Here is a 144,179-nt window from a genome sequence, read left to right as displayed (position 1 = left end):
TTATCCCCCAGACCCAAATATAAAACTGTGAACATTAGCCCCCAGACCTGAATAAAAAAACAGTGAACATTATCCCCCAGTGCCGAATATAAAACAGTGAACATTATCCCCTAGACCTGAATATAAAACAGTGAACATTATCCCCCAGACCCGAATATAAAACAGTGAACATTATCACCCAGACCTGAATATAAAACGGTGAACATTATCCCCCAGACCTGAATATAAAACGGTGAACATTATCCCCGAGACCCGAATATAAAACAGTGAAGATTATCACCCAGACCCGAATATAAAACAGTAAACATTATCCCCCAGACCCGAATGTGCAACAGTGAACATTATCACCAGTCCCGAATTTGGAACAGTAAACATTATCCGCTTGACCCGAATGTATAACAGTGAGCATTATCTTTCAGACCCGAATATAAAACAGTGATCATTATCCCCTAGACCCGAATATATATCAGTGAACATTATCCCCCAGACCCGAATATAAAACAATGAACATTATCCCCCAGACCCGAATATAAAACAGTGAACATTATCCCCCAGACGCGTTTATAAAACAGTGAACATTTTCCCCGAGTCCCGAATATAAAACAGTGAACATTATCCCCGAGACCCGAATATAAAACAGTGAACATTATCCCCTAGACCCGAATATAAAACAGTGAACATTATCCCCCAGAGGCGTTTATAAAACAGTGAACATTATCCCCCAGACCCCAATATAAAACAGTGAACATTATCCCCGAGACCCGAACATAAAACAGTGAACATTATCCCCCAGACCCGAATATAAAACAGTGAACATTATCCCCCAGACCCGAATATAAAACAGTGAACATTATCCCCCAGACCCGAATATAAAACAGTGAACATTATCCCCTAGTCCCGAATATAAAACAGTGAACATTATCCCCCAGACCTGAATATAAAACAGTGAACATTATCCCCTAGACCCGAATATAAAGCAGTGAACATTATCCCCTAGACCCGAATATAAAACAGTGAACATTATCCCCCAGACCCGAATATAAAACAGTGAACATTATCCCCCAGACCCGAATATAAAACAGTGAACATTATCCCCCAGACCCGAATATAAAACAGTGAACATTATCCCCTAGACCCGAATATAAAACAGTGAACATTATCCCCCAGACCTGAATATAAAACAGTGAACATTATCCCCTAGACCCGAATATAAAGCAGTGAACATTATCCCCTAGACCCGAATATAAAACAGTGAACATTATCCCCCAGACCCGAATATAAAACAGTGAACATTATCCCCCAGACCTGAATATAAAACAGTGAACATTATCCCCCAGACCTGAATATAAAACAGTGAACATTATCCCCTAGACCTGAATATAAAACATTGAACATTATCCCCCAGACCCGAATATAAAACAGTGAACATTATCCCCCAGACCCGAATATAAAACAGTGAACATTATCCCCTAGACCCGAATATAAAACAGTGAACATTATCCCCCAGACCTGAATATAAAACAGTGAACATTATCCCCTAGACCCGAATATAAAGCAGTGAACATTATCCCCTAGACCCGAATATAAAACAGTGAACATTATCCCCCAGACCCGAATATAAAACAGTGAACATTATCCCCCAGACCTGAATATAAAACAGTGAACATTATCCCCCAGACCTGAATATAAAACAGTGAACATTATCCCCTAGACCTGAATATAAAACAGTGAACATTATCCCCCAGACCTAAATATAAAACAGTGAACATTATCCCCCAGACCCGAATATAAAACGGTGAACATTATCCCCCAGACCTGAATATAAAACATTGAACATTATCCCCCAGACCCGAATATAAAACAGTGAACATTATCCCCCAGACCCGAATATAAAACAGTGAACATTATCCCCCAGACCTGAATATAAAACAGTGAACATTATCCCCCAGACCTGAATATAAAACGGTGAACATTATCCCCCAGACCTGAATATAAAACGGTGAACATTATCCCCCAGACCCGAATATAAAACAGGGAACATTATCCCCCAGACCCAAATATAAAACTGTGAACATTAGCCCCCAGAACTGAATAAAAAAACAGTGAACATTATCCCCCAGTGCCGAATATAAAACAGTGAACATTATACCCTAGACCTGAATATAAAACAATGAACATTATCCCCCAGACCCGAATATAAAACAGTGAACATTATCCCCCAGACGCGTTTATAAAACAGTGAACATTATCCCCGAGTCCCGAATATAAAACAGTGAACATTATCCCCGAGACCCAAAAATAAAACAGTGAACATTATCCCCTAGACCCGAATATAAAACAGTGAACATTATCCCCCAGAGGCGTTTATAAAACAGTGAACATTATCCCCCAGACCCCAATATAAAACAGTGAACATTATCCCCCATACCCGAATATAAAACAGTGAACATTATCCCCCAGACCCGAATATAAAACAGTGAACATTATCCCCCAGACCTGAATATAAAACAGTGAACATTATCCCCCAGACCTGAATATAAAACAGTGAACATTATCCCCTAGACCTGAATATAAAACAGTGAACATTATCCCCCAGACCTAAATATAAAACAGTGAACATTATCCCCCAGACCCGAATATAGAACAGTGAACATTATCCCCCAGACCTGAATATAAAACAGTGAACATTATCCCCGAGACCCGAATATAAAACAGTGAACGTTATCCCCCAGACCCGAATGTACAACAGTGAACATTATCACCAGTCCCGAATTTGGAACAGTAAACATTCTCCCCTTGACCCGAATGTATAACAGTGAACATTATCACCCAGACGCGTTTATAAAACAGTGAACATTATCCCCGAGACCCGAATATAAAACAGTGAACATTATCCCCCAGACGCGTTTATAAAACAGTGAACATTATCCCCCAGACCCGAATATAAAACAGTGAACATTATCCCCGAGACCCGAATATAAAACAGTGAACATTATCCCCCAGACCCGAATATAAAACAGTGAACATTATCCCCCAGACCTGAATATAAAACAGTGAACATTATCCCCCAGACCCGAATATAAAACAGTGAACATTATCCCCTAGACCCGAATATAAAACAGTGAACATTATCCCCTAGAACAGAATATAAAACAGTGAACATTATCCCCCAGACCTGAAGATAAAACAGTGAACATTATCCCCTAGACCCGAATATAAAACAGTGAACATTATCCCCCAGACCCGAATATAAAACAGTGAAATTTATCCCCTGGACACGAAAATAAAACAGTGAACATTATCCCCTAGACACGAATATAAAACAGTGAACATTATCCCCCAGACCCGAATATAAAACAGTGAACATTATCCCCTGAACCCGAATATAAAACAGTGAACATTATCCCCTAGACCCGAATATAAAACAGTGAACATTATCCCCCAGACCTGAATATAAAACAGTGAACATTATCCCCTAGACCTGAATATAAAACAGTGAACATTATCCCCCAGACCTGAATATAAAACGGTGAACATTATCCCCCAGACCTGAATATAAAACGGTGAACATTATCCCCCAGACCTGCATATAAAACGGTGAACATTATCCCCCAGACCTGAATATTAAACGGTGAACATTATCCCCCAGACCCGAATATAAAACAGTGAACATTATCCCCCAGACCCGAATATAAAACAGTGAACATTATCCCCCAGACCCGAATATAAAACAGTGAACATTATCCCCTAGACCCGAATATAAAACAGTGAACATTATCCCCTAGAACAGAATATAAAACAGTGAACATTATCCCCCAGACCTGAAGATAAAACAGTGAACATTATCCCCTAGACCCGAATATAAAACAGTGATCATTATCATTATCCCCCAGACCCGAAAATAAAACAGTGAACATTATCCCCTAGACACGAATATAAAACAGTGAACATTATCCCCCAGACCCGAATATAAAACAGTGAACATTATCCCCTAGACCCGAATATAAAACAGTGAACATTATCCCCCAGACCTGAATATAAAACAGTGAACATTATCCCCTAGACCTGAATATAAAACAGTGAACATTATCCCCCAGACCTGAATATAAAACGGTGAACATTATCACCCAGACCTGAATATAAAACGGTGAACATTATCCCCCAGACCTGAATATAAAACGGTGAACATTATCCCCGAGACCCGAATGTAAAACAGTGAAGATTATCACCCAGACCCGAATATAAAACAGTAAACATTATCCCCCAGACCCGAATGTGCAACAGTGAACATTATCACCAGTCCCGAATTTGGAACAGTAAACATTATCCGCTTGACCCGAATGTATAACATTGAGCATTATCTTTCAGACCCGAATATAAAACAGTGATCATTATCCCCTAGACCCGAATATATATCAGTGAACATTATCCCCCAGACCCGAATATAAAACAATGAACATTATCCCCCAGACCCGAATATAAAACAGTGAACATTATCCCCCAGACGCGTTTATAAAACAGTGAACATTTTCCCCGAGTCCCGAATATAAAACAGTGAACATTATCCCCGAGACCCGAATATAAAACAGTGAACATTATCCCCTAGACCCGAATATAAAACAGTGAACATTATCCCCCAGAGGCGTTTATAAAACAGTGAACATTATCCCCCAGACCCCAATATAAAAACAGTGAACATTATCCCTGAGACCCGAACATAAAACAGTGAACATTATCCCCCAGACCCGAATATAAAACAGTGAACATTATCCCCCAGACCCGAATATAAAACAGTGAACATTATCCCCCAGACCCGAATATAAAACAGTGAACATTATCCCCTAGACCCGAATATAAAACAGTGAACATTATCCCCCAGACCTGAATATAAAACAGTGAACATTATCCCCTAGACCCGAATATAAAGCAGTGAACATTATCCCCTAGACCCGAATATAAAACAGTGAACATTATCCCCCAGACCCGAATATAAAACAGTGAACATTATCCCCCAGACCTGAATATAAAACAGTGAACATTATCCCCCAGACCTGAATATAAAACAGTGAACATTATCCCCTAGACCTGAATATAAAACAGTGAACATTATCCCCCAGACCTAAATATAAAACAGTGAACATTATCCCCCAGACCCGAATATAAAACAGTGAACATTATCCCCCAGACCTGAATTTAAAACAGTGAACATTATCCCCCAGACCCGAATATAAAACAGTGAACATTATCCCCCAGACCTAAATATAAAACAGTGAACATTATCCCCCAGACCCGAATATAAAACAGTGAACATTATCCCCCAGACCCAAATATAAAACAGTGAACATTATCCCCCAGACCCGAATATAAAACAGTGAACATTATCCCCCAGACCCGAATATAAAATAGTGAACATTATCCCCCAGACCTGAATATAAAACAGTGAACATTATCCCCCAGACCTGAATATAAAACAGTGAACATTATCCCCCAGACCCGAATATAAAACAGTGAACATTATCCCCTAGACCCGAATATAAAACAGTGAACATTATCCCCCAGACCTGAATATAAAACAGTGAACATTATCCCCTAGACCCGAATATAAAGCAGTGAACATTATCCCCTAGACCCGAATATAAAACAGTGAACATTATCCCCCAGACCCGAATATAAAACAGTGAACATTATCCCCCAGACCTGAATATAAAACAGTGAACATTATCCCCCAGACCTGAATATAAAACAGTGAACATTATCCCCTAGACCTGAATATAAAACAGTGAACATTATCCCCCAGACCTAAATATAAAACAGTGAACATTATCCCCCAGACCCGAATATAAAACAGTGAACATTATCCCCCAGACCCGAATATAAAACAGTGAACATTATCCCCCAGACCCGAATATAAAACAGTGAACATTATCCCCTAGACCCGAATATAAAACAGTGAACATTATCCCCCAGACCTGAATATAAAACAGTGAACATTATCCCCTAGACCCGAATATAAAGCAGTGAACATAATCCCCTAGACCCGAATATAAAACAGTGAACATTATCCCCCAGACCCGAATATAAAACAGTGAACATTATCCCCCAGACCTGAATATAAAACAGTGAACATTATCGCCTAGACCTGAATATAAAACAGTGAATATTATCCCCCAGACCTGAATATAAAACAGTGAACATTATCCCCTAGACCCGAATATAAAACTGTGAACATTATCCCCCAGACCTGAATATAAAACAGTGAACATTATCCCCGAGACCCGAATATAAAACAGTGAACATTATCCCCCAGACCTGAATATAAAACGGTGAAGATTATCACCCAGACCCGAATATAAAACAGTAAACATTATCCCCCAGACCCAAATATAAAACTGTGAACATTAGCCCCCAGACCTGAATAAAAAAACAGTGAACATTATCCCCCAGTGCCGAATATAAAACAGTGAACATTATCCCCTAGACCTGAATATAAAACAGTGAACATTATCCCCCAGACCCGAATATAAAACAGTGAACATTATCACCCAGACCTGAATATAAAACGGTGAACATTATCCCCCAGACCTGAATATAAAACGGTGAACATTATCCCCGAGACCCGAATATAAAACAGTGAAGATTATCACCCAGACCCGAATATAAAACAGTAAACATTATCCCCCAGACCCGAATGTGCAACAGTGAACATTATCACCAGTCCCGAATTTGGAACAGTAAACATTATCCGCTTGACCCGAATGTATAACAGTGAGCATTATCTTTCAGACCCGAATATAAAACAGTGATCATTATCCCCTAGACCCGAATATATATCAGTGAACATTATCCCCCAGACCCGAATATAAAACAATGAACATTATCCCCCAGACCCGAATATAAAACAGTGAACATTATCCCCCAGACGCGTTTATAAAACAGTGAACATTTTCCCCGAGTCCCGAATATAAAACAGTGAACATTATCCCCGAGACCCGAATATAAAACAGTGAACATTATCCCCTAGACCCGAATATAAAACAGTGAACATTATCCCCCAGAGGCGTTTATAAAACAGTGAACATTATCCCCCAGACCCCAATATAAAACAGTGAACATTATCCCCGAGACCCGAACATAAAACAGTGAACATTATCCCCCAGACCCGAATATAAAACAGTGAACATTATCCCCTAGACCCGAATATAAAACAGTGAACATTATCCCCCAGACCCGAATATAAAACAGTGAACATTATCCCCCAGACCCGAATATAAAACAGTGAACATTATCCCCCAGACCCGAATATAAAACAGTGAACATTATCCCCTAGACCCGAATATAAAACAGTGAACATTATCCCCCAGACCTGAATATAAAACAGTGAACATTATCCCCTAGACCCGAATATAAAGCAGTGAACATTATCCCCTAGACCCGAATATAAAACAGTGAACATTATCCCCCAGACCCGAATATAAAACAGTGAACATTATCCCCCAGACCTGAATATAAAACAGTGAACATTATCCCCCAGACCTGAATATAAAACAGTGAACATTATCCCCTAGACCTGAATATAAAACAGTGAACATTATCCCCCAGACCCGAATATAAAACAGTGAACATTATCCCCCAGACCCGAATATAAAACAGTGAACATTATCCCCTAGACCAGAATATAAAACAGTGAACATTATCCCCCAGACCTGAATATAAAACAGTGAACATTATCCCCTAGACCCGAATATAAAGCAGTGAACATTATCCCCTAGACCCGAATATAAAACAGTGAACATTATCCCCCAGACCCGAATATAAAACAGTGAACATTATCCCCCAGACCTGAATATAAAACAGTGAACATTATCCCCCAGACCTGAATATAAAACAGTGAACATTATCCCCTAGACCTGAATATAAAACAGTGAACATTATCCCCCAGACCTAAATATAAAACAGTGAACATTATCCCCCAGACCCGAATATAAAACGGTGAACATTATCCCCCAGACCTGAATATAAAACATTGAACATTATCCCCCAGACCCGAATATAAAACAGTGAACATTATCCCCCAGACCCGAATATAAAACAGTGAACATTATCCCCCAGACCTGAATATAAAACAGTGAACATTATCCCCCAGACCTGAATATAAAACGGTGAACATTATCCCCCAGACCTGAATATAAAACGGTGAACATTATACCCCAGACCCGAATATAAAACAGGGAACATTATCCCCCAGACCAAAATATAAAACTGTGAACATTAGCCCCCAGAACTGAATAAAAAAACAGTGAACATTATCCCCCAGTGCCGAATATAAAACAGTGAACATTATCCCCTAGACCTGAATATAAAACAATGAACATTATCCCCCAGACCCGAATATAAAACAGTGAACATTATCCCCCAGACGCGTTTATAAAACAGTGAACATTATCCCCGAGTCCCGAATATAAAACAGTGAACATTATCCCCGAGACCCAAATATAAAACAGTGAACATTATCCCCTAGACCCGAATATAAAACAGTGAACATTATCCCCCAGAGGCGTTTATAAAACAGTGAACATTATCCCCCAGACCCCAATATAAAACAGTGAACATTATCCCCCATACCCGAATATAAAACAGTGAACATTATCCCCCAGACCCGAATATAAAACAGTGAACATTATCCCCCAGACCTGAATATAAAACAGTGAACATTATCCCCCAGACCTGAATATAAAACAGTGAACATTATCCCCTAGACCTGAATATAAAACAGTGAACATTATCCCCCAGACCTAAATATAAAACAGTGAACATTATCCCCCAGACCCGAATATAGAACAGTGAACATTATCCCCCAGACCTGAATATAAAACAGTGAACATTATCCCCGAGACCCGAATATAAAACAGTGAACGTTATCCCCCAGACCCGAATGTACAACAGTGAACATTATCACTAGTCCCGAATTTGGAACAGTAAACATTCTCCCCTTGACTCGAATGTATAACAGTGAACATTATCACCCAGACGCGTTTATAAAACAGTGAACATTATCCCCGAGACCCGAATATAAAACAGTGAACATTATCCCCCAGACGCGTTTATAAAACAGTGAACATTATCCCCCAGACCCGAATATAAAACAGTGAACATTATCCCCGAGACCCGAATATAAAACAGTGAACATTATCCCCCAGACCCGAATATAAAACAGTGAACATTATCCCCCAGACCTGAATATAAAACAGTGAACATTATCCCCCAGACCCGAATATAAAACAGTGAACATTATCCCCTAGACCCGAATATAAAACAGTGAACATTATCCCCTAGAACAGAATATAAAACAGTGAACATTATCCCCCAGACCTGAAGATAAAACAGTGAACATTATCCCCTAGACCCGAATATAAAACAGTGAACATTATCCCCCAGACCCGAATATAAAACAGTGAAATTTATCCCCTGGACACGAAAATAAAACAGTGAACATTATCCCCTAGACACGAATATAAAACAGTGAACATTATCCCCCAGACCCGAATATAAAACAGTGAACATTATCCCCTGAACCCGAATATAAAACAGTGAACATTATCCCCTAGACCCGAATATAAAACAGTGAACATTATCCCCCAGACCTGAATATAAAACAGTGAACATTATCCCCTAGACCTGAATATAAAACAGTGAACATTATCCCCCAGACCTGAATATAAAACGGTGAACATTATCCCCCAGACCTGAATATAAAACGGTGAACATTATCCCCCAGACCTGCATATAAAACGGTGAACATTATCCCCCAGACCTGAATATTAAACGGTGAACATTATCCCCCAGACCCGAATATAAAACAGTGAACATTATCCCCCAGACCCGAATATAAAACAGTGAACATTATCCCCCAGACCCGAATATAAAACAGTGAACATTATCCCCTAGACCCGAATATAAAACAGTGAACATTATCCCCTAGAACAGAATATAAAACAGTGAACATTATCCCCCAGACCTGAAGATAAAACAGTGAACATTATCCCCTAGACCCGAATATAAAACAGTGAACATTATCCCCCAGACCCGAAAATAAAACAGTGAACATTATCCCCTAGACACGAATATAAAACAGTGAACATTATCCCCCAGACCCGAATATAAAACAGTGAACATTATCCCCTGAACCCGAATATAAAACAGTGAACATTATCCCCTAGACCCGAATATAAAACAGTGAACATTATCCCCCAGACCTGAATATAAAACAGTGAACATTATCCCCTAGACCTGAATATAAAACAGTGAACATTATCCCCCAGACCTGAATATAAAACGGTGAACATTATCCCCCAGACCTGAATATAAAACGGTGAACATTATCCCCCAGACCTGAATATAAAACGGTGAACATTATCCCCCAGACCTGAATATAAAACGGTGAACATTATCCCCTAGACCCGAATATAAAACAGTGAACATTATCCCCCAGACCCGAATATAAAACAGTGAACATTATCCCCCAGACCTGAATATAAAACAGTGAACATTATCCCCCAGACCTGAATATAAAACGGTGAACATTATCCCCCAGACCTGAATATAAAACGGTGAACATTATCCCCCAGACCCGAATATAAAACAGGGAACATTATCCCCCAGACCCAAATATAAAACTGTGAACATTAGCCCCCAGACCTGAATAAAAAAACAGTGAACATTATCCCCCAGTGCCGAATATAAAACAGTGAACATTATCCCCTAGACCTGAATATAAAACAGTGAACATTATCCCCCAGACCCGAATATAAAACAGTGAACATTATCACCCAGACCTGAATATAAAACGGTGAACATTATCCCCCAGACCTGAATATAAAACGGTGAACATTATCCCCGAGACCCGAATATAAAACAGTGAAGATTATCACCCAGACCCGAATATAAAACAGTAAACATTATCCCCCAGACCCGAATGTACAACAGTGAACATTATCACCAGTCCCGAATTTGGAACAGTAAACATTATCCGCTTGACCCGAATGTATAACAGTGAGCATTATCTTTCAGACCCGAATATAAAACAGTGATCATTATCCCCTAGACCCGAATATATATCAGTGAACATTATCCCCCAGACCCGAATATAAAACAATGAACATTATCCCCCAGACCCGAATATAAAACAGTGAACATTATCCCCCAGACGCTTTTATAAAACAGTGAACATTATCCCCGAGTCCCGAATATAAAACAGTGAACATTATCCCCGAGACCCGAATATAAAACAGTGAACATTATCCCCTAGACCCGAATATAAAACAGTGAACATTATCCCCCAGAGGCGTTTATAAAACAGTGAACATTATCCCCCAGACCCCAATATAAAACAGTGAACATTATCCCCGAGACCCGAACATAAAACAGTGAACATTATCCCCCAGACCCGAATATAAAACAGTGAACATTATCCCCCAGACCCGAATATAAAACAGTGAACATTATCCCCCAGACCCGAATATAAAACAGTGAACATTATCCCCTAGACCCGAATATAAAACAGTGAACATTATCCCCCAGACCTGAATATAAAACAGTGAACATTATCCCCTAGACCCGAATATAAAGCAGTGAACATTATCCCCTAGACCCGAATATAAAACAGTGAACATTATCCCCCAGACCCGAATATAAAACAGTGAACATTAACCCCCAGACCTGAATATAAAACAGTGAACATTATCCCCCAGACCTGAATATAAAACAGTGAACATTATCCCCTAGACCTGAATATAAAACAGTGAACATTATCCCCGAGACCCGAATATAAAACAGTGAACGTTATCCCCCAGACCCAAATGTACAACAGTGAACATTATCACCAGTCCCGAATTTGGAACAGTAAACATTCTCCCCTTGACCCGAATGTATAACAGTGAACATTATCTTTCAGACCAGAATATAAAACAGTGAACATTATCCCCGAGACCCGAATTTAAAACAGTGAACATTATCACCCAGACGCGTTTATAAAACAGTGAACATTATCCCCGAGACCCGAATATAAAACAGTGAACATTATCCCCCAGACCCGTTTATAAAACAGTGAACATTATCCCCCAGACCCGAATATAAAACAGTGAACATTATCCCCGAGACCCGAATATAAAACAGTGAACATTATCCCCCAGACCCGAATATAAAACAGTGAACATTATCCCCCAGACCTGAATATAAAACAGTGAACATTATCCCCCAGACCCGAATATAAAACAGTGAACATTATCCCCTAGACCCGAATATAAAACAGTGAACATTATCCCCTAGAACAGAATATAAAACAGTGAACATTATCCCCCAGACCTGAAGATAAAACAGTGAACATTATCCCCCCAAGACCCGAATATAAAACAGTGAACATTATCCCCCAGACCCGAATATAAAACAGTGAAATTTATCCCCTGGACCCGAAAATAAAACAGTGAACATTATCCCCTAGACACGAATATAAAACAGTGAACATTATCCCCCAGACCCGAATATAAAACAGTGAACATTATCCCCTGAACCCGAATATAAAACAGTGAACATTATCCCCTAGACCCGAATATAAAACAGTGAACATTATCCCCCAGACCTGAATATAAAACAGTGCACATTATCCCCTAGACCTGAATATAAAACAGTGAATATTATCCCCCAGACCTGAATATAAAACAGTGAACATTATCCCCTAGACCCGAATATAAAACTGTGAACATTATCCCCCAGACCCGAATGTACAACAGTGAACATTATCACCAGTCCCGAATTTGGAACAGTAAACATTATCCGCTTGACCCGAATGTATAACAGTGAGCATTATCTTTCAGACCCGAATATAAAACAGTGATCATTATCCCCTAGACCCGAATATATATCAGTGAACATTATCCCCCAGACCCGAATATAAAACAATGAACATTATCCCCCAGACCCGAATATAAAACAGTGAACATTATCCCCCAGACGCGTTTATAAAACAGTGAACATTATCCCCGAGTCCCGAATATAAAACAGTGAACATTATCCCCGAGACCCGAATATAAAACAGTGAACATTATCCCCTAGACCCGAATATAAAACAGTGAACATTATCCCCCAGAGGCGTTTATAAAACAGTGAACATTATCCCCCAGACCCCAATATAAAACAGTGAACATTATCCCCGAGACCCGAACATAAAACAGTGAACATTATCCCCCAGACCCGAATATAAAACAGTGAACATTATCCCCCAGACCCGAATATAAAACAGTGAACATTATCCCCCAGACCCGAATATAAAACAGTGAACATTATCCCCTAGACCCGAATATAAAACAGTGAACATTATCCCCCAGACCTGAATATAAAACAGTGAACATTATCCCCTAGACCCGAATATAAAGCAGTGAACATTATCCCCGAGACCCGAATATAAAACAGTGAACATTATCCCCCAGACCCGAATATAAAACAGTGAACATTATCCCCCAGACCTGAATATAAAACAGTGAACATTATCCCCCAGACCTGAATATAAAAAAGTGAACATTATCCCCTAGACCTGAATATAAAACAGTGAACATTATCCCCCAGACCTAAATATAAAACAGTGAACATTATCCCCCAGACCCGAATATAAAACAGTGAACATTATCCCCCAGACCTGAATATAAAACAGTGAACATTATCCCCGAGACCCGAATATAAAACAGTGAACGTTATCCCCCAGACCCAAATGTACAACAGTGAACATTATCACCAGTCCCGAATTTGGAACAGTAAACATTCTCCCCTTGACCCGAATGTATAACAGTGAACATTATCTTTCAGACCAGAATATAAAACAGTGAACATTATCCCCGAGACCCGAATTTAAAACAGTGAACATTATCACCCAGACGCGTTTATAAAACAGTGAACATTATCCCCGAGACCCGAATATAAAACAGTGAACATTATCCCCCAGACCCGTTTATAAAACAGTGAACATTATCCCCCAGACCCGAATATAAAACAGTGAACATTATCCCCGAGACCCGAATATAAAACAGTGAACATTATCCCCCAGACCCGAATATAAAACAGTGAACATTATCCCCCAGACCTGAATATAAAACAGTGAACATTATCCCCCAGACCCGAATATAAAACAGTGAACATTATCCCCTAGACCCGAATATAAAACAGTGAACATTATCCCCTAGAACAGAATATAAAACAGTGAACATTATCCCCCAGACCTGAAGATAAAACAGTGAACATTATCCCCTAGACCCGAATATAAAACAGTGAACATTATCCCCCAGACCCGAAGATAAAACAGTGAAATTTATCCCCTGGACCCGAAAATAAAACAGTGAACATTATCCCCTAGACACGAATATAAAACAGTGAACATTATCCCCCAGACCCGAATATAAAACAGTGAACATTATCCCCTGAACCCGAATATAAAACAGTGAACATTATCCCCTAGACCCGAATATAAAACAGTGAACATTATCCCCCAGACCTGAATATAAAACAGTGCACATTATCCCCTAGACCTGAATATAAAACAGTGAACAATATCCCCCAGACCTGAATATAAAACAGTGAACATTATCCCCTAGACCCGAATATAAAACTGTGAACATTATCCCCCAGACCTGAATATAAAACAGTGAGCATTATCCCCGAGACCTGAATATAAAACAGTGAACATTATCCCCCAGACCTGAATATAAAACGGTGAACATTATCCCCCAGACCCGAATATAAAACAGGGAACATTATCCCCCAGACCCAAATATAAAACTGTGAACATTAGCCCCCAGACCTGAATAAAAAAACAGTGAACATTATCCCCCAGTGCCGAATATAAAACAGTGAACATTATCCCCTAGACCTGAATATAAAACAGTGAACATTATCCCCCAGACCCGAATATAAAACAGTGAACATTATCACCCAGACCTGAATATAAAACGGTGAACATTATCCCCCAGACCTGAATATAAAACGGTGAACATTATCCCCGAGACCCGAATATAAAACAGTGAAGATTATCACCCAGACCCGAATATAAAACAGTAAACATTATCCCCCAGACCCGAATGTCCAACAGTGAACATTATCACCAGTCCCGAATTTGGAACAGTAAACATTATCCGCTTGACCCGAATGTATAACAGTGAGCATTATCTTTCAGACCCGAATATAAAACAGTGATCATTATCCCCTAGACCCGAATATATATCAGTGAACATTATCCCCCAGACCCGAATATAAAACAATGAACATTATCCCCCAGACCCGAATATAAAACAGTGAACATTATCCCCCAGACGCGTTTATAAAACAGTGAACATTATCCCCGAGTCCCGAATATAAAACAGTGAACATTATCCCCGAGACCCGAATATAAAACAGTGAACATTATCCCCTAGACCCGAATATAAAACAGTGAACATTATCCCCCAGAGGCGTTTATAAAACAGTGAACATTATCCCCCAGACCCCAATATAAAACAGTGAACATTATCCCCGAGACCCCAATATAAAACAGTGAACATTATCCCCCAGACCCGAATATAAAACAGTGAACATTATCCCCCAGACCCGAATATAAAACAGTGAACATTATCCCCTAGACCCGAATATAAAACAGTGAACATTATCCCCCAGACCTGAATATAAAACAGTGAACATTATCCCCCAGACCCGAATATAAAGCAGTGAACATTATCCCCTAGAACCGAATATAAAACAGTGAACATTATCCCCCAGACCCGAATATAAAACAGTGAACATTATCCCCCAGACCTGAATATAAAACAGTGAACATTATCCCCTAGACCTGAATATAAAACAGTGAACATTATCCCCCAGACCTAAATATAAAATAGTGAACATTATCCCCATACCCGAATATAAAACAGTGAACATTATCCCCCAGACCTGAATATAAAACAGTGAACGTTATCCCCCAGACCCGAATGTACAACAGTGAACATTATCACCAGTCCCAAATTTGGAACAGTAAACATTCTCCCCTTGACCCGAATGTATAACAGTGAACATTATCTTTCAGACCCGAATATAAAACAGTGAACATTATCCCCGAGACCCGAATATAAAACAGTGAACATTATCAGCCAGACGCGTTTATAAAACAGTGAACATTATCCCCGAGACCCGAATATAAAACAGTGAACATTATCAGCCAGACGCGTTTATAAAACAGTGAACATTATCCCCCAGACCCGAATATAAAACAGTGAACATTATCCCCGAGACCCGAATATAAAACAGTGAACATTATCCCCCAGACCCGAATATAAAACAGTGAACATTATCCCCCAGACCTGAATATAAAAGAGTGAACATTATCCCCCAGACCCGAATATAAAACAGTGAACATTATCGCCTAGACCCGAATATAAAACAGTGAACATTATCCCCTAGACCCGAATATAAAACAGTGAACATTATCCCCTAGACCCGAATATAAAACAGTGAACATTATCCCCTAGAACAGAATATAAAACAGTGAACATTATCCCCCAGACCTGAAGATAAAACAGTGAACATTATCCCCTAGACCCGAATATAAAACAGTGAACATTATCCCCCAGACCCGAATATAAAACAGTGAAATTTATCCCCTGGACCCGAAAATAAAACAGTGAACATTATCCCCTAGACACGAATATAAAACAGTGAACATTATCCCCCAGACCCGAATATAAAACAGTGAACATTATCCCCTGAACCCGAATATAAAACAGTGAACATTATCACCTAGACCCGAATATAAAACAGTGAACATTATCCCCCAGACCTGAATATAAAACAGTGAACATTATCCCCTAGACCTGAATATAAAACAGTGAATATTATCCCCCAGACCTGAATATAAAACAGTGAACATTATCCCCTAGACCCGAATATAAAACTGTGAACATTATCCCCCAGACCCGAATGTACAACAGTGAACATTATCACCAGTCCCGAATTTGGAACAGTAAACATTATCCGCTTGACCCGAATGTATAACAGTGAGCATTATCTTTCAGACCCGAATATAAAACAGTGATCATTATCCCCTAGACCCGAATATATATCAGTGAACATTATCCCCCAGACCCGAATATAAAACAATGAACATTATCCCCCAGACCCGAATATAAAACAGTGAACATTATCCCCCAGACGCGTTTATAAAACAGTGAACATTATCCCCGAGTCCCGAATATAAAACAGTGAACATTATCCCCGAGACCCGAATATAAAACAGTGAACATTATCCCCTAGACCCGAATATAAAACAGTGAACATTATCCCCCAGAGGCGTTTATAAAACAGTGAACATTATCCCCCAGACCCCAATATAAAACAGTGAACATTATCCCCGAGACCCGAACATAAAACAGTGAACATTATCCCCCAGACACGAATATAAAACAGTGAACATTATCCCCCAGACCCGAATATAAAACAGTGAACATTATCCCCCAGACCCGAATATAAAACAGTGAACATTATCCCCTAGACCCGAATATAAAACAGTGAACATTATCCCCCAGACCTGAATATAAAACAGTGAACATTATCCCCTAGACCCGAATATAAAGCAGTGAACATTATCCCCGAGTCCCGAATATAAAACAGTGAACATTATCCCCCAGACCCGAATATAAAACAGTGAACAATATCCCCCAGACCTGAATATAAAACAGTGAACATTATCCCCCAGACCTGAATATAAAACAGTGAACATTATCCCCTAGACCTGAATATAAAACAGTGAACATTATCCCCCAGACCTAAATATAAAACAGTGAACATTATCCCCCAGACCCGAATATAAAACAGTGAACATTATCCCCCAGACCTGAATATAAAACAGTGAACATTATCCCCGAGACCCGAATATAAAACAGTGAACGTTATCCCCCAGACCCAAATGTACAACAGTGAACATTATCACCAGTCCCGAATTTGGAACAGTAAACATTCTCCCCTTGACCCGAATGTATAACAGTGAACATTATCTTTCAGACCAGAATATAAAACAGTGAACATTATCCCCGAGACCCGAATTTAAAACAGTGAACATTATCACCCAGACGCGTTTATAAAACAGTTAACATTATCCCCGAGACCCGAATATAAAACAGTGAACATTATCCCCCAGACCCGTTTATAAAACAGTGAACATTATCCCCCAGACCCGAATATAAAACAGTGAACATTATCCCCGAGACCCGAATATAAAACAGTGAACATTATCCCCCAGACCCGAATATAAAACAGTGAACATTATCCCCCAGACCTGAATATAAAACAGTGAACATTATCCCCCAGACCCGAATATAAAACAGTGAACATTATCCCCTAGACCCGAATATAAAACAGTGAACATTATCCCCTAGAACAGAATATAAAACAGTGAACATTATCCCCCAGACCTGAAGATAAAACAGTGAACATTATCCCCTAGACCCGAATATAAAACAGTGAACATTATCCCCCAGACCCGAATATAAAACAGTGAAATTTATCCCCTGGACCCGAAAATAAAACAGTGAACATTATCCCCTAGACACGAATATAAAACAGTGAACATTATCCCCCAGACCCGAATATAAAACAGTGAACATTATCCCCTGAACCCGAATATAAAACAGTGAACATTATCCCCTAGACCCGAATATAAAACAGTGAACATTATCCCCCAGACCTGAATATAAAACAGTGCACATTATCCCCTAGACCTGAATATAAAACAGTGAACAATATCCTCCAGACCTGAATATAAAACAGTGAACATTATCCCCTAGACCCGAATATAAAACTGTGAACATTATCCCCCAGACCTGAATATAAAACAGTGAGCATTATCCCCGAGACCTGAATATAAAACAGTGAACATTATCCCCCAGACCTGAATATAAAACGGTGAACATTATCCCCCAGACCCGAATATAAAACAGGGAACATTATCCCCCAGACCCAAATATAAAACTGTGAACATTAGCCCCCAGACCTGAATAAAAAAACAGTGAACATTATCCCCCAGTGCCGAATATAAAACAGTGAACATTATCCCCTAGACCTGAATATAAAACAGTGAACATTATCCCCCAGACCCGAATATAAAACAGTGAACATTATCACCCAGACCTGAATATAAAACGGTGAACATTATCCCCCAGACCTGAATATAAAACGGTGAACATTATCCCCGAGACCCGAATATAAAACAGTGAAGATTATCACCCAGACCCGAATATAAAACAGTAAACATTATCCCCCAGACCCGAATGTCCAACAGTGAACATTATCACCAGTCCCGAATTTGGAACAGTAAACATTATCCGCTTGACCCGAATGTATAACAGTGAGCATTATCTTTCAGACCCGAATATAAAACAGTGATCATTATCCCCTAGACCCGAATATATATCAGTGAACATTATCCCCCAGACCCGAATATAAAACAATGAACATTATCCCCCAGACCCGAATATAAAACAGTGAACATTATCCCCCAGACGCGTTTATAAAACAGTGAACATTATCCCCGAGTCCCGAATATAAAACAGTGAACATTATCCCCGAGACCCGAATATAAAACAGTGAACATTATCCCCTAGACCCGAATATAAAACAGTGAACATTATCCCCCAGAGGCGTTTATAAAACAGTGAACATTATCCCCCAGACCCCAATATAAAACAGTGAACATTATCCCCGAGACCCCAATATAAAACAGTGAACATTATCCCCCAGACCCGAATATAAAACAGTGAACATTATCCCCCAGACCCGAATATAAAACAGTGAACATTATCCCCTAGACCCGAATATAAAACAGTGAACATTATCCCCCAGACCTGAATATAAAACAGTGAACATTATCCCCGAGACCCGAATATAAAGCAGTGAACATTATCCCCTAGAACAGAATATAAAACAGTGAACATTATCCCCCAGACCCGAATATAAAACAGTGAACATTATCCCCCAGACCTGAATATAAAACAGTGAACATTATCCCCCAGACCTGAATATAAAACAGTGAACATTATCCCCTAGACCTGAATATAAAACAGTGAACATTATCCCCCAGACCTAAATATAAAACAGTGAACATTATCCCCCAGACCCGAATATAAAACAGTGAACATTATCCCCCAGACCTGAATATAAAACAGTGAACATTATCCCCGAGACCCGAATGTAAAACAGTGAACGTTATCCCCCAGACCCGAATGTACAACAGTGAACATTATCACCAGTCCCGAATTTGGAACAGTAAACATTCTCCCCTTGACCCGAATGTATAACAGTGAACATTATCTTTCAGACCCGAATATAAAACAGTGAACATTATCCCCGAGACCCGAATATAAAACAGTGAACATTATCAGCCAGACGCGTTTATAAAACAGTGAACATTATCCCCGAGACCCGAATATAAAACAGTGAACATTATCAGCCAGACGCGTTTATAAAACAGTGAACATTATCCCCCAGACCCGAATATAAAACAGTGAACATTATCCCCGAGACCCGAATATAAAACAGTGAACGTTATCCCCCAGACCCGAATATAAAACAGTGAACATTATCCCCCAGACCTGAATATAAAAGAGTGAACATTATCCCCCAGACCCGAATATAAAACAGTGAACATTATCCCCTAGACCCGAATATAAAACAGTGAACATTATCCCCTAGAACAGAATATAAAACAGTGAACATTATCCCCCAGACCTGAAGATAAAACAGTGAACATTATCCCCTAGACCCGAATATAAAACAGTGAACATTATCCCCCAGACCCGAATATAAAACAGTGAAATTTATCCCCTGGACCCGAAAATAAAACAGTGAACATTATCCCCTAGACACGAATATAAAACAGTGAACATTATCCCCCAGACCCGAATATAAAACAGTGAACATTATCCCCTGAACCCGAATATAAAACAGTGAACATTATCACCTAGACCCGAATATAAAACAGTGAACATTATCCCCCAGACCTGAATATAAAACAGTGAACATTATCCCCTAGACCTGAATATAAAACAGTGAATATTATCCCCCAGACCTGAATATAAAACAGTGAACATTATCCCCTAGACCCGAATATAAAACAGTGAACATTATCCCCCAGACCTGAATATAAAACAGTGAACATTATCCCCGAGACCCGAATATAAAACAGTGAACATTATCCCCCAGACCCGAATATAAAACAGTGAACATTATCCCCCAGACCCGAATATAAAACAGTGAACATTATCCCCCAGACCTGAATATAAAACGGTGAACATTATCCCCCAGACCTGAATATAAAACGGTGAACATTATCCCCCAGACCCGAATATAAAACAGTGACAATTATCCCCCAGACCCGAATATAAAACAGTGAACATTATCCCCCAGACCTGAATATAAAACAGTGAACATTATCCCCCAGACCTGAATATAAAACGGTGAACATTATCCCCCAGACCTGAATATAAAACGGTGAACATTATCCCCCAGACCCGAATATAAAACAGGGAACATTATCCCCCAGACCCAAATATAAAACAGTGAACATTATCCCCCAGGCCTGAATAAAAAAACAGTGAACATTATCCCCCAGTGCCGAATATAAAACAGTGAACATTATCCCCTAGACCTGAATATAAAACAGTGAACATTATCCCCCAGACCCGAATATAAAACAGTGAACATTATCACCCAGACCTGAATATAAAACGGTGAACATTATCCCCCAGACCTGAATATAAAACGGTGAACATTATCCCCGAGACCCGAATATAAAACAGTGAAGATTATCACCCAGACCCGAATATAAAACAGTAAACATTATCCCCCAGACCCGAATGTACAACAGTGAACATTATCACCAGTCCCGAATTTGGAACAGTAAACATTATCTGCTTGACCCGAATGTATAACAGTGAGCATTATCTTTCAGACCCGAATATAAAACAGTGATCATTATCCCCTAGACCCGAATATATATCAGTGAACATTATCCCCAGAACCGAATATAAAACAATGAACATTATCCCCCAGACCCGAATATAAAACAGTGAACATTATCCCCCAGACGCGTTTATAAAACAGTGAACATTATCCCCGAGTCCCGAATATAAAACAGTGAACATTATCCCCGAGACCCGAATATAAAACAGTGAACATTATCCCCTAGACCCGAATATAAAACAGTGAACATTATCCCCCAGAGGCGTTTATAAAACAGTGAACATTATCCCCCAGACCCCAATATAAAACAGTGAACATTATCCCCGAGACCCGAACATAAAACAGTGAACATTATCCCCCAGACCCGAATATAAAACAGTGAACATTATCCCCCAGACCCGAATATAAAACAGTGAACATTATCCCCCAGACCCGAATATAAAACAGTGAACATTATCCCCTAGACCCGAATATAAAACAGTGAACATTATCCCCCAGACCTGAATATAAAACAGTGAACATTATCCCCTAGACCCGAATATAAAGCAGTGAACATTATCCCCTAGACCCGAATATAAAACAGTGAACATTATCCCCCAGACCCGAATATAAAACAGTGAACATTATCCCCCAGACCTAAATATAAAACAGTGAACATTATCCCCGAGACCCGAATATAAAACAGTGAACGTTATCCCCCAGACCCGAATGTACAACAGTGAACATTATCACCAGTCCCGTATTTGGAACAGTAAACATTCTCCCCTTGACCCGAATGTATAACAGTGAACATTATCTTTCAGACCCGAATATAAAACAGTGAACATTATCCCCGAGACCCGAATATAAAACAGTGAACATTATCACCCAGACGCGTTTATAAAACAGTGAACATTATCCCCGAGACCCGAATATAAAACAGTGAACATTATCCCCCAGACGCGTTTATAAAACAGCGAACATTATCCCCCAGACCCGAATATAAAACAGTGAACATTATCCCCGAGACCCGAATATAAAACAGTGAACATTATCCCCCAGACCCGAATATAAAACAGTGAACATTATCCCCCAGACCTGAATATAAAACAGTGAACATTATCCCCCAGACCCGAATATAAAACAGTGAACATTATCCCCTAGACCCGAATATAAAACAGTAAACATTATCCCCTAGAACAGAATATAAAACAGTGAACATTATCCCCCAGACCTGAAGATAAAACAGTGAACATTATCCCCTAGACCCGAATATAAAACAGTGAACATTATCCCCCAGACCCGAATATAAAACAGTGAAATTTATCCCCTGGACCCGAAAATAAAACAGTGAACATTATCCCCTAGACACGAATATAAAACAGTGAACATTACCCCCAGACCCGAATATAAAACTGTGAACATTATCCCCTGAACCCGAATATAAAACAGTGAACATTATCCCCTAGTCCCGAATATAAAACAGTGAACATTGTCCCCCAGACCCGAATATAAAACAGTGAACATTATCCCCCAGACCCGAATATAAAACAGTGAACATTATCCCCCAGACCCGAATATAAAACAGTGAACATTATCCCCCAGACCCGAATATAAAACAGTGAACATTATCCCCCAGACCCGAATATAAAACAGTGAACATTATCCCCCAGACCCGAATATAAAACAGTGAACATTATCCCCTAGACCCGAATATAAAACAGTGAACATTATCCCCTAGACCCGAATATAAAACAGTGAACATTATCCCCCAGACCCGAATATAAAACAGTGAACATTATCCCCCAGACCCGAATATAAAACAGTGAACATTATCCCCCAGACCTGAATATAAAACAGTGAACATTATCCCCGAGACCCGAATATAAAACAGTGAACGTTATCCCCCAGACCCAAATGTACAACAGTGAACATTATCACCAGTCCCGAATTTGGAACAGTAAACATTCTCCCCTTGACCCGAATGTATAACAGTGAACATTATCTTTCAGACCAGAATATAAAACAGTGAACATTATCCCCGAGACCCGAATTTAAAACAGTGAACATTATCACCCAGACGCGTTTATAAAACAGTGAACATTATCCCCGAGACCCGAATATAAAACAGTGAACATTATCCCCCAGACCCGTTTATAAAACAGTGAACATTATCCCCCAGACCCGAATATAAAACAGTGAACATTATCCCCGAGACCCGAATATAAAACAGTGAACATTATCCCCCAGACCCGAATATAAAACAGTGAACATTATCCCCCAGACCTGAATATAAAACAGTGAACATTATCCCCCAGACCCGAATATAAAACAGTGAACATTATCCCCTAGACCCGAATATAAAACAGTGAACATTATCCCCTAGAACAGAATATAAAACAGTGAACATTATCCCCCAGACCTGAAGATAAAACAGTGAACATTATCCCCTAGACCCGAATATAAAACAGTGAACATTATCCCCCAGACCCGAATATAAAACAGTGAAATTTATCCCCTGGACCCGAAAATAAAACAGTGAACATTATCCCCTAGACACGAATATAAAACAGTGAACATTATCCCCCAGACCCGAATATAAAACAGTGAACATTATCCCCTGAACCCGAATATAAAACAGTGAACATTATCCCCTAGACCCGAATATAAAACAGTGAACATTATCCCCCAGACCTGAATATAAAACAGTGCACATTATCCCCTAGACCTGAATATAAAACAGTGAATATTATCCCCCAGACCTGAATATAAAACAGTGAACATTATCCCCTAGACCCGAATATAAAACTGTGAACATTATCCCCCAGACCTGAATATAAAACAGTGAGCATTATCCCCGAGACCTGAATATAAAACAGTGAACATTATCCCCCAGACCTGAATATAAAACGGTGAACATTATCCCCCAGACCCGAATATAAAACAGGGAACATTATCCCCCAGACCCAAATATAAAACTGTGAACATTAGCCCCCAGACCTGAATAAAAAAACAGTGAACATTATCCCCCAGTGCCGAATATAAAACAGTGAACATTATCCCCTAGACCTGAATATAAAACAGTGAACATTATCCCCCAGACCCGAATATAAAACAGTGAACATTATCACCCAGACCTGAATATAAAACGGTGAACATTATCCCCCAGACCTGAATATAAAACGGTGAACATTATCCCCGAGACCCGAATATAAAACAGTGAAGATTATCACCCAGACCCGAATATAAAACAGTAAACATTATCCCCCAGACCCGAATGTCCAACAGTGAACATTATCACCAGTCCCGAATTTGGAACAGTAAACATTATCCGCTTGACCCGAATGTATAACAGTGAGCATTATCTTTCAGACCCGAATATAAAACAGTGATCATTATCCCCTAGACCCGAATATATATCAGTGAACATTATCCCCCAGACCCGAATATAAAACAATGAACATTATCCCCCAGACCCGAATATAAAACAGTGAACATTATCCCCCAGACGCGTTTATAAAACAGTGAACATTATCCCCGAGTCCCGAATATAAAACAGTGAACATTATCCCCGAGACCCGAATATAAAACAGTGAACATTATCCCCTAGACCCGAATATAAAACAGTGAACATTATCCCCCAGAGGCGTTTATAAAACCGTGAACATTATCCCCCAGACCCCAATATAAAACAGTGAACATTATCCCCGAGACCCCAATATAAAACAGTGAACATTATCCCCCAGACCCGAATATAAAACAGTGAACATTATCCCCCAGACCCGAATATAAAACAGTGAACATTATCCCCCAGACCCGAATATAAAACAGTGAACATTATCCCCTAGACCCGAATATAAAACAGTGAACATTATCCCCCAGACCTGAATATAAAACAGTGAACATTATCCCCGAGACCCGAATATAAAGCAGTGAACATTATCCCCTAGAACCGAATATTAAACAGTGAACATTATCCTCCAGACCCGAATATAAAACAGTGAACATTATCCCCCAGACCTGAATATAAAACAGTGAACATTATCCCCCAGACCTGAATATAAAACAGTGAACATTATCCCCTAGACCTGAATATAAAACAGTGAACATTATCCCCCAGACCTAAATATAAAACAGTGAACATTATCCCCCAGACCCGAATATAAAACAGTGAACATTATCCCCCAGATCTGAATATAAAACAGTGAACATTATCCCCGAGACCCGAATATAAAACAGTGAACGTTATCCCCCAGACCCGAATGTACAACAGTGAACATTATCACCAGTCCCGAATTTGGAACAGTAAACATTCTCCCCTTGACCCGAATGTATAACAGTGAACATTATCTTTCAGACCCGAATATAAAATAGTGAACATTATCCCCGAGACCCGAATATAAAACAGTGAACATTATCAGCCAGACGCGTTTATAAAACAGTGAACATTATCCCCGAGACCCGAATATAAAACAGTGAACATTATCAGCCAGACGCGTTTATAAAACAGTGAACATTATCCCCCAGACCCGAATATAAAACAGTGAACATTATCCCCGAGACCCGAATATAAAACAGTGAACATTATCCCCCAGACCCGAATATAAAACAGTGAACATTATCCCCTAGACCCGAATATAAAACAGTGAACATTATCCCCTAGAACAGAATATAAAACAGTGAACATTATCCCCCAGACCTGAAGATAAAACAGTGAACATTATCCCCTAGACCCGAATATAAAACAGTGAACATTATCCCCCAGACCCGAATATAAAACAGTGAAATTTATCCCCTGGACCCGAAAATAAAACAGTGAACATTATCCCCTAGACACGAATATAAAACAGTGAACATTATCCCCCAGACCCGAATATAAAACAGTGAACATTATCCCCTGAACCCGAATATAAAACAGTGAACATTATCACCTAGACCCGAATATAAAACAGTGAACATTATCCCCCAGACCTGAATATAAAACAGTGAACATTATCCCCTAGACCTGAATATAAAACAGTGAATATTATCCCCCAGACCTGAATATAAAACAGTGAACATTATCCCCTAGACCCGAATATAAAACAGTGAACATTATCCCCCAGACCTGAATATAAAACAGTTAACATTATCCACGAGACCCGAATATAAAACAGTGAACATTATCCCCCAGTCCCGAATATAAAACAGTGAACATTATCCCCCAGACCGGAATATAAAACAGTGAACATTATCCCCCAGACCTGAATATAAAACGGTGAACATTATCCCCCAGACCTGAATATAAAACGGTGAACATTATCCCCCAGACCCGAATATAAAACAGTGAACATTATCCCCCAGACCCGAATATAAAACAGTGAACATTATCCCCCAGACCTGAATATAAAACAGTGAACATTATCCCCCAGACCTGAATATAAAACGGTGAACATTATCCCCCAGACCTGAATATAAAACGGTGAACATTATCCCCCAGACCCGAATATAAAACAGGGAACATTATCCCCCAGACCCAAATATAAAACAGTGAACATTATCCCCCAGACCTGAATAAAAAAACAGTGAACATTATCCCCCAGTGCCGAATATAAAACAGTGAACATTATCCCCTAGACCTGAATATAAAACAGTGAACATTATCCCCCAGACCCGAATATAAAACAGTGAACATTATCACCCAGACCTGAATATAAAACGGTGAACATTATCCCCCAGACCTGAATATAAAACGGTGAACATTATCCCCGAGACCCGAATATAAAACAGTGAAGATTATCACCCAGACCCGAATATAAAACAGTAAACATTATCCCCCAGACCCGAATGTACAACAGTGAACATTATCACCAGTCCCGAATTTGGAACAGTAAACATTATCCGCTTGACCCGAATGTATAACAGTGAGCATTATCTTTCAGACCCGAATATAAAACAGTGATCATTATCCCCTAGACCCGAATATATATCAGTGAACATTATCCACAGAACCGAATATAAAACAATGAACATTATCCCCCAGACCCGAATATAAAACAGTGAACATTATCCCCCAGACGCGTTTATAAAACAGTGAACATTATCCCCGAGTCCCGAATATAAAACAGTGAACATTATCCCCGAGACCCGAATATAAAACAGTGAACATTATCCCCTAGACCCGAATATAAAACAGTGAACATTATCCCCCAGAGGCGTTTATAAAACAGTGAACATTATCCCCCAGACCCCAATATAAAACAGTGAACATTATCCCCGAGACCCGAACATAAAACAGTGAACATTATCCCCCAGACCCGAATATAAAACAGTGAACATTATCCCCCAGACCCGAATATAAAACAGTGAACATTATCCCCCAGACCCGAATATAAAACAGTGAACATTATCCCCTAGACCCGAATATAAAACAGTGAACATTATCCCCCAGACCTGAATATAAAACAGTGAACATTATCCCCTAGACCCGAATATAAAGCAGTGAACATTATCCCCTAGACCCGAATATAAAACAGTGAACATTATCCCCCAGACCCGAAAATAAAACAGTGAACATTATCCCCCAGACCTGAATATAAAACAGTGAACATTATCCCCCAGACCTGAATATAAAACAGTGAACATTATCCCCTAGACCTGAATATAAAACAGTGAACATTATCCCCCAGACCTAAATATAAAACAGTGAACATTATCCCCCAGACCTGAATATAAAACAGTGAACATTATCCCCCAGACCTGAATATAAAACAGTGAACATTATCCCCGAGACCCGAATATAAAACAGTGAACGTTATCCCCCAGACCCGAATGTACAACAGTGAACATTATCACCAGTCCCGAATTTGGAACAGTCAACATTCTCCCCTTGACCCGAATGTATAACAGTGAACATTATCTTTCAGACCCGAATATAAAACAGTGAACATTATCCCCGAGACCCGAATATAAAACAGTCTACATTATCACCCAGACGCGTTTATAAAACAGTGAACATTATCCCCGAGACCCGAATATAAAACAGTGAACATTATCCCCCAGACGCGTTTATAAAACAGTGAACATTATCCCCCAGACCCGAATATAAAACAGTGAACATTATCCCCGAGACCCGAATATAAAACAGTGAACATTATCCCCCAGACCCGAATATAAAACAGTGAACATTATCCCCCAGACCTGAATATAAAACAGTGAACATTATCCCCCAGACCCGAATATAAAACAGTGAACATTATCCCCTAGACCCGAATATAAAACAGTAAACATTATCCCCTAGAACAGAATATAAAACAGTGAACATTATCCCCCAGACCTGAAGATAAAACAGTGAACATTATCCCCTAGACCCGAATATAAAACAGTGAACATTATCCCCCAGACCCGAATATAAAACAGTGAAATTTATCCCCTGGACCCGAAAATAAAACAGTGAACATTATCCCCTAGACACGAATATAAAACAGTGAACATTACCCCCAGACCCGAATATAAAACTGTGAACATTATCCCCTGAACCCGAATATAAAACAGTGAACATTATCCCCTAGTCCCGAATATAAAACAGTGAACATTGTCCCCCAGACCCGAATATAAAACAGTGAACATTATCCCCCAGACCCGAATATAAAACAGTGAACATTATCCCCCAGACCCGAATATAAAACAGTGAACATTATCCCCCAGACCCGAATATAAAACAGTGAACATTATCCCCCAGACCCGAATATAAAACAGTGAACATTATCCCCCAGACCCGAATATAAAACAGTGAACATTATCCCCTAGACCCGAATATAAAACAGTGAACATTATCCCCTAGACCCGAATATAAAACAGTGAACATTATCCCCCAGACCCGAATATAAAACAGTGAACATTATCCCCTAGACCCGAATATAAATATGTGAACATTATCCCCGAGACTGGAATATAAAACAGTGAACATTATCCACCCGACCTGAATATAAAACAGTGAACATTATCCCCCAGACCTGAATATAAAACAGTGAACATTATCCCCTGGACCTGAATATAAAACAGTGAACATTATCCCCCAGACCTGAATATAAAACAGTGAACATTATCCCCTAGACCCGAATATAAAACAGTGAACATTATCCCCCAGACCTGAATATAAAAGAGTGAACATTATCCCCTCGACCTGAATATAAAACAGTGAATAATATCCCCCAGACCTGAATATAAAACAGTGAACATTATCCCCTAGACCCGAATATAAAACAGTGAACATTATCCCCCAGAGCTGAATATAAAACAGTGAACATTATCCCCGAGACCCGAATATAAAACAGTGAACATTATCCCCCAGACCCGAATATCAAACAGTGAACATTATCCCCCAGACCTGAATATAAAACAGTGAACATTATCCCCCAGACCCGAATATAAAACAGTGAACATTATCCCCCAGACCTGAATATAAAACGGTGAACATTATCCCCCAGACCTGAATATAAAACGGTGAACATTATCCCCCAGACCCGAATATAAAACAGTGAACTTTATCCCCCATACCCGAATATAAAACAGTGAACATTATCCCCCAGACCTGAATATAAAACAATGAACATTATCCCCCAGACCTGAATATAAAACGGTGAACATTATCCCCCAGACCTGAATATAAAACGGTGAACATTATCCCCCAGACCCGAATATAAAACAGGGAACATTATCCCCCAGACCCAAAAATAAAACAGTGAACATTATCCCCCAGACCTGAATAAAAAAACAGTGAACATTATCCCCCAGTGCCGAATATAAAACAGTGAACAATATCCCCTAGACCTGAATATAAAACAGTGAACATTATCACCCAGACCCGAATATAAAACAGTAAACATTATCCCCCAGACCCGAATGTACAACAGTGAACATTATCACCAGTCCCGAATTTGGAACAGTAAACATTATCCGCTTGACCCGAATGTATAACAGTGAGCATTATCTTTCAGACCCGAATATAAAACAGTGATCATTATCCCCTAGACCCGAATATATATCAGTGATCATTATCCCCCAGACCCGAATATAAAACAATGAACATTATCCCCCAGACCCGAATATAAAACAGTGAACATTATCCCCCAGACGCGTTTATAAAACAGTGAACATTATCCCCGAGTCCCGAATATAAAACAGTGAACATTATCCCCGAAACCCGAATATAAAACAGTGAACATTATCCCCTAGACCCGAATATAAAACAGTGAACATTATCCCCCAGACCTAAATATAAAACAGTGAACATTATCCCCCAGACCCGAATATAAAACAGAGAACATTATCCCCCAGACCCGAATATAAAACAGTGAACATTATCAGCCAGACGCGTTTATAAAACAGTGAACATTATCCCCCAGACCCGAATATAAAACAGTGAACATTATCCCCCAGACGCGTTTATAAAACAGTGAACATTATCCCCCAGACCCGAATATAAAACAGTGAACATTATCCCCGAGACCCGAATATAAAATAGTGAACATTATCCCCCAGACCCGAATATAAAACAGTGAACATTATCCCCCAGACCCGAATATAAAACAGTGAACATTATCCCTAGACCCGAATATAAAACAGTGAACATTATCCCCTAGAACAGAATATAAAACAGTGAACATTATCCCCCAGACCTGAAGATAAAACAGTGAACATTATCCCCTAGACCCGAATATAAAACAGTGAACATTATCCCCCAGACCCGAATATAAAACAGTGAAATTTATCCCCTGGACCCGAAAATCAAACAGTGAACATTATCCCCTGGACACGAATATAAAACAGTGAACATTATCCCCCAGACCCGAATATAAAACAGTGAACATTATCCCCTGAACCCGAATATAAAACAGTGAACATTATCCCCTAGACCCGAATATAAAACAGTGAACATTGTCCCCCAGACCCGAATATAAAACAGTGAACATTATCCCCCAGACCCGAATATAAAACAATGAACATTATCCCCCAGACCCGAATATAAAACAGTGAACATTATCCCCTAGACCCGAATATAAAACAGTGAACATTATCCCCTAGACCTGAATATAAAACAGTGAACATTATCCCCTAGACCCGAATATAAAACAGTGAACATTATCCCCTAGACCCGAATATCAAAATGTGAACATTATCCCCTCGATTGGAATATAAAAAAGTGAACATTATCCCCCAGACCTGAATATAAAACAGTGAACATTATCCCCCAGACCTGAATATAAAACAGTGAACATTATCCCCCAGTCCTGAATATAAAACGGTGAACATTATCCCCCAGACCCGAATATAAAACAGTGAACATTATCCCCCAGACCCGAATATAAAACACTGAACATTATCCCCCAGACCTGAATATAAAACAGTGAACATTATCCCCCAGACCTGAATATTAAACGGTGAACATTATCCCCCAGACCTGAATATAAAACGGTGAACATTATCCCCCAGACCCGAATATAAAACAGGGAACATTATCCCCCAGACCCAAATATAAAACAGTGAACATTATCCCCCAGACCTGAATAAAAAACAGTGAACATTTTCCCCCAGTGCCGAATATAAAACAGTGAACATTATCCCCTTGACCTGAATATAAAACAGTGAACATTATCCCCCAGACCCGAATATAAAACAGTGAACATTATCCCCCAGACCTGAATATAAAACAGTGAACATTATCCCCCAGACCTGAATAAAAACAGTGAACATTATCCCCTCGACCTGAATATAAAACAGTGAACATTATCCCCCAGACCTAAATATAAAACAGTGAACATTATGCCCCAGACCCGAATATAAAACAGTGAACATTATCCCCCAGACCTGAATATAAAACAGTGAACATTATCCCCGAGACACGAATATAAAACAGTGAACGTTATCCCCCAGACCCGAAGGTACAACAGTGAACATTATCACCAGTCCCGAATTTGGAACAGTAAACATTCTCACCTTTACCCGAATGTATAACAGTGAACATTATCTTTCATACCCGAATATAAAACAGTGAACTTTATCCCCGAGACCCGAATATAAAACAGTGAACATTATCCCCCAGACGCGTTTATAAAACAGTGAACATTATCCCCGAGACCCGAATATAAAACAGTGAACATTATCCCCCAGACGCGTTTATAAAACAGTGAACATTATCCCCCAGACCCGAATATAAAACAGTGAACATTATCCCCGAGACCCGAATATAAAACAGTGAACATTATCCCACAGACCCGAATATAAAACAGTGAACATTATCCCCCAGACCTGAATATAAAACAGTGAACATTATCCCCCAGACCCGAATATAAAACAGTGAACATTATCCCCTAGACCCGAATATAAAACAGTGAACATTATCCCCTAGACCCGAATATAAAACAGTGAACATTATCCCCCAGACCTGAAGATAAAACAGTGAACATTATCCCTCAGACCCGAATATAAAACAGTGAACATTATCCCCCAGACCCGAATATAAAACAGTGAACATTATCCCCCAGACCCGAATATAAAACAGTGAAAATTATCCCCTGGAACCGAATATAAAACAGTGAACATTATCCCCTAGACCCGAATATAAAACAGTGAACATTATCCCCCAGACCCGAATATGAAACAGTGAACATTATCCCCCAGAGGCGTTTATAAAACATTGAACATTATCCCCCAGACCCCAATATAAAACAGTGAACATTATCCCCTAAAGCTGAATTTAAAACAGTGAACATTATCCCAGAGACCCGAATATAAAACAGTGAACATTATCCCCCAGACCTGAATATAAAACAGTGAACATTATCCCCCAGACCCGAATATAAAACAGTGAACATTATCCCCTAGACCCGAATATAAAACAGTGAACATTATCCCCTAGACCCGAATATAAAACAGTGAACATTATCCCCCAGACCTGAATATAAAACAGTGAACATTATCCCCTAGACCCAACTATAAAACAGTGAACATTATCCCCCAGACCCGAATATAAAACAGTGAACATTATCCCCCAGACCCGAATATAAAACAGTGAAAATTATCCCCTGGACCCGAATATAAAACAGTGAACATTATCCCCGAGACCCGAATATAAAACAGTGAACATTGTCCCCCAGACCCGAATATAAAACAGTGAACATTATCCCCCAGACCCGAATATAAAACAGTGAACATTATCCCCCAGACCTGAATTTAAAACGGTGAACATTATCCCCCAGAGCTGAATATAAAACGGTGAACATTATCCCCCAGACCCGAATATAAAACAGTGAACATTATCCCCCAGACCCGAATATAAAACAGTGAAAATTATCCCCCAGACCTGAATATAAAACAGTGAACATTATCCCCCAGACCTGAATATTAAACGGTGAACATTATCCCCCAGACCTGAATATTAAACGGTGAACATTATCCCCTAGACCCGAATATAAAACAGGGAACATTATCCCCCAGACCCAAATATAAAACAGTGAACATTATCCCCCAGACCTGAATAAAAAACAGTGAACATTTTCCCCCAGTGCCGAATATAAAACAGTGAACATTATCCCCTTGACCTGAATATAAAACAGTGAACATTATCCCCCAGACCCGAATATAAAACAGTGAACATTATCCCCCAGACCTGAATATAAAACAGTGAACATTATCCCCCAGACCTGAATAAAAGCAGAGAACATCATCCCCTAGACCTGAATATTAAACAGTGAACATTATCCCCCAGACCTAAATATAAAACAGTGAACATTATCCCCCAGACCCGAATATAAAACAGTGAACATTATCCCCCAGAACTGAACATAAAACAGTGAACATTATCCCCGAGACCCGAATATAAAACAGTGAACGTTATCCCCCAGACCCGAATGTACAACAGTGAACATTATCACCAGTCCCGAATTTGGAACAGTAAACATTCTCACCTTTACCCGAATGTATAACAGTGAACATTATCTTTCATACCCGAATATAAAACAGTGAACATTATCCCCGAGACCCGAATATAAAACAGTGAACATTATCCCCCAGACGCGTTTATAAAACAGTGAACATTATCCCCGAGACCCGAATATAAAACAGTGAACATTATCCCCCAGACGCGTTTATAAAACAGTGAACATTATCCCCCAGACCCGAATATAAAACAGTGAACATTATCCCCGAGACCCGAATATAAAACAGTGAACATTATCCCACAGACCCGAATATAAAACAGTGAACATTATCCCCCAGACCTGAATATAAAACAGTGAACATTATCCCCCAGACCCGAATATAAAACAGTGAACATTATCCCCTAGACCCGAATATAAAACAGTGAACATTATCCCCTAGACCCGAATATAAAACAGTGAACATTATCCCCCAGACCTGAAGATAAAACAGTGAACATTATCCCTCAGACCCGAATATAAAACAGTGAACATTATCCCCCAGACCCGAATATAAAACAGTGAACATTATCCCCCAGACCCGAATATAAAACAGTGAACATTATCCCCTGGGACCGAATATAAAACAGTGAACATTATCCCCCAGACCCGAATATAAAACAGTGAACATTATCCCCCAGAGGCGTTTATAAAACAGTGAACATTATCCCCCAGACCCCAATATAAAACAGTGAACATTATCCCCTAAAGCTGAATATAAAACAGTGAACATTATCCCAGAGACCCGAATATAAAACAGTGAACATTATCCCCCAGACCTGAATATAAAACAGTGAACATTATCCCCCAGACCCGAATATAAAACAGTGAACATATCCCCTAAAGCTGAATATAAAACAGTGAACATTATCCCAGAGACCCGAATATAAAACAGTGAACATTATCCCCCAGACCCCAATATAAAACAGTGAACATTATCCCCTAAAGCTGAATATAAAACAGTGAACATTATCCCAGAGACCCGAATATAAAACAGTGAACATTATCCCCCAGACCCCAATATAAAACAGTGAACATTATCCCCTAAAGCTGAATATAAAACAGTGAACATTATCCCAGAGACCCGAATATAAAACAGTGAACATTATCCCCCAGACCTGAATATAAAACAGTGAACATTATCCCCCAGACCCGAATATAAAACAGTGAACATATCCCCTAGACCCGAATATAAAACAGTGAACATTATCCCCTAGACCCGAGTATAAAACAGTGAACATTATCCCCCAGACCTGAATATAAAACAGTGAACATTATCCCCTAGACCCGAATATAAAACAGTGAACATTATCCCCCAGACCCGAATATAAAACAGTGAACATTATCCCCCAGACCCGAATATAAAACAGTGAAAATTATCCCCTGGACCCGAATATAAAACAGTGAACATTATCCCCGAGACCCGAATATAAAACAGTGAACATTGTCCCCCAGACCCGAATATAAAACAGTGAACATTATCCCCCAGACCCGAATATAAAACAGTGAACATTATCCCCCAGACCCGAATATAAAACAGTGAACATTATCCCCTAGACCCGAATATAAAACAGTGAACATTATCCCCTAGACCCGAATATAAAAATGTGAACATTATCCCCTAGACTGGAATATAAAACAGTGAACATTATCCCCCAGACCTGAATATAAAACAGTGAACATTATGCCCCAGACCTGAATATAAAGCAGTGAACATTATCCCCTAGACCTGAATATAAATCAGTGAACATTTTCCCCCAGACCTGAATATAAAACAGTGAACATTATCCCCTAGACCCGAATATAAAACAGTGAACATTATCCCCCAGACCTGAATAAAAAACAGTGAACATTATCCCGTAGACCTGAAGATAAAACAGTGAACATTATCCCCCAGACCCGAATATAAAACAGTCAACATTATCCCCCAGACCCGAATATAAAACAGTGAACATTATCCCCCAGACCTGAATATAAAACGGTGAACATTATCCCCCAGAGCTGAATATAAAACGGTGAACATTATCCCCCAGACCCGAATATAAAACAGTGAACATTATCCCCCAGACCCGAATATAAAACAGTGAAAATTATCCCCCAGACCTGAATATAAAACAGTACACATTATCCCCCAGACCTGAATATTAAACGGTGAACATTATCCCCCAGACCTGAATATAAAACGGTGAACATTATCACCTAGAACCGAATATAAAACAGGGAACATTATCCCCCAGACCCAAATATAAAACAGTGAACATTATCCCCCAGACCTGAATAAAAAACAGTGAACATTATCCCCCAGTGCCGAATATAAAACAGTGAACATTATCCCCTAGACCTGAATATAAAACAGTGAACATTATCCCCCAGACCCGAATATAAAACAGTGAACATTATCACCCAGACCTGAATACAAAACGGTGAACATTATCCCTCAGAACTGAATATAAAACAGTGAACATTATCCCCCGGTGCCGAATATAAAACAGTGAACATTTTCCCCCAGACCCGAATATAAAACAGTGAACATTATCCCCCAGACCCGAATATAAAACAGTGAACATTATCCCCCAGACCCGAATATAAAACAGTGAACATTATCCCCCAGACCCGAATATAAAACAGTGAACATTATCCCCTAGACCTGAATATAAAACAGTGAACATTATTCCCCAGACCCGAATATAAAACAGTGAACATTATCCCCCAGACCTGAATATAAAACGGTGAACATTATCCCCCAGACCTGAATATAAAACGGTGAACATTATCCCCCAGAACCGAATATAAAACAGTGAACATTATCCCCCAGACCTCAATATAAAACGGTGAACATTATCCCCCAGACCCGAATATAAAACAGTGAACATTATCACCCAGACCTGAATATAAAACAGTGAACATTATCCCCCAGTGCCGAATATAAAACAGTGAACATTATCCCCGAGACCTGAATGTAAAACAGTGAACATTATCCCCTGGACCTGAATATAAAACAGTGAACATTATCCCCCAGTGCCGAATATAAAACAGTGAACATTATCCCCCAGACCCGTTTATAAAACAGTGAACATTATCCCCCAGACCCGAATATACTTCCGCACACACTGAAACACCTTCCCCAAACACTGAAACACCTTCCCCATACACTGAAACACCTTCCCCACACACTGAAACCCCTTCCGCACACACTGAAACACATTCCCCACACAGTGCAACCCTTCCCCACACACAGATACCCCTTCCCCACACACTGAAACCCCTTCCTCATACAATGAAACCCATCCCCACAAACTGAAACCCATCCCCACACACTGAAACCCCTTCCCCACACACTGAAACCCATTCCCCACACACTGAAACACGTTCCCCACACACTGAAACCCATTCCACACACACTGAAACCAATCCCCACACACTGAAACCCATCCCCACACACTGAAACAAATTCCCCACACACTAAAACCCTTCCCCACACACTGAAACACATCCCCACTCACTGAAACACATCCCCACACCCTGAAACACCTTCACCACACACTGAAACCCCTTCCCCACACACTAAAACACATTCCCCACACACTGAAACACATTTCCCATACACTGAAAACCATTCCCCACACACTGGAACCATACCCCACACACTGAAACACCTTCCCCAAACACTGAAACCCCTTCCCCACACAATGAAACAGCTTCCCCACACACTGAAACCCCTTCTCCACACACTGAAACCCCTTCCCCACACACTGAAATACATCACCATACACTGAAACACCTTCCCCACACACTGAAACACCTTCCGCACACACTGAAACCCATCCCCACACACTGAAACCCATCCTCATACACTGAAATCCATCCCCACACACTGAAACACCTTCCCCACACACTGAAACCCTACCCCACACAATGAAACACATCCCCACACACTGAAACACCTCACCCACAAACTGAAACCCCTTTCCCACACACTATAACAGCTTCCCCACACACTGTAACACCTTCCCCACACAGTGAAATACCATGCCCACACACTGAAACCCCTTCCACACACACTGGAACCCTACCCCAAACACTGAAACACCTTCCGCAAACACTGAAACACCTTCCCCACACACTGAAACAGCTTCCCGACACACTGAAACCCCTTCTGCACACACTGAAACACATTCCCCACACACTGAAACCCTTCCCCACACACTGAAACACCTTCCCCACACACTGAAACCCTTCCCCACACGCTGAAACCCCTTCCCCACACACTGAAACACCTTCCCCACACACTGAAACCCCATCCACACACAATGAAACCCATCCCCACAAACTGAAACCCATCCCCACACACTGAAACCCCTTCCACACACAATGAATCCCCTTCCCCACACACTGAAACACTTCCCCACACACTGAAACACCTTCCCCACACACTGAAACCCATGCCGCACACACTGAAACCAATCCCCACACATTGAAACCCATCCCCACACACTGAAACCCATCCCCACACACTGAAACAACTTCCCCTCACACTAAAACCCTTTCCCACACACTGAAACACATCCCCACACACTGAAACACATCCCCACGCTCTGAAAACCCTTCCCCACACACTGAAAACCCTTCCGCACACACTGAAACACCTTCCCCACACACTGAAACACATCCCCACACACTGAAACACATCCCCACACACTGAAACACTTCCCCACACACTGAAACACCTTCCCCACACACTGAAACCCATGCCGCACACACTGAAACAAATTACCCACACACTAAAACCCTTCCCCACACACTGAAACACATCCCCACACACTGAAACACATCCCCACACACTGAAACACCTTCACCACACACTGAAACCCCTTCCCCACACACTAAAACACATTCCCCACACACTGAAACACCTTCCCCACACACTGAAATACCATCCCCACACACTGAAACACATTTCCCATACACTGAAAACCATTCCCCACACACTGGAACCATACCCCACACACTGAAACACCTTCCCCAAACACTGAAACCCCTTCCCCACACAATGAAACAGCTTCCCCACACACTGAAACCCCTTCCCCACACACTGAAACACCTAACCCACAAACTGAAACCCCTTCCCCACACACTATAACAGCTTCCCCACACACTGTAACACCTTCCCCACACAGTGAAATACCATGCCCACACACTGAAACCCCTTCCCCACACACTGGAACCCTACTCCAAACACTGAAACACGTTCCCCACACATGAAACACCTTCCCCACACACTGAAACCCCTTCCGCACACACTGAAACCCCTTCCGCACACACAGAAACACCTTCCCCACACACTGAAACCCCTTCCCCACACTCTGAAAACACTTCCCCACACACTGAAAACCCTTCCGCACACACTGAAACACCATCCCCACACACTGAAACACCTTCCCCACACACTGCAACGCCTTCCCCACACACTGAAACCCCTTCCGCACACAGTGAAACACCTTCCCCACACACTGAAACCCCTTCCCCACACACTGAAACCCCTTCCCCACACACTGAAACCCATCCTCATACACTGAAATCCATCCCCACACACTGAAACACCTTCCCCACACACTGAAACCCTTCCCCACAGAATAAAACACATCCCCACACACTGAAACACCTAACCCACAAACTGAAACCCCTTCCCCACACACTATAACAGCTTCCCCACACACTGTAACACCTTCCCCACACAGTGAAATACCATGCCCACACACTGAAACCCCTTCCCCACACACTGGAACCCTACTCCAAACACTGAAACACCTTCCGCACACACTGAAACACCTTCCCCACACACTGAAACCCCTTCCCCACATACTGAAACCCCTTCTGCACACACTGAAACCCCTTCCGCACACACTGAAACACCTTCCCCACACACTGAAACCCCTTCCCCACACTCTGAAAACCCTTCCCCACACACTGAAAACCCTTCCGCACACACTGAAACACCTTCCCCACACACTGAAACACATCCCATCACACTGAAACACCTACCCCACAAACTGAAACACCTTCCCCACACAGTGAAATACCATGCCCATACACTGAAACACCTTTCCCACACACTGAAACCCCTTCCCCACACACTGGAACCCTACCCGACATACTGAAACACCTTCCCCAAACACTGAAACACCTTCCCCACACACTGAAACAGCTTCCCACACACTGAAACCCCTTCCCCCCAATCTGAAACACTTTCCCCACACACTTAAATCCCTTCCCCACACACTATAACAGCTTCCCCACACACAGAAACACCTTCCCCACACACTGAAACCCCTTCCCCACACTCTGAAAACACTTCCCCACACACTGAAAAGCCTTCCGCACACACTGAAACACCATCCCCACACACTGAAACACCTTCCCCACACACTGCAACGCCTTCCCCACACACTGAAACCCCTTCCGCACACAGTGAAACACCTTCCCCACACACTGAAACCCCTTCCCCACACACTGAAACCCCTTCCCCACACACTGAAATACATCACCACACACTGAAACACCTTCCTCACACACTGAAACACCTTCCGCACACACTGAAACCCATCCCCACACACTGAAACCCATCCTCATACACTGAAATCCATCCCCACACACTGAAACACCTTCCCCACACACTGAAACCCTTCCCCACAGAATAAAACACATCCCCACACACTGAAACACCTAACCCACAAACTGAAACCCCTTCCCCACACACTATAACAGCTTCCCCACACACTGTAACACCTTCCCCACACAGTGAAATACCATGCCCACACACTGAAACCCCTTTCCCACACACTGGAACCCTACTCCAAACACTGAAACACCTTCCGCACACACTGAAACACCTTCCCCACACACTGAAACCCCTTCCCCACATACTGAAACCCCTTCTGCACACACCGAAACCCCTTCCGCACACACTGAAACACCTTCCCCACAAACTGAAACCCCTTCCCCACACTCTGAAAACCCTTCCCCACACACTGAAAACCCTTCCGCACACACTGAAACACCTTCCCCACACACTGAAACACATCCCCACACACTGAAACACATCCCCACACACTGAAACACCTTCACCACACAATGAAACCCCTTCCCCACACACTGAAACACTTCCCCACACACTGAAACACCTTCCCCACACACTGAAACCCATGCCGCACACACTGAAACAAATTCCCCACACACTAAAACCCTTCCCCACACACTGAAACACATCCCCACACACTGAAACACATCCCCACACACTGAAACACCTTCACCACACACTGAAACCCCTTCCCCACACACTAAAACACATTCCCCACACACTGAAACACCTTCCCCACACACTGAAATACCATCCCCACACACTGAAACACATTTCCTATACACTGAAAACCATTCCCCACACACTGGAACCATACCCCACACACTGAAACACCTTCCCCAAACACTGAAACCCCTTCCCCACACAATGAAACAGCTTCCCCACACACTGAAACCCTTTCCCCACACACTGAAACCCCTTCCACACATACTGAAACCCCTTCTGCACACACTGAAACACGTTCCCCACACATGAAACACCTTCCCCACACACTGAAACCCCTTCCGCACACACTGAAACCCCTTCCGCACACACTGAAACACCTTCCCCACACACTGAAACACCTTCCTCACACACTGCAACGCCTTCCCCACACATTGAAATACATCCCCACACACTGAAACACCTTCCTCACACAGTGAAACCCCTTCCGCACACACTGAAACCCCTTCCCCACACACTGAAACCCATCCCCAAACACTGGAATCCATCCCCACACACTGAAACACATTCCCCACACACTGAAACCCTTCCCCACACAATGAAACACATCCCCACACACTGAAACACATCCCAACACACTGAAACACCTACCCCACAAACTGAAACACCTTCCCCACACAGTGAAATACCATGCCCATACACTGAAACACCTTTCCCACACACTGAAACCCCTTCCCCACACACTGGAACCCTACCCGACATACTGAAACACCTTCCCCAAACACTGAATCACCTTCCCCACACACTGAAACAGCTTCCCCACACACTGAAACCCCTTCCCCCCAATCTGAAACACTTTCCCCACACACTTAAATCCCTTCCCCACACACTATAACAGCTTCCCCACACACTGAAACACCTTCCCCACACAGTGAAATACCATGCCCATACACTGAAACACCTTTCCCACACACTGAAACCCCTTCCCCACACACTGGAACCCTACCCGACACACTGAAACACCTTCCCCAAACACTGAAACACCTTCCCCACACACTGAAACAGCTTCCCCACACACTGAAACCCCTTCCCCCCAATCTGAAACACTTTCCCCACACACTTAAATCCCTTCCCCACACACTGAAACCCCTTCCCCACGCACTGAAACCCCTTTCCCACACACTGAAACACCATCCCCACACACTGAAACACCTTCCCCACACACTGCAACGCCTTCCCCACACACTGAAACCCCTTCCGCACACAGTGAAACACCTTCCCCACACACTGAAACCCCTTCCCCACACACTGAAACCCCTTCCCCACACACTGAAACCCATCCTCATACACTGAAATCCATCCCCACACACTGAAACACCTTCCCCACACACTGAAACCCTTCCCCACAGAATAAAACACATCCCCACACACTGAAACACCTAACCCACAAACTGAAACCCCTTCCCCACACACTATAACAGCTTCCCCACACACTGTAACACCTTCCCCACACAGTGAAATACCATGCCCACACACTGAAACCCCTTCCCCACACACTGGAACCCTACTCCAAACACTGAAACACCTTCCGCACACACTGAAACACCTTCCCCACACACTGAAACCCCTTCCCCACATACTGAAACCCCTTCTGCACACACTGAAACCCCTTCCGCACACACTGAAACACCTTCCCCACACACTGAAACCCCTTCCCCACACTCTGAAAACCCTTCCCCACACACTGAAAACCCTTCCGCACACACTGAAACACCTTCCCCACACACTGAAACACCTTCCCCACACACTGCAACACCTTCCCCACACACTGAAACCCCTTCCCCACACACTGAAACCCCTTCCCCACACACTGAAATACATCACCACACACTGAAACACCTTCCTCACACACTGAAACACCTTCCGCACACACTGAAACCCATCGCCACACACTGAAACCCATCCTCATACACTGAAATCCATCCCCACACACTGAAACACCTTCCCCACACACTGAAACCCTTCCCCACAGAATGAAACACATCCCCACACACTGAAACCCCTTCCCCACACTCTGAAAACACTTCCCCACACACTGAAACACCTTCCGCAAACACTGAAACACCTTCCCCACACACTGAAACAGCTTCCCTACACACTGAAACACCTTCTGCACACACTGAAACACATTCCCCACACACTGAAACCCTTCCCCACACACTGAAACACCTTCCCCACCCACTGAAACCCTTCCCCACACGCTGAAACCCCTTCTCCACACACTGAAACACCTTCCCCACACACTGAAACCCCTTCCACACACAATGAAACCCATCCCCACAAACTGAAACCCATCCCCACACACTGAAACATCTTCCACACACAATGAAACCCCTTCCCCACACACTGAAACACTTCCCCACACACTGAAACACCTTCCCCACACACTGAAACCCATGCCGCACACACTGAAACCAATCCCCACACATTGAAACCCATCCCCACACACTGAAACCCATCCCCACACACTGAAACAACTTCCCCACACACTAAAACCCTTCCCGACACACTGAAACACATCCCCACACACTGAAACACATCCCCACACACTGAAACACCTTCCCCACACACTGAAACCCCTTCCCCACACACTAAAACACATTCCCCACACACTGAAACACCTTCCCCACACACTGAAATACCATCCCCACACACTGAAACACCTTTCCCATACACTGAAACCCCTTCCCCACACACTGGAACCATACCCCACACACTGAAACACCTTCCGCAAACACTGAAACCCCTTCCCCACACACTGAAACAGCTTCCCCACACACTGAAACCCTTTCCCCACACAAGGAAACACCTTCCGCACACACTGAAACCCCTTCCGCACACACTGAAACACCTTCCCCACACACTGAAACCCCTTCCCCACACACTGAAACCCCTTCTGCACACACTGAAACCCCTTCCGCACACACTGAAACACCTTCCCCACACACTGAAACACCTTCCCCACACTCTGAAAACCCTTCCCCACACACTGAAAACCCTTCCGCACACACTGAAACACCTTCCCCACACACTGAAACACCTTCCTCACACACTGCAACGCCTTCCCCACACACTGAAATACATCCCCACACACTGAAACACCTTCCTCACACACTGAAACCCCTTCCGCACACACTGAAACCCATCCCCACACACTGAAACCCATCCCCAAACACTGAAATCCATCCCCACACACTGAAACACATTCCCCACACACTAAAATCCTTCCCCACACAATGAAACACATCCCCACACACTGAAACACATCCCATCACACTGAAACACCTACCCCACAAACTGAAACACCTTCCCCACACAGTGAAATACCATGCCCATACACTGAAACACCTTTCCCACACACTGAAACCCCTTCCCCACACACTGGAACCCTACCCGACATACTGAAACACCTTCCCCAAACACTGAAACACCATCCCCACACACTGAAACAGCTTCCCACACACTGAAACCCCTTCCCCCCAATCTGAAACACTTTCCCCACACACTTAAATCCCTTCCCCACACACTATAACAGCTTCCCCACACACAGAAACACCTTCCCCACACACAGAAACACCTTCCCCACACACTGAAACCCCTTCCCCACACTCTGAAAACACTTCCCCACACACTGAAAAGCCTTCCGCACACACTGAAACACCATCCCCACACACTGAAACACCTTCCCCACACACTGCAACGCCTTCCCCACACACTGAAACCCCTTCCGCACACAGTGAAACACCTTCCCCACACACTGAAACCCCTTCCCCACACACTGAAACCCCTTCCCCACACACTGAAATACATCACCACACACTGAAACACCTTCCTCACACACTGAAACACCTTCCGCACACACTGAAACCCATCCCCACACACTGAAACCCATCCTCATACACTGAAATCCATCCCCACACACTGAAACACCTTCCCCACACACTGAAACCCTTCCCCACAGAATAAAACACATCCCCACACACTGAAACACCTAACCCACAAACTGAAACCCCTTCCCCACACACTATAACAGCTTCCCCACACACTGTAACACCTTCCCCACACAGTGAAATACCATGCCCACACACTGAAACCCCTTCCCCACACACTGGAACCCTACTCCAAACACTGAAACACCTTCCGCACACACTGAAACACCTTCCCCACACACTGAAACCCCTTCCCCACATACTGAAACACCTTCTGCACACACCGAAACCCCTTCCGCACACACTGAAACACCTTCCCCACAAACTGAAACCCCTTCCCCACACTCTGAAAACCCTTCCCCACACACTGAAAACCCTTCCGCACACACTGAAACACCTTCCCCACACACTGAAACACATCCCCACACACTGAAACACATCCCCACACACTGAAACACCTTCACCACACAATGAAACCCCTTCCCCACACACTGAAACACTTCCCCACACACTGAAACACCTTCCCCACACACTGAAACCCATGCCGCACACACTGAAACAAATTCCCCACACACTAAAACCCTTCCCCACACACTGAAACACATCCCCACACACTGAAACACATCCCCACACACTGAAACACCTTCACCACACACTGAAACCCCTTCCCCACACACTAAAACACATTCCCCACACACTGAAACACCTTCCCCACACACTGAAATACCATCCCCACACACTGAAACACATTTCCTATACACTGAAAACCATTCCCCACACACTGGAACCATACCCCACACACTGAAACACCTTCCCCAAACACTGAAACCCCTTCCCCACACAATGAAACAGCTTCCCCACACACTGAAACCCTTTCCCCACACACTGAAACCCCTTCCCCACACACTGAAACCCCTTCTGCACACACTGAAACACGTTCCCCACACATGAAACACCTTCCCCACACACTGAAACCCCTTCCGCACACACTGAAACCCCTTCCGCACACACTGAAACACCTTCCCCACACACTGAAACACCTTCCTCACACACTGCAACGCCTTCCCCACACATTGAAATACATCCCCACACACTGAAACACCTTCCTCACACAGTGAAACCCCTTCCGCACACACTGAAACCCCTTCCCCACACACTGAAACCCATCCCCAAACACTGGAATCCATCCCCACACACTGAAACACATTCCCCACACACTGAAACCCTTCCCCACACAATGAAACACATCCCCACACACTGAAACACATCCCAACACACTGAAACACCTACCCCACAAACTGAAACACCTTCCCCACACAGTGAAATACCATGCCCATACACTGAAACACCTTTCCCACACACTGAAACCCCTTCCCCACACACTGGAACCCTACCCGACATACTGAAACACCTTCCCCAAACACTGAAACACCTTCCCCACACACTGAAACAGCTTCCCCACACACTGAAACCCCTTCCCCCCAATCTGAAACACTTTCCCCACACACTTAAATCCCTTCCCCACACACTATAACAGCTTCCCCACACACTGAAACACCTTCCCCACACAGTGAAATACCATGCCCATACACTGAAACACCTTTCCCACACACTGGAACCCTACCCCAAACACTGAAACACCTTCCGCAAACACTGAAACACCTTCCCCACACACTGAAACAGCTTCCCGACACACTGAAACCCCTTCTGCACACACTGAAACACATTCCCCACACACTGAAACCCTTCCCCACACACTGAAACACCTTCCCCACACACTGAAACCCTTCCCCACACGCTGAAACCCCTTCCCCACACACTGAAACACCTTCCCCACACACTGAAACCCCATCCACACACAATGAAACCCATCCCCACAAACTGAAACCCATCCCCACACACTGAAACCCCTTCCACACACAATGAATCCCCTTCCCCACACACTGAAACACTTCCCCACACACTGAAACACCTTCCCCACACACTGAAACCCATGCCGCACACACTGAAACCAATCCCCACACATTGAAACCCATCCCCACACACTGAAACCCATCCCCACACACTGAAACAACTTCCCCTCACACTAAAACCCTTTCCCACACACTGAAACACATCCCCACACACTGAAACACATCCCCACGCTCTGAAAACCCTTCCCCACACACTGAAAACCCTTCCGCACACACTGAAACACCTTCCCCACACACTGAAACACATCCCCACACACTGAAACACATCCCCACACACTGAAACACTTCCCCACACACTGAAACACCTTCCCCACACACTGAAACCCATGCCGCACACACTGAAACAAATTACCCACACACTAAAACCCTTCCCCACACACTGAAACACATCCCCACACACTGAAACACATCCCCACACACTGAAACACCTTCACCACACACTGAAACCCCTTCCCCACACACTAAAACACATTCCCCACACACTGAAACACCTTCCCCACACACTGAAATACCATCCCCACACACTGAAACACATTTCCCATACACTGAAAACCATTCCCCACACACTGGAACCATACCCCACACACTGAAACACCTTCCCCAAACACTGAAACCCCTTCCCCACACAATGAAACAGCTTCCCCACACACTGAAACCCCTTCCCCACACACTGAAACACCTAACCCACAAACTGAAACCCCTTCCCCACACACTATAACAGCTTCCCCACACACTGTAACACCTTCCCCACACAGTGAAATACCATGCCCACACACTGAAACCCCTTCCCCACACACTGGAACCCTACTCCAAACACTGAAACACGTTCCCCACACATGAAACACCTTCCCCACACACTGAAACCCCTTCCGCACACACTGAAACCCCTTCCGCACACACAGAAACACCTTCCCCACACACTGAAACCCCTTCCCCACACTCTGAAAACACTTCCCCACACACTGAAAACCCTTCCGCACACACTGAAACACCATCCCCACACACTGAAACACCTTCCCCACACACTGCAACGCCTTCCCCACACACTGAAACCCCTTCCGCACACAGTGAAACACCTTCCCCACACACTGAAACCCCTTCCCCACACACTGAAACCCCTTCCCCACACACTGAAACCCATCCTCATACACTGAAATCCATCCCCACACACTGAAACACCTTCCCCACACACTGAAACCCTTCCCCACAGAATAAAACACATCCCCACACACTGAAACACCTAACCCACAAACTGAAACCCCTTCCCCACACACTATAACAGCTTCCCCACACACTGTAACACCTTCCCCACACAGTGAAATACCATGCCCACACACTGAAACCCCTTCCCCACACACTGGAACCCTACTCCAAACACTGAAACACCTTCCGCACACACTGAAACACCTTCCCCACACACTGAAACCCCTTCCCCACATACTGAAACCCCTTCTGCACACACTGAAACCCCTTCCGCACACACTGAAACACCTTCCCCACACACTGAAACCCCTTCCCCACACTCTGAAAACCCTTCCCCACACACTGAAAACCCTTCCGCACACACTGAAACACCTTCCCCACACACTGAAACACATCCCATCACACTGAAACACCTACCCCACAAACTGAAACACCTTCCCCACACAGTGAAATACCATGCCCATACACTGAAACACCTTTCCCACACACTGAAACCCCTTCCCCACACACTGGAACCCTACCCGACATACTGAAACACCTTCCCCAAACACTGAAACACCTTCCCCACACACTGAAACAGCTTCCCACACACTGAAACCCCTTCCCCCCAATCTGAAACACTTTCCCCACACACTTAAATCCCTTCCCCACACACTATAACAGCTTCCCCACACACAGAAACACCTTCCCCACACACTGAAACCCCTTCCCCACACTCTGAAAACACTTCCCCACACACTGAAAAGCCTTCCGCACACACTGAAACACCATCCCCACACACTGAAACACCTTCCCCACACACTGCAACGCCTTCCCCACACACTGAAACCCCTTCCGCACACACTAAAACACATTCCCCACACACTGAAACACCTTCCCCACACACTGAAATACCATCCCCACACACTGAAACACATTTCCCATACACTGAAAACCATTCCCCACACACTGGAACCATACCCCACACACTGAAACACCTTCCCCAAACACTGAAACCCCTTCCCCACACAATGAAACAGCTTCCCCACACACTGAAACCCCTTCCCCACACACTGAAACACCTAACCCACAAACTGAAACCCCTTCCCCACACACTATAACAGCTTCCCCACACACTGTAACACCTTCCCCACACAGTGAAATACCATGCCCACACACTGAAACCCCTTCCCCACACACTGGAACCCTACTCCAAACACTGAAACACGTTCCCCACACATGAAACACCTTCCCCACACACTGAAACCCCTTCCGCACACACTGAAACCCCTTCCGCACACACAGAAACACCTTCCCCACACACTGAAACCCCTTCCCCACACTCTGAAAACACTTCCCCACACACTGAAAACCCTTCCGCACACACTGAAACACCATCCCCACACACTGAAACACCTTCCCCACACACTGCAACGCCTTCCCCACACACTGAAACCCCTTCCGCACACAGTGAAACACCTTCCCCACACACTGAAACCCCTTCCCCACACACTGAAACCCCTTCCCCACACACTGAAACCCATCCTCATACACTGAAATCCATCCCCACACACTGAAACACCTTCCCCACACACTGAAACCCTTCCCCACAGAATAAAACACATCCCCACACACTGAAACACCTAACCCACAAACTGAAACCCCTTCCCCACACACTATAACAGCTTCCCCACACACTGTAACACCTTCCCCACACAGTGAAATACCATGCCCACACACTGAAACCCCTTCCCCACACACTGGAACCCTACTCCAAACACTGAAACACCTTCCGCACACACTGAAACACCTTCCCCACACACTGAAACCCCTTCCCCACATACTGAAACCCCTTCTGCACACACTGAAACCCCTTCCGCACACACTGAAACACCTTCCCCACACACTGAAACCCCTTCCCCACACTCTGAAAACCCTTCCCCACACACTGAAAACCCTTCCGCACACACTGAAACACCTTCCCCACACACTGAAACACATCCCATCACACTGAAACACCTACCCCACAAACTGAAACACCTTCCCCACACAGTGAAATACCATGCCCATACACTGAAACACCTTTCCCACACACTGAAACCCCTTCCCCACACACTGGAACCCTACCCGACATACTGAAACACCTTCCCCAAACACTGAAACACCTTCCCCACACACTGAAACAGCTTCCCACACACTGAAACCCCTTCCCCCCAATCTGAAACACTTTCCCCACACACTTAAATCCCTTCCCCACACACTATAACAGCTTCCCCACACACAGAAACACCTTCCCCACACACTGAAACCCCTTCCCCACACTCTGAAAACACTTCCCCACACACTGAAAAGCCTTCCGCACACACTGAAACACCATCCCCACACACTGAAACACCTTCCCCACACACTGCAACGCCTTCCCCACACACTGAAACCCCTTCCGCACACAGTGAAACACCTTCCCCACACACTGAAACCCCTTCCCCACACACTGAAACCCCTTCCCCACACACTGAAATACATCACCACACACTGAAACACCTTCCTCACACACTGAAACACCTTCCGCACACACTGAAACCCATCCCCACACACTGAAACCCATCCTCATACACTGAAATCCATCCCCACACACTGAAACACCTTCCCCACACACTGAAACCCTTCCCCACAGAATAAAACACATCCCCACACACTGAAACACCTAACCCACAAACTGAAACCCCTTCCCCACACACTATAACAGCTTCCCCACACACTGTAACACCTTCCCCACACAGTGAAATACCATGCCCACACACTGAAACCCCTTTCCCACACACTGGAACCCTACTCCAAACACTGAAACACCTTCCGCACACACTGAAACACCTTCCCCACACACTGAAACCCCTTCCCCACATACTGAAACCCCTTCTGCACACACCGAAACCCCTTCCGCACACACTGAAACACCTTCCCCACAAACTGAAACCCCTTCCCCACACTCTGAAAACCCTTCCCCACACACTGAAAACCCTTCCGCACACACTGAAACACCTTCCCCACACACTGAAACACATCCCCACACACTGAAACACATCCCCACACACTGAAACACCTTCACCACACAATGAAACCCCTTCCCCACACACTGAAACACTTCCCCACACACTGAAACACCTTCCCCACACACTGAAACCCATGCCGCACACACTGAAACAAATTCCCCAAACACTAAAACCCTTCCCCACACACTGAAACACATCCCCACACACTGAAACACATCCCCACACACTGAAACACCTTCACCACACACTGAAACCCCTTCCCCACACACTAAAACACATTCCCCACACACTGAAACACCTTCCCCACACACTGAAATACCATCCCCACACACTGAAACACATTTCCTATACACTGAAAACCATTCCCCACACACTGGAACCATACCCCACACACTGAAACACCTTCCCCAAACACTGAAACCCCTTCCCCACACAATGAAACAGCTTCCCCACACACTGAAACCCTTTCCCCACACACTGAAACCCCTTCCACACATACTGAAACCCCTTCTGCACACACTGAAACACGTTCCCCACACATGAAACACCTTCCCCACACACTGAAACCCCTTCCGCACACACTGAAACCCCTTCCGCACACACTGAAACACCTTCCCCACACACTGAAACACCTTCCTCACACACTGCAACGCCTTCCCCACACATTGAAATACATCCCCACACACTGAAACACCTTCCTCACACAGTGAAACCCCTTCCGCACACACTGAAACCCCTTCCCCACACACTGAAACCCATCCCCAAACACTGGAATCCATCCCCACACACTGAAACACATTCCCCACACACTGAAACCCTTCCCCACACAATGAAACACATCCCCACACACTGAAACACATCCCAACACACTGAAACACCTACCCCACAAACTGAAACACCTTCCCCACACAGTGAAATACCATGCCCATACACTGAAACACCTTTCCCACACACTGAAACCCCTTCCCCACACACTGGAACCCTACCCGACATACTGAAACACCTTCCCCAAACACTGAAACACCTTCCCCACACACTGAAACAGCTTCCCCACACACTGAAACCCCTTCCCCCCAATCTGAAACACTTTCCCCACACACTTAAATCCCTTCCCCACACACTATAACAGCTTCCCCACACACTGAAACACCTTCCCCACACAGTGAAATACCATGCCCATACACTGAAACACCTTTCCCACACACTGAAACCCCTTCCCCACACACTGGAACCCTACCCGACACACTGAAACACCTTCCCCAAACACTGAAACACCTTCCCCACACACTGAAACAGCTTCCCCACACACTGAAACCCCTTCCCCCCAATCTGAAACACTTTCCCCACACACTTAAATCCCTTCCCCACACACTGAAACCCCTTCCCCACGCACTGAAACCCCTTTCCCACACACTGAAACACCATCCCCACACACTTAAACACCTTCCCCACACACTGCAACGCCTTCCCCACACACTGAAACCCCTTCCGCACACAGTGAAACACCTTCCCCACACACTGAAACCCCTTCCCCACACACTGAAACCCCTTCCCCACACACTGAAACCCATCCTCATACACTGAAATCCATCCCCACACACTGAAACACCTTCCCCACACACTGAAACCCTTCCCCACAGAATAAAACACATCCCCACACACTGAAACACCTAACCCACAAACTGAAACCCCTTCCCCACACACTATAACAGCTTCCCCACACACTGTAACACCTTCCCCACACAGTGAAATACCATGCCCACACACTGAAACCCCTTCCCCACACACTGGAACCCTACTCCAAACACTGAAACACCTTCCGCACACACTGAAACACCTTCCCCACACACTGAAACCCCTTCCCCACATACTGAAACCCCTTCTGCACACACTGAAACCCCTTCCGCACACACTGAAACACCTTCCCCACACACTGAAACCCCTTCCCCACACTCTGAAAACCCTTCCCCACACACTGAAAACCCTTCCGCACACACTGAAACACCTTCCCCACACACTGAAACACCTTCCCCACACACTGCAACACCTTCCCCACACACTGAAACCCCTTCCCCACACACTGAAACCCCTTCCCCACACACTGAAATACATCACCACACACTGAAACACCTTCCTCACACACTGAAACACCTTCCGCACACACTGAAACCCATCGCCACACACTGAAACCCATCCTCATACACTGAAATCCATCCCCACACACTGAAACACCTTCCCCACACACTGAAACCCTTCCCCACAGAATGAAACACATCCCCACACACTGAAACCCCTTCCCCACACTCTGAAAACACTTCCCCACACACTGAAACACCTTCCGCAAACACTGAAACACCTTCCCCACACACTGAAACAGCTTCCCTACACACTGAAACACCTTCTGCACACACTGAAACACATTCCCCACACACTGAAACCCTTCCCCACACACTGAAACACCTTCCCCACCCACTGAAACCCTTCCCCACACGCTGAAACCCCTTCTCCACACACTGAAACACCTTCCCCACACACTGAAACCCCTTCCACACACAATGAAACCCATCCCCACAAACTGAAACCCATCCCCACACACTGAAACATCTTCCACACACAATGAAACCCCTTCCCCACACACTGAAACACTTCCCCACACACTGAAACACCTTCCCCACACACTGAAACCCATGCCGCACACACTGAAACCAATCCCCACACATTGAAACCCATCCCCACACACTGAAACCCATCCCCACACACTGAAACAACTTCCCCACACACTAAAACCCTTCCCGACACACTGAAACACATCCCCACACACTGAAACACATCCCCACACACTGAAACACCTTCCCCACACACTGAAACCCCTTCCCCACACACTAAAACACATTCCCCACACACTGAAACACCTTCCCCACACACTGAAATACCATCCCCACACACTGAAACACCTTTCCCATACACTGAAACCCCTTCCCCACACACTGGAACCATACCCCACACACTGAAACACCTTCCGCAAACACTGAAACCCCTTCCCCACACACTGAAACAGCTTCCCCACACACTGAAACCCTTTCCCCACACAAGGAAACACCTTCCGCACACACTGAAACCCCTTCCGCACACACTGAAACACCTTCCCCACACACTGAAACCCCTTCCCCACACACTGAAACCCCTTCTGCACACACTGAAACCCCTTCCGCACACACTGAAACACCTTCCCCACACACTGAAACACCTTCCCCACACTCTGAAAACCCTTCCCCACACACTGAAAACCCTTCCGCACACACTGAAACACCTTCCCCACACACTGAAACACCTTCCTCACACACTGCAACGCCTTCCCCACACACTGAAATACATCCCCACACACTGAAACACCTTCCTCACACACTGAAACCCCTTCCGCACACACTGAAACCCATCCCCACACACTGAAACCCATCCCCAAACACTGAAATCCATCCCCACACACTGAAACACATTCCCCACACACTAAAATCCTTCCCCACACAATGAAACACATCCCCACACACTGAAACACATCCCATCACACTGAAACACCTACCCCACAAACTGAAACACCTTCCCCACACAGTGAAATACCATGCCCATACACTGAAACACCTTTCCCACACACTGAAACCCCTTCCCCACACACTGGAACCCTACCCGACATACTGAAACACCTTCCCCAAACACTGAAACACCATCCCCACACACTGAAACAGCTTCCCACACACTGAAACCCCTTCCCCCCAATCTGAAACACTTTCCCCACACACTTAAATCCCTTCCCCACACACTATAACAGCTTCCCCACACACAGAAACACCTTCCCCACACACAGAAACACCTTCCCCACACACTGAAACCCCTTCCCCACACTCTGAAAACACTTCCCCACACACTGAAAAGCCTTCCGCACACACTGAAACACCATCCCCACACACTGAAACACCTTCCCCACACACTGCAACGCCTTCCCCACACACTGAAACCCCTTCCGCACACAGTGAAACACCTTCCCCACACACTGAAACCCCTTCCCCACACACTGAAACCCCTTCCCCACACACTGAAATACATCACCACACACTGAAACACCTTCCTCACACACTGAAACACCTTCCGCACACACTGAAACCCATCCCCACACACTGAAACCCATCCTCATACACTGAAATCCATCCCCACACACTGAAACACCTTCCCCACACACTGAAACCCTTCCCCACAGAATAAAACACATCCCCACACACTGAAACACCTAACCCACAAACTGAAACCCCTTCCCCACACACTATAACAGCTTCCCCACACACTGTAACACCTTCCCCACACAGTGAAATACCATGCCCACACACTGAAACCCCTTCCCCACACACTGGAACCCTACTCCAAACACTGAAACACCTTCCGCACACACTGAAACACCTTCCCCACACACTGAAACCCCTTCCCCACATACTGAAACACCTTCTGCACACACCGAAACCCCTTCCGCACACACTGAAACACCTTCCCCACAAACTGAAACCCCTTCCCCACACTCTGAAAACCCTTCCCCACACACTGAAAACCCTTCCGCACACACTGAAACACCTTCCCCACACACTGAAACACATCCCCACACACTGAAACACATCCCCACACACTGAAACACCTTCACCACACAATGAAACCCCTTCCCCACACACTGAAACACTTCCCCACACACTGAAACACCTTCCCCACACACTGAAACCCATGCCGCACACACTGAAACAAATTCCCCACACACTAAAACCCTTCCCCACACACTGAAACACATCCCCACACACTGAAACACATCCCCACACACTGAAACACCTTCACCACACACTGAAACCCCTTCCCCACACACTAAAACACATTCCCCACACACTGAAACACCTTCCCCACACACTGAAATACCATCCCCACACACTGAAACACATTTCCTATACACTGAAAACCATTCCCCACACACTGGAACCATACCCCACACACTGAAACACCTTCCCCAAACACTGAAACCCCTTCCCCACACAATGAAACAGCTTCCCCACACACTGAAACCCTTTCCCCACACACTGAAACCCCTTCCCCACACACTGAAACCCCTTCTGCACACACTGAAACACGTTCCCCACACATGAAACACCTTCCCCACACACTGAAACCCCTTCCGCACACACTGAAACCCCTTCCGCACACACTGAAACACCTTCCCCACACACTGAAACACCTTCCTCACACACTGCAACGCCTTCCCCACACATTGAAATACATCCCCACACACTGAAACACCTTCCGCACACACTGAAACCCCTTCCCCACACACTGAAACCCATCCCCAAACACTGGAATCCATCCCCACACACTGAAACACATTCCCCACACACTGAAACCCTTCCCCACACAATGAAACACATCCCCACACACTGAAACACATCCCAACACACTGAAACACCTACCCCACAAACTGAAACACCTTCCCCACACAGTGAAATACCATGCCCATACACTGAAACACCTTTCCCACACACTGAAACCCCTTCCCCACACACTGGAACCCTACCCGACATACTGAAACACCTTCCCCAAACACTGAAACACCTTCCCCACACACTGAAACAGCTTCCCCACACACTGAAACCCCTTCCCCCCAATCTGAAACACTTTCCCCACACACTTAAATCCCTTCCCCACACACTATAACAGCTTCCCCACACACTGAAACACCTTCCCCACACAGTGAAATACCATGCCCATACACTGAAACACCTTTCCCACACACTGAAACCCCTTCCCCACACACTGGAACCCTACCCGACACACTGAAACACCTTCCCCAAACACTGAAACACCTTCCCCACACACTGAAACAGCTTCCCCACACACTGAAACCCCTTCCCCCCAATCTGAAACACTTTCCCCACACACTTAAATCCCTTCCCCACACACTGAAACCCCTTCCCCACGCACTGAAACCCCTTTCCCACACACTGAAACACCATCCCCACACACTGAAACACCTTCCCCACACACTGCAACGCCTTCCCCACACACTGAAACCCCTTCCGCACACAGTGAAACACCTTCCCCACACACTGAAACCCCTTCCCCACACACTGAAACCCCTTCCCCACACACTGAAACCCATCCTCATACACTGAAATCCATCCCCACACACTGAAACACCTTCCCCACACACTGAAACCCTTCCCCACAGAATAAAACACATCCCCACACACTGAAACACCTAACCCACAAACTGAAACCCCTTCCCCACACACTATAACAGCTTCCCCACACACTGTAACACCTTCCCCACACAGTGAAATACCATGCCCACACACTGAAACCCCTTCCCCACACACTGGAACCCTACTCCAAACACTGAAACACCTTCCGCACACACTGAAACACCTTCCCCACACACTGAAACCCCTTCCCCACATACTGAAACCCCTTCTGCACACACTGAAACCCCTTCCGCACACACTGAAACACCTTCCCCACACACTGAAACCCCTTCCCCACACTCTGAAAACCCTTCCCCACACACTGAAAACCCTTCCGCACACACTGAAACACCTTCCCCACACACTGAAACACATCCCCACACACTGAAACACATCCCCACACACTGAAACACCTTCACCACACAATGAAACCCCTTCCCCACACACTGAAACACTTCTCCACACACTGAAACACCTTCCCCACACACTGAAACCCATGCCGCACACACTGAAACAAATTCCCCACACACTAAAACCCTTCCCCACACACTGAAACACATCCCCACACACTGAAACACATCCCCACACACTGAAACACCTTCACCACACACTGAAACCCCTTCCCCACACACTAAAACACATTCCCCACACACTGAAACACATTTCCCATACACTGAAAACCATTCCCCACACACTGGAACCATACCCCACACACTGAAACACCTTCCCCAAACACTGAAACCCCTTCCCCACACAATGAAACAGCTTCCCCACACACTGAAACCCCTTCCCCACACACTGAAACCCCTTCCCCACACACTGAAATACATCACCATACACTGAAACACCTTCCCCACACACTGAAACACCTTCCGCACACACTGAAACCCATCCCCACACACTGAAACCCATCCTCATACACTGAAATCCATCCCCACACACTGAAACACCTTCCCCACACACTGAAACCCTACCCCACACAATGAAACACATCCCCACACACTGAAACACCTCACCCACAAACTGAAACCCCTTTCCCACACACTATAACAGCTTCCCCACACACTGTAACACCTTCCCCACACAGTGAAATACCATGCCCACACACTGAAACCCCTTCCACACACACTGGAACCCTACCCCAAACACTGAAACACCTTCCGCAAACACTGAAACACCTTCCCCACACACTGAAACAGCTTCCCGACACACTGAAACCCCTTCTGCACACACTGAAACACATTCCCCACACACTGAAACACTTCCCCACACACTGAAACACCTTCCCCACACACTGAAACCCTTCCCCACACGCTGAAACCCCTTCCCCACACACTGAAACACCTTCCCCACACACTGAAACCCCATCCACACACAATGAAACCCATCCCCACAAACTGAAACCCATCCCCACACACTGAAACCCCTTCCACACACAATGAATCCCCTTCCCCACACACTGAAACACTTCCCCACACACTGAAACACCTTCCCCACACACTGAAACCCATGCCGCACACACTGAAACAACTTCCCCTCACACTAAAACCCTTCCCCACACACTGAAACACATCCCCACACACTGAAACACATCCCCACGCTCTGAAAACCCTTCCCCACACACTGAAAACCCTTCCGCACACACTGAAACACCTTCCCCACACACTGAAACACATCCCCACACACTGAAACACATCCCCACACACTGAAACACTTCCCCACACACTGAAACACCTTCCCCACACACTGAAACCCATGCCGCACACACTGAAACAAATTCCCCACACACTAAAACCCTTCCCCACACACTGAAACACATCCCCACACACTGAAACACATCCCCACACACTGAAACACCTTCACCACACACTGAAACCCCTTCCCCACACACTAAAACACATTCCCCACACACTGAAACACCTTCCCCACACACTGAAATACCATCCCCACACACTGAAACACATTTCCCATACACTGAAAACCATTCCCCACACACTGGAACCATACCCCACACACTGAAACACCTTCCCCAAACACTGAAACCCATTCCCCACACAATGAAACAGCTTCCCCACACACTGAAACCCCTTCCCCACACACTGAAACACCTAACCCACAAACTGAAACCCCTACCCCACACACTATAACAGCTTCCCCACACACTGTAACACCTTCCCCACACAGTGAAATACCATGCCCACACACTGAAACACCTTCCCCACACACTGGAACCCTACTCCAAACACTGAAACACGTTCCCCACACATGAAACACCTTCCCCACACACTGAAACCCCTTCCGCACACACTGAAACCCCTTCCGCACACACAGAAACACCTTCCCCACACACTGAAACCCCTTCCCCACACTCTGAAAACACTTCCCCACACACTGGAAACCCTTCCGCACACACTGAAACACCATCCCCACACACTGAAACACCTTCCCCACTCACTGCAACGCCTTCCCCACACACTGAAACCCCTTCCGCACACAGTGAAACACCTTCCCCACACACTGAAACCCCTTCCCCACACACTGAAACCCCTTCCCCACACACTGAAACCCATCCTCATACACTGAAATCCATCCCCACACACTGAAACACCTTCCCCACACACTGAAACCCTTCCCCACAGAATAAAACACATCCCCACACACTGAAACACCTAACCCACAAACTGAAACCCCTTCCCCACACACTATAACAGCTTCCCCACACACTGTAACACCTTCCCCACACAGTGAAATACCATGCCCACACACTGAAACCCCTTCCCCACACACTGGAACCCTACTCCAAACACTGAAACACCTTCCGCACACACTGAAACACCTTCCCCACACACTGAAACCCCTTCCCCAAATACTGAAACCCCTTCTGCACACACTGAAACCCCTTCCGCACACACTGAAACACCTTCCCCACACACTGAAACCCCTTCCCCACACTCTGAAAACCCTTCCCCACACACTGAAAACCCTTCCGCACACACTGAAACACCTTCCCCACACACTGAAACACATCCCCACACACTGAAACACATCCCCACACACTGAAACACCTTCACCACACAATGAAACCCCTTCCCCACACACTGAAACACTTCCCCACACACTGAAACACCTTCCCCACACACTGAAACCCATGCCGCACACACTGAAACAAATTCCCCACACACTAAAACCCTTCCCCACACACTGAAACACATCCCCACACACTGAAACACATCCCCACACACTGAAACACCTTCACCACACACTGAAACCCCTTCCCCACACACTAAAACACATTCCCCACACACTGAAACACCTTCCCCACACACTGAAATACCATCCCCACACACTGAAACACATTTCCTATACACTGAAAACCATTCCCCACACACTGGAACCATACCCCACACACTGAAACACCTTCCCCAAACACTGAAACCCCTTCCCCACACAATGAAACAGCTTCCCCACACACTGAAACCCTTTCCCCACACACTGAAACCCCTTCCCCACACACTGAAACCCCTTCTGCACACACTGAAACACGTTCCCCACACATGAAACACCTTCCCCACACACTGAAACCCCTTCCGCACACACTGAAACCCCTTCCGCACACACAGAAACACCTTCCCCACACACTGAAACCCCTTCCCCACACTCTGAAAACACTTCCCCACACACTGAAAACCCTTCCGCACACACTGAAACACCTTCCCCACACACTGAAACACCTTCCCACAAACTGCAACACCTTCCCCACACACTGAAACCCCTTCCCCACACACTGAAACCCCTTCCCCACACACTGAAATACATCACCACACACTGAAACCCCTTCCCCACACTCTGAAAACCCTTCCCCACACACTGAAAACCCTTCCGCACACACTGAAACACCTTCCCCACACACTGAAACACATCCCCACACACTGAAACACATCCCCACACACTGAAACACCTTCATCACGCACTGAAACAAATTCCCCACACACTAAAACCCTTCCCCACACACTGAAACACATCCCCACACACTGAAACACATCCCCACACACTGAAACACCTTCACCACACACTGAAACCCCTTCCCCACACACTAAAACACATTCCCCACACACTGAAACACCTTCCCCACACACTGAAATACCATCCCCACACACTGAAACACATTTCCCATACACTGAAAACCATTCCCCACACACTGGAACCATACCCCACACACTGAAACACCTTCCCCAAACACTGAAACCCCTTCCCCACACACTGAAACCCTTCCCCACACACTGAAACCCTTCCCCACAGAATGAAACACATCCCCACACACTGAAACACCTAACCCACAAACTGAAACCCCTTCCCCACACACTACAACAGCTTCCCCACACACTGTAACACCTTCCCCACACAGTGAAATACCATGCCCACACACTGAAACCCATCCCCACACACTGAAACCCATCCTCATACACTGAAATCCATCCCCACACACTGAAACACCTTCCCCACACACTGAAACCCTTCCCCACAGAATGAAACACATCCCCACACACTGAAACACCTAACCCACAAACTGAAACCCCTTCCCCACACACTACAACAGCTTCCCCACACACTGTAACACCTTCCCCACACAGTGAAATACCATGCCCACACACTGAAACCCCTTCCCCACACACTGGAACCCTACCCCAAACACTGAAACACCTTCCGCAAACACTGAAACACCTTCCCCACACACTGAAACAGCTTCCCTACACACTGAAACCCCTTCTGCACACACTGAAACCCATTCCCCACACACTAAAACCCTTCCCCACACACTGAAACACCTTCCCCACACACTGCAACCCTTCCCCACACGCTGAAACCCCTTCCCCGCACACTGAAACACCTTCCCCACACACTGAAACCCCTTCCACACACAATGAAACCCATCCCCACAAACTGAAACCCATCCCCACACACTGAAACACCTTTCCCATACACTGAAACCCCTTCCCCACACACTGGAACCATACCCCACACACTGAAACACCTTCCGCAAACACTGAAACCCCTTCCCCACACACTGAAACAGCTTCCCCACACACTGAAACCCTTTCCCCACACAATGAAACACCTTCCCCACACACTGAAACCCCTTCCGCACATACTGAAACACCTTCCCCACACACTGAAACCCCTTCTGCACACACTGAAACCCCTTCCGTACACACTGAAACACCTTCCCCACACTCTGAAAACCCTTCCCCACACACTGAAAACCCTTCCGCACACACTGAAAAACCTTCCCCACACACTGAAACACCTTCCCCACACACTGCAACGCCTTCCCCACACACTCAAATACATCCCCACACACTGAAACACCTTCCTCACACAATGAAACCCATCCCCACAAACTGAAACCCATCCCCACACACTGAAACACCTTTCCCATACACTGAAACCCCTTCCCCACACACTGGATCCATACCCCACACACTGAAACACCTTCCGCAAACACTGAAACCCCTTCCCCACACACTGAAACAGCTTCCCCACACACTGAAACCCTTTCCCCACACAATGAAACACCTTCCCCACACACTGAAACCCCTTCCGCACACACTGAAACACCTTCCCCACACACTGAAACCCCTTCTGCACACACTGAAACCCCTTCCGCACACACTGAAACACCTTCCCCACATTCTGAAAACCCTTCCCCACACACTGAAAACCCTTCCGCACACACTGAAACACCTTCCACACACACTGAAACACCTTCCCCACACACTGCAACGCCTTCCCCACACACTGAAATACATCCCCACACACTGAAACACCTTCCTCACACACTGAAACCCCTTCCGCACACACTGAAACCCATCCCCACACACTGAAACCCATCCCCAAACACTGAAATCCATCCCCACACACTGAAACACATTCCCCACACACTGAAACCCTTCCCCACACAATGAAACACATCCCCACACACTGAAACACATCCCAACACACTGAAACACCTACCCCACAAACTGAAACACCTTCCCCACACAGTGAAATACCATGCCCATACACTGAAACACCTTTCCCACACACTGAAACCCCTTCCCCACAAACTGGAACCCTACCCGACGCACTGAAACACCTTCCCCAAACACTGAAACACCTTCCCCACACAGTGAAACACATTCCCCACGCACTGAAACCCATTCCGCACACACTGAAACCAATCCCCACACACTGAAACCCATCCCCACACACTGAAACACCTTCCCCACTATCTGAAACCCTTCCCCACTCTCTGAAACCCTTCCCCACAAACTGAAACCCCTTCCCCACACACTGAAGCACATCCCCACGCACTGAAACACCTTCCCCACACACTGAAAACCCTTCCCCACAAACTGAAACACCTTCCCCACACACTGAAACACCTTCCACACACACTGAAACCCCTTCCCCGCACAATGAAACCGCTTCTGCACACAATGTAACCAATCCCCACAAACTGAAACAATTGCCCACACACTGAAACCCCTTCCCCACACACTGAAACCACTTCCTCACACACTGAAACACATCCCCACACACTGAAACCCCTTGCCCACACACTGAAACACCTTCCCCACAAACTGAAAACCCTTCCCCACACACTGAAACCCTTCCCCACACTCTGAAAGCCCTTCCCCAATCACTGAAAGCCCTTCAGCACACACTGAAACCCAACCCCACACACTGAAACCCATCCCCACACACTGAAACCCCTTCCCCACACACTGAAACACATCGCCACACAAAGAAACACCTTCCCCACACACTGAAACCCCTTCCGCACACACTGAAACCCAGCCCCACACACTGAAACCCATCCCCAAACACTGAAACACATCCCCACACACTGAAACACCTTCCCCACACACTGAAACCCTTCCCCACACACTGAAACACATCCCCACACACTGAAACACCTGCCCCACACACTGAAACCCCTTCCGCACACACTGAAACACCTTCCCCGAACACTGAAACCCCTTCCCCAGAGACTGTAACCTCTTCCCCACACACTGAAACCCCTTCCGCACACACTGAAACACCTTGCCCACACACTGAAAAACCTTCCCCACACACTGAAACCCCTTCCCCCACACACTGAATCCACTTCCGCAAACAGTGAAACCCTTCCCCACAAACTGAAACGCCTTCCCCACACACTGAAACCCCTTCCTCACACACTGAAACCCCTTCCGCACACACTGAAACACCTTGCGCACACACTGAAACCACATCTCCACACACTGAATCCCATTCCGCACACAGTGAAACCCTTCCCCACACACTGAAACACCTTCCCCACGCACTGAAACACTTCCCCACACAGTGAAACACATCCCCACACACAGAAACCTCTTCCCACACACTGAAACCCCTTCCACACACACTGCAACACCTTCCCCACACACTGAAGCCCCTTCCCCACGAACTGAAACCTCTTCCCCACATTCTGAAACCCCTTCCCCACACACTGAAACCCCTTCCACACACACTGAAACACCTTCCCCACACACTGAAACCCCTTCCCCACACTCTGAAACCCCTTCCCCACACAATAAAACCCCTTCCCACTCACTGAAACCCATCCGCACACACTGAAACACATCCCCACAGACTGAAACCCCTGTCCCACACACTGAAACACCTTCCCCACAAACTGAAAACCCTTCCCCACACACTGAAACCCTTCCCCACACTCTGAAAACCCTTCCCCAATCATTGAAACCCCTTCAGCACACACTGAAACCCATCCCCACACACTGAAACCCATCCCCACACACTGAAACACATCGCCACACACAGAAACACCTTCCCCAGATACTGAAACCCCTTCAGCACACACTGAAACCCATCCCCACACACTGAAACCCATCCCCACACACTGAAACACATCGCCACACACTGAAACACCTTCCCCAAACACTGAAACACCTTCCCCACACACTGAAACAGCTTCCCCACACACTGAATCCCCTTCCCCCCAATCTGAAACACTTTCCCCACAAACTTAAACACCTTCCCCACACACTGAAACCCCTTTCCCACACACTGAAACCCCTTCCCCACACACTGAAACAGCTTCCCCACACACTGAAACACCTTCCCCACACACTGAAACCCCTTCCCCACACACTGAAACCCCTTCCGCGCACACTGAAACACCATCCCCACACACTGAAACCCCTTCCCCACACACTGAAACCCCTTCTGCACACACTGAAACCCCTTCCGCACACACTGAAACACCTTCCCCACACACTGAAACACCTTCCCCACACTCTGAAAACCCTTCCCCACACACTGAAAACCCTTCCGCACACACTGAAACACCTTCCCCACACACTGAAACACCTTCCCCACACACTGCAACGCCTTCCCCACACACTGAAATACATCCCCACACCCTGAAACACCTTTCCCACACACTGAAACCCCTTCCCCACACACTGAAACCCCTTTCCCACACACTGAAACCCCTTCCCCACACAATGAAACAGCTTCCCCACACACTGAAACACCTTCCACACACACTGAAACCCCTTCCCCACACACTGAAACCCCTTCCGCACACACTGAAACACCTTCCCCACACACTGAAACCCCTTGCCCACACACTGAAACCCCTTCCCCACACACTGAAAACCCTTCGGCACACAATGAAACCCATGCATACAAACTGAAACCCATCCCCACACACTGAAACCCCTTCCCCACACACTGAAACACCTTCCCCACACACTGAAACCCCTTCCCCACACTCAGAAACCCCTTCCCCACACACTGAAACACTTTCCCCACAAATTGAAAACCATCCCCACACACTGAAACCCCTTCCCCACACACTGAAACCCCTTCCCCAAACACTGAAACACTTCCCCACACACTGAAACACCTTCCCCACACACTGAAATACCATCCCCACACACTGAAACACCTTTCCCATACACTGAAACCCCTTCCCCACACACTGGAACAATACCCCACACACTGAAACACCTTCCGCAAACACTGAAACCCCTTCCCCACACACCGAAACAGCTTCCCCACACACTGAAACCCTTTCCCCACACACTGAAACCCCTTCCGCACACACTGAAACACCTTCCCCACAAACTGAAACCCCTTCCCCACATACTGAAACCCCTTCTGCACACACTGAAACCCCTTCCGCACACACTGAAACACCTTCCCCACACACTGAAACCCCGTCCCCACACTCTGAAAACCCTTCCCCACACACTGAAAACCCTTCCGCACACACTAAAACACATTCCCCACACACTGAAACACCTTCCCCACACACTGAAACACATCCCCACACACTGAAACACATCCCCACACACTGAAACACCTTTACCACACAATGAAACCCCTTCCCCACACACTGAAACACTTCCCCACACAGTGAAACACCTTCCCCACACACTGAAACCCATGCCGCACACACTGAAACAAATTCCCCACACACTAAAACCCTTCCCCACACACTGAAACACATCCCCACACACTGAAACACATCCCCACACACTGAAACACCTTCACCACACACTGAAACCCCTTCCCCACACACTAAAACACATTCCCCACACACTGAAACACCTTCCCCACACACGGAAATACCATCCCCACACACTGAAACACATTTCCCATACACTGAAAACCATTCCCCACACACTGGAACCATACCCCACACACTGAAACACCTTCCCCAAACACTGAAACCCCTTCCCCACACTATGAAACAGCTTCCCCACACACTGAAACCCCTTCCCCACACACTGAAACCCCTTCCGCACACACTGAAACCCCTTCCGCACACACAGAAACACCTTCCCCACACACTGAAACCCCTTCCCCACACTCTGAAAACACTTCCCCACACACTGAAAACCCTTCCGCACACACTGAAACACCTTCCCCACACACTGAAACACCTTCCCCACACACTGCAACGCCTTCCCCACACACTGAAACCCCTTCCGCACACAGTGAAACACCTTCCCCACACACTGAAACCCCTTCCCCACACACTGAAACCCCTTCCCCACACACTGAAATACATCACCACACACTGAAACACCTTCCTCACACACTGAAACCCATCCTCATACACTGAAATCCATCCCCACACACTGAAACACCTTCCCCACACACTGAAACCCTTCCCCACAGAATGAAACACATCTCCACACACTGAAACACCTAACCCACAAACTGAAACCCCTTCCCCACACACTATAACAGCTTCCCCACACACTGTAACACCTTCCCCACACAGTGAAATACCATGCCCACACACTGAAACCCCTTCCCCACACACTGGAACCCTACCCCAAACACTGAAACACCTTCCGCACACACTGAAACACCTTCCCCACACACTGAAACCCCTTTCCCACATACTGAAACCCCTTCTGCACACACTGAAACCCCTTCCCCACACTCTGAAAACCCTTCCCCACACACTGAAAACCCTTCCGCACACAGTGAAACACCTTCCCCACACACTGAAACACATCCCCACACACTGAAACACCTTCACCACCGACTGAAACAAATTCCCCCCACACTAAAACCCTTCCCCACACACTGAAACACATCCCCACACACTGAAACACATCCCCACACACTGAAACACCTTCACCACTCACTGAAACCCCTTCCCCACACACTAAAACACATTCCCCACACACTGAAACACCTTCCCCACACACTGAAATACCATCCCCACACACTGAAACACATTTCCCATACACTGAAAACCATTCCCCACACACTGGAACCATACCCCACACACTGAAACACCTTCCCCAAACACTGAAACCCCTTCCCCACACACTGAAACCCTTCCCCACACACTGAAACCCTTCCCCACAGAATGAAACACATCCCCACACACTGAAACACCTAACCCACAAACTGAAACCCCTTCCCCACACACTACAACAGCTTCCCCACACACTGTCACACCTTCCCCACACAGTGAAATACCATGCCCACACACTGAAACCCATCCCCACAAACTGAAACCCATCCTCATGCACTGAAATCCATCCCCACACACTGAAACCCCTTCCCCACACACTGGAACCCTACCCCAAACACTGAAACACCTTCCGCAAACACTGAAACCCCTTCCCCACACACTGAAACAGCTTCCCTACACACTGAAACCCCTTCTGCACACACTGAAACACCTTCCCCACACACTGAAACCCCTTCCACTCACAATGAAACCCTTCCCCACACACTGAAACACCTTCCCCACACACTGAAACCCTTCCCCACACGCTGAAACCCCTTCCCCACACACTGAAACACCTTCCCCACACACTGAAACCCCTTCCACACACAATGAAACCCATCCCCACAAACTGAAACCCATCCCCACACACTGAAACCCCTTCCACACACAATGAAACCCCTTCCCCACACACTGAAACACTTCCCCACACACTGAAACACCTTCCCCACACACTGAAACCCATGCCGCACACACTGAAACCAATCCCCACACATTGAAACCCATCCCCACACACTGAAACCCATCCCCACACACTGAAACAACTTCCCCACACACTAAAACCCTTCCCCACACACTAAAACACATCCCCACACACTGAAACACATCCCCACACACTGAAACACATTCCCCAAACACTGAAACCCCTTCCCCACACACTAAAACACATTCCCCACACACTGAAACACCTTCCCCACACACTGAAATACCATCCCCACACACTGAAACACCTTTCCCATACACTGAAACCCCTTCCCCACACACTGGAACCATACCCCACACACTGAAACACCTTCCGCAAACACTGAAACCCCTTCCCCACACACTGAAACAGCTTCCCCACACACTGAAACCCTTTCCCCACACAATGAAACACCTTCCCCACACACTGAAACCCCTTCCGCACACACTGAAACACCTTCCCCACACACTGAAACCCCTTCTGCACACACTGAAACCCCTTCCGCACACACTGAAACACCTTCCCCACACTCTGAAAACCCTTCCCCACACACTGAAAACCCTTCCGCACACACTGAAACACCTTCCCCACACACTGAAACACCTTCCCCACACACTGCAACGCCTTCCCCACACACTGAAATACATCCCCACACACTGAAACACCTTCCTCACACACTGAAACCCCTTCCGCACACACTGAAACCCATCCCCACACACTGAAACCCATCCCCAAACACTGAAATCCATCCCCACACACTGAAACACATTCCCCACACACTGAAACCCTTCCCCACACAATGAAACACATCCCCACACACTGAAACACATCCCAACACACTGAAACACCTACCCCACAAACTGAAACACCTTCCCCACACAGTGAAATACCATGCCCATACACTGAAACACCTTTCCCACACACTGAAACCCCTTCCCCACACACTGGAACCCTACCCGACACACTGAAACACCTTCCCCAAACACTGAAACACCTTCCCCACACACTGAAACAGCTCCCCACACACTGAAACCCCTTCCGCACACACTGAAACCCATCCCCACACACTGAAACCCATCCCCACACACTGAAACACATTCCCCACTATCTGAAACACTTCCCCACTCTCTGAAACCCTTCCCCACAAACTGAAACCCCTTCCCCACACACTGAATCACATCCCCACGCACTGAAACACCTTCCCCACACACTGAAAATCCTTCCCCACAAACTGAAACACCTTCCCCACACCTTGAAACACCTTCCCCACACATTGAAATCCCTTCCCCACACACTGAAACCCTTCCCCACACTGTGAAACCCCTACCCCACCCACTGAAACACCTTCCCCACACACTGAAAACCTTTCCCCACAAACTGAAACACCTTCCCCACACACTGAAACACCTTCCCCACACACTGAAATCCCTTCCCCACACACTGAAACCCTTCCCCACACTGTGAAACCCCTTCCCCACACACTGCAACCCCTTCCCCACACACTGAAACCCTTCCCCACTCACTGAAACAAATGCCCACACACTGAAACCCCTTCCCCACAAACTGAAACACATCCCCACACACTGAAAGACCTGCCCCACACACTGAAACCCCTTCCGCACACACTGAAACACCTTCCCCAAACACTGAAACCCCTTCCCCACACACTGAAACCCCTTCCGCACACACTGAAACCCCTTCCGCACACACTGCAACCCCTTCCCCACACACTGAAACCCCTTCCACACACACTGAAACACCTTGCCCACACACTGAAAAACCTTCCCCACACACTGAAACCCCTTCCCCCACACACTGAATCCCCTTCCGCACACAGTGAAACCCTTCCCTTCACACTGAAACCCCTTCCTCACACACTGAAACCCCTTCCGCACACACTGAAACACCTTCCGCACTCACTGAAACCACATCTCCACACACTGAAACCCATTGCGCACACAGTGAAACCGTTCCCCACACACTGTAACACCTTCCCCACACACTGAAACACTTCCCCACACACTGAAACCCCTTTCCACACACACTGCAACACCTTCCCCACACACTGAAGCCCCTTCCCCACAAACTGAAACCCCTTCCGCACACACTGAAACCCCTTCCTCACACACTGAAACACCTTCCCCACACACTGAAACCCCTTCCCCACACTCTGAAACCCCTTCCCCAAACACTGAAACCCGTTCCGCACACACGGAAACATCTTCCCCACACACTGAAACACCTTCCCCACACAATGAAACCCCTTCGCACTCACTGATACCCATCCCCACACACTGAAACCCATCCCCACACGCTGAAACACCTGCCCCACACACTGAAACCCCTTCCGCACACACTGAAACACCTTCCCCAAACACTGAAAACCCTTCCCCACACACTGAAACCCCTTCCGCACACACTGAAACCCCTTCCGCACACACTGAAACACCTTCCCCACACACTGAAACCCCTTACCCAGAGACTGCAACCCCTTCCCCACACACTGAAACCCCTTCCGCACACACTGAAACCCCTTCCGCACACACTGAAACACCTTGCCCACACACTGAAACACCTTCCCCACACACTGAAACCCCTTCCCCCACACACTGAATCCCCTTCCGCACACAGTGAAACCCTTCCCCACAAACTGAAACGCCTTCCCCACACACTGAAACCCCTTCCTCACACACTGAAACCCCTTCCGCACACACTGAAACACCTTCCGCACACACTGAAACCACATCTCCACACACTGAAACCCCTTCCGCACACAGTAAAACCCTTCCCCACACACTGAAACAACTTCCCCACACACTGAAACCCCTTCCCCACACACTGAAACACATCCCCACACACTGAAACCCCTTAACCAAACACTGAAACACATCCCCACACACTGAAACACCTTCCCCACACACTGAAACCCCTTCAGCAAACCGTGAAAAGCTTCGCCACACACTGAAACCCCTTCCCCACACACTGAAACACATCCCCACACACAGAAACCCCTCCCCACACACTGAAACCCCTTCCACACACACTGCAACAACTTCCCCACACACTGAAACCCCTTCCCCACAAACCGAAACCCCTTCCGCACACACTGAAACCCCTTCCACACACTCTGAAACCCCTACCCCACGCACTGAAACCCCTTCCCACTCACTGAAACCCATCCCCACACACTGAAACCGATCACCACACAATGAAACGCCTTCCCCACACACTGAAACACCTTCCCCACTCTCTGAAACCCTTCCCCACTCTCTAAAACCCTTCCCGACACACTGAAACCCCTTCCCCACACACAAGCACATCCCCACGCACTGAAACACCTTCCCCACACATTGAAAACCATTCCCCACAAACTGAAACACCTTCCCCACACACTGAAACACCTTCCCCACACACTGAAATCCCTTCCCCACACACTGAAACCCTTCCCCACACTGTGAAACCCCTACCCCACCCACTGAAACACCTTCCCCACACACTGAAAACCCTTCCCCACAAACTGAAACACCTTCCCCACACACTGAAACACCTTCCCCACACACTGAAATCCCTTCCCCACACACTGAAACCCTTCCCCACACTGTGAAACCCCTTCCCCACACACTGCAACCCCTTCCCCACACACTGAAACCCTTCCCCACTCACTGAAACAAATGCCCACACACTGAAACCCCTTCCCCACAAACTGAAACACATCCCCACACACTGAAAGACCTGCCCCACACACTGAAACCCCTTCCGCACACACTGAAACACCTTCCCCAAACACTGAAACCCCTTCCCCACACACTGAAACCCCTTCCGCACACACTGAAACCCCTTCCGCACACACTGCAACCCCTTCCCCACACACTGAAACCCCTTCCACACACACTGAAACACCTTGCCCACACACTGAAAAACCTTCCCCACACACTGAAACCCCTTCCCCCACACACTGAATCCCCTTCCGCACACAGTGAAACCCTTCCCTTCACACTGAAACCCCTTCCTCACACACTGAAACCCCTTCCGCACACACTGAAACACCTTCCGCACTCACTGAAACCACATCTCCACACACTGAAACCCATTGCGCACACAGTGAAACCGTTCCCCACACACTGTAACACCTTCCCCACACACTGAAACACTTCCCCACACATTGAAACCCCTTTCCACACACACTGCAACACCTTCCCCACACACTGAAGCCCCTTCCCCACAAACTGAAACCCCTTCCGCACACACTGAAACCCCTTCCTCACACACTGAAACACCTTCCCCACACACTGAAACCCCTTCCCCACACTCTGAAACCCCTTCCCCAAACACTGAAACCCGTTCCGCACACACGGAAACATCTTCCCCACACACTGAAACACCTTCCCCACACAATGAAACCCCTTCGCACTCACTGATACCCATCCCCACACACTGAAACCCATCCCCACACGCTGAAACACCTGCCCCACACACTGAAACCCCTTCCGCACACACTGAAACACCTTCCCCAAACACTGAAAACCCTTCCCCACACACTGAAACCCCTTCCGCACACACTGAAACCCCTTCCGCACACACTGAAACACCTTCCCCACACACTGAAGCCCCTTACCCAGAGACTGCAACCCCTTCCCCACACACTGAAACCCCTTCCGCACACACTGAAACCCCTTCCGCACACACTGAAACACCTTGCCCACACACTGAAACACCTTCCCCACACACTGAAACCCCTTCCCCCACACACTGAATCCCCTTCCGCACACAGTGAAACCCTTCCCCACAAACTGAAACGCCTTCCCCACACACTGAAACCCCTTCCTCACACACTGAAACCCCTTCCGCACACAGTGAAACACCTTCCGCACACACTGAAACCACATCTCCACACACTGAAACCCCTTCCGCACACAGTGAAACCCTTCCCCACACACTGAAACAACTTCCCCACACACTGAAACCCCTTCCCCACACACTGAAACACATCCCCACACACTGAAACCCTTTAACCAAACACTGAAACACATCCCCACACACTGAAACACCTTCCCCACACACTGAAACCCCTTCAGCAAACCGTGAAAAGCTTCGCCACACACTGAAACCCCTTCCCCACACACTGAAACACATCCCCACACACAGAAACCCCTCCCCACACACTGAAACCCCTTCCACACACACTGCAACAACTTCCCCACACACTGAAACCCCTTCCCCACAAACCGAAACCCCTTCCGCACACACTGAAACCCCTTCCCCACACTCTGAAACCCCTACCCCACGCACTGAAACCCCTTCCCACTCACTGAAACCCATCCCCACACACTGAAACCGATCACCACACAATGAAACGCCTTCCCCACACAATGAAACACCTTCCCCACACCCTGAAACACATCCCGACAAACTGAAACGCATTCCCCACTCTCTGAAACCCTTCCCCACTCTCTAAAACCCTTCCCCACACACTCAAACCCCTTCCCCACACACAAGCACATCCCCACGCACTGAAACACCTACAACACACATTGAAAACCATTCCCCACAAACTGAAACACCTTCCCCACACACTGAAACACCTTCCCCACACACTGAAATCCCTTCCCCACACACTGAAACCCTTCCCCACACAGTGAAACCCCTACCCCACCCACTGAAACACCTTCCACACACACTGAAACCCCTTCCCTGCACACTGAAACCGCTTCTGCACACAATGTAACCAATGCCCACAAACTGAAACAATTGCCCACACACTGAAACCCTTCCCCACACACTGAAACCCCTTCCCCACATACTGAAACCCCTGCCCCACACACTGAAACACCTTCCCCACACACTGAAACCCCTTCCGCACACAGTGAAACCCCTTCCCTACACACTGAATCCCCTTCCGCACACAGATGAAACACCTTCTCCACACAATGAAACGCCTTCCCCACACACTGAATCCCCTTCCCCACCCACTGAAACCCCTTCCGCACACAAGGAAAGACCTTCCCCACACACTGAAACCCCTTCCCCACACACTGCAACCTCTTCCCCACACACTGAAACCCTTCCCCACTCACTGAAACAAATGCCCACACACTGAAACCCCTTCCCCACAAACTGAAACACATCCCCACACACTGAAAAACCTGCCCCACACACTGAAACCCCTACCGCACACACTGAAACACCTTCCCCAAACACTGAAACCCCTTCCCCACACACTGAAACCCCTTCCGCACACACTGAAACCCCTTCCGCACACACTGAAACAACTTCCCCACACACTGAAACCCCTTCCCCAGAGACTGCAACCCCTTCCCCACACACTGAAACCCCTTCCGCACACACTGAAACACCTTGCCCACACACTGAAAAACCTTCCACACACACTGAAACCCCTTCCCCCACACACTGAATCCCCTTCCGCACACACTGAAACCCCTTCCGCATACACTGAAACACCTTCCGCACTCACTGAAACCACATCTCCACACACTGAAACCCATTCCGCACACTGAAACACCTTCCCCACACACTGAAACACTACCCCACACACTGAAACCCCTTCCCCACACACTGAATCCCCTTCCGCACACAGATGAAACACCTTCTCCACACAATGAAACGCCTTCCCCACACACTGAATCCCCTTCCCCACACACTGAAACCCCTTCCGCACACAATGAAAGACCTTCCCCACACACTGAAACCCCTTCCCCACACACTGGAACCCCTTCCCCACACACTGAAACCCTTCCCCACTCACTGAAACAAATGCCCACATACTGAAACCCCTTCCCCACAAACTGAAACACATCCCCACACACTGAAACACCTGCCCCACACACTGAAACCTCTTCCGCACACACTGAAACACCTTCCCCAAACACTGAAACCCCGTCCCCACACACTGAAACCCCTTCCGCACACACTGAAACCCCTTCAACACACACTGCAACCCCTTCCCCACACACTGAAACCCCTTCCACACACACTGAAACACCTTGCCCACACACTGAAAAACCTTCCCCACACACTGAAGCCCCTTCCCCACAAACTGAAACCCCTTCCGCTCACACTGAAACCCCTTCCTCACACACTGAAACACCTTCCCCACACACTGAAACCCCTTCCCCACACTCTGAAACCCCTTCCCCAAACACTGAAACCAGTTCCGCACACACGGAAACATCTTCCCCACACACTGAAACACCTTCCCCACACAATGAAACCCCTTCGCACTCACTGATACCCATCCCCACACACTGAAACCCATCCCCACACGCTGAAACACCTGCCCCACACACTGAAACCCCTTCCGCACACACTGAAACACCTTCCCCAAACACTGAAACCCATCCCCACACACTGAAACCCCTTCCGCACACACTGAAACCCCTTCCGCACACACTGAAACACCTTCCCCACACACTGAAACCCCTTACCCAGAGACTGCAACCCCTTCCCCACACACTGAAACCCCTTCCGCACACACTGAAACCCCTTCCGCACACACTGAAACACCTTGCCCACACACTGAAACACCTTCCCCACACACTGAAACCCCTTCCCCCACACACTGAATCCCCTTCCGCACACAGTGAAACCCTTCCCCACAAACTGAAACGCCTTCCCCACACACTGAAACCCCTTCCTCACACACTGAAACCCCTTCCGCACACACTGAAACACCTTCCGCACACACTGAAACCACATCTCCACACACTGAAACCCCTTCCGCACACAGTGAAACCCTTCCCCACACACTGAAACACATCCCCACACACTGAAACCCCTTAACCAAACACTGAAACACATCCCCACACACTGAAACACCTTCCCCACACACTGAAACCCCTTCAGCAAACCGTGAAAAGCTTCACCACACACTGAAACCCCTTCCCCACACACTGAAACACATCCCCACACACAGAAACCCCTCCCCACACACTGAAACCCCTTCCACACACACTGCAACAACTTCCCCACACACTGAAACCCCTTCCCCACAAACCGAAACCCCTTCCGCACACACTGAAACCCCTTCCCCACACTCTGAAACCCCTACCCCACGCACTGAAACCCCTTCCCACTCACTGAAACCCATCCCCACACACTGAAACACCTTCCCCACTCTCTGAAACCCTTCCCCAATCTCTAAAACCCTTCCCCACTCACTGAAACCCCTTCCCCACACACAAGCACATCCCCACGCACTGAAACACCTTCCCCACACATTGAAAACCATTCCCCACAAACTGAAACACCTTCCCCACTCACTGAAACCCCTTCCCCACACACAGGCACATCCCCACACACTGAAATCCCTTCCCCACACACTGAAACCCTTCCCCACACTGTGAAACCCCTACCCCACCCACTGAAACACCTTCCACACACACTGAAACCCCTTCCCTGCACACTGAAACCGCTTCTGCACACAATGTAACCAATCCCCACAAACTGAAACAATTGCCCACACACTGAAACCCTTCCCCACACACTGAAACCCCTTCCCCACATACTGAAACCCCTGCCCCACACACTGAAACACCTTCCCCACACAATGAAACGCCTTCCCCACACACTGAATCCCCTTCCCCACACACTGAAACCCCTTCCGCACACAAGGAAAGACCTTCCCCACACACTGAAACCCCTTCCCCACACACTGCAACCTCTTCCCCACACACTGAAACCCTTCCCCACTTACTGAAACAAATGCCCACACACTGAAACCCCTTCCCCACAAACTGAAACACATCCCCACACACTGAAAAACCTGCCCCACACACTGAAACCCCTACCGCACACACTGAAACACCTTCCCCAAACACTGAAACCCCTTCCCCACACACTGAAACCCCTTCCGCACACACTGAAACACCTTCCCCACACACTGAAACCCCTTCCCCAGAGACTGCAACCCCTTCCCCACACACTGAAACCCCTTCCGCACACACTGAAACACCTTGCCCACACACTGAAAAACCTTCCACACACACTGAAACCCCTTCCCCCACACACTGAATCCCCTTCCGCACACAGTGAAACCCTTACCCACACACTGAAACCCCTTCCTCACACACTGAAACCCCTTCCGCACACACTGAAACACCTTCCGCACTCACTGAAACCACATCTCCACACACTGAAACCCATTCCGCACACTGAAACACCTTCCCCACACACTGAAACACTACCCCACACACTGAAACCCCTTCCCCACACACTGAATCCCCTTCCGCACACAGATGAAACACCTTCTCCACACAATGAAACGCCTTCCCCACACACTGAATCCCCTTCCCCACACACTGAAACCCCTTCCGCACACAATGAAAGACCTTCCCCACACACTGAAACCCCTTCCCCACACACTGCAACCCCTTCCCCACACACTGAAACCCTTCCCCACTCACTGAAACAAATGCCCACATACTGAAACCCCTTCCCCACAAACTGAAACACATCCCCACACACTGAAACACCTGCCCCACACACTGAAACCCCTTCCGCACACACTGAAACACCTTCCCCAAACACTGAAACCCCTTCCCCACACACTGAAACCCCTTCCGCACACACTGAAACCCCTTCCGCACACACTGCAACCCCTTCCCCACACACTGAAACCCCTTCCACACACACTGAAAGACCTTGCCCACACACTGAAAAACCTTCCCCACACACTGAAACCCCTTCCCCCACACACTGAATCCCCTTCCGCACACAGTGAAACCCTTCCCTTCACACTGAAACCCCTTCCTCACACACTGAAACCCCTTCCGCACACACTGAAACACCTTCCGCACTCACTGAAACCACATCTCCACACACTGAAACCCATTGCGCACACAGTGAAACCGTTCCCCACACACTGTAACACCTTCCCCACACACTGAAACACTTCCCCACACACTGAAACCCCTTCCCCACACACTGCAACACATCCCCACACACTGAAACCCCTTCCCCACACACTGAAACACATCCCCACACACTGAAACACCTTCGCCACACACTGAAACCCCTTCCCCACACAGTGAAACACATCCCCACACACAGAAACCCCGCCCCGCACACTGAAACCCCTTCCACACACACTGCAACACCTTCCCCACGCACTGAAGCCCCTTCCCCACAAACTGAAACCCCTTCCGCACACACTGAAACCCCTTCCTCACACACTGAAACACCTTCCCCACACACTGAAACCCCTTCCCCACACTCTGAAACCCCTTCCCCAAACACTGAAACCCGTTCCGCACACACAGAAACACCTTCCCCACACACTGAAACCCCTTCCCCACACAATGAAACCCCTTCGCACTCACTGATACCCATCCCCACACACTGAAACCCATCCCCACACGCTGAAACACCTGCCCCACACACTGAAACCACTTCCTCACACACTGAAACCCCTTCCCCACACAATGAAACCCCTTCGCACTCACTGATACCCATCCCCACACACTGAAACCCATCCCCACACGCTGAAACCCCTTCCCACTCACTGAAACACATCCCCACACACTGAAACCAATCACCACACAATGAAACGCCTTCCCCACACACTGAAACACCTTCCCCACACCCTGAAACACATCCCCACTCTCTAAAACCCTTCCCCACACACTGAAACCCCTTCCCCACACACTGAAGCACATCCCCACGCACTGAAACACCTTCCCCACACATTGAAAACCATTCCCCACAAACTGAAACACCTTCGCCACACACTGAAACACCTTCCCCACACACTGAAATCCCTTCCCCACACACTGAAACCCTTCCTCACACACTGAAACACCTACCCCACCCACTGAAACACCTTCCACACACACTGAAACCCCTTCCCTGCACACTGAAACCGCTTCTGCACACAATGTAACCAATCCCCACAAACTGAAACAATTGCCCACACACTGAAACCCTTCCCCACACACTGAAACCCCTTCCCCACATACTGAAACCCCTGCCCCACACACTGAAACACCTTCCCCACACAATGAAACCCCTTCCGCACACAGTGAAACCCCTTCCCTACACACTGAATCCCCTTCCGCACACAGATGAAACACCTTCTCCACACAATGAAACGCCTTCCCCACACACTGAATCCCCTTCCCCACACACTGAAACCCCTTCCGCACACAAGGAAAGACCTTCCCCACACATTGAAACCCCTTCCCCACACACTGCAACCTCTTCCCCACACACTGAAACCCTTCCCCACTCACTGAAACAAATGCCCACACACTGAAACCCCTTCCCCACAAACTGAAACACATCCCCACACACTGAAAAACCTGCCCCACACACTGAAACCCCTACCGCACACTCTGAAACACCTTCCCCAAACACTGAAACCCCTTCCCCACACACTGAAACCCCTTCCGCACACACTGAAACCCCTTCCACACACACTGAAACACCTTCCCCACACACTGAAACCCCTTCCCCAGAGACTGCAACCCCTTCCCCACACACTGAAAGCCCTTCCGCACACACTGAAACACCTTGCCCACACACTGAAAAACCTTCCACACACACTGAAACCCCTTCCCCCACACACTGAATCCCTTCCGCACACAGTGAAACCCTTCCCCACACACTGAAACCCCTTCCTCACACACTGAAACCCCTTCCGCACACACTGAAACACCTTCCGCACTCACTGAAACCACATCTCCACACACTGAAACCCATTCCGCACACAGTGAAACCGTTCCCCACACACTGAAACACCTTCCCCACACACTGAAACACTTCCCCACACACTGAAACCCCTTCCCCACACACTGCAACACATCCCCACACACTGAAACCCCTACCCCACACAGTGAAACACATCCCCACACACAGAAACCCCGCCCCACACACTGAAACCCCTTTCCACACACACTGCAACACCTTCCCCACACACTGAAGCCCCTTCCCCACAAACTGAAACCCCTTCCGCACACAGTGAAATCCCTTCCTCACACACTGAAACACCTTCCCCACACACTGAAACCCCTTCCCCACCTTCTGAAACCCCTTCCCCAAACACTGAAACCCGTTCCGCACACACTGAAACACCTTCCCCATACACTGAAACACCTTCCCCACACAATGAACCCCCTTCCCACTCACTGAAACCCATCCCCACACACTGAAACCCATCCCCACACGCTGAAACACCTGCCCCACAGACTGAAACCCCTTCCGCACACACTGAAACACCTTCCCCAAACACTGAAAACCCTTCCCCACACACTGAAACCCCTTCCGCACACACTGAAACCCCTTCCGCACACACTGAAACACCTTCCCCACACACTGAAACCCCTTACCCAGAGACTGCAACCCCTTCCCCACACACTGAAACCCCTTCCGCACACACTGAAACACCTTGCCCACACACTGAAACACCTTCCCCACACACTGAAACCCCTTCCCCCACACACTGAATCCCCTTCCGCACACAGTGAAACCCTTCCCCACAAACTGAAACGCATTCCCCACACACTGAAACCCCTTCCTCACACACTGAAACCCCTTCTGCACACACTGAAACACCTTCCGCACACACTGAAACCACATCTCAACACACTGAAACAACTTCCCCACACACTGAAACCCCTACCCCACACACTGAAACACATCCCCACACACTGAAACCCCTTAACCAAACACTGAAACACATCCCCACACACTGAAACACCTTCCCCACACACTGAAACCCCTTCCGCAAACCGTGAAAAGCTTCGCCACACACTGCAACCCCTTCCCCACACACTGAAACACATCCCCACACACAGAAACCCCTCCCCACACACTGAAACCCCTTCCACACACACTGCAACACCTTCCCCACACACTGAAACCCCTTCCCCACAAACTGAAACCCCTTCCGCACACACTGAAACCCCTTCCACACACATTGAAACACATTCCCCACGCACTGAAACCCCTTCCCCACACTCTGAAACCCCTACCCAACACACTGAAACCCCTTCCCACTCACTGAAACGCATCCGCACACACTGAAACCCATCCCCACACACTGAAACCCCTTCCCCACACACTGAAACACCTTCCCCACACCCTGAAACACATCCCCACACACTGAAACACATTCCCCACACACTGAAGCCCCTTCCCCACAAACTGAAACCCCTTCCGCACACAGTGAAATCCCTTCCTCACACACTGAAACACCTTCCCCACACACTGAAACCCCTTCCCCACCTTCTGAAACCCCTTCCCCAAACACTGAAACCCGTTCCGCACACACTGAAACACCTTCCCCATACACTGAAACACCTTCCCCACACAATGAACCCCCTTCCCACTCACTGAAACCCATCCCCACACACTGAAACCCATCCCCACACGCTGAAACACCTGCCCCACAGACTGAAACCCCTTCCGCACACACTGAAACACCTTCCCCAAACACTGAAAACCCTTCCCCACACACTGAAACCCCTTCCGCACACACTGAAACCCCTTCCGCACACACTGAAACACCTTCCCCACACACTGAAACCCCTTACCCAGAGACTGCAACCCCTTCCCCACACACTGAAACCCCTTCCGCACACACTGAAACACCTTGCCCACACACTGAAACACCTTCCCCACACACTGAAACCCCTTCCCCCACACACTGAATCCCCTTCCGCACACAGTGAAACCCTTCCCCACAAACTGAAACGCATTCCCCACACACTGAAACCCCTTCCTCACACACTGAAACCCCTTCCGCACACACTGAAACACCTTCCGCACACACTGAAACCACATCTCAACACACTGAAACAACTTCCCCACACACTGAAACCCCTACCCCACACACTGAAACACATCCCCACACACTGAAACCCCTTAACCAAACACTGAAACACATCCCCACACACTGAAACACCTTCCCCACACACTGAAACCCCTTCCGCAAACCGTGAAAAGCTTCGCCACACACTGCAACCCCTTCCCCACACACTGAAACACATCCCCACACACAGAAACCCCTCCCCACACACTGAAACCCCTTCCACACACACTGCAACACCTTCCCCACACACTGAAACCCCTTCCCCACAAACTGAAACCCCTTCCGCACACACTGAAACCCCTTCCACACACATTGAAACACATTCCCCACGCACTGAAACCCCTTCCCCACACTCTGAAACCCCTACCCAACACACTGAAACCACTTCCCACTCACTGAAACGCATCCGCACACACTGAAACCCATCCCCACACACTGAAACCCCTTCCCCACACACTGAAACACCTTCCCCACACCCTGAAACACATCCCCACACACTGAAACACATTCCCCACACACTGAAACCCCTTAGGCACCCACTGAAACCCATCCCCACACACTGAAACCCATCCCCACACACTGAAACACCTTCCCCACTATCTGCAACCCTTCCCCATTCTCTGAAACCCTTCCCCACACACTGAAACCCCTTCCCCACACACTGAAGCACATCCCCACGCACTGAAACACCTTCCCCACATACTGAAAACCCTTCCCCACAAACTGAAACACCTTCCCCACACACTGAAACACCTTCCCCACACACTGAAACCCTTCCCCACACACTGAAACCCCTACCCCACCCACTGAAACAGCTTCCACACAAACTGAAATCCCTTCCCTGCACACTGAAACCGCTTCTGCACACAATGTAACCAATCCCCACAAACTGAAACAATTGCCCACACACTGAAACCCCTTCCCCACACACTGAAACCACTTCCTCACACACTGAAACACATCCCCACACACTGAAACCCCTTCCACACACACTGAAACCCCTTCCCCACAAATTGAAACACATCCCCACTCACTGAAAAACCTGCCCCACACACTGAAACCCCTACCGCACACTCTGAAACACCTTCCCCAAACACTGAAACCCCTTACCCACACACTGAAACCCCTTCCGCACACACTGAAACCCCTTCCACACACACTGAAACACCTTCCCCACACACTGAAACCCCTTCCCCAGAGACTGCAACCCCTTCCCCACACACTGAAACCCCATCCGCAAACACTGAAACACCTTGCCCACACACTGAAAAACCTTCCACACACACTGAAACCCCTTCCCCCACACACTGAATCCCCTTCCGCACACAGTGAAACCCTTCCCCACACACTGAAACCCCTTCCTCACACACTGAAACACTTTCCGCACACACTGAAACACCTTCCGCACTCACTGAAACCACATCTCCACACACTGAAACCCATTCCGCACACAGTGAAACCGTTCCCCACACACTGAAACACCTTCCCCACACACTGAAACACTTCCCCACACACTGAAACCCCTTCCCCACACACTGCAACACATCCCCACACACTGAAACCCCTTCCCCACACAGTGAAACACATCCCCACACACAGAAACCCCGCCCCACACACTGAAACCCCTTTCCACACACACTGCAACACCTTCCCCACACACTGAAGCCCCTTCCCCACAAACTGAAACCCCTTCCGCACACAGTGAAATCCCTTCCTCACACACTGAAACACCTTCCCCACACACTGAAACCCCTTCCCCACACACTGAAACCCCTTCCGCATACACTGAAACCCCTTCCACACACACTGAAACACCTTCCCCACACACTGAAACCCCTTCCCCAGAGACTGCAACCCCTTCCCCACACACTGAAACCCCTTCCGCACACACTGAAACACCTTGCCCACACACTGAAAAACCTTCCACACATACTGAAACCCCTTCCCCCACACACTGAATCCCCTTCCGCACACAGTGAAACCCTTCCCCACACACTGAAACCCCTTCCTCACACACTGAAACACTTTCCGCACACACTGAAACACCTTCCGCACTCACTGAAACCACATCTCCACACACTGAAACCCATTCCGCACACAGTGAAACCGTTCCCCACACACTGAAACACCTTCCCCACACACTGAAACACTTCCCCACACACTGAAACCCCTTCCCCACACACTGCAACACATCCCCACACACTGAAACCCCTTCCCCACACAGTGAAACACATCCCCACACACAGAAACCCCGCCCCACACACTGAAACCCCTTTCCACATACACTGCAACACCTTCCCCACACACTGAAGCCCCTTCCCTACAAACTGAAACCCCTTCCGCACACAGTGAAATCCCTTCCTCACACACTGCAACACCTTCCCCACACACTGAAACCCCTTCCCCACACTCTGCAACCCCTTCCCCAAACACTGAAACCCGTTCCGCACACACTGAAACACCTTCCCCATACACTGAAACACCTTCCCCACACAATGAACCCCCTTCCCACTCACTGAAACCCAACCCCACACACTGAAACCCATCCCCACACGCTGAAACACCTGCCCCACAGACTGAAACCCCTTCCGCACACACTGAAACACCTTCCCCACACACTGAAACACCTTCCCCACACAGTGAAACCCCTTACCCAGAGACTGCAACCCCTTCCCCACACACTGAAACCCCTTCCGCACACACTGAAACACCTTGCCCACACACTGAAACACCTTCCCCACACACTGAAACCCCTTCCCCCACACACTGAATCCCCTTCCGCACACAGTGAAACCCTTCCCCACAAACTGAAACGCCTTCCCCACACACTGAAACCCCTTCCTCACACACTGAAACCCCTTCCGCACACACTGAAACACCTTCCGCACACACTGAAACCACATACCAACACACTGAAACAACTTCCCCACACACTGAAACCCCTACCCCACACACTGAAACACATCCCCACACACTGAAACCCCTTAACCAAACACTGAAACACATCCCCACACACTGAAACACCTTCCCCACACACTGAAACCCCTTCCGCAAACCGTGAAAAGCTTCGCCACACACTGCAACCCCTTCCCCACACACTGAAACACATCCCCACACACAGAAACCCCTCCCCACACACTGAAACCCCTTCCACACACACTGCAACACCTTCCCCACACACTGAAACCCCTTCCCCACAAACTGAAACCCCTTCCGCACACACTGAAACCCCTTCCACACACACTGAAACACATTCCCGACGCACTGAAACCCCTTCCCCACACTCTGAAACCCCTACCCCACACACTGAAACCCCTTCCCACTCACTGAAACGCATCCCCACACACTGAAACCCATCCCCACACACTGAAACCCCTTCCCCACACACTGAAACACCTTCCCCACACCCTGAAACACATCCCCACACACTGAAACACATTCCCCACACACTGAAACCCCTTAGGCACCCACTGAAACCCATCCCCACACACGGAAACCCATCCCCACACACTGAAACACCTTCCCCACTATCTGCAACCCTTCCCCATTCTCTGAAACCCTTCCCCACACACTGAAACCCCTTCCCCACACACTGAAAACCCTTCCCCACAAACTGAAACACCTTCCCCACACACTGAAAACCCTTCCCCACAAACTGAAACACCTTCCCCACACACTGAAACACCTTCCCCATACACTGAAACCCTTCCCCACACACTGAAACCCCTACCCCACCCACTGAAACACCTTCCACACAAACTGAAATCCCTTCCCTGCACACTGAAACCGCTTCTGCACACAATGTAACCAATCCCCACAAACTGAAACAATTGCCCACACACTGAAACCCCTTCCCCACACACTGAAACCACTTCCTCACACACTGAAACACATCCCCACACACTGAAACCCCTTCCACACACACTGAAACACCTTCCCCACAAACTGAAAACCCTTCCCCACACACAGAAACCCTTCCCCACACTCTGAAACCCCTTCCCCAATCACTGAAACCCCTTCAGCACACAGATGAAACACCTTCTCCACACAATGAAACGCCTTCCCCACACACTGAATCCCCTTCCCCACACACTGAAACCCCTTCCGCACACAATGAAAGACCTTCCCCACACACTGAAACCCCTTCCCCACACACTGCAACCTCTTCCCCACACACTGAAACCCTTCCCCACTCACTGAAACAAATGCCCACACACTGAAACCCCTTCCCCACAAACTGAAACACATCCCCACACACTGAAAAACCTGCCCCACACACTGAAACCCCTACCGCACACACTGAAACACCTTCCCCAAACACTGAAACCCCTTCCCCACACACTGAAACCCCTTCCGCACACACTGAAACCCCTTCCGCACACACTGAAACACCTTCCCCACACACTGAAACCCCTTCCCCAGAGACTGCAACCCCTTCCCCACACACTGAAAGCCCTTCCGCACACACTGAAACACCTTGCCCACACACTGAAAAACCTTCCACACACACTGAAACCCCTTCCCCCACACACTGAATCCCCTTCCGCAAACAGTGAAACCCTTCCCCACACACTGAAACCCCTTCCACACACACTGAAACCCCTTCCGCACACACTGAAACACCTTCCGCACTCACTGAAACCACATCTCCACACACTGAAACCCATTCCTCACACAGTGAAACCGTTCCCCACACACTGAAACACCTTCCCCACACACTGAAACACTTCCCCACACACTGAAACCCCTTCCCCACACACTGCAACACATCCCCACACACTGAAACCCCTTCCCCACACACTGAAACACATCCCCACACACTGAAACACTTCCCCACACACTGAAACCCCTTCCCCACACACTGCAACACATCCCCACAATCTGAAACCCCTTCCCCACACACTGAAACACACCCCACACACTGAAACACCTTCCCCACAAACTGAAACCCCTTCCGCACACACTGAAAGCCCTTCCTCACACACTGAAACACCTTCCCCACACACTGAAACCCCTTCCCCACACTCTGAAACCCCTTCCCCAAACAGTGAAACCCGTTCCGCACACACTGAAACATCTTCCCCACACACTGAAACACCTTCCCCACACAATGAAACCCCTTCGCACTCACTGAAACCCATCCCCACACGCTGAAACACCTGCCCCACACACTGAAACCCCTTCCGCACACACTGAAACCCCTTCCGCACACACTGAAACACCTTCCGCACACACTGAAACCACATCTCAACACACTGAAACTACTTCCCCACACACTGAAACCCCTACCCCACACACTGAAACACATCCCCACACACTGAAACCCCTTAACCAAACACTGAAACACATCCCCACACACTGAAACAACTTCCCCACACACTGAAACCCCTTCCGCAAACCGTGAAAAGCTTCGCCACACACTGCAACCCCTTCCCCACACAGTGAAACACATCCCCACACACAGAAACCCCTCCCCACACACTGAAACCCCTTCCACACACACTGCAACACCTTCCCCACACCCTGAAACACATCCCCACACACTGAAACACATTCATCACACACTGAAACCCCTTAGGCACCCACTGAAACCCATCCCCACACACGGTAGCACATCCCCACGCACTGAAACACCTTCCCCACACACTGAAAACCCTTCCCCACAAACTGAAACACCTTCCCCACACACTGAAACACCTTCCCCACACACTGAAACCCTTCCCCACACACTGAAACCCCTACCCCACCCACTGAAACACCTTCCACACAAACTATAATCCCTTCCCTGCACACTGAAACCGCTTCTGCACACAATGTAACCAATCCCCACAAACTGAAACAATTGCCCACACACTGAAACCCCTTCCCCACACACTGAAACCACTTCCTCACACACTGAAACACATCCCCACACACTGAAACCCCTTCCACACACACTGAAACACCTTCCCCACAAACTGAAAACCCTTCCCCACACACTGAAACACCTTCCCCACTATCTGCAACACTTCCCCATTCTCTGAAACCCTTCCCCACACACTGAAACCCCTTCCCCACACACTGAAGCACATCCCCACGCACTGAAAGACCTTCCCCAGACACTGAAAACCCTTCCCCACAAACTGAAACATCTTCCCCACACACTGAAACACCTTCCCCACACACTGAAACCCTTCCCCACACACTGAAACCCCTACCCCACCCACTGAAACACCTTCCACACAAACTGAAATCCCTTCCCTGCACACTGAAACCGCTTCTGCACACAATGTAACCAATCCCCACAAACTGAAACAATTGCCCACACACTGAAACCCCTTCCTCACACACTGAAACCCCTTCCGCACACACTGAAACACCTTCTGCACTCACTGAAACCACATCTCCACACACTGAAACCCATTCCGCACACAGTGAAACCGTTCCCCACACACTGAAACACCTTCCCCACACACTGAAACACTTCCCCACACACTGAAACCCCTTCCCCACACACTGCAACACATCCCCACACACTGAAACCCCTTCCCCACACAGTGAAACACATCCCCACACACAGAAACCCCGCCCCACACACTGAAACCCCTTTCCACACACACTGCAACACCTTCCCCACACACTGAAGCCCCTTCCCCACAAACTGAAACCCCTTCCGCACACAGTGAAATCCCTTCCTCACACACTGAAACACCTTCCCCACACACTGAAACCCCTTCCCCACACTCTGAAACCCCTTCCCCAAACACTGAAACCCGTTGCGCACACACTGAAACACTTTCCCCATACACTGAAACACCTTCCCCACACAATGAACCCCCTTCCCACTCACTGAAACCCAGCCCCACACACTGAAACCCATCCCCACACGCTGAAACACCTGCCCCACAGACTGAAACCCCTTCCGCACACACTGAAACACCTTCCCCAAACACTGAAAACCCTTCCCCACACACTGAAACCCCTTCCGCACACACTGAAACCCCTTCCGCACACACTGAAACACCTTCCCCACACACTGAAACCCCTTACCCAGAGACTGCAACCCCTTCCCCACACACTGAAACCCCTTCCGCACACACTGAAACACCTTGCCCACACACTGAAACACCTTCCCCACACACTGAAACCCCTTCCCCCACACACTGAAACCCCTTCCCCCACACACTGAATCCCCTTCCGCACACAGTGAAACCCTTCCCCACAAACTGAAACGCATTCCCCACACACTGAAACCCCTTCCTCACACACTGAAACCCCTTCCGCACACACTGAAACACCTTCCGCACACACTGAAACCACATCTCAACACACTGAAACAACTTCCCCACACACTGAAACCCCTACCGCACACACTGAAACACATCCCCACACACTGAAACCCCTTAACCAAACACTGAAACACATCCCCACACACTGAAACACCTTCCCCACACACTGAAACCCCTTCCGCAAACCGTGAAAAGCTTCGCCACACTCTGCAACCCCTTCCCCACACACTGAAACACATCCCCACACACAGAAACCCCTCCCCACACACTGAAACCCCTTCCACACACACTGCAACACCTTCCCCACACACTGAAACCCCTTCCCCACAAACTGAAACCCCTTCCGCACACACTGAAACCCCTTCCACACACACTGAAACACATTCCCCACGCACTGAAACCCCTGCCCCACACTCTGAAACCCCTACCCCACACACTGAAACCCCTTCCCACTCACTGAAACGCATCCCCACACACTGAAACCCATCCCCACACACTGAAATCCCTTCCCCACACACTGAAACACCTTCCCCACACCCTGAAACACATCCCCACACACTGAAACACATTCCCCACACACTGAAACCCCTTAGGCACCCACTGAAACCCATCCCCACACACGGAAACCCATCCCCACACACTGAAACACCTTCCCCACTATCTGCAACCCTTCCCCATTCTCTGAAACCCTTCCCCACACACTGAAACCCCTTCCCCACACACAGAAGCACATCCCCACGCACTGAAACACCTTCCCCACACACTGAAAACCCTTCCCCACAAACTGAAACACCTTCCCCACACACTGAAACACCTTCCCCACACACTGAAACCCTTCCCCACACACTGAAACCCCTACCCCACCCACTGAAACACCTTCCACACAAACTGAAATCCCTTCCCTGCACACTGAAACCGCTTCTGCACACAATGTAACCAATCCCCACAAACTGAAACAATTGCCCACACACTGAAACCCCTTCCCCACACACTGAAACCACTTCCTCACACACTGAAACACATCCCCACACACTGAAACCCCTTCCACACACACTGAAACACCTTCCCCACAAACTGAAAACCCTTCCCCACACACAGAAACCCTTCCCCACACTCTGAAACCCCTTCCCCAATCACTGAAACCCCTTCAGCACACAGATGAAACACCTTCTCCACACAATGAAACGCCTTCCCCACACACTGAATCCCCTTCCCCACACACTGAAACCCCTTCCGCACACAATGAAAGACCTTCCCCACACACTGAAACCCCTTCCCCACACACTGCAACCTCTGCCCCACACACTGAAACCCTTCCCCACTCACTGAAACAAATGCCCACACACTGAAACCCCTTCCCCACAAACTGAAACACATCCCCACACACTGAAAAACCTGCCCCACACACTGAAACCCCTTCCGCACACACTGAAACACCTTCCCCAAACACTGAAACCCCTTCCCCACACACTGAAACCCCTTCCGCACACACTGAAACCCCTTCCGCACACACTGAAACACCTTCCCCACACACTGAAACCCCTTCCCCAGAGACTGCAACCCCTTCCCCACACACTGAAACCCCTTCCGCACACACTGAAACACCTTGCCCACACACTGAAAAACCTTCCACATACACTGAAACCCCTTCCCCCACACACTGAATCCCCTTCCGCATACAGTGAAACCCCTTCCGCACACACAGAAACACCTTCCGCACTCACTGAAACCACATCTCCACACACTGAAACCCATTCCGCACACAGTGAAACCCTTCCCCACACACTGAAACACCTTCCCCACTCACTGAAACACTACCCCACACACTGAAAAACCTTCCACATACACTGAAACCCCTTCCCCCACACACTGAATCCCCTTCCGCATACAGTGAAACCCCTTCCGCACACACAGAAACACCTTCCGCACTCACTGAAACCACATCTCCACACACTGAAACCCATTCCGCACACAGTGAAACCCCTTCCGCACACACTGAAACACCTTCCCCACACACTGAAACCCCTTCCCCAGAGACTGCAACCCCTTCCCCACACACTGAAAGCCCTTCCGCACACACTGAAACACCTTGCCCACACACTGAAAAACCTTCCACACACACTGAAACCCCTTCCCCCACACACTGAATCCCCTTCCGCTCACAGTGAAACCCTTCCCCACACACTGAAACCCCTTCCACACACACTGAAACCCCTTCCGCACACACTGAAACACCTTCCGCACTCACTGAAACCACATCTCCACACACTGAAACCCATTCCTCACACAGTGAAACCGTTACCCACACACTGAAACACCTTCCCCACACACTGAAACACTTCCCCACACACTGAAACCCCTTCCCCACACACTGCAACACCTTCCCCACACAATGAACCCCCTTCCCACTCACTGAAACCCAGCCCCACACACTGAAACCCATCCCCACACGCTGAAACACCTGCCCCACAGACTGAAACCCCTTCCGCACACACTGAAACACCTTCCCCAAACACTGAAAACCCTTCCCCACACACTGAAACCCCTTCCGCACACACTGAAACCCCTTCCGCACACACTGAAACACCTTCCCCACACACTGAAACCCCTTACCCAGAGACTGCAACCCCTTCCCCACACACTGAAACCCCTTCCGCACACACTGAAACACCTTGCCCACACACTGAAACACCTTCCCCACACACTGAAACCCCTTCCCCCACACACTGAATCCCCTTCCGCACACAGTGAAACCCTTCCCCACAAACTGAAACGCATTCCCCACACACTGAAACCCCTTCCTCACACACTGAAACCCCTTCCGCACACACTGAAACACCTTCCGCACACACTGAAACCACATCTCAACACACTGAAACAACTTCCCCACACACTGAAACCCCTACCGCACACACTGAAACACATCCCCACACACTGAAACCCCTTAACCAAACACTGAAACACATCCCCACACACTGAAACACCTTCCCCACACACTGAAACCCCTTCCGCAAACCGTGAAAAGCTTCGCCACACTCTGCAACCCCTTCCCCACACACTGAAACACATCCCCACACACAGAAACCCCTCCCCACACACTGAAACCCCTTCCACACACACTGCAACACCTTCCCCACACACTGAAACCCCTTCCCCACAAACTGAAACCCCTTCCGCACACACTGAAACCCCTTCCACACACACTGAAACACATTCCCCACGCACTGAAACCCCTGCCCCACACTCTGAAACCCCTACCCCACACACTGAAACCCCTTCCCACTCACTGAAACGCATCCCCACACACTGAAACCCATCCCCACACACTGAAACCCCTTCCCCACACACTGAAACACCTTCCCCACACCCTGAAACACATCCCCACACACTGAAACACATTCCCCACACACTGAAACCCCTTAGGCACCCACTGAAACCCATCCCCACACACGGAAACCCATCCCCACACACTGAAACACCTTCCCCACTATCTGCAACCCTTCCCCATTCTCTGAAACCCTTCCCCACACACTGAAACCCCTTCCCCACACACAGAAGCACATCCCCACGCACGGAAACACCTTCCCCACACACTGAAAACCCTTCCCCACAAACTGAAACACCTTCCCCACACACTGAAACACCTTCCCCACACACTGAAACCCTTCCCCACACACTGAAACCCCTACCCCACCCACTGAAACACCTTCCACACAAACTGAAATCCCTTCCCTGCACACTGAAACCGCTTCTGCACACAATGTAACCAATCCCCACAAACTGAAACAATTGCCCACACACTGAAACCCCTTCCCCACACACTGAAACCACTTCCTCACACACTGAAACACATCCCCACACACTGAAACCCCTTCCACACACACTGAAACACCTTCCCCACAAACTGAAAACCCTTCCCCACACACAGAAACCCTTCCCCACACTCTGAAACCCCTTCCCCAATCACTGAAACCCCTTCAGCACACAGATGAAACACCTTCTCCACACAATGAAACGCCTTCCCCACACACTGAATCCCCTTCCCCACACACTGAAACCCCTTCCGCACACAATGAAAGACCTTCCCCACACACTGAAACCCCTTCCCCACACACTGCAACCTCTGCCCCACACACTGAAACCCTTCCCCACTCACTGAAACAAATGCCCACACACTGAAACCCCTTCCCCACAAACTGAAACACATCCCCACACACTGAAAAACCTGCCCCACACACTGAAACCCCTACCGCACACACTGAAACACCTTCCCCAAACACTGAAACCCCTTCCCCACACACTGAAACCCCTTCCGCACACACTGAAACCCCTTCCGCACACACTGAAACACCTTCCCCACACACTGAAACCCCTTCCCCAGAGACTGCAACCCCTTCCCCACACACTGAAAGCCCTTCCGCACACACTGAAACACCTTGCCCACACACTGAAAAACCTTCCACACACACTGAAACCCCTTCCCCCACACACTGAATCCCCTTCCGCTCACAGTGAAACCCTTCCCCACACACTGAAACCCCTTCCACACACACTGAAACCCCTTCCGCACACACTGAAACACCTTCCGCACTCACTGAAACCACATCTCCACACACTGAAACCCATTCCTCACACAGTGAAACCGTTACCCACACACTGAAACACCTTCCCCACACACTGAAACACTTCCCCACACAATGAAACCCCTTCCCCACACACTGCAACACATCCCCACACACTGAAACCCCTTCCCCACACACTGAAACACATCCCCACACACTGAAACACTTCCCCACACACTGAAACCCCTTCCCCACACACTGCAACACATCCCCACACACTGAAACCCCTTCCCCACACACTGAAACACACCCCACACACTGAAACACCTTCCCCACAAACTGAAACCCCTTCCGCACACACTGAAAGCACTTCCTCACACACTGAAACACCTTCCCCACACACTGAAACCCCTTCCCCACACTCTGAAACCCCTTCCCCAAACAGTGAAACCCGTTCCGCACACACTGAAACATCTTCCCCACACACTGAAACACCTTCCCCACACAATGAAACCCCTTCGCACTCACTGAAACCCATCCCCACACGCTGAAACACCTGCCCCACACACTGAAACCCCTTCCGCACACACTGAAACCCCTTCCGCACACACTGAAACACCTTCCGCACACACTGAAACCACATCTCAACACACTGAAACAACTTCCCCACACACTGAAACCCCTACCCCACACACTGAAACACATCCCCACACACTGAAACCCCTTAACCAAACACTGAAACACATCCCCACACACTGAAACACCTTCCCCACACACTGAAACCCCTTCCGCAAACCGTGAAAAGCTTCGCCACACACTGCAACCCCTTCCCCACACACTGAAACACATCCCCACACACAGAAACCCCTCCCCACACACTGAAACCCCTTCCACACACACTGCAACACCTTCCCCACACACTGAAACCCCTTCCCCACAAACTGAAACCCCTTCCGCACACACTGAAACCCCTTCCACACACACTGAAACACATTCCCCACGCACTGAAACCCCTTCCCCACACTCTGAAACACCTACCCCACACACTGAAACCCCTTCCCACTCACTGAAACGCATCCCCACACACTGAAACCCATCCCCACACACTGAAACCCCTTCCCCACACACTGAAACACCTTCCCCACACCCTGAAACACATCCCCACACACTGAAACACATTCCCCACACACTGAAACACCTTCCCCACTATCTGCAACCCTTCCCCATTCTCTGAAACCCTTCCCCACACACTGAAACCCCTTCCCCACACACTGAAGCACATCCCCACGCACTGAAACACCTTCCCCACACACTGAAAACCCTTCCCCACAAACTGAAACTCCTTCCCACACACTGAAACACATTCCCCACACACTGAAACCCTTCCCCACACACTGAAACCCCTTCCGCACACAATGAAAGACTTTCCCCACACACTGAAACCCCTACCCCACCCACTGAAACACCTTCCACACAAACTGAAATCCCTTCCCTGCACACTGAAACCGCTTCTGCACACAATGTAACCAATCCCCACAAACTGAAACATTTGCCCACACACTGAAACCCCTTCCCCACACACTGAAACCACTTCCTCACACACTGAAACACATCCCCACACACTGAAACCCCTTCCACACACACTGAAACACCTTCCCCACAAACTGAAAACCCTTCCCCACACACGGAAACCCTTCCCCACACTCTGAAACCCCTTCCCCAATCACTGAAACCCCTTCAGCACACAGATGAAACACCTTCTCCACACAATGAAACGCCTTCCCCACACACTGAATCCCCTTCCCCACACACTGAAACCCCTTCCGCACACAATGAAAGACCTTCCCCACACACTGAAACCCCTTCCCCACACACTGCAACCTCTTCCCCACACACTGAAACCATTCCCCACTCACTGAAACTAATGCCCACACACTGAAACCCCTTCCCCACAAACTGAAACACATCCCCACACACTGAAAAACCTGCCCCACACACTGAAACCCCTACCGCACACACTGAAACACCTTCCCCAAACACTGAAACCCCTTCCCCACACACTGAAACCCCTTCCGCACACACTGAAACCCCTTCCGCACACACTGAAACACCTTCCCCACACACTGAAACGCCTTCCGCACACACTGAAACACCTTGCCCACACACTGAAAAACCTTCCACACACACTGAAACCCCTTCCCCCACACACTGAATCCCCTTCCGCACACAGTGAAACCCTTCCCCACACACTGAAACCCCTTCCTCACACACTGAAACCCCTTCCGCACACACTGAAACACCTTCCGCACTCACTGAAACCACATCTCCACACACTGAAACCCATTCCTCACACAGTGAAACCGTTACCCACACACTGAAACACCTTCCCCACACACTGAAACACTTCCCCACACACTGAAACCCCTTCCCCACACACTGCAACACATCCCCACACACTGAAATCCCTTCCCCACACACTGAAACACATCCCCACACACTGAACCTCTTCCCCACACACTGAAACCCCTTCCCCACACACTGAAACCCCTTCCTCACACACTGAAACCCCTTCCGCACACACTGAAACACCTTCCGCACACACTGAAACCACATCTCAACACACTGAAACAACTTCCCCACACACTGAAACCCCTACCCCACACACTGAAACACATCCCCACACACTGAAACCCCTTAACCAAACACTGAAACACATCCCCACACACTGAAACACCTTCCCCACACACTGAAACCCCTTCCGCAAACCGTGAAAAGCTTCGCCACACACTGCAACCCCTTCCCCACACACTGAAACACATCCCCACACACAGAAACCCCTCCCCACACACTGAAACCCCTTCCACACACACTGCAACACCTTCCCCACACACTGAAACCCCTTCCCCACAAACTGAAACCCCTTCCGCACACACTGAAACCCCTTCCACACACACTGAAACACATTCCCCACGCACTGAAACCCCTTCCCCACACTCTGAAACCCCTACCCCACACACTGAAACCCCTTCCCACTCACTGAAACGCATCCCCACACACTGAAACCCATCCCCACACACTGAAACCCCTTCCCCACACACTGAAACACCTTCCCCACACCCTGAAACACATCCCCACAAACTGAAACACATTCCCCACACACTGAAACCCCTTAGGCACCCACTGAAACCCATCCCCACACACTGAAACCCATCCCCACACACTGAAACACCTTCCCCACTATCTGCAACCCTTCCCCATTCTCTGAAACCCTTCCCCACACACTGAAACCCCTTCCCCACACACTGAAGCACATCCCCACGCACTGAAACACCTTCCCCACACACTGAAAACCCTTCCCCACAAACTGAAACACCTTCCCCACACACTGAAACACATTCCCCACACACTGAAACCCTTCCCCACACACTGAAACCCCTTCCGCACACAATGAAAGACTTTCCCCACACACTGAAACCCCTACCCCACACACTGAAACACCTTCCCCACACACTGAAACCCCTTCCCCAGAGACTGCAACCCCTTCCCCACACACTGAAACCCCTTCCGCACACACTGAAACACCTTGCCCACACACTGAAAAACCTTCCACACACACTGAAACCCCTTCCCCCACACACTGAATCCCCTTCCGCACACAGTGAAACCCTTCCCCACACACTGAAACCCCTTCCTCACAAACTGAAACCCCTTCCGCACACACTGAAACACCTTCCGCACTCACTGAAACCACATCTCCACACACTGAAACCCATTCCGCACACAGTGAAACCGTTCCCCACACACTGAAACACCTTCCCCACACACTGAAACACTTCCCCACACACTGAAACCCCTTCCCCACACACTGCAACACACCCCCACACACTGAAACCCCTTCCCCACACAGTGAAACACATCCCCACACACAGAAACCCCGCCCCACACACTGAAACCCCTTTCCACACACACTGCAACACCTTCCCCACACACTGAAGTCCCTTCCCCACAAACTGAAACCCCTTCCGCACACAGTGAAATCCCTTCCTCACACACTGAAACACCTTCCCCACACACTGAAACCCCTTCCTCACACTCTGAAACCCCTTCCCCAAACACTGAAACCCGTTCCGCACACACTGAAACACCTTCCCCATACACTGAAACACCTTCCCCACACAATGAACCCCCTTCCCACTCACTGAAACCCATCCCCACACACTGAAACCCATCCCCACACGCTGAAACACCTGCCCCACAGACTGAAACCCCTTCCGCACAGACTGAAACACCTTCCCCAAACACTGAAACACTTCCCCACACACTGAAACCCCTTCCGCACACACTGAAACCCCTTCCGCACATACTGAAACACCTTCCCCACACAGTGAAACCCCTTACCCAGAGACTGCAAACCCTTCCCCACACACTGAAACCCCTTCCGCACACACTGAAACACCTTGCCCACACACTGAAACACCTTCCCCACACACTGAAACCCCTTCCCCCACACACTGAATCCCCTTCTGCACACAGTGAAACCCTTCCCCACAAACTGAAACGCCTTCCCCACACACTGAAACCCCTTCCTCACACACTGAAACCCCTTCCGCACACACTGAAACACCTTCCGCACACACTGAAACCACATCTCAACACACTGAAACAACTTCCCCCACACTGAAACCCCTACCCCACACACTGAAACACATCCCCACACACTGAAACCCCTTAACCAAACACTGACACACATCCCCACACACTGAAACACCTTCCCCACACACTGAAACCCCTTCCGCAAACCGTGAAAAGCTTCGCCACACACTGCAACCCCTTCCCCACACACTGAAACACATCCCCACACACAGAAACCCCTCCCCACACACTGAAACCCCTTCCACACACACTGCAACACCTTCCCCACACACTGAAACCCCTTCCCCACAAACTGAAACCCCTTCCGCACAAACTGAAACCCCTTCCACACACACTGAAACACATTCCCCACGCACTGAAACCCCTTCCCCACACTCTGAAACCCCTACCCCACACACTGAAACCCCTTCCCACTCACTGAAACGCATCCCCACACACTGAAACCCATCCCCACACACTGAAACCCCTTCCCCACACACTGAGACACCTTCCCCACACACTGAAACACATCCCCACACACTGAAACTCATTCCCCACACACTGAAACCCCTTAGGCACCCACTGAAACCCATCCCCACACACTGAAACCCATCCCCACACACTGAAACACCTTCCCCACTATCTGCAACCCTTCCCCATTCTCTGAAACCCTTCCCCACACACTGAAACCCCTTCCCCACACACTGAAGCACATCCCCACGCACTGAAACACCTTCCCCACACACTGAAAACCCTTCCCCACAAACTGAAACACCTTCCCCACACACTGAAACACCTTCCCCACACACTGAAACCCTTCCCCACACACTGAAACCCCTTCCGCACACAATGAAAGACCTTCCCCACACACTGAAACCCCTACCCCACCCACTGAAACACCTTCCACACAAACTGAAATCCCTTCCCTGCACACTGAAACCGTTTCTGCACACAATGTAACCAATCCCCACAAACTGAAACAATTGCCCACACACTGAAACCCCTTCCCCACACACTGAAACCACTTCCTCACACACTGAAACACATCCCCACACACTGAAAACCCTTCCACACACACTGAAACACCTTCCCCACAAACTGAAAACCCTTCCCCACACACGGAAACCCTTCCCCACACTCTGAAACCCCTTCCCCAATCACTGAAACCCCTTCAGCACACAGATGAAACACCTTCTCCACACAATGAAACGCCTTCCCCACAGACTGAATCCCCTTCCCCACACACTGAAACCCCTTCCGCACACAATGAAAGACCTTCCCCACACACTGAAACCCCTTCCCCACACACTGCAACCTCTTCCCCACACACTGAAACCCTTCCCCACTCACTGAAACAAATGCCCACACACTGAAACCCCTTCCCCACAAACTGAAACACATCCCCACACACTGAAAAACCTGCCCCACACACTGAAACCCCTACCGCACACACTGAAACACCTTCCCCAAACACTGAAACCCCTTCCCCACACACTGAAACCCCTTCCGCACACACTGAAACCCCTTCCGCACACACTGAAACACCTTCCCCACACACTGAAACCCCTTCCCCAGAGACTGCAACCCCTTCCCCACACACTGAAACCCCTTCCGCACACACTGAAACACCTTGCCCACACACTGAAAAACCTTCCACACACACTGAAACCCCTTCCCCCACACACTGAATCCCCTTCCGCACACAGTGAAACCCTTCCCCACACACTGAAACCCCTTCCTCACACACTGAAACCCCTTCCGCACACACTGAAACACCATCCGCACTCACTGAAACCACATCTCCACACACTGAAACCCATTCCTCACACAGTGAAACCGTTACCCACACACTGAAACACCTTCCCCACACACTGAAACAGATCCCCACACACTGAAACCCCTTCCCCACACACTGAAACACATCCCCACACACTGAAACCCTTCCCCACACACTGAAACCCCTTCCCCACACACTGAAACCCCTTCCGCACACACTGAAACACCTTGCCCACACACTGAAACACCTTCCCCACACACTGAAACCCCTTCCCCCACACACTGAATCCCCTTCTGCACACAGTGAAACCCTTCCCCACAAACTGAAACGCCTTCCCCACACACTGAAACCCCTTCCTCACACACTGAAACCCCTTCCGCACACACTGAAACACCTTCCGCACACACTGAAACCACATCTCAACACACTGAAACAACTTCCCCACACACTGAAACCCCTACCCCACACACTGAAACACATCCCCACACACTGAAACCCCTTAACCAAACACTGAAACACATCCCCACACACTGAAACACCTTCCCCACACACTGAAACCCCTTCCGCAAACCGTGAAAAGCTTCGCCACACACTGCAACCCCTTCCCCACACACTGAAACACATCCCCACACACAGAAACCCCTCCCCACACACTGAAACCCCTTCCACACACACTGCAACACCTTCCCCACACACTGAAACCCCTTCCCCACAAACTGAAACCCCTTCCGCACACACTGAAACCCCTTCCACACACACTGAAACACATTCCCCACGCACTGAAACCCCTTCCCCACACTCTGAAACCCCTACCCCACACACTGAAACCCCTTCCCACTCACTGAAACGCATCCCCACACACTGAAACCCATCCCCACACACTGAAACCCCTTCCCCACACACTGAAACACCTTCCCCACACCCTGAAACACATCCCCACACACTGAAACACATTCCCCACACACTGAAACCCCTTAGGCACCCACTGAAACCCATCCCCACACACTGAAACCCATCCCCACACACTGAAACACCTTCCCCACTATCTGCAACCCTTCCCCATTCTCTGAAACCCTTCCCCACACACTGAAACCCCTTCCCCACACACTGAAGCACATCCCCACGCACTGAAACACCTTCCCCACACACTGAAAACCCTTCCCCACAAACTGAAACACCTTCCCCACACACTGAAACACCTTCCCCACACACTGAAACCCTTCCCCACACACTGAAACCCCTTCCGCACACAATGAAAGACCTTCCCCACACACTGAAACCCCTACCCCACCCACTGAAACACCTTCCACACAAACTGAAATCCCTTCCCTGCACACTGAAACCGCTTCTGCACACAATGTAACCAATCCCCACAAACTGAAACAATTGCCCACACACTGAAACCCCTTCCCCACACACTGAAACCACTTCCTCACACACTGAAACACATCCCCACACACTGAAACCCCTTCCACACACACTGAAACACCTTCCCCACAAACTGAAAACCCTTCCCCACACACGGAAACCCTTCCCCACACTCTGAAACCCCTTCCCCAATCACTGAAACCCCTTCAGCACACAGATGAAACACCTTCTCCACACAATGAAACGCCTTCCCCACACACTGAATCCCCTTCCCCACACACTGAAACCCCTTCCGCACACAATGAAAGACCTTCCCCACACACTGAAACCCCTTCCCCACACACTGCAACCTCTTCCCCACACACTGAAACCCTTCCCCACTCACTGAAACAAATGCCCACACACTGAAACCCCTTCCCCACAAACTGAAACACATCCCCACACACTGAAAAACCTGCCCCACACACTGAAACCCCTGCCGCACACACTGAAACAACTTCCCAAAACACTGAAACCCCTTCCCCACACACTGAAACCCCTTCCGCACACACTGAAACCCCTTCCGCACACACTGAAACACCTTCCCCACACACTGAAACCCCTTCCCCAGAGACTGCAACCCCTTCCCCACACACTGAAACCCCTTCCGCACACACTGAAACACCTTGCCCACACACTGAAAAACCTTCCACACACACTGAAACCCCTTCCCCCACACACTGAATCCCCTTCCGCACACAGTGAAACCCTTCCCCACACACTGAAACCCCTTCCTCACACACTGAAACCCCTTCCGCACACACTGAAACACCTTCCGCACTCACTGAAACCACATCTCCACACACTGAAACCCATTCCTCACACAGTGAAACCGTTACCCACACACTGAAACACCTTCCCCACACACTGAAACACTTCCCCACACACTGAAACCCCTTCCCCACACACTGCAACACATCCCCACACACTGAAACCCCTTCCCCACACACTGAAACACATCCCCACACACTGAAACACTTCCCCACACACTGAAACCCCTTCCCCACACACTGCAACACATCCCCACACACTGAAACCCCTTCCCCACACACTGAAACACACCCCACACACTGAAACACCTTCCCCACAAACTGAAACCCCTTCCGCACACACTGAAAGCCCTTCCTCACACACTGAAACCCCTTCCGCACACACTGAAACCCCTTCCCCACACTCTGAAACCCCTTCCCCAAACAGTGAAACCCGTTCCGCACACACTGAAACATCTTCCCCACACACTGAAACACCTTCCCCACACAATGAAACCCCTTCGCACTCACTGAAACCCATCCCCACACGCTGAAACACCTGCCCCACACACTGAAATCCCTTCCGCACACACTGAAACACCTTCCCCAAACACTGGAAACCCTTCTCCACACACTGAAACCCCTTCCGCACACACTGAAACACCTTCCCCACACACTGAAACCCCTTACCCAGAGACTGCAACCCCTTCCCCACACACTGAAACACCTTCCCCACACACTGAAACCCCTTCCCCCACACACTGAATCCCCTTCCGCTCACAGTGAAACCCTTCCCCACACACTGAAACACCTTCCCCAAACACTGAAAACCCTTCCCCACACACTGAAACTCCTTCCGCACACACTGAAACCCCTTCCGCACACACTGAAACACCTTCCCCACACACTGAAACCCCTTCCGCACACAGTGAAACCCTTCCCCACAAACTGAAACGCCTTCCCCACACACTGAAACCCCTTCCGCACACACTGAAACACATTCCACACACACTGAAACCACATCTCCACACACCGAAACCCCTTCCGCACACAGTGAAACCTTCCCCACACACTGAAACAACTTCCCCACACACTGAAACCCCTTCCCCACACACTGAAACACATCCCCACACACTGAAACCCCTTAACCAAACACTGAAACACATCCCCACACACTGAAACACCTTCCCCACACACTGAAACCCCTTCCACACACACTGAAACACATTCCCCACGCACTGAAACCCCTTCCCCACACTCTGAAACCCCTACCCCACACACTGAAACCCCTTCCCACTCACTGAAACGCATCCCCACACACTGAAACCCATCCCCACACACTGAAACCCCTTCCCCACACACTGAAACACCTTCCCCACACCCTGAAACACATCCCCACACACTGAAACACATTCCCCACACACTGAAACCCCTTAGGCACCCACTGAAACCCATCCCCACACACTGAAACCCATCCCCACACACTGAAACACCTTCCCCACTATCTGCAACCCTTCCCCATTCTCTGAAACCCTTCCCCACACACTGAAACCCCTTCCCCACACACTGAAGCACATCCCCACGCACTGAAACACCTTCCCCACACACTGAAAACCCTTCCCCACAAACTGAAACACCTTCCCCACACACTGAAACACCTTCCCCACACACTGAAACCCTTCCCCACACACTGAAACCCCTTCCGCACACAATGAAAGACCTTCCCCACACACTGAAACCCCTACCCCACCCACTGAAACACCTTCCACACAAACTGAAATCCCTTCCCTGCACACTGAAACCGCTTCTGCACACAATGTAACCAATCCCCACAAACTGAAACAATTGCCCACACACTGAAACCCCTTCCCCACACACTGAAACCACTTCCTCACACACTGAAACACATCCCCACACACTGAAACCCCTTCCACACACACTGAAACACCTTCCCCACAAACTGAAAACCCTTCCCCACACACGGAAACCCTTCCCCACACTCTGAAACCCCTTCCCCAATCACTGAAACCCCTTCAGCACACAGATGAAACACCTTCTCCACACAATGAAACGCCTTCCCCACACACTGAATCCCCTTCCCCACACACTGAAACCCCTTCCGCACACAATGAAAGACCTTCCCCACACACTGAAACCCCTTCCCCACACACTGCAACCTCTTCCCCACACACTGAAACCCTTCCCCACTCACTGAAACAAATGCCCACACACTGAAACCCCTTCCCCACAAACTGAAACACATCCCCACACACTGAAAAACCTGCCCCACACACTGAAACCCCTGCCGCACACACTGAAACAACTTCCCAAAACACTGAAACCCCTTCCCCACACACTGAAACCCCTTCCGCACACACTGAAACCCCTTCCGCACACACTGAAACACCTTCCCCACACACTGAAACCCCTTCCCCAGAGACTGCAACCCCTTCCCCACACACTGAAACCCCTTCCGCACACACTGAAACACCTTGCCCACACACTGAAAAACCTTCCACACACACTGAAACCCCTTCCCCCACACACTGAATCCCCTTCCGCACACAGTGAAACCCTTCCCCACACACTGAAACCCCTTCCTCACACACTGAAACCCCTTCCGCACACACTGAAACACCTTCCGCACTCACTGAAACCACATCTCCACACACTGAAACCCATTCCTCACACAGTGAAACCGTTACCCACACACTGAAACACCTTCCCCACACACTGAAACACTTCCCCACACACTGAAACCCCTTCCCCACACACTGCAACACATCCCCACACACTGAAACCCCTTCCCCACACACTGAAACACATCCCCACACACTGAAACACTTCCCCACACACTGAAACCCCTTCCCCACACACTGCAACACATCCCCACACACTGAAACCCCTTCCCCACACACTGAAACACACCCCACACACTGAAACACCTTCCCCACAAACTGAAACCCCTTCCGCACACACTGAAAGCCCTTCCTCACACACTGAAACCCCTTCCGCACACACTGAAACCCCTTCCCCACACTCTGAAACCCCTTCCCCAAACAGTGAAACCCGTTCCGCACACACTGAAACATCTTCCCCACACACTGAAACACCTTCCCCACACAATGAAACCCCTTCGCACTCACTGAAACCCATCCCCACACGCTGAAACACCTGCCCCACACACTGAAATCCCTTCCGCACACACTGAAACACCTTCCCCAAACACTGGAAACCCTTCTCCACACACTGAAACCCCTTCCGCACACACTGAAACACCTTCCCCACACACTGAAACCCCTTACCCAGAGACTGCAACCCCTTCCCCACACACTGAAACACCTTCCCCACACACTGAAACCCCTTCCCCCACACACTGAATCCCCTTCCGCTCACAGTGAAACCCTTCCCCACACACTGAAACACCTTCCCCAAACACTGAAAACCCTTCCCCACACACTGAAACTCCTTCCGCACACACTGAAACCCCTTCCGCACACACTGAAACACCTTCCCCACACACTGAAACCCCTTCCGCACACAGTGAAACCCTTCCCCACAAACTGAAACGCCTTCCCCACACACTGAAACCCCTTCCGCACACACTGAAACACATTCCACACACACTGAAACCACATCTCCACACACCGAAACCCCTTCCGCACACAGTGAAACCTTCCCCACACACTGAAACAACTTCCCCACACACTGAAACCCCTTCCCCACACACTGAAACACATCCCCACACACTGAAACCCCTTAACCAAACACTGAAACACATCCCCACACACTGAAACACCTTCCCCACACACTGAAACCCCTTCAGCAAACCGTGAAAAGCTTCGCCACACACTGAAACCCCTTCCCCACACACTGAAACACATCCCCACACACAGAAACCCCTCCCCACACACTGAAACCCCTTCCACACACACTGCAACAACTTCCCCACACACTGAAACCCCTTCCCCACAAACTGAAACATCTTCCCCACACACTGAAACACCTTCCCCACACAATGAAACCCCTTCGCACTCACTGAAACCCATCCCCACACGCTGAAACACCTGCCCCACACACTGAAATCCCTTCCGCACACACTGAAACACCTTCCCCAAACACTGGAAACCCTTCTCCACACACTGAAACCCCTTCCGCACACACTGAAACACCTTCCCCACACACTGAAACCCCTTACCCAGAGACTGCAACCCCTTCCCCACACACTGAAACACCTTCCCCACACACTGAAACCCCTTCCCCCACACACTGAATCCCCTTCCGCTCACAGTGAAACCCTTCCCCACACACTGAAACACCTTCCCCAAACACTGAAAACCCTTCCCCACACACTGAAACTCCTTCCGCACACACTGAAACCCCTTCCGCACACACTGAAACACCTTCCCCACACACTGAAACCCCTTCCGCACACAGTGAAACCCTTCCCCACAAACTGAAACGCCTTCCCCACACACTGAAACCCCTTCCGCACACACTGAAACACATTCCACACACACTGAAACCACATCTCCACACACCGAAACCCCTTCCGCACACAGTGAAACCTTCCCCACACACTGAAACAACTTCCCCACACACTGAAACCCCTTCCCCACACACTGAAACACATCCCCACACACTGAAACCCCTTAACCAAACACTGAAACACATCCCCACACACTGAAACACCTTCCCCACACACTGAAACCCCTTCAGCAAACCGTGAAAAGCTTCGCCACACACTGAAACCCCTTCCCCACACACTGAAACACATCCCCACACACAGAAACCCCTCCCCACACACTGAAACCCCTTCCACACACACTGCAACAACTTCCCCACACACTGATACCCCTTCCCCACAAACTGCAACCCCTTCCGCACACACTGAAACCCCTTCCCCACACTCTGAAACACTTACCCCACGCACTGAAACCCCTTCCCACTCACTGAAACCGATCACCACACAATGAAACGCCTTCCCCACACACTGAAACACCTTCCCCACACCCTGAAACACATCCCCACACACTGAAACACCTTCCCCACTCTCTGAAACCCTTCCCCACTCTCTAAAACCCTTCCCCACACACTGAAACCCCTTCCCCACACACTGAAGCACATCCCCACGCACTGAAACACCTTCCCCACACATTGAAAACCATTCGCCACAAACTGAAACACCTTCCCCACACACTGAAATCCCTTCCCCAGACACTGAAACCCTTCCTCACACTGTGAAACCCCTACCCCACCCACTGAAACACCTTCCACACACACTGAAACCCCTTCCCTGCACACTGAAACCGCTTCTGCACACAATGTAACCCCTTCCCCACAAACTGAAACAATTGCCCACACACTGAAACCCTTCCCCACACACTGAAACCCCTTCCCCACATACTGAAACCCCTGCCCCACACACTGAAACACCTTCCCCACACAATGAAACCCCTTCCGCACACAGTGAAACCCCTTCCCTACACACTGAATCCCCTTCCGCACACAGATGAAACACCTTCTCCACACAATGAAACGCCTTCCCCACACACTGAATCCCCTTCCCCACACACTGAAACCCCTTCCGCACACAAGGAAAGACCTTCCCCACACACTGAAACCCCTTCCCCACACACTGCAACCTCTTCCCCACACACTGAAACCCTTCCCCACTCACTGAAACAAATGCCCACACACTGAAACCCCTTCCCCACAAACTGAAACACATCCCCACACACTGAAAAACCTGCCCCACACACTGAAACCCCTACCGCACACTCTGAAACACCTTCCCCAAACACTGAAACCCCTTCCCCACACACTGAAACCCCTTCCGCACACACTGAAACCCCTTCCGCACACACTGAAACACCTTCCCCACACACTGAAACCCCTTCCCCAGAGACAGCAACCCCTTCCCCACACACTGAAACCCCTTCCGCACACACTGAAACACCTTGCCCACACACTGAAAAACCTTCCACACACACTGAAACCCCTTCCCCCACACACTGAATCCCCTTCCGCACACAGTGAAACCCTTCCCCACACACTGAAACCCCTTCCTCACACACTGAAACCCCTTCCGCACACACTGAAACACCTTCCGCACTCACTGAAACCACATCTCCACACACTGAAACACCTTCCGCACACAGTGAAACCGTTCCCCACACACTGAAACACCTTCCCCACACACTGAAACACTTCCCCACACACTGAAACCCCTTCCCCACACACTGCAACACATCCCCACACACTGAAACCCCTTCCCCACACAGTGAAACACATCCCCACACACAGAAACCCCGCCCCACACACTGAAACCCCTTTCCACACACACTGCAACACCTTCCCCACACACAGAAGCCCCTTCCCCACAAGCTGAAACCCCTTCCGCACACAGTGAAATCCCTTCCTCACACACTGAAACACCTTCCCCACACACTGAAACCCCTTCCCCACACTCTGAAACCCCTTCCCCAAACACTGAAACCCGTTCCGCACACACTGAAACACCTTCCCCATACACTGAAACACCTTCCCCACACAATGAACCCCCTTCCCACTCACTGAAACCCATCCCCACACACTGAAACCCATCCCCACATGCTGAAACACCTGCCCCACAGACTGAAACCCCTTCCGCACACACTGAAACACCTTCCCCAAACACTGAAAACCCTTCCCCACACACTGAAACCCCTTCCGCACACACTGAAACCCCTTCCACACACACTGAAGCACCTTCCCCACACAGTGAAACCCCTTCCGCACACACTGAAACACCTTGCCCACACACTGAAACACCTTCCCCACACACTGAAACCCCTTCCCCCACACACTGAATCCCCTTCCGCGCACAGTGAAACCCTTCCCCACAAACTGAAACGCCTTCCCCACACACTGAAACCCCTTCCTCACACACTGAAACCACTTCCGCACACACTGAAACACCTTCCGCACACACTGAAACCACATCTCCACACACTGAAACAACTTCCCCACACACTGAAACCCCTACCCCACACACTGAAACACATCCCCACACACTGAAACCCCTTAACCAAACACTGAAACACATCCCCACACACTGAAACACCTTCCCCACAAACTGAAACCCCTTCCGCAAACCGTGAAAAGCTTCGCCACACACTGCAACCCCTTCCCCACACACTGAAACACATCCCCACACACAGAAACCCATGCCCACACACTGAAACCCCTTCCACACACACTGCAACACCTTCCCCACACACTGAAACCCCTTCCCCACAAACTGAAACCCCTTGCGCACACACTGAAACCCCTTCCACACACACTGAAACACATTCCCCACGCACTGAAACCCCTTCCCCACACACTGAAACCCCTACCCCACTCACTGAAACCCCTTCCCACTCACTGAAACGCATCCCCACATACTGAAACCCATCCCCACACACTGAAACCCCTTCCCCACACACTGAAACACCTTCCCCACACCCTGAAACACATCCCCACACACTGAAACACATTCCCCACACACTGAAACCCCTTAGGCACCCACTGAAACCCATCCCCACACACTGAAACCCATCCCCACACACTGAAACACCTTCCCCACTATCTGCAACCCTTCCCCATTCTCTGAAACCCTTCCCCACACACTGAAACCCCTTCCCCACACACTGAAGCACATCCCCACGCACTGAAACACCTTCCCCACACACTGAAAACCCTTCCCCACAAACTGAAACACCTTCCCCACACACTGAAACACCTTCCCCACACACTGAAACCCTTCCCCACACACTGAAACCCCTACCCCACCCACTGAAACACCTTCCACACAAACTGAAATCCCTTCCCTGCACACTGAAACCGCTTCTGCACACAGTGTAACCAATCCCCACAAACTGAAACAATTGCCCACACACTGAAACCCCTTCCCCACACACTGAAACCACTTCCTCACACACTGAAACACATCCCCACACACTGAAACCCCTTCCACACACAGTGAAACACCTTCCCCACAAACTGAAAACCCTTCCCCACACACGGAAACCCTTCCCCACACTCTGAAACCCCTTCCCCAATCACTGAAACCCCTTCAGCACACAGATGAAACACCTTCTCCACACAATGAAACGCCTTCCCCACACACTGAATCCCCTTCCCCACACACTGAAACCCCTTCCGCACACAATGAAAGACCTTCCCCACACACTGAAACCCCTTCCCCACACACTGCAACCTCTTCCCCACACACTGAAACCCTTCCCCACTCACTGAAACAAATGCCCACACACTGAAACCCCTTCCCCAGAGACTGCAACCCCTTCCCCACACACTGAAACCCCTTCCGCACACACTGAAACACCTTGCCCACACACTGAAAAACCTTCCACACACACTGAAACCCCTTCCCCCACACACTGAATCCCCTTCCGCACACAGTGAAACCCTTCCCCACACACTGAAACCCCTTCCTCACACACTGAAACCCCTTCCGCACACACTGAAACACCTTCTGCACTCACTGAAACCACATCTCCACACACTGAAACCCATTCCGCACACAGTGAAACACATCCCCACACACAGAAACCCCGCCCCACACACTGAAACCCCTTCCGCACACACTGCAACACCTTCCCCACACACTGAAGCCCCTTCCCCAGAAACTGAAACCCCTTCCACACACACTGAAACCCCTTCCACACACACTGCAACACCTTCCCCACACACTGAAGCCCCTTCCCCACAAACTGAAACCCCTTCCGCACACACTGAAACACCTTCCACACACATTGAAACACCTTCCCCACACACTGAAACCCCTTCCGCACACAGTGAAACCCTTCCCCACACACTGAAACAACTTCCCCACACACTGAAACCCCTTCCCCACACACTGAAACACATCCCCACACAATGAAACCCCTTCGCACTCACTGATACCCATCCCCACACACTGAAACACCTTCCCCACACACTGAAACCCCTTCAGCAAACCGTGAAAAGCTTCGCCACACACTGAAACCCCTTCCCCACACACTGAAACACATCCCCACACACGGAAACCCCTCCCCACACACTGAAACCCCTTCCACACACACTGCAACAACTTCCCCACACACTGAAACCCCTTCCCCACAAACCGAAACCCCTTCCCCACACTCTGAAACCCCTACCCCACTCACTGAAACCCATCCCCACACACTGAAACCGATCACCACACAATGAAACGCCTTCCCCACTCTCTGAAACCCTTCCCCACACACTGAAACCCCTTCCCCACACACTGAAGCACCTTCCCCACACACTGAAATCCCTTCCCCACACACTGAAACCCTTCCCCACACTGTGAAACCCCTTCCCCACACACTGAAACACCTTCCCCACACACTGAAATCCCTTCCCCACACACTGAAACCCTTCCCCACACTGTGAAACCCCTACCCCACCCACTGAAACACCTTCCACACACACTGAAACCCCTTCCCGACACACTGAAACCGCTTCTGCACACAATGTAACCAATCCCCACAAACTGAAACAATTGCCCACACACTGAAACCCTTCCCCACACACTGAAACCCCTTCCCCACATACTGAAACCCCTGCCCCACACACTGAAACACCTTCCCCACACACTGAAACCCCTTCCGCACACAGTGAAACCCCTTCCCTACACACTGAATCCCCTTCCGCACACAGATGAAACACCTTCCCCACACACTGAAACCACTTCCCCCACACACTGAATCCCCTTCCGCGCTCAGTGAAACCCTTCCCCACAAACTGAAACGCCTTCCCCACACACTGAAACCCCTTCCTCACACACTGAAACCACTTCCGCACACACTGAAACACCTTCTGCACACACTGAAACCACATCTCCACACATTGAAACAACTTCCCCACACACTGAAACCCCTACCCCACACTCTGAAACACATCCCCACACACTGAAACCCCTTAACCAAACACTGAAACACATCCCCACACACTGAAACACCTTCCCCACACACTGAAACCCCTTCCGCAAACCGTGAAAAGCTTCGCCACACACTGCAACCCCTTCCCCACACACTGAAACACATCCCCACACACAGACACCCATCCCCACACACTGAAACCCCTTCCACACACACTGCAACACCTTGCCCACACACTGAAACCCCTTCCCCACAAACTGAAACCCCTTGCGCACACACTGAAACCCCTTCCACACACACTGAAACACATTCCCCACGCACTGAAACCCCTTCCCCACACTCTGAAACCCCTACCCCACTCACTGAAACCCCTTCCCACTCACTGAAACGCATCCCCACACACTGAAACCCATCCCCACACACTGAAACCCCTTCCCCACACACTGAAACACATTCCCCACACCCTGAAACACATCCCCACACACTGAAACACATTCCCCACACACTGAAACCCCTTAGGCACCCACTGAAACCCATCCCCACACACTGAAACCCATCCCCACACACTGAAACACCTTCCCCACTATCTGCAACCCTTCCCCATTCTCTGAAACCCTTCCCCACACACTGAAACCCCTTCCCCACACACTGAAGCACATCCCCACGCACTGAAACACCTTCCCCACACACTGAAAACCCTTCCCCACAAACTGAAACACCTTCCCCACACACTGAAACACCTTCCCCACACACTGAAACCCTTCCCCACACACTGAAACCCCTACCCCACCCACTGAAACACCTTCCACACAAACTGAAATCCCTTCCCTGCACACTGAAACCGCTTCTGCACACAATGTAACCAATCCCCACAAACTGAAACAATTGCCCACACACTGAAGCCCATTCCCCACACACTGAAACCACTTCCTCACACACTGAAACACATCCCCACACACTGAAACCCCTTCCACACACACTGAAACACCTTCCCCACAAACTGAAAACCCTTCCCCACACACGGAAACCCTTCCCCACACTCTGAAACCCCTTCCCCAATCACTGAAACCCCTTCCACACACACTGAAACCCCTTCCACACACACTGCAACACCTTCCCCACACACTGAAGCCCCTTCCCCACAAACTGAAACCCCTTCCGCACACACTGAAACACCTTCCACACACATTGAAACACCTTCCCCACACACTGAAACCCCTTCCGCACACAGTGAAACCCTTCCCCACACACTGAAACAACTTCCCCACACACTGAAACCCCTTCCCCACACACTGAAACACATCCCCACACAATGAAACCCCTTCGCACTCACTGATACCCATCCCCACACACTGAAACACCTTCCCCACACACTGAAACCCCTTCAGCAAACCGTGAAAAGCTTCGCCACACACTGAAACCCCTTCCCCACACACTGAAACACATCCCCACACACGGAAACCCCTCCCCACACACTGAAACCCCTTCCACACACACTGCAACAACTTCCCCACACACTGAAACCCCTTCCCCACAAACCGAAACCCCTTCCCCACACTCTGAAACCCCTACCCCACTCACTGAAACCCATCCCCACACACTGAAACCGATCACCACACAATGAAACGCCTTCCCCACTCTCTGAAACCCTTCCCCACACACTGAAACCCCTTCCCCACACACTGAAGCACCTTCCCCACACACTGAAATCCCTTCCCCACACACTGAAACCCTTCCCCACACTGTGAAACCCCTTCCCCACACACTGAAACACCTTCCCCACACACTGAAATCCCTTCCCCACACACTGAAACCCTTCCCCACACTGTGAAACCCCTACCCCACCCACTGAAACACCTTCCACACACACTGAAACCCCTTCCCGACACACTGAAACCGCTTCTGCACACAATGTAACCAATCCCCACAAACTGAAACAATTGCCCACACACTGAAACCCTTCCCCACACACTGAAACCCCTTCCCCACATACTGAAACCCCTGCCCCACACACTGAAACACCTTCCCCACACACTGAAACCCCTTCCGCACACAGTGAAACCCCTTCCCTACACACTGAATCCCCTTCCGCACACAGATGAAACACCTTCCCCACACACTGAAACCACTTCCCCCACACACTGAATCCCCTTCCGCGCTCAGTGAAACCCTTCCCCACAAACTGAAACGCCTTCCCCACACACTGAAACCCCTTCCTCACACACTGAAACCACTTCCGCACACACTGAAACACCTTCTGCACACACTGAAACCACATCTCCACACATTGAAACAACTTCCCCACACACTGAAACCCCTACCCCACACTCTGAAACACATCCCCACACACTGAAACCCCTTAACCAAACACTGAAACACATCCCCACACACTGAAACACCTTCCCCACACACTGAAACCCCTTCCGCAAACCGTGAAAAGCTTCGCCACACACTGCAACCCCTTCCCCACACACTGAAACACATCCCCACACACAGACACCCATCCCCACACACTGAAACCCCTTCCACACACACTGCAACACCTTGCCCACACACTGAAACCCCTTCCCCACAAACTGAAACCCCTTGCGCACACACTGAAACCCCTTCCACACACACTGAAACACATTCCCCACGCACTGAAACCCCTTCCCCACACTCTGAAACCCCTACCCCACTCACTGAAACCCCTTCCCACTCACTGAAACGCATCCCCACACACTGAAACCCATCCCCACACACTGAAACCCCTTCCCCACACACTGAAACACATTCCCCACACCCTGAAACACATCCCCACACACTGAAACACATTCCCCACACACTGAAACCCCTTAGGCACCCACTGAAACCCATCCCCACACACTGAAACCCATCCCCACACACTGAAACACCTTCCCCACTATCTGCAACCCTTCCCCATTCTCTGAAACCCTTCCCCACACACTGAAACCCCTTCCCCACACACTGAAGCACATCCCCACGCACTGAAACACCTTCCCCACACACTGAAAACCCTTCCCCACAAACTGAAACACCTTCCCCACACACTGAAACACCTTCCCCACACACTGAAACCCTTCCCCACACACTGAAACCCCTACCCCACCCACTGAAACACCTTCCACACAAACTGAAATCCCTTCCCTGCACACTGAAACCGCTTCTGCACACAATGTAACCAATCCCCACAAACTGAAACAATTGCCCACACACTGAAGCCCATTCCCCACACACTGAAACCACTTCCTCACACACTGAAACACATCCCCACACACTGAAACCCCTTCCACACACACTGAAACACCTTCCCCACAAACTGAAAACCCTTCCCCACACACGGAAACCCTTCCCCACACTCTGAAACCCCTTCCCCAATCACTGAAACCCCTTCAGCACACAGATGAAACACCTTCTCCACACAATGAAACGCCTTCCCCACACACTGAATCCCCTTCCCCACACACTGAAACCCCTTCCGCACACAATGAAAGACCTTCCCCACACACTGAAACCCCTTCCTCACACACTGAAACCCCTTCCGCACACACTGAAACACCTTCCGCACTCACTGAAACCACATCTCCACACACTGAAACCCATTCCGCACACAGTGAAACCGTTACCCACACACTGAAACACCTTCCCCACACATTGAACCACATCCCCACACACTGAAACCCCTTCCCCACACAGTGAAACACATCCCCACACACAGAAACCCCGCCCCACACACTGAAACCCCTTTCCACACACACTGCAACACCTTCCCCACACACTGAAGCCCCTTCCCCACAAACTGAAACCCCTTCCGCACACAGTGAAACACATCCCCACACACAGAAACCCCGCCCCACACACTGAAACCCCTTTCCACACACACTGCAACACCTTCCCCACACACTGAAGCCCCTTCCCCACAAACTGAAACCCCTTCCGCACACAGTGAAACACATCCCCACACACAGAAACCCCGCCCCACACACTGAAACCCCTTCCGCACACACTGCAACACCTTCCCCACACACTGAAGCCCCTTCCCCAGAAACTGAAATCCCTTCCGCACACACTGAAACCCCTTCCACACACACTGCAACACCTTCCCCACACACTGAAGCCCCTTCCCCACAAACTGAAACACCTTCCCCACACACTGAAACCCCTTCCCCACACTCTGAAACCCCTTCCCCAAACACTGAAACCCGTTCGGCACACACTGAAACATCTTCCCCACACACTGAAACACCTTCCCCACACAATGAAACCCATTCGCACTCACTGATACCGATCCCCACACACTGAAACCCTTCCCCACACGCTGAAACACCTGCCCCACACACTGAAACCCCTTCCGCACACACTGAAACACCTTCCCCAAACACTGAAAACCCTTCCCCACACACTGAAACCCCTTCCGCACACACTGAAACCCCTTCCGCACACACTGAAACACCTTCCCCACACACTGAAACCCCTTACCCAGAGACTGCAACCCCTTCCCCACACACTGAAACCCCTTCCGCACACACTGAAACACCTTGCCCACACACTGAAACACCTTCCCCACACACTGAAACCCCTTCCCCCACACACTGAATCCCCTTCCGCACACAGTGAAACCCTTCCCCACAAACTGAAACGCCTTCCCCACACACTGAAACCCCTTCCTCACACACTGAAACCCCTTCCGCACACACTGAAACACCTTCCACACACATTGAAACCACATCTCCACACACCGAAACACCTTCCGCACACAGTGAAACCCTTCCCCACACACTGAAACAACTTCCCCACACACTGAAACCCCTTCCCCACACACTGAAACACATCCCCACACACTGAAACCCCTTAACCAAACACTGAAACACATCCCCACACACTGAAACACCTTCCCCACACACTGAAACCCCTTCAGCAAACCGTGAAAAGCTTCGCCACACACCGAAACCCCTTCCGCACACAGTGAAACCCTTCCCCACACACTGAAACAACTTCCCCACACACTGAAACCCCTTCCCCACACACTGAAACACATCCCCACACACTGAAACCCCTTAACCAAACACTGAAACACATCCCCACACACAGAAACCCCTCCCCACACACTGAAACCCCTTCCACACACACTGCAACAACTTCCCCACACACTGAAACCCCTTCCCCACAAACCGAAACCCCTTCCGCACACACTGAAACCCCTTCCCCACACTCTGAAACCCCTACCCCACGCACTGAAACCCCTTCCCACTCACTGAAACCCATCCCCACACACTGAAACCGATCACCACACACTGAAACGCCTTCCCCACTCTCTGAAACCCTTCCCCACTCTCTAAAACCCTTCCCCACACACTGAAACCCCTTCCCCACACACTGAAGCACATCCCCACGCACTGAAACACCTTCCCCACACAATGAAAATATTCCCCACAAACTGAAACACCTTCCCCACACACTGAAACACCATCCCCACACACTGAAATTCCTTCCCCACACACTGAAACCCTTCCCCACACTGTGAAACCCCTACCCCACCCACTGAAACACCTTCCACACACACTGAAACCCCTTCCCTGCACACTGAAACCGCTTCTGCACACAATGTAACCAATCCCCACAAACTGAAACAATTGCCCACACACTGAAACCCTTCCCCACACACTGAAACCCCTTCCCCACATACTGAAACCCCTGCCCCACACACTGAAACACCTTCCCCACACACTGAAACCCCTTCCGCACACAGTGAAACCCCTTCCCTACACACTGAATCCCCTTCCGCACACAGAGGAAACACCTTCTCCACACAATGAAACGCCTTCCCCACACACTGAATCCCCTTCCCCACACACTGAAACCCCTTCCGCACACAAGGAAAGACCTTCCCCACACACTGAAACCCCTTCCCCACACACTGCAACCTCTTCCCCACACACTGAAACCCTTCCCCACTCACTGAAACAAATGCCCACACACTGAAACCCCTTCCCCACAAACTGAAACACATCCCCACACACTGAAAAACCTGCCCCACACACTGAAACCCCTACCGCACACACTGAAACACCTTCCCCAAACACTGAAACCCCTTCCCCACACACTGAAACCCCTTCCGCACACACTGAAACCCCTTCCGCACACACTGAAACACCTTCCCCACACACTGAAACCCATCCCCACACACTGAAACCCCTTCCCCACACACTGAAACACATTCCCCACACCCTGAAACACATCCCCACACACTGAAACACATTCCCCACACACTGAAACCCCTTAGGCACCCACTGAAACCCATCCCCACACACTGAAACCCATCCCCACACACTGAAACACCTTCCCCACTATCTGCAACCCTTCCCCATTCTCTGAAACCCTTCCCCACACACTGAAACCCCTTCCCCACACACTGAAGCACATCCCCACGCACTGAAACACCTTCCCCACACACTGAAAACCCTTCCCCACAAACTGAAACACCTTCCCCACACACTGAAACACCTTCCCCACACACTGAAACCCTTCCCCACACACTGAAACCCCTACCCCACCCACTGAAACACCTTCCACACAAACTGAAATCCCTTCCCTGCACACTGAAACCGCTTCTGCACACAATGTAACCAATCCCCACAAACTGAAACAATTGCCCACACACTGAAGCCCATTCCCCACACACTGAAACCACTTCCTCACACACTGAAACACATCCCCACACACTGAAACCCCTTCCACACACACTGAAACACCTTCCCCACAAACTGAAAACCCTTCCCCACACACGGAAACCCTTCCCCACACTCTGAAACCCCTTCCCCAATCACTGAAACCCCTTCAGCACACAGATGAAACACCTTCTCCACACAATGAAACGCCTTCCCCACACACTGAATCCCCTTCCCCACACACTGAAACCCCTTCCGCACACAATGAAAGACCTTCCCCACACACTGAAACCCCTTCCTCACACACTGAAACCCCTTCCGCACACACTGAAACACCTTCCGCACTCACTGAAACCACATCTCCACACACTGAAACCCATTCCGCACACAGTGAAACCGTTACCCACACACTGAAACACCTTCCCCACACATTGAAACACATCCCCACACACTGAAACCCCTTCCCCACACAGTGAAACACATCCCCACACACAGAAACCCCGCCCCACACACTGAAACCCCTTTCCACACACACTGCAACACCTTCCCCACACACTGAAGCCCCTTCCCCACAAACTGAAACCCCTTCCGCACACAGTGAAACACATCCCCACACACAGAAACCCCGCCCCACACACTGAAACCCCTTTCCACACACACTGCAACACCTTCCCCACACACTGAAGCCCCTTCCCCACAAACTGAAACCCCTTCCGCACACAGTGAAACACATCCCCACACACAGAAACCCCGCCCCACACACTGAAACCCCTTCCGCACACACTGCAACACCTTCCCCACACACTGAAGCCCCTTCCCCAGAAACTGAAATCCCTTCCGCACACACTGAAACCCCTTCCACACACACTGCAACACCTTCCCCACACACTGAAGCCCCTTCCCCACAAACTGAAACACCTTCCCCACACACTGAAACCCCTTCCCCACACTCTGAAACCCCTTCCCCAAACACTGAAACCCGTTCGGCACACACTGAAACATCTTCCCCACACACTGAAACACCTTCCCCACACAATGAAACCCATTCGCACTCACTGATACCGATCCCCACACACTGAAACCCTTCCCCACACGCTGAAACACCTGCCCCACACACTGAAACCCCTTCCGCACACACTGAAACACCTTCCCCAAACACTGAAAACCCTTCCCCACACACTGAAACCCCTTCCGCACACACTGAAACCCCTTCCGCACACACTGAAACACCTTCCCCACACACTGAAACCCCTTACCCAGAGACTGCAACCCCTTCCCCACACACTGAAACCCCTTCCGCACACACTGAAACACCTTGCCCACACACTGAAACACCTTCCCCACACACTGAAACCCCTTCCCCCACACACTGAATCCCCTTCCGCACACAGTGAAACCCTTCCCCACAAACTGAAACGCCTTCCCCACACACTGAAACCCCTTCCTCACACACTGAAACCCCTTCCGCACACACTGAAACACCTTCCACACACATTGAAACCACATCTCCACACACCGAAACACCTTCCGCACACAGTGAAACCCTTCCCCACACACTGAAACAACTTCCCCACACACTGAAACCCCTTCCCCACACACTGAAACACATCCCCACACACTGAAACCCCTTAACCAAACACTGAAACACATCCCCACACACTGAAACACCTTCCCCACACACTGAAACCCCTTCAGCAAACCGTGAAAAGCTTCGCCACACACCGAAACCCCTTCCGCACACAGTGAAACACCTTCCCCACACACTGAAACAACTTCCCCACACACTGAAACCCCTTCCCCACACACTGAAACACATCCCCACACACTGAAACCCCTTAACCAAACACTGAAACACATCCCCACACACAGAAACCCCTCCCCACACACTGAAACCCCTTCCACACACACTGCAACAACTTCCCCACACACTGAAACCCCTTCCCCACAAACCGAAACCCCTTCCGCACACACTGAAACCCCTTCCCCACACTCTGAAACCCCTACCCCACGCACTGAAACCCCTTCCCACTCACTGAAACCCATCCCCACACACTGAAACCGATCACCACACACTGAAACGCCTTCCCCACTCTCTGAAACCCTTCCCCACTCTCTAAAACCCTTCCCCACACACTGAAACCCCTTCCCCACACACTGAAGCACATCCCCACGCACTGAAACACCTTCCCCACACAATGAAAATATTCCCCACAAACTGAAACACCTTCCCCACACACTGAAACACCATCCCCACACACTGAAATCCCTTCCCCACACACTGAAACCCTTCCCCACACTGTGAAACCCCTACCCCACCCACTGAAACACCTTCCACACACACTGAAACCCCTTCCCTGCACACTGAAACCGCTTCCCCACATACTGAAACCCCTGCCCCACACACTGAAACAATTGCCCACACACTGAAACCCTTCCCCACACACTGAAACCCCTTCCCCACATACTGAAACCCCTGCCCCACACACTGAAACACCTTCCGCACACAGATGAAACACCTTCTCCACACAATGAAACGCCTTCCCCACACACTGAATCCCCTTCCCCACACACTGAAACCCCTTCCGCACACAAGGAAAGACCTTCCCCACACACTGAAACCCCTTCCCCACACACTGCAACCTCTTCCCCACACACTGAAACCCTTCCCCACTCACTGAAACAAATGCCCACACACTGAAACCCCTTCCCCACAAACTGAAACACATCCCCACACACTGAAAAACCTGCCCCACACACTGAAACCCCTACCGCACACACTGAAACACCTTCCCCAAACACTGAAACCCCTTCCCCACACACTGAAACCCCTTCCGCACACACTGAAACCCCTTCCGCACACACTGAAACACCTTCCCCACACACTGAAACCCCTTCCCCAGAGACTGCAACCCCTTCCCCACACACTGAAACCCCTTCCGCACACACTGAAACACCTTGCCCACACACTGAAAAACCTTCCACATACACTGAAACCCCTTCCCCCACACACTGAATCCCCTTCCGCATACAGTGAAACCCCTTCCGCACACACAGAAACACCTTCCGCACTCACTGAAACCACATCTCCACACACTGAAACCCATTCCGCACACAGTGAAACCCTTCCCCACACACTGAAACACCTTCCCCACTCACTGAAACACTACCCCACACACTAAAACCCCTTCCCCACACACTGAATCCCCTTCCGCACACAGATGAAACACCTTCTCCACACAATGAAACGCCATCCCCACACACTGAATCCCCTTCCCCACACACTGAAACCCCTTCCGCACACAATGAAAGACCTTCCATACACACTGAAACCCCTTCCCCACACACTGCAACCCCTTCCCCACACACTGAAACCCTTCCCCACTCTCTGAAACAAATGCCCACATACTGAAACCCCTTCCCCACAAACTGAAACACATCCCCACACACTGAAACACCTGCCCCACACACTGAAACACCTTCCGCACACACTGAAACACCTTCCCCAAACACTGAAACCCCTACCCACACACTGAAACCCCTTCCGCACACACTGAAACCCCTTCCGCACACACTGCAACCCCTTCCCCACACACTGAAACCCCTTCCACACACACTGAAACACCTTGCCCACACACTGAAAAACCTTCCCCACACACTGAAACCCCTTCCCCCACAGTCTGAATCCCCTTCCGCACACAGTGAAACCCTTCCCTTCACACTGAAACCCCTTCCCCACACACTGAAACCCCTTCCACACACACTGAAACACCTTGCCCACACACTGAATCCCCATCCGCACACAGTGAAACCCTTCCCTTCACACTGAAACCCCTTCCTCACACACTGAAACACCTTCCGCACTCACTGAAACCACATCTCCACACACTGAAACCCATTGCGCACACAGTGAAACCGTTCCCCACACACTGTAACACCTTCCCCACACACTGAAACACTTCCCCACACACTGAAACCCCTTCCCCACACACTGCAACACATCCCCAAACACTGAAACCCCTTCCCCACACACTGAAACACATCCCCACACACTGAAACACCTTCCCCACACAGTGAAACACATCCCCACACACAGAAACCCCGCACCACACACTGAAACACCTTCCCCACACCCTGAAACACATCCCCACACACTGAAACACATTCCCCACACACTGAAACCCCTTAGGCACCCACTGAAACCCATCCCCACACACTGAAACCCATCCCCACACACTGAAACACCTTCCCCACTATCTGCAACCCCTCCCCATTCTCTGAAACCCTTCCCCACACACTGAAACCCCTTCCCCACACACTGAAGCACATCCCCACGCACTGAAACACCTTCCCCACACACTGAAACACATCCCCACACACTGAAACCCCTTCCCCACAAACTGAAACACATCCCCACACACTGAAAAACCTGCCCCACACACTGAAACCCCTACCGCACACACTGAAACACCTTCCCCAAACACTGAAACCCCTTCCCCACACACTGAAACCCCTTCCGCACACACTGAAACCCCTTCCGCACACACTGAAACACCTTCCCCACACACTGAAACCCCTTCCCCAGAGACTGCAACCCCTTCCCCACACACTGAAACCCCTTCCGCACACACTGAAACACCTTGCCCACACACTGAAAAACCTTCCACATACACTGAAACCCCTTCCCCCACACACTGAATCCCCTTCCGCACACAGTGAAACCCTTCCCCACACACTGAAACCCCTTCCTCACACACTGAAACCCCTTCCGCACACACTGAAACACCTTCCGCACTCACTGAAACCACATCTCCACACACTGAAACCCATTCCGCACACAGTGAAACCCTTCCCCACACACTGAAACACCTTCCCCACACACTGAAACACTACCCCACACACTGAAACCCCTTCCCCACACACTGAATCCCCTTCCGCACACAGATGAAACACCTTCTCCACACAATGAAACGCCTTCCCCACACACTGAATCCCCTTCCCCACACACTGAAAGCCCTTCCGCACACAATGAAAGACCTTCCATACACACTGAAACCCCTTCCCCACACACTGCAACCCCTTCCCCACACACTGAAACCCTTCCCCACTCTCTGAAACAAATGCCCACATACTGAAACCCCTTCCCCACAAACTGAAACACATCCCCACACACTGAAACACCTGCCCCACACACTGAAACACCTTCCGCACACACTGAAACACCTTCCCCAAACACTGAAACCCCTTCCCACACACTGAAACCCCTTCCGCACACACTGAAACCCCTTCCGCACACACTGCAACCCCTTCCCCACACACTGAAACCCCTTCCACACACACTGAAACACCTTGCCCACACACTGAAAAACCTTCCCCACACACTGAAACCCCTTCCCCCACAGACTGAATCCCCTTCCGCACACAGTGAAACCCTTCCCTTCACACTGAAACCCCTTCCCCACACACTGAAACCCCTTCCACACACACTGAAACACCTTGCCCACACACTGAATCCCCTTCCGCACACAGTGAAACCCTTCCCTTCACACTCAAACCCCTTCCTCACACACTGAAACACCTTCCGCACTCACTGAAACCACATCTCCACACACTGAAACCCATTGCGCACACAGTGAAACCGTTCCCCACACACTGTAACACCTTCCCCACACACTGAAACACTTCCCCACACACTGAAACCCCTTCCCCACACACTGCAACACATCCCCACACACTGAAACCCCTTCCCCACACACTGAAACACATCCCCACACACTGAAACACCTTCCCCACACAGTGAAACACATCCCCACACACAGAAACCCCGCCCCATACACTGAAACACCTTCCCCACACCCTGAAACACATCCCCACACACTGAAACACATTCCCCACACACTGAATCCCCTTAGGCACCCACTGAAACCCATCCCCACACACTGAAACCCATCCCCACACACTGAAACACCTTCCCCACTATCTGCAACCCTTCCCCATTCTCTGAAACCCTTCCCCACACACTGAAACCCCTTCCCCACACACTGAAGCACATCCCCACGCACTGAAACACCTTCCCCACACACTGAAAACCCTTCCCCACAAACTGAAACACCTTTCCCACACACTGAAACACCTTCCCCACACACTGAAACCCTTCCCCACACACTGAAACCCCTACCCCACCCACTGAAACACCTTCCACACAAACTGAAATCCCTTCCCTGCACACTGAAACCGCTTCTGCACACAATGTAACCAATCCCCACAAACTGAAACATTTGCCCACACACTGAAACCACTTCCCAACACACTGAAACCTCTACCTCACACACTGAAACACATCCCCACACACTGAAACCCCTTCCACACACACTGAAACACCTTCCCCACAAACTGAAAACCCTTCCCCACACACGGAAACCCTTCCCCACACTCTGAAACCCCTTCCCCAATCACTGAAACCCCTTCAGCACACAGATGAAACACCTTCTCCACACAATGAAACGCCTTCCCCACACACTGAATCCCCTTCCCCACACACTGAAACCCCTTCCGCACACAATGAAAGACCTTCCCCACACACTGAAACACCTCCCCCACCCACTGGAACACCTTCCACACAAACTGAAATCCCTTCCCTGCACACTGAAACGGCTTCTGCACACAATGTAACCAATCCCCACAAACTGAAACAATTGCCCACACACTGAAACACATCCCCACACACTGAAACCCCTTCCACACACACTGAAACACCTTCCCCACAAAGTGAAAACCCTTCCCCACACACGGAAACCCTTCCCCACACTCTGAAACCCCTTCCCCAATCACTGAAACCCCTTCAGCACACAGATGAAACACCTTCTCCACACAATGAAACGCCTTCCCCACACACTGAATCCCCTTCCCCACACACTGAAACCCCTTCCGCACACAATGAAAGACCTTCCCCACACACTGAAACCCCTACCCCACCCACTGAAACACCTTCCACACAAACTGAAATCCCTTCCCTGCACACTGAAACCGCTTCTGCACACAATGTAACCAATCCCCACAAACTGAAACAATTGCCCACACACTGAAACACATCCCCACACACTGAAACCCCTTCCACACACACTGAAACACCTTCCCCACAAACTGAAAACCCTTCCCCACACACGGAAACCCTTCCCCACACTCTGAAACCCCTTCCCCAATCACTGAAACCCCTTCAGCACACAGATGAAACACCTTCTCCACACAATGAAACGCCTTCCCCACACACTGAATCCCCTTCCCCACACACTGAAACCCCTTCCGCACACAATGAAAGACCTTCCCCACACACTGAAACCCCTTCCCCACACACTGCAACCTCTTCCCCACACACTGAAACCCTTCCCCACTCACTGAAACAAATTCCCACACACTGAAACCCCTTCCCCACAAACTGAAACACATCCCCACACACTGAAAAACCTGCCCCACACACTGAAACCCCTACCGCACACACTGAAACACCATCCCCAAACACTGAAACCCCTTCCCCACACGCTGAAACCCCTTCCGCACACACTGAAACCCCTTCCGCACACACTGAAACACCTTCCCCACACACTGAAACCCCTTCCCCAGAGACTGCAACCCCTTCCCCACACACTGAAACCCCTTCCGCACACACTGAAACACCTTGCCCACACACTGAAAAACCTTCCACACACACTGAAACCCCTTCCCCCACACACTGAATCCCCTTCCGCACACAGTGAAACCCTTCCCCACACACTGAAACCCCTTCCTCACACACTGAAACCCCTTCCGCACACACTGAAACACCTTCCGCACTCACTGAAACCACATCTCCACACACTGAAACCCATTCCGCACACAGTGAAACCGTTACCCACACACTGAAACACCTTCCCCACACACTGAAACACTTCCCCACACACTGAAACCCCTTCCCAACACACTGAAACACATCCCCACACACAGAAACCCCGCCCCACACACTGAAACCCCTTTCCACACACACTGCAACACCTTCCCCACACACTGAAGCCCCTTCCCCACAAACTGAAACCCCTTCCGCACACACTGAAACCCCTTCCTCACACACTGAAACACCTTCCCCACACACTGAAACCCCTTCCCCACACTCTGAAACCCCTTCCCCAAACACTGAAACCCGTTCCGCACACACTGAAACATCTTCCCCACACACTGAAACACCTTCCCCACACCCTGAAAGACCTTCCGCACTCACTGAAACCACATCTCCACACACTGAAACCCATTCCGCACACAGTGAAACCGTTACCCACACACTGAAACACCTTCCCCACACACTAAAACACTTCCCCACACACTGAAACCCCTTCCCAACACACTGAAACACATCCCCACACACAGAAACCCCGCCCCACACACTGAAACCCCTTTCCACACACACTGCAACACCTTCCCCACACACTGAAGCCCCTTCCCCACAAACTGAAACCCCTTCCGCACACACTGAAACCCCTTCCTCACACACTGAAACACCTTCCCCACACACTGAAACCCCTTCCCCACACTCTGAAACCCCTTCCCCAAACACTGAAACCCGTTCCGCACACACTGAAACATCTTCCCCACACACTGAAACACCTTCCCCACACCCTGAAACACATCCCCACACACTGAAACACCTTCCCCACTCTCTGAAACCCTTCCCCACTCTCTAAAACCCTTCCCCACACACTGAAACCCCTTCCCCACACACTGAAGCACATCCCCACGCACTGAAACACCTTCCCCAAACATTGAAAACCATTCCCCACAAACTGAAACACCTTCCCCACACACTGAAACACCTTCCCCACACACTGAAATCCCTTCCCCACACACTGAAACCCTTCCTCACACTGTGAAACCCCTACCACACCCACTGAAACACCTTCCACACACACTGAAACCCCTTCCCTGCACACTGAAACCGCTTCTGCACACAATGTAACCAATCCCCACAAACTGAAACAATTGCCCACACACTGAAACCCTTCCCCACACACTGAAACCCCTTCCCCACATACTGAAACCCCTGCCCCACACACTGAAACACCTTCCCCACACAATGAAACCCCTTCCGCACACAGTGAAACCCCTTCCCTACACACTGAATCCACTTCCGCACACAGATGAAACACCTTCTCCACACAATGAAACGCCTTCCCCACACATTGAATCCCCTTCCCCACACACTGAAACCCCTTCCGCACACAAGGAAAGACCTTCCCCACACACTGAAACCCCTTCCCCACACACTGCAACCTCTTCCCCACACACTGAAACCCTTCCCCACTCACTGAAACAAATGCCCACACACTGAAACCCCTTCCCCACAAACTGAAACACATCCCCACACACTGAAAAACCTGCCCCACACACTGAAACCACTACCGCACACTCTGAAACACCTTCCCCAAACACTGAAACCCCTTCCCCACACACAGAAACCCCTTCCACACACACTGAAACCCCTTCCACACACACTGAAACACCTTCCCCACACACTGAAACCCCTTCCCCAGAGACAGCAACCCCTTCCCCACACACTGAAACCCCTTCCGCACACACTGAAACACCTTGCCCACACAGTGAAAAACCTTCCACACACACTGAAACCCCTTCCCCCACACACTGAATCCCCTTCCGCACACAGTGAAAACCTTCCCCACACACTGAAACCCCTTCCTCACACACTGAAACCCCTTCCGCACACACAGAAACACCTTCTGCACTCACTGAAACCACATCTCCACACACTGAAACCCATTCCGCACACAGTGAAACCGTTCCCCACACACTGAAACACCTTCCCCACACACTGAAAGACTTCCCCACACACTGAAACCCCTTCCCCACACACTGCAACACATCCCCACACACTGAAACCCCTTCCCCACACACTGAAACACATCCCCACACACTGAAACACCTTCCCCACACACGGAAACCCCTTCCCCACACATTTGAAACACATCCCCACACACTGAAACACCTTCCCCACACACTGAAACCCCTTCCCCACACAGTGAAACACATCCCCACACACTGAAACCCCGCCCCACACACTGAATCCCCTTCCGCACACAGATGAAACACCTTCTCCACACAATGAAACGCCTTCCCCACACACTGAATCCCCTTCCCCACACACTGAAACCCCGTCCGCACACAAGGAAAGACCTTCCCCACACACTGAAACCCCTCCCCCACACACTGCAACCTCTTCCCCACACACTGAAACCCTTCCCCACTCACTGAAACAAATGCCCACACACTGAAACCCCTTCCCCACAAACTGAAACACATCCCCACACACTGAAAAACCTGCCCCACACACTGAAACCCCTACCGCACACTCTGAAACACCTTCCCCAAACACTGAAACCCCTTCCCCACATACTGAAACCCCTTCCGCACACACTGAAACCCCTTCCGCACACACTGAAACACCTTCCCCACACACTGAAACCCCTTCCCCAGAGACTGCAACCCCTTCCCCACACACTGAAACCCCTTCCGCACACACTGAAGCACCTTGCCCACACACTGAAAAACCTTCCACACACACTGAAACCCCTTCCCCCACACACTGAATCCCCTTCCGCACACAGTGAAACCCTTCCCCACACACTGAAACCCCTTCCTCACACACTGAAACCCCTTCCGCACACACTGAAACACCTTCCGCACTCACTGAAACCACATCTCCACACACTGAAACCCATTCCGCACACAGTGAAACCGTTCCCCACACACTGAAACACCTTCCCCACACACTGAAACACTTCCCCACACACTGAAACCCCTTCCCCACACACTGCAACACATCCCCACACACTGAAACCCCTTCCCCACACAGTGAAACACATCCCCACACACAGAAACCCCGCCCCACACACTGAAACCCCTTTCCACACACACTGCAACACCTTCCCCACACACTGAAGCCCCTTCCCCACAAACTGAAACCCCTTCCGCACACAGTGAAATCCCTTCCTCACACACTGAAACACCTTCCCCACACACTGAAACCCCTTCCCCACACTCTGAAACCCCTTCCCCAAACACTGAAACCCGTTCCGCACACACTGAAACACCTTCCCCATACACTGAAACACCTTCCCCACACAATGAACCCCCTTCCCACTCACTGAAACCCATCCCCACACACTGAAACCCATCCCCACATGCTGAAACACCTGCCCCACAGACTGAAACCCCTTCCGCACACACTGAAACACCTTCCCCAAACACTGAAAACCCTTCCCCACACACTGAAACCCCTTCCGCACACACTGAAACCCCTTCCGCATACACTGAAACACCTTCCCCACACAGTGAAACCCCTTACCCAGAGACTGCAACCCCTTCCCCACACACTGAAACCCCTTCCGCACATACTGAAACACCTTGCCCACACACTGAAACACCTTCCCCACACACTGAAACCCCTTCCCCCACACACTGAATCCCCTTCCGCACACAGTGAAACCCTTCTCCACAAACTGAAACGCCTTCCCCACACACTGAAACCCCTTCCTCACACACTGAAACCCCTTCCGCACACACTGAAACACCTTCCGCACACACTGAAACCACATCTCAACACACTGAAACAACTTCCACACACACTGAAACCCCTACCGCACACACTGAAACACATCCCCACACACTGAAACCCCTTAACCAAAGACTGAAACACATCCCCACACACTGAAACACCTTCCCCACACACTGAAACTCCTTCCGCAAACCGTGAAAAGCTTCGCCACACACTGCAACCCCTTCCCCACACACTGAAACACATCCCCACACACAGAAACCCCTCCCCACACACTGAAACACCTTCCCCACTCACTGAAACCCCTTCCCCAGAGACTGCAACCCCTTCCCCACACACTGAAACCCCTTCCGCACACACTGAAACACCTTGCCCACACACTGAAAAACCTTCCACACACACTGAAACCCCTTCCGCAACACACTGAATCCCCTTCCGCACACAGTGAAACCCTTCCCCACACACTGAAACCCCTTCCTCACACACTGAAACCCCTTCCGCACACACTGAAACACCTTCCGCACTCACTGAAACCACATCTCCACACACTGAAACCCATTCCGCACACAGAGAAACCGTTCCCCACACACTGAAACCCCTTCCCCACACACTGCAACACATCCGCACACACTGAAACCCCTTCCCCACACAGTGAAACACATCCCCACACACAGAAACCCCGCCCCACACACTGAAACCCCTTTCCACACACACTGCAACACCTTCCCCACACACTGAAGCCCCTTCCCCACAAACTGAAACCCCTTCCGCACACAGTGAACTCCCTTCCTCACACACTGAAACACCTTCCCCACACACTGAAACCCCTTCCCCACACTCTGAAACCCCTTCCCCAAACACTGAAACCCGTTCCGCACACACTGAAACACCTTCCCCATACACTGAAACACCTTCCCCACGCAATGAACCCCCTTCCCACTCACTGAAACCCATCCCCACACAGTGAAACCCATCCCCACACGCTGAAACACCTGCCCCACAGACTGAAACCCCTTCCGCACACACTGAAACACCTTCCCCAAACACTGAAAACCCTTCCCCACACACTGAAACCCCTTCTGCACACACTGAAACCCCTTCCGCATACACTGAAACACCTTCCCCACACAGTGAAACCCCTTCCGCACATACTGAAACACCTTGCCCACACACTGAAACACCTTCCCCACACACTGAAACCCCTTCCCCCACACACTGAATCCCCTTCCGCACACAGTGAAACCCTTCTCCACAAACTGAAACGCCTTCCCCACACACTGAAACCCCTTCCTCACACACTGAAACCCCTTCCGCACACACTGAAACACCTTCCGCACACACTGAAACCACATCTCAACACCCTGAAACAACTTCCCCACACACTGAAACCCCTACCCCACACACTGAAACACATCCCCACACACTGAAACCCCTTAACCAAACACTGAAACACATCCCCACACACTGAAACACCTTCCCCACACACTGAAACTCCTTCCGCAAACCGTGAAAAGCTTCGCCACACACTGCAACCCCTTCCCCACACACTGAAACACATCCCCACACACAGAAACCCCTCCCCACACACTGAAACCCCTTCCACACACACTGCAACACCTTCCCCACACACTGAAACCCCTTCCCCACAAACTGAAACCCCTTCCGCACACACTGAAACCCCTTCCACACACACTGAAACACATTCCCCACGCACTGAAACCCCTTCCCCACACTCTGAAACCCCTACCCCACACACTGAAACCCCTTCCCACTCACTGAAACGCATCCCCACACACTGAAACCCATCCCCACACACTGAAACCCCTTCCCCACACACTGAAACACCTTCCCCACACCCTGAAACACATCCCCACACACTGAAACACATTCCCCACACACTGAAACCCCTTAGGCACCCACTGAAACCCATCCCCACACACTGAAACCCATCCCCACACACTGAAACACCATCCCCACTATCTGCAACCCTTCCCCATTCTCTGAAACCCTTCCCCACACACTGAAACCCCTTCCCCACACACTGAAGCACATCCCCACGCACTGAAACACCTTCCCCACACACTGAAAACCCTTCCCCACAAACTGAAACACCTTCCCCACACACTGAAACACCTTCCCCACACACTGAAACCCTTCCCCACACACTGAAACCCCTACCACACAAACTTAAATCCCTTCCCTGCACACTGAAACCGCTTCTGCACACAATGCAACCAATCCCCACAAACTGAAACAATTGCCCACACACTGAAACCCCTTCCCCACACACTGAAACCACTTCCTCACACACTGAAACACATCCCCACACACTGAAACCCCTTCCACACACACTGAAACACCTTCCCCACAAACTGAAAACCCTTCCACACACACGGAAACCCTTCCCCACACTCTGAAACCCCTTCCCCAATCACTGAAACCCCTTCAGCACACAGATGAAACACCTTCTCCACACAATGAAGCGCCTTCCCCACACACTGAATCCCCTTCCCCACACACTGAAACCCCTTCCGCACACAAGGAAAGACCTTCCCCACACACTGAAACCCCTTCCCCACACACTGCAACCTCTTCCCCACACACTGAAACCCTTCCCCACTCACTGAAACAAATGCCCACACACTGAAACCCCTTCCCCACAAACTGAAACACATCCCCACACACTGAAAAACCTGCCCCACACACTGAAACCCCTATCGCACACACTGAAACACCTTCCCCAAACACTGAAACCCCTTCCCCACACACTGAAACCCCTTCCGCACACACTGAAACCCCTTCCGCACACACTGAAACACCTTCCCCACACACTGAAACCCCTTCCCCAGAGACTGCAACCCCTTCCCCACACACTGAAACCCCTTCCGCACACACTGAAACACCTTGCCCACACACAGAAAAACCTTCCACACACACTGAAACCCCTTCCCCCACACACTGAATCCCCTTCCGCACACAGTGAAACCCTTCCCCACACACTGAAACCCCTTCCTCACACACTGAAACCCCTTCCGCACACACTGAAACCCATTCCGCACACAGTGAAACCGTTCCCCACACACTGAAACACCTTCCCCACACACTGAAACACTTCCTCACACACTGAAACCCCTTCCCCACACACTGCAACACATCCCCACATACTGAAACCCCTTCCCCACACAGTGAAACACATCCCCAAACACTGAAACCCCTTCCGCACACAGTCAAACCCACCCCACACACTGAAACCCCCTCCCCACACACTGATACCCCTTCCCCACACATTGAAACCGTTCCCCACACACTGATACCCTTCCACACACACTGAAACCCCTTCCCCACATACTGAAACCCCTGCCCCACACACTGAAACACCTTCCCCACACACTGAAACCCCTTCCGCACACAGTTAATCAATTCCCCACACACTGAAACGCCTTCCCCACACAGTGAAACCCCTTCCCTACACACTGAATCCCCTTCCGCACACAATGAAACACCTTACCCACACACTGAAACCCTTGCCTACACTCTGAAACCCCTTTCACCCACACTGAAACACCATCCCCACACACTGAAACCCCTCCCCACACACTGAAACCCCTTCCCCACACACTGAAACACCTTCCCCACACACTGAAACCCCTTCCGCACACACTGAAACCCATCCCCACACACTGAAACCCATCCCCACACACTGAAACCCCTTCCCCACACACTGAAACCCCTTCCCCACACACTGAAACACATCCCCAAACACAGAAACACCTTCCCCACACGCTGAAACCCCTTCTGCACACACTGAAGCCATCCCCACACACTGACACCCATGCCCACACACTGAAACGCCTTCCCCACATACTGAAACACCTTCCCCACACACTGAAACACCTTCCCCACACACTGAAATCCCTTCCCCACATACTGAAACACCTTCCCCACACACTGAAACACATTCCACACACAGTTAAACCATTCCCCACACACTGAATCCCCTTCCGCACACAGTGAAACCCTTCCCCACACACTGAAACCCCTTCCCCACACACTGAAAACCCTTCCTCACACACTGAAACACATCGCCACACACTGAAACCCCTTCCCCACACACTGAAACCCCTTCCCCACCCACTGAAAACACTTCCCCCCACACTGAAACACTTCCCCACACACTGAAACGCCTTCCCCACTCACTGAATCCCCTTCCCCACACACTGAAACCCCGTCCCCACACTCGGAAACACCTTCCCCACACACTGCAACACCTTCCCCACACACTGAAACCCCTTCCCCACAAACTGAAACCCCTTCCGCACACACTGAAACCCCTTCCCCACACACTGAAACACCTTCGCCACACACTGAAACCCCTTCCCCACACACTGAAACCCCTTCCCCACACACTGAAACCCCTTCCGCACACACTGAAACACCTTCCCCACACAATGAAACCCCTTCCCACTCACTGAAACCCATTCCCACACACTGAAACCCAGCCCCACACACTGAAACCCCTTCCCCACACACTGAAACACCTTCCCCACACCCTGAAACACATCCCCACACACTGAAACACATTCCCCACACACTGAAACCCCTTACGCACACACTGAAACCCATCCCCACACACTGAAACCCATCCCCACACACTGAAACACCTTCCCCACTCTCTGAAACCCTTCCCCACTCTCTGAAACCCTTCCCCACACACTGAAACACATCCCCACACACTGAAGCACATCCCCACGAACTGAAACACCTTCCCCACACACTGAAATACCTTCCCCAGACACTGAAACACCTTCCCCACTCACTGAAACACCTTCCCCACACACTGAAACACCTTCCCCACACACTGAAAAACCATCCCCACACACTGAAACCCTTCCGCACACACTGAAACATCTTCCCCACTCACTGAAACCCCTTCCGCACGCACTGAAACCCTTCCGCACGCACTGAAACCCCTTCCCCACATAGTGTAACACTTCCCCACACACTGAAACACTTCCCCACACACTGAAACACTTCCCCACACACTGAAACCCCTTCCCCACACACTGAAACCCCTTCCCCACACACTGAAACCCTTCCCCACACAGTGAAACCCCTTCCCCACACACTGAAACACTTCCCCACACACTGAAACCCTTCCCCACACAATGAAATCCCTTCCCCACAAACTGAAACCTCTTCCCCACACACTGAAACACCTTCCCCACACACTGAAACCCCTTCCACACACAGTCAAACCCTTCCCCACACACTGAAACCCCCTCCCCACACACTGATACCCCTTCCCCACACACTGAAACAAATCCCCACACACTGAAACCCCTTCCCCACACACTGAAACCCTTTGCCACACACTGAAACCCCTTCCCCACACACTGAAACCGTTCCCCACACACTGATACCCTTCCCCACACACTGAAACCCCTTCCCCACATTCTGAAACCCCTGCCCCACACACTGAAACACCTTCCCCACACACTGAAACCCCTTCCGCACACAGTTAATCAATTCCCCACACACTGAAACCCCTTCCCCACACAGTGAAACCCCTTCCCTACACACTGAATCCCCTTCCACACACGCTGAAACCCCTTCCGCACACACTGAACCCCATCCCCACACACTGACACCCATGCCCACACACTGAAACGCCTTCCCCACATACTGAAACACCTTCCCCACACACTGAAACACCTTCCCCACACACTGAAATCCCTTCCCAACACACTGAAATACCTTCCCCACATACTGAAACACCTTCCCCACACACTGATACCCCTTCCCCACACACTGAAACCCTTCCCCACAGACTGAAACACCTTCCCCACACACTGAAACACATTCCACACACAGTTAAACTATTCCCCACACACTGAATCCCCTTCCGCACACAGTGAAACCCTTCCCCAGACACTGAAACCCCTTCCCCACACACTGAAAACCCTTCCTCACACACTGAAACACATCCCCACACACTGAAACCCCTTCCCCACACACTGAAACCCCTTCCCCACCCACTGAAAACACTTCCCCCCACACTGAAACACTTCACCACACACTGAAACCCCTTCCCCACTCACTGAATCCCCTTCCCCACACACTGAAACCCCGTCCCCACACTCGGAAACCCCTTCCCCACACACTGAAACACCTTCCCCACACACTGAAACCCCTTCCCCACACACTGTAACCCCTTCCCCACACACTGAAAAACCTTCCCCACACACTGAAACCCCTTCTGCACACACTGAAACACATCCCCATACACAGATTGTCGAAATTAAATGCCATTCTTTAAAAAAACATATTTTCACATTATGCCCCCCCATTCACTCCACTTTTTTATTATTGATTTAGAGATACAGCACTGAAACAGGCCCACAGAGTCTGTGCCAATGAACAACCACCCATTTATACTAACCGAACAGTAATCCCATATTTCTTACCACCGACCGACACTAGGAGCAATTTGCAACGGCCAATTTACCTATCACCTGCAGGTCTTCGGCTTTGGGAGGAAACTGGAGAACCCAACGAAAACCCACATGATCACAGCGAGAATATGCAAACTCTGCATAGGCAGTACCCAGAATCGAACACGAATTCCTGGAGCGGTGATGCTGCGATGCGAACCGCTGTGCTACTGTGCTATCGCTACTCATGTGATCTAACAAGGTTACATTCATAACAAAGCATGGGAGATAACATGCTTTTCGCCTGAAATATGTACAATCTTCAAATGATAAGGCTTTAACAATTAACTATATCTGAATGTTCTGGCATTTTGCCTTTTATTTTATTTTACAAAGGTTTCCGAATTTGGCTCATTGCAACATCCCAAACGTCGTCTCCCAGTTGTTTCAATTATTCCTTCCAAGTGTTCTTATAGACCATCACCTCAGCCAGGTGAACTACACAGCTAGGAACACTGGCCACTGCTGTGTGCGCTATTCTCTGAGACGGTTCTCGAGTATCCAATAGCCTTTGTGGTATCACTTGATGCGGAAAAACGTCGTCCAGCATAACAAAAAATGCTTCTTCCTTATCTTGGGGTGTCAAAGGAATTTGATAGTATCCCTTCAACAAATTTATCTCTGTAAGCCACATGGCACTGCCCATTCTGTCAATACAGTCTTCTAAACGAGGAATTGGGTAGTAGTCTGCCTTCATTATTGCATTGACTTTTATGTTGTGTATGCAAAATCGGGGTGACCCGTCAAGTTTAAGCACTAGATCTATTGGTGAACTCCGGCTGCTTTGACTCAGTTCAATTAAGTTGTTTTCCAGCATGTATTGGATTTCTGCTTTTACTTGGACCTGTTTGGACTTCAGTGGTAAGAATGTTGCTTTAAGGGAACACATTCCCCTACATCCACAACATGTATGGCTAAGGTTGTATATCTTAGCTTATCCCTACAGACTCTTTTAAATATTGCGAGAAGCCTGGTTAGTTATTCACATTGTTCTGCATCTCAGTACAAATCATATTGTTCAATTTTCCTAGTCATTCTGTATTCGCGAAATGGATAGTTGGAGGTTCAATCTGAGAATTTCCTCCTTCTGCCTCATCCTCACTATCCTGTCCCTTCTCGACAGTCCTGAATACCTGCCATATCTATACTGGTTTATCACCCTCCCTGCGATAATATTGTTTTAACATATTGATTAGACACAACTGATTCTTCTTCCGGTGATCAGGGGTGTTTTGTGATCGGATCGAATGATCCAATAACAAATGGGATGATCGTGCAAGACGTTTCAGACAATTAGAGAAACGAAGGAGGGTCCAGAGGTGGTGTAAATGGTGATTGCAGAATAACAAAGAAGGAGGGGAGCATGGAATATCTGGCAGAGAGGGTAAGACTCCAGTTGCCCGGGGAACAGATACGCATGGTGAGTAGATTCCAGGGCTGTACAGTAGCCTGAAGCTGTATACCAACGGGCGATCCACACACCAAGCAGGAGCCCACACCCCCTCTGCTCCTGGTGACTCTATGTAGCCTTCCTCTATTACAAGAATAGGCCGTCAGAAAATTAAAAGAAAAACAGTAGTAGCAATGGTTATTATCCAAAGTTCTTCATCTCATAAGTGTTGAGTCCGATCGGCGATAAAATGCATAATTGAAAAATACAGAGCTGTTCCTCATTGAGATTCAGTGGAAGAATGCAGGATGTCGAAGGTAGAGAGGTCACAGTGGTGATGGAATATGCAATTCAATTGAAAGGTGTTACAACCGAGGCGAGAGGAGTGAACTGCTTATTTTAGTCTCACTTCTCCACAGGTCACAACAAATATTTAAATTTTCCTACTTCCCCAATTACTGTCAATCATATTCCCTATTTTCCCCAGCAAAAGACACACCAACCAGGTTTATTTAATAAACAACGAAATTATCAGTTTTTTAAATATGAAACAAGCCTTAACATCTGTAAAGTATTTCACAGATTGAAATATCGGAGTTCCCTTTCTGCCTTACACACACACACACACACACACACACACACACACACACACACACACACACACACACACACACACACACACACACACACACACACACGCACACACACACAAACACACACACACGTTAACCAGAAAATTAAAAGGGAATTTTGTTTCGAGCTCTGTTACAGACAAAAAACACTTGGGCTGAATACTTTCTCATTCTTGAAGAGATATGTTGTGCTCCAAAATTGGCATACTGTCTGGCCTCCAAGTACACGCAGACGGGTTTTTGAGATCTTTTAGAATAGTTCTTTTCAAGGCGACATTGAGAATTAATTTAACAGACATTTCTTCCAAGACAGGAGACAAGATGAGTTGGCACAGTGTGGCACAATTCTCAGGACTTTTTACACAGGTGCTGGAACGAATAGCAGTGTCGTGATCTTCCCTCCTTCTTTTGGGAATTCCCTTCTCTCCTTGGAATTTCTCTTCTCTGCTTGGGAGTTCTCTCCCTTTCGATACAATTCAACCCCAAATCAACATAATTCAAAAGTTGAACGGGGAACAGGAGGTCACCCTTTTGACTTCCATTAGTCTTGATCTGTCACTTCTTTGTAAACAACTTCTCCAGATGTTCAAATTTCTCTGTTGTTTGTTGAGAGGGAAGTCAGGTTGTTTTGCAGAAAGGCTTGTTTTCCTCACATAACCTCTCAGTGCCCCTTGAAAATAAACATTTCCCTGGAATATTTCTCAAAGTCAAGGGGGCTTTACATTTCTTCGATCTTTCAAAAATGAGTACTCAAAAAATATACTGAACAAAACACAGAGGCACTTTTGAAACACAGGCAAATGGAAGCTCATGGTCACGCGTACCACCAAATGGCGAAGTTCATCAAACCAAATCTCCCAAGTTGTGTTTGCTCCTCTTCGATTGTCAAGAATTCTCCATCATGTGCAGAAGGTACTCTTACTAAGTTGTAAGAAGTGCAAGTAAATCACTGTTTCACCTGGAAGGAGCATTTGGGGCATTGGACAGTGGGAAAGAGGGAGGTACAATGATGATATTACATCCCCTGCGCTGCACAGCAAGGTGCCTGGGGAAGAGGAGCTGATGCTAGGGTGCTTGAGGTGTGTACCAGGATATCTCAAAGGGCTGGGTGATGGGAGTGGAGCAGAAAATATTGCTGGCTGTTGACATAGCTGGATATGGCAGAAATGTGGGGCGTGAAGTGTTGAGCTTGGAGGCTGATATGGTGGACAGTCAGGACATGGGGAATCCTATTGTATTTCTGATGGTGAGCGAAGGGCTGAAGTCAGTGACATGGGAAATGGGATGAGCACCATCATGGGTCCTGCTAATCACAGTGGAATAGAATCCTCAGCTGAAGAATATTTAAGGTAGTTCAGAACTACTGGTGTGGAAAGCAACATCGTCACAACTAATGGAGCAGAGCAGGAGAAACTCGGAGAATGGAGTAGAGTCTTTCTAGGAAAAGAGGTATAATATAATATTGTTAGAAATCTCAGGAACGGACCATGTGAAGATGTCAGAGAAGTGAAAATGAAAATAAAAAGTTTATTCAACTTACAAGTGCAAGGCAAAAGAGGGAAATGGCGACTGCACGGTGATCAAAGTTTCAGCAAAAAACAATGTGAAGGAGTTGACCTGAGTAGGATTGGAACAAAGGTAACACAGCTAGGGCCCAGACAGGCTCCGCTAGCGACAGCAGTGTTTACACCAGGGGTCTGCACACCTATGCTTGTAATAAAAGCGTCCTGAGGCAAGATCCCATCCACTCTGAGTTGAAGGGCAGCTTGGTTATTCTGGAATTTGGACAAGAAAGAGCCAGACTAAAATGTAAAGAAATTCCAGTGAGAATCTGGAGCATTGCTGCGAACTCAGTCGGAAGGAAGTATCGTGTGTTTTGGGACATTTGTGGCAGAATAGACAAATGGATAAGCATTTGGCACCTGATAAATGGAAATATATCTCTGAGGCGGAGGAACGAAATTGTCAAATAATAGTGAATAAATACAGCAAAATAAACTTCAAGACATTTAATGTAGAAAGCGGGAAGATATTTGCTTAAGCAGTCAAAGTGAAGCTGAACTCTCTGGTTCAGATAGATTGCATCCATATATATTGAAAGTGATAGGGAAGAGATTGAAGAGGCACGATTACCTGTTCATGAATAAGCATCAAAAAAGGAAATGATACCAAAGGACTGATGTGATTCTTGAATTTAAAACCAAATATCGAAGTCCAAGGAACGACAAAGCATTTAGCATAGCGTCAGTGGTCGGAAAGACAATTGAATATTTATTCAGAGATGTAACAGAAAAAAATATAGAAACACATAATATCATAGATCAGTCAACTCATTTTCCAAAGGGAATGCCATACTTGACTAAGCTTATTGAATTCTTTGAATCATTGCCAGAAAGATTAGATAAGATCAATACAGGCGATGGAATAGACATTGATTTTCTAAAGGGCTGCGATAAGGTACGACGCAGCACACAGGACTTATTTCAGAGCAAGTGGAGGTAGTGTATAAGCAGCAGAATGGACAGCAAGTTGGCGACAAAAACAGAAAAAAAAAGGCAGTCGGAATTAAAGGCTGTTGCTCAGACTGATGGAAGATAGAAAGTGATGTTGCACTAGAGTCAGCGCTGGGAACACTGTTGTTCACAATTTACAGAAACGATTGGAACCAGAAAGCAAAAAACGCAGCTTCAAACTGTGCAGACAAATCCAACTTGGGAGTACAAAGAACAAAGAACAAAGAAGAGTACAGCATGGAAACAGGCCATTCGACCCTCCAAGCCTGCGCCGATTTGATGCCTGCTTAAACTAAAACCTTCTGCACTTCCGTGGACCGTATCCCTCTATTCCCATCCTATTCATGTATTTGTCAAGATGTCTCTTAAACGTGGCTATCGTACCTGCTTCCACCACATCCCCCGGCAGCAAGTTCCAGACACTCACTCCCCTCTCTGTAAAGAACTTGCCTCGCACAACCCCTCTAAACTTTGCCCCTCGCACCTTAAGCCTATGTCCCCCAGTAACTGAC

Source organism: Heterodontus francisci, unplaced genomic scaffold (assembly GCF_036365525.1).
Source record: "Heterodontus francisci isolate sHetFra1 unplaced genomic scaffold, sHetFra1.hap1 HAP1_SCAFFOLD_96_1, whole genome shotgun sequence".
NCBI classification, from domain to species: Eukaryota; Metazoa; Chordata; class Chondrichthyes; order Heterodontiformes; family Heterodontidae; genus Heterodontus; species Heterodontus francisci.
This window is presented reverse-complemented; position numbering follows the sequence as displayed.